This window comes from Pseudorasbora parva, chromosome 3 (genome assembly GCF_024679245.1).
Source record: "Pseudorasbora parva isolate DD20220531a chromosome 3, ASM2467924v1, whole genome shotgun sequence".
NCBI classification, from domain to species: Eukaryota; Metazoa; Chordata; class Actinopteri; order Cypriniformes; family Gobionidae; genus Pseudorasbora; species Pseudorasbora parva.
The window spans coordinates 16,688,008-16,832,186 of record NC_090174.1 but is presented as its reverse complement, the minus strand read 5'-3'; the positions used below and the strand labels follow the sequence as shown (position 1 = coordinate 16,832,186).

The window sequence follows — 144,179 nt, the reverse complement described above, 5'->3', positions numbered from 1 at the left end:
GTAGTTCCTTGATAAAGCTGAAGGGATTGCCAATGAACGCACTACGTTTCCGAGCCCTTTCCTTGCCCTTCCTTCGGTGCCGTTCCGCTCTCCTCAGTGAGATGAGTCTCTTCCTTATGATGTTTGTGAGTTCTGACAAGGCAGTCCTTTCCTCTTCCTTGGCCATCTTGAACTGACGTCTCAGGGATTTTAGTTCTTGTCTCAGCTGACTGATCATGGCTTCTCGCCTGTTGAGCTTCGCTGGATTCCTATCTCCTCTTTTTTCCTGGACACCAAACCGCTCTACCCCCATGTTCATTATGATGGTACACATGGTCTGGAGTTTCTGGTCGACACTGCCCTTTGAGATGGATTCCAGACACTTGTCTACATCCTCGTCCAACTTAAGCCACTCCTTATTATTTGCGGCAGGCCACTTCACCCTGCGATGTTCCGATTTCCTGCTTGGTGGGGGGATTTGTGTAGCTTGGAGGTTCCAGGTACTGTGGGGAGATTCCGGACCCGGATCCTCCTCCGTCTCACCAGGTTCAGCCGCCGGCGCGACAGTAACTGCTGCCCCAGCTGCCGTACCTGAGCGTAGCTTCACTTGATCCCTCCTGAGACAGGCCATCTTTGCCTGGTGGATCTTCAGGCCCTTCAGGTTTTTGCAGACCTTGCCGCAAATACAGACTGCGCTCGTATTCCGTTGTCCATTTGCTTGGGTCATTACCGGTAATTCCGTCCGATTGGGATGCTCATTCTCCCCCCCTCTCGGGTATCCCTGGGGGTATATTTCTGTGGGGTTCTTCGTAGCTTGTTGTGGGTGCTCCCTCTCAGGAGCTGCAGGTCGGGGGGCTAGCCCTCCCTGCCCCGGTTGCCGTCTTTCCGAGCTGTCTGCTGTCTCTCCAGCCGTCACCACTCTATTCGTGGATGTCATCCAGACTTTCCTGGAGGTCACTGGCTGTGCCAGATAGGATAGAGTTTGAATACACCTTCTGGTGCTACTTGGACACGTCATCAGTGAAAAACCCGGGGTCATGGGGTGTTTCGGGTCTTAAATCTTCATACACCCTCACCCGGGCGACCCAACCGGGGGTGATCAGTCCCCGGCTTGTGTCCAAGTGGCATGTTGCTCCACGGATCCCCCCTGCGGATCCACAGCCACCGAGAAGCCCTCTCTGCGGCCTCTAAGATGTTCGTGGTGGCTTTTTTCAATTGCAGTCCTTTGACTCCAAGGAGTTTGAGGGTTCGCAGGAGTGAGTGGCCAGCGAAGCCTCGGCACCCGACCTCGACTGGCTCACAGTGAGTTTTCCAGCCGTTGTAACGGCACTCCGAGCTGAGCCCTGCGTACTTAGCCCTCTTGCGCTCGTGGGCCTCTTCAATACGGTCTTCCCAGGGGACAGTTAGTTCCAGGATAACCACTTGCTTGGTAGATTCAGATGTTAGCACCATGTCTGGGCGGAGAGAAGTGACTGTGATGTTGCCTGGGAACTTAAGCTGTCTTCCAAGGTCAACCTGAAGCTGCCAATCACGAGCAGTGGAGAGGAGCCCCCCCGTAGAGCTATGCCGATGGAATTGTTCTTTCTGCCCAGCTCTAATGAAGGTGATTGCTTGTTTGGGGGCTGCCTGGGTCTTACTGAGCTGGATAGCTGTGCAGATGGAGTCCGCCAAGGCCTTTAGCACCTGGTCGTGGCGCCAGCGATACCGCCCTTCCCCTAGCGCTCTTGAGCAGCTGCTCAAAATGTGCTCCAGTGTGCCCCTCTTCTGGCACAGCTTGCACTCGGGAGTGTCTACCAGGCCCCAGGTGTGCAGGTTGGCTGGGCTTGGGAGGACGTCGTAGACGGATTGGACAAGAAACTTGATCCGAAATGGCTCTGCTTTCCAGAGCTCTGCCCAGGTTATTCTGCGTGGATCTGCATGTTCCCACCTGGTCCACGCTCCTTGTTTGGACATACTGGTCATTTTGGTATAGCGTTCTTCCTCCACCTCTGCTCGTATCTCGTCCTGAATCAGTCTGCGCCTCTCTTTTCCACGAGCCAGATCGTAACGTGGCTTGGGAAAACAACCAAGACCTGCTCTTCCCATTGCCACGGAGCCCAGCAGCGTTTTGTGCCTTAGTCGTGCCTCAGCTTTAGTGACGGCTTCTTGCGCCTGCCACTTTCTCCCGGTCTTCACAAGGATTCCTGCTGCTGCTACTTTTGTGTCTTTTGAGTCCCTGTACATCAATACCTCTCTGGAGCGGGTGACTTTAAACTCCTCTGATAGTCCACTCAAAGGAAGATGCAACTTGGTGGAATGGCCGTAAAGGGCAATGCTGCTCAAGGACCGAGGGAGCCCCAGCCATTTTCTGAGGAACTGGCTGATAGACTTCTCTAGAACCTCGACTGTTGATATTGGTACCTCATAGACTAGCAGGGGCCAGAGTATTCTTGGCAAGACTCCGTGCTGGTAGATCCAGGTTTTGAATTTTCCAGGGAGTCCAGATCTGTCGATTGCTATGAGCCAAGTAGTCAGGTCGCACTTGGTTTGTTTTATGGCAGCTGAGTCCTTCAGGGAGCTATCAAAGAACTTCCCCAAGCTCTTGGCTGGTTTTTCAGTCACTGAAGGAATCATGGTCTCTCCCAGGGTAAAGCGGAAACGGTCGGACACTTTACCCTTCTTTAGGACCAGAGACCTGGACTTCGCAGGCTTGAAGCTCATCCTTGCCCAGGAGATGAGCCGTTCAAGCCCCTGGAGGAGCCATCTGCACCCTGGAACAGATGTTGTCATCACTGTCAAGTCGTCCATGAAGGCTCTTATGGGGGGCTGACGGGTCCCAGATTTTGACTTGGGACCTCTGCATTCCACCTCGGCCGACTTGACAATCATGTTCATGGCCAATGAGAAGAGAGATACCGAGATTGTGCAGCCAGTGATTATCCCCTTTTCAAGTTGATGCCAGGAGGATGTTACTTGGCCTGAAGAGACTCGTGCACTAAAGTTGTTGTAATAGTCCATGATGAGGATGCGGATCTTGACAGGAACATGGTGTTTTACCAGTGCGGTTTCAACGAGCTTGTGTGGAATAGACCCGTAGGCATTGGCCAGGTCAAGCCAGAGAGTTGCCAGATCTCCTTTGCTCTCCTTAGCCTCCCGGATCAGCTGTGTCACCACCCCTGTATGCTCCAGACATCCAGGTACTCCTGGAACTCCACATAATTTTGTTTTTATTTTGTCTACGGGTTTTACCAAAGCATGGACTTTTGTTTAACAGCCTTGGAATTTAATGAATGTGTAGCTTTCAGTGCAATAATCAGATCTCATTCCGTTGTAATTGTTTTAAGTGTAAACATCATAATGCTTCATGTGATCGATCCCATATCATAGATTAATGTAAAAGTTGCACTAAGCGAAATGTCAATTTGATCTAACGTTCTCAAACAGAAAGACTATATTACTTAAATTCTTTATTTAACAATTTTTTATTTATTCCTATAAACACTGAATGTTGACAGCTCTTAAAAAGAGTCTTCACCTAAAAACACAAAATGTGAACAGTGTCATCTGCTTTCTGAACAAGATGACTAAAACTTTTCTAAATTGACTAATAAAAAACATAAATTACAAAACCACATTTACAAACTTTTACAATTACTCACGAATGGATTTTGTGTATTGATTATAATTGGTACTTCACAATATGTAATGTGCCTCTTTTCTTAGTTATTTGGTCTTTTTTACATGGATGTTAAAGATACACATAATTCCTGTATAAAGTCATGTTTGAAAATTTGAGTGTGGAACTTTTCATCACAAAGGTGTGACATAGCCCCCGACAAAATATTTAGCCGTCTACAAATATGCACAAAGATTTTAGCACAACTCCTGGGTAATTATATGTTCAATAAGTTACGACAACATATGTTTTTACATTGGTTTAACTCATCAAAATAAGTTAAGAAATGTTAAACTTTTTTAATAAGTTATACAAGATGTAACTCATTTTTTAAAGTCAGTTTAACATAATCTAAGTTGAAATAACTTAAACATACAAGTCGATTGTACTGCAAAAGTTCAAAAATTAGCTTCTTTTTTTACAGTGTGGCTAACTGGGAGAAAACTGTGAGTGTAAGCAAAATATCCTATGTTTTGTCTTGTTTTAGTAAAATAACAGTACTTGGTCAAGCAAAAGTTGCAATAATGTTTTTATAGTGTTTTCTTAATATGTCATGGTTCGCAATGCCAACCAAAGTTCACAATGTCAGTTCACGATGCCAAACCCTTGCAGATGTACCAGAGCTGTGATGCGAAACATCGCAAACCATGTTTTACAGCCTTTGACGCTTTACCGATTCTACAGCCCCCGAACAGACATCCTTTCTCGTTATCCAAAACAGCATGATACAAAGTATTTACATTCTGTAAGATGTTGTAAAAGTTTAGACGTTCAACTGTGTGTGTGTGTGTGTATGTGTGTGTGTGTGTGTGTGTGTGTGTGTGTGTGTGTGTGCTTGTTTTTGTGACATATCAGGACAAAAATGTGTATAATAACATGTGTATGACACAGGTATTACAGAAAATGGTGACATATCAGGACATTACCCCATGTCCCCACTTTTCAAAATGCTTATAAATCATACAGGAGGAGTTTTTTTGAAAAAGTAAAAATGCAGAATGTTTCCTGTGATGGGTAGGTTTAGGGATAGGGGCAGTGTAAGGGGATAGAAAATACGGTTTGTACAGTATAAAACCCATTACGCCTATGGAATGTCCCCACAATTCACAAAAACGTGTGTGTGTGTGTGTTGTGCTAGGGGTTAGATGCTTGAAAGATCCAAAAATGAAATTTTAAATTAATTAAAATGACTTTTTAAAGCAATATTTGGTATTAATTCTTTTACCACAGTTTAAATCTACACCCTGGCGTGTGTCTTTGCGTGGGCCTACATTTCTTTTGGCTGGGGAGGGGGGAATGCAGCTACCAGATCTATCCTTGTTTCAAACGTGTGTCGTTTGCGAGTGATGTCATCTCAAACAGAACAGATTAAAGTATTTGATGTTAAATGTTAAAAACTGCTCGTTGGACAAATTTAAACTACTGCTGGGTGATATCTCTAATGCTTATGCACTCTAACAGTAACTTACAGTAATTTGGGGATGCAATGACTACAGCGCATGTGGAAGGTGAGCAATAGAAGGGAACTTTTCTCTTTTCTGTTTATATTTGTGACCTGAGTTGAATGTTTACCTTTTCTTACTGACGAGTGTGACGGTACATAAGTAATTTTAATAAAAGTGGGAAAAACACTGCAGATATTCTCTCGTTCACCTTTTCTCTCTGGGCAATGGAACATTTCAACTTTGCATTACATCTTGTTTGAAATTTTAATTTGAAATTCTTCTGAAGTTGTTTACTTCATGTGAAACCATTGTCCCCCATCAACCTTGACTTTTTTGTTGTTGTTTTTATCAATTTTATTGTTGTTTAGTGTTTTAATGGGAAATCACTCTTCAAATGTAGGCCTATGTGAAAAGATTTTTAATAAAAACAACCCCTGAGTGAAGTGTTTAACCTCAAAAGTTTCACATTTAAAAAAAAAAAATCATATCGGTTTTACTGCTTCAGAATACATTTTATTTTTCTGATAACATTTTACAATGCTTGAATACTGCGTTTTAGTTTTAAAGATCTGAATCACTTTAAAGTATTAAAGTTTACCTATATGTGAAAAACTTTTCAAACTTTATCGCATTGTTTACCACCCTGTTTCACGTTTTTAAAGTTTAAAAGCACATCCTTTTTTTAACAGTTGAAATTTGTTTTAAATTTAATGTTTTACCTCAATGCTCAAACAATGGAGCATAACTTAATCCATTGGAAGAAGTGGATGATCGTATCAAAGACTGGACAATCAATTCGCGGATCAACTAAAAATGGTTAAAAATCTTTGTTAAAGCTAATAACTATTTTTTACAAATGTTCTTTAATTTAATTATTTTCCCAAAATTAAAATCTCTCTCTCTCTCTGTGTGTGTGTGTGTGTGTGTGTGTGTGTGTGTGTGTGTGTGTGTGTGTGTGTGTGTGTGTGTGTGTGTGTGTGTGTGTGTGTGAGAGAGAGAGAGAGAGAGAGACTACAACTACAATCAGAGTTGAAAGAGTTAAGAGCGAATAACTAAAGATAAGCTATGATGAACTAAACAAAAAACTAAAAAACAACTATTATTTTAAAAATTATTGTTTTTAATTATTTTACCATTATTTAAATCTTCACCTCTGTATAGACTGGGTGTTTTCTTCTGTATTGAGGGGGAGTGTAAGGCGGGCGGAGACTGGGGGGGTTTTTACACACCCTCAGGCAGTTCATTCCACTTCTGTCATTGGGGAGAGAGGATGCGTTTTTTGCTTTAGCCTGTATAAGAAACCATTGTTTTGTCTAAACTAAATAAACATTTAGCAGGAAATTGTAATCTGAAAAACTTAATATTATTTGTTTTGCTTTTATTGTTTTATTCATTTTGAATCGCTGTGTGTGGGTGTGTGCACGTGTTGAAACAATTAGTTTTGAAAGAGCCAAGAACAAATAAATTAACTACATTGCACTAAACAACACATGCTAAAAACAAAAATAAGTATTATTAACCATTATTGAACTCCAAACTGATACATTCTTCTGCTCTGAGGGGAGTGTTAGTGGGCAGAGACTGGGGATGATTTTACACGCACCCCCGGATCTCACTTATGATTTAGCCATCAGGGAGAGAATATGCGTTTGCACTGAACTCTGTAAGAAAACATTGTTTTGTCTAAACTAAATAAAAATGTAAAATTAAAATGTAATGTGAAAATAACTTAATATTATTTTCTTTTAATGAAAAGTGTGTGTGTGTGTGTGTGTGTGTGTGTGTGTGTGTGTGTGTGTGTGTGTGTGTGTGTGTGTGTGTGTCTGTGAGACTTGAGACAATTAGAGTTGAAAGAATTAAGAGCGAATAACTAAAGATAAAACAAAATTGTAACTAAAAACGACCATTATTTTAAGTGTTATTTGTTTTTAATTATTTTACCATTATTTAAATCTTCACCTCTGTATAGACTGGGTGTTTTCTTCTGCTCTGAGGGGAGTGTTAAGGGGCGGAGACTGGGGGGGATTTTGCATGTACCCCCGGCTCTCACTGACGATTTAGCAATTGGAGGGAGAGTATGCTTTTGCACTGAACTCCATAGGAAAACATTGTTTTGTCTAACTAAATAAAAATGTAATGTTAAAATGTAATGTGAAAATTACTTAATATTATTTTGCTTTTATTGTAATCACTGCTGTATGTGTGTGTGTGTGTGTGTGTGTGTGTGTGTGTGTGTGTGTGTGTGTTGAAAAAATTAGTCTTGAGAGAGCCAAGAACAAATAAATAAACTAAATTGAACTAAACAACACATGTTAAAACAAAAATTAGTATTATTAACTTTTATTTACAATTATTAAACTGATGCATTCTCCAGCATTGAGGGGGAGTGTTAGGGGCGGAGACTGGGTGGGGAACTTTACGCACCCTCAAACTGTTCATTCTGCTTCTGTCATCGGAGAGAGAGGATGCTTTTGCACTGAACTCTGTAAGAAAACATTGTTTTTGTCTAAACTAAATAAAAATGTAACATTACAATTCAATGTGAAACAACTTAATATCATTTGTTTAGCTTTTATTTTTTATTTTACTTTTAGTCGTTGTACCAGATCAATAGGAGTGTTAGGGGCGGAGACTGCGGGTGTGTCTTTACACACGCTCCCACAGCTCATTCCGCTTCTGTCATCGGAGAGAGAGGACGCTTTTACACCGAGCTCCATAAGAAAACATTGTTTTTTTCTAAAGAAAACTTGTGTAAGTGAAATAACATTATTCGTACTTTCTTTGATATGTTTAATACATATACTTTTTTGAACCTACTCTATAAATTTATATTTCTGAAAAAAACTTTTTAAAATGATTGAACATTGACTTTTTAACAAAAAGCTGTATGTATGTCAAAGAGAAAAACAACTTTAACTTGTCTTTATCTTTAAACATACCATACCCTTGTATTTAACAGAGACGTTTTTAATGTTTTAAAACATCTAAAAAAGCTCAAATGTATGTGAAATACAATCTTTGTTTAATAAAAACTGATTTCCATGATCTTATACTTGTCACTGCTATTCCTATGACTGAAAAATATTATGGAATTTTTATTACCCCATCAATCAATCAAATTTGACACATGGTGCACTCTATTCTCTCTGCCATCATTGCCAGGCGACTTGTTACATTTAAGATGTTTTATAGCCTCAGCTACCTCTTCTAATAGTATATCCTGATCACAAAAATCTCTTTCTATATCACTAATTGAATTTACACTTTCTAAAGAATCTAAGAAGCAAGTGGCAGTATCAGCACAATAGTTGGACTTATAAAGATTAGCAAAAAAGTTATGACAGAATTGAGAAATAATTTGATAATCATCAGTAACATGGCCATTAACACTCAGATCGTGAATTGTGTTACGTTTACCACGCTGTTTTTCAAGATTGAAAAAATAAGAGGAATTTTGTTCACCTTTTTCCAACCACTTAACTTCAGACCTGACAAAGGCCCCTTCTGCTTTACGTTCATAGATCTCATCTAAATTATATTGAAGCCCAGTCAATCACAGTCTGTCCTCTGGTGAGAGCCTGTCAGGAGACACCATAGAAAGAGAGGTGATTTCAGACACAACTTGCTCCTCTAACATTCTGTTACGTCTAGAAAGCAAAGCACCATAGGACCTTAGATATTTACCAGCTTCAATTTTAAGAGTTCCCAGTATCCTTCCTTTTGTGCCAAATTCCAATGTAAAGAAATAATTTTTTTAAGTTCCGATTTAACTAAATCATGCCTTAAGTGAGAAGTGTTCATTTTCCAAAAGGAAGAATAACGTGGTGCTACAAAAGAGGAAAATCTAATATTTATGAAAACTGCCTTGTGGTCTGTTAGGGGAGTAACAAGAATATTTGCTATAACATTCTCTTTTGGAATGCTACCAGTAATCAACCAAAAATCGATACGAGACTGCCTCGTGCCATTTTTATTGCTCCAGGTGTAAGTATTCTGACTAGGGTGCAATTCCCTCCAAACATCAACCAAATTGTATTTTTGCATAAAAGTCTTCAGAGTGTTACTGGATGATCCCGACTGCTTAGGAGGCCATCTATCGACCAAGCCATTTAAAGTAATATTAAAATCACCACCCACCAGTAAGAAAGCCTGTGGATACTTCTGATACCAGATTGAGATTCGAGTTTCTAAAGACTCAAAAAGTTTGTCATTCTCTGAATAAAGATTGTATCCATAAATATTAACCAATATAAAAAAACAAATTGTTCAAAGAAATAAGTAAACATAAAAAATGACCTAAGGGGTCAGAAAATGCCTCCAAAATATTTCCAGAAAAAGTGTTCTTTAACGTTGTTACCCCCGCAGATCTCTCAGAGCCATGAGCAAACCACAGATCATTATTCCACTGTGATCTCCAGAATTTTGTGTCATCTGCAACAGAATGTGTCTCTTGAAAAAAAACAAAATCAGTTTTAATTTTTTTTTGCGTATAAAAATAAAGCTTTTCTTTTAAAAGTGTCTCTCAACCCCCTAGTATTAAGAGAAACGAATGATAAGGACATACAAAAAGAACAAAACGAATCGTATAGAAGAAAAAAATTATCGTCCAATATATAAGCAAGAACAAAGTATTACTGCTGTTCGAGCAGCATCACTTGCAACAATAACAAAATGAGCCTTTGAGAAGTTCGCAACTTATGCTGCAGTCAGCAGCTTCAAATAAAACTTAAAGCATCACTGAAGTCTAGTCTGGGAGAAAAAAGAAAAGAATGGAGAACGAGCAGCTGTCCGGAGAAAATATGATATTGAACACAAACGGGTTCAGATCTTAATTTCTCCTTCTCCTTGAATAAACGCACGAGCTCCCGCGAAGAAGGCCGTTTTACCAGCATCCCGTGCCTGTTTTACCAATGGCCACAGCTTTGAGCGCCTCTCGCGATCGCCTTTGGAGAAGTCTTCCTTGAAAAAAAGTCCATTAGCTTGGAGAAAGGCAGAAGTTTTTGCCCGCTTCCAGATCTCATTTCTTATCATTCGCAATGTAAACTGGAGGATAATGGGCCGTGGACGGGAATCAGCTGCGCTCTTCTTGCCCAGTCGATGTGCAATGTCAATCGTTTCTGAGAGCCTTCCTGGATCTTCAGGTAAAACAGCTTTGCAGATTTTGATGGCCTGCAGACGCACATTTTCATCCTTATCCTCAGAAACACCATATAACCTTAGATTCCACCGTCTGGAGTAAGATTCCATTTCATCCATTCGCTGTTCAAGCATTATGACTGTCTTTTCCAAGGCAAACACGCGATCTTCCATCTTGCACATCTTATTCTCCATCTCTTTGATTTCAGCAAACGCAGTGTCCACTTTCTTACTTAGCTCATCGATTCTCTCAGTATTGCCACTCACCAACTTTTCAATGCAATCGGATCTTTCGTTGATAAGTTGGGACAGTGTGCCGATAACATCAGCATTAGAAGAGATTTTAACGGACTTCATTGTTTTCTTCTTCGCTGCAGGTGATTCGTTCGGGGTCACAGGTAATTTCGGAAATTCCTTCTCATCCAGAACCATCTCTTCTAGGACATTAACTTCAGTACAGATTTGACTGTAAACATGATCACTGCTGTGTTGCATGTTGTCGCTAGCACCGTCTATTTTAGAAGAAGAATTCTGATTTCGGTTTCTTTTTTTCCCACCCATCCAAAGACCTTAAAGGTCACTTAAAAGAGTAAGCTAACAAAACAGCATTATAAATAAAAAGAACGTAGTCTTAGAACCAAGTTAGGCTAACATATTTCACTTTTGTGATGACGAGCTCGACAAAAAGCGTCACTTCAGGTGGCCATCTTGGTCCCTCCTCCGAGCGCAGTTGCTCTCCACCGACTGCGCTGACCAAAAGCACGATGGGAAACGCCTCGCTGATGACACAGCTTAATGCTTATTGGTTTAAACAACCGTGATGTAAGGTTGTTTTTTTTAAATATTTGATTTTAAAACTCTGATATCAAGTTTTTATGTGTATAAATTATGTGTGAATATTCTCAAACTCTCGGACAGTGCGATCTTTCTATGGGTTATGTGATTGTTGTCATATTAATAAAATATATAAAAACGTGTGTAATTAAAGTAAAAATGCTTGATAAACAGGCCTTTCGAAAGGAAAAAAATAACAAAAATGTTGGGTGTCTTGTTCATAATATTTACTTTCATATAAAAGCAACAGAACTTAAATTACATCCAGTTTATCAGCAACAGAGCGCACAAGTTTGAATCCTGCGATATCCGCAACTGATCTCGCAGGTGTCTGATCCACTACGAGAAGAGAGAACTGTCCGGCTTGCCTGCTCTTTTTTCACTCCTCCCCTCACTGCAGCCGCCTAGTCTCGCCTTTATTTCAGACGAGGCAAGGCGCATCTCAAACAAGCCTCCTATTAAAAGGTGTGTTCGACATCGGCTGCGGCTGGATGCATGCGATCGGCGAGAGTAGCCGAGTGCAGGCGGGGAGGACCTGCAGACAGAGACGTGAAGTCGGACACTTTCTGCTTCCCGTGGTGACGCTTGCACTGCGTTTGCAAACTTTATCACTGCTAAAGTTAAATAAATGCAATATTTTTCAAATACACAGATGTTTCAAATTACATTTTCATTCAATACTTTATGTACTGTTTAATAAAGCGTCTATTTGGACAAGATTAATGTTCAACATATAAACCTACACTATCATTGAAGTGTTGTCAATGGTTTTTATCAGTTTTAGTTTGATAAACATGATGATATAACATCGCGGCTACATGAAAAGAGGTTTTACTGTTATAAATAAATAATTTGTGAGCATTAGCATAACATAAGGTTTTAGAATAAACACGAAACGCACGTTTTCGCTGTCATGCAGTGAATCGGCCAATCATGGATCAGCTGTGTCGTCATCAGAGCTCTTGCATCCTCCTGCAGCCACCCTTGAGAATCTGCAGCGGCTGCATCAGCCGGCTGCTCTCGAATCGCTGTCGCGGTACTTTGTTGACATACGTCACAGTCACGTGCTGTCGGCGCTGTCTCAAGTCGGACAACATTTCTAACCGGCATGCACTGCTTCAAGTCAGCCGCCGATCGGTCTGCGCATCGCTAGGGGAAGTCGAACAAGCCTATTATCTCACCCAATACAAATTACAGCATCAGGAAATGTATTAAGCTATAACAACATTTTGTCTCCTATTTCTTCAAGTAGCCTAACAGGTCATTTTTCCGAGAGGCATTATATCCATAAATGTTTATCAATAACACAAAGAGATTATTAATACACATAATAATAAAATAAAGTGCCCCTTAGGATCTATATAGTTCTTTAACACTGAACCCGTGAAATGGTTTTTTGTTATCATTACACCAGAAGAACGCTCCCCAGATAGCAGACAAACAGTGAATCAGCGTTGAATCAATGTTAATGCATCAACTAAAATATCATTGAATCAATGTTGAGATCTCAATGTTGAGAATGTTGATTTTTCATCAGGTTTGCACCCTGAAATAATGTTATTTCAACTATGAAAAATAGATCAAGATGGGCTTAAAATCAATAGTTTAACAACTAAAATTAAACCACTTATTTAAGTGAATCAATGTTGAATCAATGTTAATGCATCAATCAAAATATCATTGAATCAATATTGAAATATAACATTGATTTTTCATCAGGTTTGCACCGTGAAATAATGTTATTTCAACAATGAAAAATAGATCAATCTTGCTTTATGTACAGCAGGATTCTATGCCAGTTAATTTGTCTCTTTATTTTATTCATTTTAATCAGAGACCATGTGTGGCTGCAGTCGATATGATTTTGCATCAAAAAGTCACACAAAGTAAACACCATCCTTCAGTTTACATGCAAATGTATTTATTTATGCCCCCACAGTTACAACAGGAAATCTCACATTGACTTAAAACAATTACATCTGAATTTATAACACAAATAAGAAGAGCCTGGAAAAACATGACAACGTGCATCTGCAAAATGGAAGTAAATACAAATGTAAACTTGCCAATAAATACAGAAATGACACAGTACTACTGAAAGAAAGAAGGTAGAAGAAAGAATAAAATACTCCAAACTCATGGTTCCACCATGAGCAATGCCCCGAAGCCTTTCAGGTTGTAATGGAGCCAGTTTTGCACCGTCCCAGCAAAGATAAACCCTGATGCCTCTTATTATCAGCATTCACGGCATCTAAAACAACAAGAAGTTAGTAAATATTTGGAAATGTGATTAATTATACATTACAAATATAGCCTACTACAGAATGAAGTGAAACTTGAAATTTTATCAAAATCTTGATATCCCAGTTAAAACAAGGTAACATTAAATTCAGGACTATTTAATGTATTTTAGTATAGACGTTAAAGGACCCTCAGACACACAATGAATGAAAGAGCAAAGTGACTATATCCGGTGTTTTATCTAATAATATTATTGTATTTAATAGTAAATAAATAAAGTGTGAAAATGAAACAAGTAAATGAATGACCAAATAGTTAAATTAAGAAAATAAAAGAGGAGCTGTATAGGCTACATGGTGGTTTGGAAGAGATTTTTTTCCATTTACAACACGAACTGGAGGCACAACTGTTTACTAAATTTCTGTAGTTTGACATAGCTGCCTACAGAACTTAAAAATCTCACTCTTTTCTTTTTTCTTGCTGCATTAAAGATTAAACTGTAAGGATGTAATTGTGATCTGCTCTCGTGATGATATCGTACAGCTGAAGCAGTTATGAACTGATTGTATTTCCCCTCACCGCGCTAACAGGTCAATCAGTTCTAGTTTTGCTTCAGCTGTGAGATACTCTCACAAGTGGCGAACACAATTACTGACAAGCCAGAAATTCATCTAACCTTCCGATCGCCTCTCGTTTATACACTGGACGAATATAGGATGATTCAAAATGATTCATCTGTGCGTGCACCGAGTAAGATACGTTTGTGGATCCGCGCCGCGCATTCATTGACTTGTGAGTCGATCCTATATGGTCTCAAAATCCAAATGAATCAAATAGGATCGACTCACAAGTCAATGAATTTGCAGCACCGTTTCCACAAATGCACATTTTACTCGTTGCACGCACAGATGAATCATCTTAATACAAAAATCATCTCATAAAATAGATGAACACCTCACAACAAACGACGCACGACAAAAAAAAAAAAAGAGTTGCACGAGTCAGAATTCGGACACAATTCACAGTGTATATGCCAATCTTAAGAAAAAAAATGAATACAAATATGATATGGTTTGGTGAAAAACAAACTGAAACTCAATGTATTAATATTATCCTGGCCGTTGGCTGTGTAACTTACGAGGGCGCTCATGTGACTATTATTAACATTGCAGTTCACTAAAACTCTCAGAAGCACACAAGTTGTAAAACATAAAGATGAATAAAAATACTAAATTAAAATTGAGATGAATTGTATAAATATATTTTTGTAGGTCTACTTACCTCTAAAAAACATGGTCGTTGTCCTGTGTCTCTTTTTCGCGATTGAAGTCTGTTCAGCTGCGCTTGCTTTGATCTGATTGGTGGATGTCTTGAAGGTGCATTACCGCCACCTGCTGGATTGGATTGTGGCGCATTCGATAGGTAGGGACACATATTCTAAATTCTTTATTAACTTGTACATTCATGTACTAGCATGTACATTCTACATGATTTAAATAATAATAATAGGCTACATTTTTATTTATTTAAAACTGATAGACTAAATTTATGGTAGAAGTTCTTTGTTTTTATTTGTTTTTTACATTTTTTATTATAATAACATGAAACACAAAATGACAACATTACATGCCAGTAAGCAGGAAAATAAGCTTTCTTATTGGAAGAGTCAGAAATCAAACACACATACAATTTTAACTCTTCCAGAAAAATTTAAAGAAAGGCTTACAATTACAAAATTTACATTTATGTATTCTTTGTTAATCCACATACTCGTTGGTGTACTCATCGTATCCTTTGAGGATAATAAATGTGCTCACATTCACACAAATGTAGCCAATTGATTTGGACTTGCCTTAACATGTTGAATAATGTGACAGATAGATTGACCATAAGCCTCACCGGTGGAGAATTAAGCTGACCAAACATCAGCATTGATTCAATGTTTGTCTTTCAACACTGAAAAGCATGGAATTATCAACATTGATCCAATATTATTTAGCAGTGAATTTTCAACATTGGTCCAGTATCGTTTTAGCATTGAATTTTCAACATTGATCCAATATTACTTAGCATTGAAATTTCAGCCTCAACCAAAATGATGATTCTGATGGAATTTCAACATTGAATCAATGTCACCATGCTATCTGGGTCTGAACCATGAGCCATCCAAACCTCGCTGCCCCATTGGTTTTTCCAAAAAGTAGTGTCATTGAAAACAGAAAGAGACTCCTGGAAGAAACAAAAGTCGGTTTTGAAAGTTTTATTTACAAAAAGTTGCATACATAAACAACGCTTTGCGCTTTACGTTATCACGCAACCCCCTGGCATTGAGAGATACATTCACAGATACGGATGGACTCCACTCTTACATTTTCTGTTTCTTTCTCACTAACACCGTGTAAACGAAGATTCCAACGACGGGAGTAGCTATCTTTCCAAGTCAGTGAGACGTTGTTCACAGAATCCCAACTTCTTCTCTTCAGTGTTCAGTCTTGTCTCAACTTGACTGACTTTGCCTTTGGTGTCGTTTAATTCAGCACATACAAAGTCCACCGTTTTCTTTAAACCTTCAATTTTTAGGGCATTTTCACTCACCATTTCCTCTATGGTGTCAGAGCGAGTGTTTATCAGATTAGAGAGCGTTGAAACAACTGAAGAGCTATCATCATCTGACTTGCCCTTTTTGGATGGAGGTTTGGCTGGACTATCTGGAAGCGGTGTTATGGCCCCAGTCGTTTCTTCCACAGACGCATAGTTGTGATAGTCCATCTTGTCAGATTGCCGTGAAACACGCGAGATATCTTTTCTTTTGTCAGCGGTCGACTTCATATTTTCAGCCTCGGAGAAGGCACAATGGCAGATGTGGGTAATTTAGTGCGAAAGTAGCTTCAAGGAATGATTTACATGCCGTTATAAAAGTTTGTCAGCAGAGCTCGGCGAAAGTTAAGTTAGCAGGATGCCATCTTGGACTTCCCTCCGCAATGTTTGAATTCCCAACGAGCGCGGGATTTGTTTACGGTCACTGCTGAAGAGAAAGATGAAGAACGCTGGTTAAAGAAGTTTCTCGTATGGATTCTAAAGATGTGGATTACACAGAACGAATTAAATTATTGTCTTTTGTGAATTTATGTTGCGTTTTGGTGTACTTTCTAGTCATTGTGGCCTATGGCAAGCAAAATAAGTATTTATTTTGATATGATAAATAATGGTTAAATTATTACAGAAATCTTATTCATTTTACGGTTTTAAGGTGTAGTTTGTTTAATGTAAATCCTTTGAACTGAGTGTGCAGCAGAATGTTTATTGCTTTTAATGTTTTACGTATTAGTTTCATGTAGAACCACACTTTACATAAAAATACACATAACTGCTAAACAATAAGAACTTATCTTTAGAATAGAGGGTCAAATTTAATTTATTAGTACTGTATTAATGGTAGTTAGGTTTAATTAGTGGCTTATTCTGGTTAGTAAATTAAAATATCATTCAATAAGTGTCATAATTAATGAGGATAAAACTTTCACTTTAGAATAGAGGGTCAAATTTCCTTTATTAGTACTGTATTAATGCTAGTTAGGCTTAATTATTTAACTATTAACTATTTGGTAATTCTTCATTAATTATGAATGGGTTTCTTATGTTTTCACTTTAGAATACTGTTCCAGGTTCCAAGTAACTCCTTGAGAACTATTTTGTAATTCTTCATTAATTATGAATGGGTTCCTTATGTTTTCACTTTAGAATACTGTTCCAGGTTCTAAGTAACTCCTTGAGAACTATTTGGTAATTATTTTTTAATGACTCATAGGTTCCCTATATTCTCATTTTCCCCTCAGTCATTGCCTTAAATACAGAAATTATTTGGTATCACATAAACATAAAATGCCTGAGCCATGTTGGCTAGGCACTTAGATTGGGGGTTCCGTCCTGAACTTCTGGTTGCAGACAATACTTAAAAAAAAAAAAAAACATCAACATCATCATTAATGTAGTATTAATATTGTACCACGAGAACACAACAAGTTTACAAGCAACGAATCTCTCTGCTTACAAGCGGAATCTCAATCTATTCTCTTGCACAAAACTTGGACTCACAGAAATTGCGTGTGCGCTCACATTTTGACCTGCATGTGCGTTTCATGAATCTCTGTGTACTTTTTCACTAGAATTGTTTTCTCTGATTTAATGCTGCAAGAACTGCAACATTATAGCGTGGGGACACACACAAACAGAAACATTAATCGACACATTTGTAGCGACTGGACCACATATATTAATAAATTAAATTAGCTCAATAGGGAATTATGGGGATTAATATTTAAATATTTATTATTAATCATAACTGGTTATGATAAAACAATAAATCTTCAAATCACCCAATAGGACATAACCTAGGTATTTAAGCAATATAAATTTGGTTAACCACAATGGATTGCAATTAACGAATATATATTAAATCATTACAGAATAACCTTTACTGAATTAATTCAAAACTCATCTGATCCGTTCTTGTTAATGAACGATCAGTACAATCTCTTATCAACTCTCAAAGCTTTTATTCTTTCTACCAAATCTCTGGGAAGGTTACTCTTCTGGCCACAACGAATAAACTTTCCGAGCTATTGGGATATTAGTTAAAGTATTCAAAGATACTCATGAGAGCTTTAGCTAGATCTGAACATTAAAGTGACTTGTGTCTTGTGAGCAGTAACAATGACGATTAAGCATGGATAAAATGGTTTTAATAATTGATACTACGAATACATACTACGAATACATACGACTAGATAAAGAATACATGTATATACAGAATAACGACAGGTAACGAAATAGAAAAGGAGAAAGAAGAGAAAGGAAGGGTTCAGAATGGCATTTCACAAACATTACTACAGAGAGCCAGCAAAGAACAATATCACCTTAAACAGGGTTACTAGTCTTAAACGCATCTAAATTTCGATGGAATTTATACTTGCATGGGTTGCTTTGTGTTGAGTATAAAAGAATGCGAAAGGGTCCTTCTCAGAGTGTTCTGTGAGCTGGAGCACTCTCTCTCAGTTCTTCCAAGTGATCTCCGATCAGAGGAAAGTTTGAAGGTAGTTTGAAAGTGAATGTTGCCAAAGGAGAGGAAGGTTTCCTTCGAAGTTATGGAAATTCCTTGATGGTGTTCAGTGCCTTTGTCCAAGGACTGAGTAGCGGAGCGCGCTGACTTCAAAGGAAACAACCACTCTGACTTCACCTCTTAGCCAGGGCCGAAGCCTCATGGCAAGAGGTGAGCCGGCTTCAGAGGACGGGAGGAAAGGTCCGGGGACGAGTAGAGAAGAGCCCAAAGAAATGTTTCCACTTGTCTTTTAAGACAATTAATCCACACCCCTTCTGGGTTAGTTTACCCAATCCAGAGGGTGAATTCTGAGCGGGAAAAATTCTCTTTGTCTCTGTTTACGACCTACTTTACATGTTTTATCAGGTGTCGTAAAGGGTGTCGATTTTATACAGTTTTACTCCCAAGTTTGCTAAACATATTAATGATACATTTCATAATCCTATTCTGTGCATCGTTGATTAAGACAAAGAGAGAGGAATATTTAGATATCAAACACGTTATGGCTGGGAGATATTAAAGCAGAGATACATTCTTACACAGGAATACAAGTGAACAAGTGAACAAGTGAACTCAATTTAAAATGAACTTACATTGTTTATACATCATGATTAGGTTGGTATGACCTAAGGAGCATGCATACACACAAAGATACATCATATACAGTCTAGAATAGTCTTAATTAAAACTTCATAAGGAAAGTGTGTGTGTGTGTGTGTTTGTGGGTCTGTGTGTATTGGGAGAATCTTCGGCGTCTCTCTGTCTGAGAGAATGTGAAGGGGGGAACAGGGTTCAAGTCATGTGACCCGATAATCTGATTGAAGTTGTCACAGTTTTCCAAAGATGCTGCCTGTCTCATTTAAATTCGGCCACAAACCTGTCAAAGATGTCACTTGCCCAGACTCGTTGGCATCGGGCCCCTAATTTATATGTGGCTAAAAGCTATCCACCCTAAACATCAGAGTTGACTCATCTTTGATCCTGATGTGAGAGAGACCACAGACGCTACACATTTGCAAGTGAATGTAAATGAATGTTTATATATAGTACACATAACAGTAGTACATTTATCTAAAAACATTAGTACTAAAGAAGAAGAAAGGGCCTCGATCTGTCAGCCAACATAAATTTGTTTGTTCATGCAATATTGATAGTCGTATTTTGCTAATAAAAATATTCTTGTCACAGCAACTGAAACAACAATTACTGTTGTTGAGGTAATTTATATTTTTCTGTTTCCTGAACGCAAAATAAAGTGTCACAGTAGTGAGCCTAGAAATCTAGCGCACCCTAGCGGCAGCAAATTTAATTTGCCCGCAAGTGTGGTCTAGCAACTCTCAATTCCTATCTGAGCTGTTTTCCTCAGAATCTGGACGGCCCAATCACATCGTGTAGGTAGGCTATAGAGTCGGCGGGCGGGGCCATAATGACGACGGCCGAGTTGCGTTTGCGTGCTTCTAGTAACACAGTCTTTAGTAAACACAGAAACTGGCAAACGGCGGCGGTCTTTCGAATCAGCTCTGCCCGCGCCTCCGGAAGACTTGGAGTTAAGCTTTCCTCTGAGAAAAGAACAAAGAGCGGCACTGAAATCATTCTTAAAAAGGGAAGATGTGTTCGGAGTTTAGCCGAACGGATACGGCGAATGTTTAATCAGTCAGCGAGCTCCCCTTCACCGTCGTTGCTCTGGTTGGTTGTAGCGCTATCCTATCGCGTGCAGAGGGAGTTTGAAAGACAACCATTTATCCCGCCCCTAGGATTGAGCCCTGTCTATGGTGAGTTTCCAGACCAAACATCTTGATGTGGGTCTGGCTTGTCAGGCTATGTCACCACACTATCCTTCCTATAATTATTTTAGTGACTTTACATCTATTTACAAATGACAGAAATTTAGTTATTTTGATCAGTTTATTTCAGTTGTAAGCACATGCATGTACATACATTTTAACAGAATGTAGTGAAATGTTATATAATTCCTAAAGGGATAGTTCACCCAAAATTGAAATAAATTGTCATTTACCCACACGCAGGTCGTTCCAAACTTGCAAGTGTCTGTATTCTGGGGGGGGGGGGGGGGGGGGGGAGGAGATACTATGTAGAGTATAGTCAATGGCTACTGTTAACTGTCTGGTTACCAACCAAGCCTGCAGTCTCCCTCTCATTTACTGAAGCTTTCGCGCCTCGATCGCCCCCCGGTGACCGGTCCCAGTATAGCCGCCCCTCTGTGTTTTCTAATGGACGCGAGGCAAACTAAATAATAAAATTACACTTCAAAATTTTGTCCCAAAGTTAGTTTATGTCACTGAAGGCAGTTATCATCACGATTATTTCATTTCAGGTGTTCGTTTTAAAAATAAGTTTAGTTTGAGTTAGTTATTTGATGCTATAAAAACGGGGGGTGTGACGTCATGATTGCACACTAAAAAACGTTGGGTTATTTTTTGTACCCAACCGTTGGGTTACACATATTGGGTCAATATGTTGGGTTATTTTGCAAATGTTGGGTTATTTTAACATCTTTAAAGTAATAACCCGGCCGTTGGGTTAAATACGGTTTCCCCAGTGACGGTTCAAATTTTAACCGTCCAGTTACTGCCAACAGAAGACGCTGCTGCGGCCTGATTATGAAATGAAAGGTAAGACATGCCATTTTTTATGAATACAACTCTTATAACATTATGTATTGTGTACTGAAACATTGAATATAGTCGAAAACTGAATTTTATTAAAAAAAATCCCTTTAATGCTCTCTGGAAAAATGAGATAGATTGGAAATAAACCATAGCTATCCCAGTTAGCTCGCTAGCAGTAATAAAGTAAAAACATTATTCTAGTGTACCTATTTAGAAACTTAATACGGTGATACAGAAAGTAAGTAACTAATGCCTAGTCTGAAATCACTATCTAAAGCCGCGCGGAGCATTATCAGCTCGGCCCGTGCAGCGCGAGCTCAGACCCGGTCACACGACACCACAGCAGCACTGTGAGATCCAGGGAGAAGCGTTTGAATTCGCCGAATATCCAACAGTATAACTTACTACTCTAAATATCTGTTGTGAGATGAATGAGTGCAGATATTCACAACAGCATTGACGCAGAAAACTGAAATATTGTGCTAACAATTTTAACGTTAGTTCACAACAGTTAGAATGTTTTCCAACCCACAAATTACCTAGTTTTACCGTAGTAAGTTAACACAAACTGCAACTATGATAATTTGGCAGAAATGTGGTAGGCCTATATTCATAATGAATGTTGTCATATGAATATATATTATGCATGTTACTATTAAACGTATTACAGGAGTAGCTAAATCATACAACCATAGTACGTTTTCTTATGAAGCTATGGCAGTTTTTGCCTTTATTTTAAATATGTTGTACTAAATGTGTTATATACCTGTGTTTTAGACCAATGGATTCATTTGTGAAGCAAAGACTAGAACAGTTGAACCTCTGCCATTTAATTAAAGGTGAGTATGATATTGAAACAAGTTGTACACAATTATTTTTTAAAGACTAGTTTACTTTTCTGGTTATTTTTTTCCCCCTGCTTCATTCTAATGCAGAGGAAGGATTGGATCTCAGTGGTTCTCGACTCCTGGTCCTGGAGTATCACCAATAGTACACAAGTTCGATGTCTTCCTTATCTGACGCACATTTCCGGGTTTGGAGTCTCTACTAACAAGTTGGTAAGTTGAATAACATTAGATAGGCCAATGTGCAGTGCAGGGGCTACTACAGAACCAGGTTATTTGGGAAACAACCAGTTTATTATTATTTTTTCAGCTGTCTTTTCTCATTTTCATACAGTATGTTTTAATTTCAATAAGTTGTTTTGGTTGTGTCTAAGTGCAAATGAAATCAGGTCCACACATTTGGTATAGGTGAAAACTGTTTTTTTCTCTTTTTCTGTAAACTTGTCTTTCAAAGATGATCATGGAGAAATTACCTTTAAAACCCTTCCTGCCATCCTGCTATCATCGCCATACCTCACAAATGGACAACATGGTGTGTCCAACATATGCTGAAATGAAGAGAAGCTTAATTACATTCACCCATCAGCCTGTAAGTAAAAGCAACAATCAAATTAGCTTTGATAAAGTGCACTGCTCATATGCATCCATTTATTATTTGCTTTAGTGATTTTGCTTGTTAATAGATTATCCAATAGTTTACCCAAAAAATATCCCATTATGTACTCACCCTCAAGTCATCCTAGGTGTATATGACATTCTTCTTTCAGACGAACACAATCAGTTATTAATAAATGTCCTGACTAATCCAAGCATTATAATGGTCAAAATTTGAAGCCCAAAAAAAGTGCATCGATCCATTGTGAAAGTAATCCATAAGGCTCCATGAGGTTAATAAGGGCCTTCTGAGGTGAATCGATGGGTTTTTGTAGAAAAATATCCATATTTAAAACTTTATAGACTAAAATAACAAATTTTCGACAGACAGCCTTCCTTATTCAACTTACAAAGAAACGGTAACGCCTCTCGCAAATCAAAACGGTTACGCTACGTCCAACTTAATCGTCTCGACATTTACGTTTTTTTACGCTACGTCCAACGTTATTCTCACAGCAGTTACGCTTTTTTCAGAAGTTGAATACTTAATGCGGTCCATTGGAAGCTAGATATTTTACTTTATAATGTGTTAAATATGGATATTTTTCTTACACAATCCCATCAATTCACTTCAATGGGTTCTTATTAATCTCCGGAGCCGTGTGAAGCACTTTTATAATGGATGGATGCCTTTTTGGGCTTCAAATTATGGGCTTCCATTATAAAGCTTTGAAGAGCCAGGATATTTATTAATATAACTCAGATTGTATTTGTCTGAAAGAAGAATGTCATACACACCTAGGCTGGCTTGAGGGTGAGTAAATCATGGAATCATTTTCATTTTTGGGTAAACTATCTCATGAATTACCCTCGTGTCGTTGTAAGACTTTCGTTGTTCTTTGAAACACAAATGTTAAAGAAATCTGCAAGGTTTCTGTCCCTCCATTGACGACCTACGCAACTACCACTTTAAGACCCAGGACAGACAGCATTAAAGTAATCCATGGGATTCAAGTGGTCTAACCTCAGTTTTATGAAGCGACACGAGTGCTTTTTGCAACAACAACACAAAAAAAAACATAACACAACAACATTTGCTCTCTTTTCAACACAACACGCATGTGTCTAGGGGCTCTCGTGAACGTGTTGAGATTAATGTTTTGTAAATAAAGTGGTAAATTATGGTTAAGGGATACAATATACGCTTGTCACTTTATAAAACTGAGGTTGAATTACTGGAGTCACATGGATTACTTTAATGTCTTTACTGCCTTTCTTGGCCTTTCTGTGTTCCGAAGATGAACCAAAGTCTTACGGTTTGAAACAGCATGAGGATTAGTATGTTGATTGGTGAAAAATGAACAGCAGATGTAATGACTAATTAGTGACAATTTCTTTAATTCAGTACAACACTGCTTCATTGTACCTTTTACGTAATTTAACACTGCTGATGTTGTCACAGTGCAAGCAAACTGAACTTTTTTAAATTCTTTTAAGGTTGGAACTAACATGGTGCATTAGCTGAACAGTGAGACAAGCCAGGATCCACATGACGATGCTTGGGGACAAAGAGACCTCGCTGATTTTTTTCATTTTCATTGTGGAGACAGTTGAACAGAAGACCTTATTTCAAGCACTGGCTGTATGTTTCAGATTTTTTATTTATTTATGACATGAACTATCCAAAGAACTCTGCCCCATTTGGGAGATTTTGTAGCATGCAAACTTGAATATATATTTTGCTGCCTCATTAAAAACTTTGATTATCATAATTTGTATTTGTTTTGCTACTTAAGATATGTTAACAACACATAAAGGCATACAGTGTACAATGTAGATTTTTTAATAAAGTTGTTTATTTCTGGAAGAATTGAATATTATGAATTTGTGTATTCTGTCCATATTTGTATAGGTTTTTAATTTAATATTTGTTGTGTTCATTTTTAATTTTTGTTTTGTATGCACACCTTTTATGTATGTTTACCTTATGTACATTTTTGTGTATTATGTGTGCTGTGTATTTTGAATTTAATATTTACACATTTATGTATATTTACAATAAATATTTACTCCCCAATATTTAGTTTGACATTTAAAATATATATTTTAAAGCACATGTATTGTTTTATACAAATAAAAAAATCTGTATTTGAAAACAATGGGTATTTTATTTATTAAAATAATGGCTTGAATAAAAATAAAAATTTAACTCAACTGTTGGGTTACTTTTAACCCAACTGTTTTTTAACCCCATGCATTGGGTTAAAATAACCCAACGTTGGGTAGGTGCTATATCAACCCACAGTTGGGTTACGTGTTGGGTTATTTTTAACCCAACATTTTTAAGTGAGTGACAGCTGAGACTGACGTCTTCTCTGAGTGAAGTTGTCACTGAGGCACTAATGGACCTTTTTCAAAATTTTTGGGAGCAGATTAGAGCTTTAGCTTTAATTTCTACATTTCCATAACTGTTTATTTCACACCAACATAATTAATTGTTCTGCATCTGCGAGAGTGTGGGCGGGCTTTTGATATCGCAGCTGTACTTCCTGCTCTACTTCCTGCGCTCTACTGCGCAACTCCGGTCCCGAAATCGCTACTGCGCAGACTCGGTCCCAAGATGTCCGCACCGTGCAAGGCCGCCTAAAAGCTTCAAATCTGCCAAGCGGAAACGGATGATGTCGAGTCGTCCATATTTTTTTACGGTCTATGTTACCAACATTCTTCTAAATATCTTCCTATGTGTTCAACAGAATACAGACACATGCAAGTCAGGAAAAACCCAGGTTGAGTAAATGACTTTTTGGTTTTCATTTTTGGCCAAACTTACCCTTTAATTAACACGTGTCCAAATTTGCTTAAAATATCTTTAGGACAAAGCAAAGACAAACAGGTCACTCAATGCCAGATCCATAAATATTCACACAAATGCTTATTTTTTTTAGACTCTAAACAGTTTCACTATTTTATGGCTTATCAATATGAGTGCAGTGTTTCATTGTAAAAGAGCTTGCAATCTGTAATTAAAAACATTTAAAAACAGTAAATTTATTATCAAAAGAATCACAAAGATGGAAATGACTCCTTTGAACAAGCAAACACATGAATCATATTCCTGTTCGGATCACAAACTCGTTGTAAAGCTACTAGCCTCAAACGCTATATCAGCTTGTTCCTTAGGTTGTTTGCTTCAAAATGAGACTATTTTTGCATGTCTGTGAGAAAGCATGGCCAAATGACACTGTAATATGTCACCGATGTCCAGATCAAAACATGTGATGCAGACAAATACTTGTATTATTGCTAGTTCTGATTGTCGCTGTTAGCCACGATTTTTGATGATGTCTGAGAATCTCAGCTCTTTATAGACATGTGGATCATGCTTCCCCAGATAGCATGGTGATTCAATGTTGAAATTCCATCAGAATCATTATTTTGGTTGAGGTTGAAATTTCAATGCTAAGTAATATTGGATCAATGTTGAAAATTCAATGCTAACACCATACTGGACCAATGTTGAAAATTCACTGCTAAATAATATTGGATCAATGTTGATAATTCCATGCTTTTCAGTGTTGAAAAGACAAACATTGAATCAATGCTGATGTTTGGTCAGCTTAATTCTCCACCGGTGAGGCTTACGGTCAATCTATCTGTCACATTATTCAACATGTTAAGGCAAGTCCAAATCAATTGGCTACATTTGTGTGAATGTGAGCACATTTATTATCCTCAAAGGATACGATGAGTACACCAACGAGTATGTGGATTCACAAAGAATACATAAATGTAAATTTTGTAATTGTAAGCCTTTCTTTAAATTTTTCTGGAAGAGTTAAAATTGTATGCGTGTTTGATTTCTGACTCTTCCAATAAGAAAGCTGTAAAAACTATGAATCTTTTTAAAAGGTATTATTTTCCTGCTTACTGGCATGTAATGTTGTCATTCTGTGTTTCATGTTATTATAATAAAAAATGTAAAAAACAAATAAAAAAAACAAAGAACTTCTACCATACATTTAGTCTATCAGTTTGAAATAAATAAAAATGTAGCCTATTATTATTATTTAAATCATGTAGAATGTACATGCATTTCATTATTTATCTAAAGAATACAGAGTTAATAAAGAATTTAGAATATGTGTCCCTATCGAATATCGAATGCGCCACAATCCAATCCAGTAGGTGGCGTTAATGCACCCTCAAGACATCCACCAATCAACCAAAGCAAAAGCGCAGCTGAACAGACTTCAATCGCGAAAAAGACACAGGACAACGACCATGTTTTTTAGAGGTAAGTGGCCTACAAAAATATAATTATAAAATTCATCTCAATTTTAATTTAGTGTTTTTATTCATCTTTATGTTTTACAACTTGTGTGCTTCTCCTGAGCGAGTTAGAGTGAACTGCAATGTTAATAATAGTCACATGAGCGCCCTCGTAAGTTACACAACCAACGGCCAGGATAATCTTAATACATTGAGTTTCAGTTTGTTTTTCACCAAACCATATCATATTTGTAATCTTTTTTTTTTTTTCTTAAGATTGGCATATACACTATGAATTGTGTCCAAATTCTGACTCGTGCAACTCTTTTTTTTTTTTTTAAACGGTGCCACACATGCATTCATTGACTTGTGAGTCGATCCTATTTGATTCATTTGGATTTTGAGGCCATATAGGATCGACTCACAAGTCAAGAAATGCGCGGCGCGGATCCACAAACGTATCTTGCTCGTTGCACACACAGATTAATCATTTTGAATCATCCTATATTCATCCAGTGTATAAACGAGAGGCGATCGGAAGGTTAGATGAATTTCTGGCTTGTCAGTAATTGTGTTCGCCACTCGTGAGAGTATCTCACAGCTGAAGCAGAACTAGAACTGATTGACCTGTTAGCGCTGTGAGGGGAAATACAATCAGCTCGTAGATCTGCTTCAGCTGTACGATATCATCACGAGAGCAGATCACAATGACATCATTACAGTTTAATCTTTAATGCAGCAAGAAAAAAGAAAAGAGTGAGATCTTTAAGTTCTGTAGGCAGCCATATCAAAATACAGAAATTTAGTAAACTGTTGTGCCTCCAGTTCGTGTTGTAAATGGAAAAAAAAAAATCTCTTCCAAACCATTATGTAGCCTATACAGCTCCTCTTTTATTTTCTTATTTTAGCTGTTTGGTCATTCATTTACTTGTTTCATTTTCACACTTTATTTATTTACTATTAAATACAATAATATTATTAGATAAAACACCGGATATATTCACTTTGCTTTTTCATTCATTGTGTGTCTGCAGGTCCTTTAAAGTCTATTTTAAAATGCATTAATAGTCCTGAATTTAATGTTACCGTTTTAACTGGGATATCAAGATTTTGATAAAATTTCAAGTTTCACTTCATTTTGTAGTAGGCTATATTTGTAATGTATAATTAATCACATATATTTACTAACTTCTTGTTGTTTTAGATGCCGTGAATGCTGATAATAAGAGGCATCAGAGTTTATCTTTGCTGGGACGGTGCAGAACTGGCTCCAATACAACCTGAAAGGCTTCGGGGCATTGCTCATGGTGGAACCCCCTGAGTTTGGAGTATTTCATTCTTTCTTCTACCTTCTTTCTTTCAGTAGTACTGTGTCATTTCTGTATTTATTGGCAAGTTTACATTTGTATTTACTTCCATTTTGCAGATGCACGTTGTCATGTTTTTCCAGGCTCTTCTCATTTGTGTTATAAATTCAGATGTAATTGTTTTAAATCAATGTGAGATTTCCTGTTGTAACTGTGGGGGCATAAATAAAGACATTTGCATCTAAACTGAAGGATGTTGTTTACTTTGAGTGACTTTTTAATGCAAAATCATATCGACTGCAGCCACACATGGTCTCTGATTAAAATGAATAAAATAAAGAGACAAATTAACTGGCATAGAATCCTGCTGTACATAAAGCAAGATTGATCTATTTTTCATTGTTGAATTAACATTATTTCCCGGTGCAAACCTGATGAAAAATCAATGTTATATTTCAATATTGATTCAATGATATTTTGATTGATGCATTAACATTGATTCAACATTGATTCACTTAAATAAGTGGTTTAATTTTAGTTGTTAAACTATTGATTTTAAGCCCATCTTGATCTATTTTGATGAAAAATCAACATTCTCAACATTCTCAACATTGACATCTCAACATTGATTCAATGATATTTTAGTTGATGCATTAACATTGATTCAACGCTGATTCACTGTTTGTCTGCTATCTGGGTCTAGACCAATCAGAGCCTGAGATCTCCCATTACAAAGTTGAAGAGGCAGAGCCTTCTTTTCGATTTCCTAGTGGCCAGTTTATGTCAGTGGAGATGAGTAGGAGTTATTAGACACTTTAGCTGTGTCCCAAAGTGAAGTGCGCGCACTTCGAAGGCCGCATTTGAAGTGCGATTACATCATACCTGCACTACGAAGACTGTCCCAAAGTGAAGGCTGCACCCTCTGAAGGCCGCATTTGAAGTGCGATTGCGTCACAGCGGCACTACGAAGGCTGTCCCAATGTGAAGGCTGCACCCATAGACAGTAAAAGAAATGGACACAGCGACCCCATTGACGTCTACGGCGAAATAATGAAGTCAACCTAGGGGCACTCACTTCCTGATGGCTGAGTGAACTGCGCAGGCTCAGACTGAGCTTGAGGACGTAGATGTGACGTAAGCCTCCTGTCTGACAGCTGTGAGTCTTCTAGTAGATGTGGAAAGCGAAATCTGAATCACGTTGTTTAAATATTTTCTCCCGTTGCTTTTGGCTCACTATGGGCTTCTCCCCATTCTTCCCCCTTGACTTTATCAGACTAGTCTCCAGGACATGTCTCCACGTCCCCCCGACTGCCTCATAGACAGTAAAAGATTGCCTGGGAGCGTCTCCTCGGGTCTATACGGTAATTTCTCAACTGTGCGACAGGGTCGCGTTGGTTATGACGCAATCATTAGCCTATTTTTACAAAAACAGCTTCTGCGGGGCGATAGTGTAAGATACAAGGTAATGGAGCCTTTTATACATTGTCGTGTTTCTTTAGAAATAAACAATGGACAAATGGAGTCTTTAAACGTCTCAGATGTAAAGTTATTCACTGTCAAAGTGACTCAAAAATGAATGGGAGTCAATGGGATGCTAACAGCAGGTGATGGCTGGGTTAGCAATGGCAGCCCCTAGGGGTGGAACGCTTTCCGAGCGCTAGATTACCCCCTTGGCTGCACCCTCTGAAGGCCGCATTTGAAGTGCGATTGCGTCACAGCGGTGCGACGAAGGCTGCCGCAATTCATGAGCGACTTCAAAAGGCGCCCTTCGGTTCTCAGGCAAAGGAAGGGTACAGCAGATGGGACCTTCCCATAACTTCGCAGCCTTCCCTATCCCAGAATTCATAGCACACTGGTGACTACAGGATTTGACTGGTCCGCATTCCCGCGGCACTCGATCAGATTCCAGTTAAAGACGGTAGCGGTACGTCGGTAACTCAAGTGTAGCCTGGGTACTATTGAACACAACAGCGCAAGCGCTAGAAGTAAATAAAACGTTCAACGTTAGTGCATTCACACAGTTCCCAGTTCCCTGCCCTGAGCAAGATAAACTTTAATTTCCCAATTTTTAAATGCTATTTATTTCTCAACCATTATCTCAAGAAGAGGAATCAGTCCATTATCACCCTTTTCGCTGTTTCTTTTCCCCCCCATACACTTTCTTTAAATAGCCTTCAAAATATAATCTGCGCGGCGCTGTATATTCGTCCCGCTCCCGCTATTCCGCACCGCACCATTCCGCTCGCGCAAAATTCACTCCGTGCTCACCCGCTATAATTATTTTATTCCCGACCCAGCTAAATTTAGATGTTGTTTCCAGAATCTATCTTTTAAATTTCCCTTACAGAAAGAGAGACACTGGATAGGAATTGTCCGTGCAATCATTTATCTTTCTTACAGCAGGCTGTAGCCTATGTCAACACCGTAACTAAAACAAATATCACAGAAAAATAGGCTAAATCAAATGTGACATCTGTCACTCAGAATTATAAGAAAAAATACAAACAAACGAAAACTGCTGACTTAGATGCTAAAATAAAGTTTTTTTTATATGAATGAATGATTGAATGAATGTTCACTGACGACGGTCAACGAAACATCGATCCTCCAAAGGCGGAGTGCGTGGCCGACACAGAACAATTTAAATGGCTAGCTTATTATTTTTTATGCAAGTTTTTTGTAAATTAAACGAACTGCTGTCTATTGTTCATTTTCGTTGACTTCAAACGTAGGCTAAATTAAAGAGAAGTGGTTTTTTCTATAGCCTAGCTATTGTTTATTTTTGTAATGCACGTTATAATTTGTAGCTTAAACACATTTATGTTTATACATATATTTTCTTGTCATGTAATTTAAAATGTGTAAATGAAAATAAATTGGTCTATTAGCCTACGTAGGCTTTTTACAACTATAGCCTATTTATAGACCAATAAAATAACTTAAGTTTAACATTAGAAAAAAACAAATTTTTATTATCAGCCAAACCAGAAGAAAACCCTTTTCTATACTTTCATTGCGCTGAGCGGGAGAAGCTGGAGCTGGACCGGGATGGGGAATAATGCACAATAGAGACTCTGGTAAGGCCTGAGCGGGACATCATCATCTGGGATGAGTGCATATTTCCACTGTCCGCAGCTTTGCGGGGCCGAATCGGTCGACGGCTGCATGGCATGCCATAAAAAATGCATCTGAGATGATGAGTTGAATAAAAATAAGTAGGCCTACTTAAAAAAAAAAAAACTTGGACGTATATAGGCTAAATGTTTAAAATATATTGTTACAGTTACATTTAACATAAGAAATAAACTGTTAAATAATATTTGCAATTTGACAATATTTAACCGGCTGCAGATTTACATGCTTATGGTCCAGCCCATCGTCGCAGGCTTTGAAGCATGTCAAAACCCAATAGAAAGCTCAAAAAAAGTATATATATATATATATATATATATATATATATATATATATACGAAAAGGGTGATAATGGACTGATTCCTCTTCTTGAGATAATGGTTGAGAAATAAATAGCATTTAAAAATTGGGGAAATTAAAGTTTATCTTGCTCAGGGCAGGGAACTGGGAACTGTGTGAATGCACGTTGGACGTTTTATTTACTTCTAGCGCTTGCGCTGTTGTGTTCAATAGTAGCCTACCCAGGCTACACTTGAGTTACCGACCGCTACCGTCTTTAACTGGAATCTGATCGAGTGCCGCGGGAATGCGGACCAGTCAATTGAGTCAAATCCTGTAGTCACCAGTGCGCTATGAATTCTGGGATAGGGAAGGCTGCGAAGTTATGGGAAGGTCCCATCTGCTGTACCCTTCCTTTGCCTGAGAACCGAAGGGCGCATTTTGAAGTCGCTCATGAATTGCAGCAGCCTTCGTCGCACCGCTGTGACGCAATCGCACTTCAAATGCGGCCTTCAGAGGTGCAGCTCTCCCTTTGGGACAGCCTACGTAGTGCCACTGTGACGTAATCGCACTTCAAATGCGGCCTTCAGAGGGTGCAGCCTTCACATTGGGACAGTCTTCGTAGTGCAGGTATGACGTAATCGCACTTCAAATGCGGCCTTCGAAGTGCGCGCACTTCACTTTGGGACACAGCTGCTGTGTCCCAAAGTGAAGGGTGCGCACTTCGAAGGCCATGCACTTCGAAGGCCAGACCAGGCCACGCCTTCAAAGTGCACGAAGTGCACGAAGCGGCACGAAGGGCGAACCGAGAGACAGGGTTGCCAGGTCTGAATAATAAAACCCCTCCAATTGTTATTCAAAAGTATCGGAATCACGGCCAGAATGGACAGAAAAATCCCAAAATGCGGGGCGCGGGCAGTAGAAATATTGCTTAAGTAAAGACAACTTAACCTGTGGACTATAGGCTACAAACACCCCAAAGCAACAGTAGCCTAAATGCAGACCCCATTCCAGACTTGGCAACAATGAACCAAAGCGTCGTTAATGGACTAGCAGGTTCTGACAACTGACAGCGGACGTTCGTGAGGAGATTTTAAAAAGAGAAATGGAGCATATACTACTACTTTATATATATATATATATATATATATATATATATATATATATATATGCACCCTCTGAAGGCCGCATTTGAAGTGCGATTGCGTCACAGCGGTGCGACGAAGGCTGCCGCAATTCATGAGCGACTTCAAAAGGCGCCCTTCGGTTCTCAGGCAAAGGAAGGGTACAGCAGATGGGACCTTCCCATAACTTCGCAGCCTTCCCTATCCCAGAATTCATAGCACACTGGTGACTACAGGATTTGACTGGTCCGCATTCCCGCGGCACTCGATCAGATTCCAGTTAAAGACGGTAGCGGTACGTCGGTAACTCAAGTGTAGCCTGGGTACTATTGAACACAACAGCGCAAGCGCTAGAAGTAAATAAAACGTTCAACGTTAGTGCATTCACACAGTTCCCAGTTCCCTGCCCTGAGCAAGATAAACTTTAATTTCCCAATTTTTAAATGCTATTTATTTCTCAACCATTATCTCAAGAAGAGGAATCAGTCCATTATCACCCTTTTCGCTGTTTCTTTTCCCCCCCATACACTTTCTTTAAATAGCCTTCAAAATATAATCTGCGCGGCGCTGTATATTCGTCCCGCTCCCGCTATTCCGCACCGCACCATTCCGCTCGCGCAAAATTCACTCCGTGCTCACCCGCTATAATTATTTTATTCCCGACCCAGCTAAATTTAGATGTTGTTTCCAGAATCTATCTTTTAAATTTCCCTTACAGAAAGAGAGACACTGGATAGGAATTGTCCGTGCAATCATTTATTTTTCTTACAGCCTGCTGTAGCCTATGTCAACACCGTAACTAAAACAAATATCACAGAAAAATAGGCTAAATCAAATGTGACATCTGTCACTCAGAATTATAAGAAAAAATACAAACAAACGAAAACTGCTGACTTAGCTGCTAAAATAAAGTTTATATATATATATATATATATATATATATATATATATATATATATATATATATATATATATATATAAATATAAATATATATATATATATATATATATATATATATATATTTATTTATTTATATATATATATATATATATATATATATATATATATATATATATATATATATATAAATGAATGAATGAATGAATGTTCACTGACAACGGTCAACGAAACATCGATCCTCCAAAGGCTGAATGCGTAGCCGACACAGAACAATTTAAATGGCTAGCTTATTATTTTTTATGCAAGTTATTTGTAAATTAAACGAACTGCTGTCTATTGTTCATTTTCGTTAACTTCAAACGTAGGCTAAATTAAAGAGAAGTGGTTTTTCTAGCTATTGTTTATTTTTGTAATGCACGTTATAATTTGTAGCTACATTAAACACATTTATGTTTATACATATATTTTCTTGTCATGTAATTTAAAATGTGTAAATGAAAATAAATTGGTCTATTAGCCTACGTAGGCTTTTTACAACTATAGCCTATTTATAGACCAATAAAATAACTTAAGTTTAACATTAGAAACAACAATTTTTTATTATCAGCCAAACCAGAAGAAAACACTTTTCTACACTTTCATTGAGCTGAGCGGGAGAAGCTGGAGCTGGACCGGGATGGGGAATAATGCACAATAGAGACTCTGGTAAGGCCTGCGGGACATCATCTTCTGGGATGATCAGGGCATATTTTCACTGTCCGCAGCTTTGCGGGCCGAATCGGTCGACGGCTGCATGGCATGCCATAAAAAAAAACATGGACGTATATAGGCTAAATGTTTAAAATATATTGTAACAGTTACATTTAACATAAGAAATAAACTGTTAACTAATATTTGCAATTTGACAATATTTAACCGGCTACAGATTTACATGCTTATGGTCCAGCCCATCGTCGCAGGCTTTGAAGCATGTCAAAACCCAATAGAAAGCTAAAAAAAAGTATATATATATATATATATATATATTTTTTTTTTTCTCTTTTTAAATCTCCTCACGAACGTCCGCTGTCAGTTGTCAGAACCTGCTCCATTAACGGCGCTTTGGTTCATTGTTGCCAAGTCTGGAATGGGGTTGCATTTAGGCTACTGTTGCTTTGGGGTGTTTGTAGCCTATAGTCCACAGTTTAAGTTGTCTTTACTTAAGCAATATTTCTACTGCCCGCGCCCCGCATTTTAGGATATTTTGGCCCATTCTGGCTGTGATTCCGATACTTTTGAATAACAATTGGAGGGGTTTTATTATTCAGACCTGGCAACCCTGTCCCTCGGTTCGCCCTTCGTGCACTTCGTGCACTTTGAAGGCGTGGCCTGGTCTGGCCTTCGAAGTGCATGGCCTTCGAAGTGCGCACCCTTCACTTTGGGACACAGCTAGCTTTTGGCAGGGCCGTGCACAGGGGGGTGGCCCGGTGGCTAGAGCCACTGCCCCTTTGCCCTCATTGGCTGAAGTGCCCCTCTCAACCCCCCCAGCCGCGCGTCAAAGCAAACACTCGTTGTGTTGAAATAGGTTGAAATAATTGAAACACTCCGCTAAAGATCCACTGACTACGTTAATCCGCTCCGGGTTTTCCCGCTCGCTCCGCAGCATCACTCACACTACACACACACACACACACACACACACGTGTCTGCTCTCTGAAGAGTGGAGACGACAGTTCACGAAGGTCATCACATTTAGATGCACTGCATTACAGACATTGGTTGATCCACAGAATTAGTAATTTGGTAGTTTGTTTTTGTATTTCTGTCGGTAATGTCTTGGTCCTGGTCTTCTAATAGTGCTAACAACTTGTACCCACATTCTTATAATTAGAATGCTCGTCTAATCAAATTATTGTACCAGTCAGATCAGATCTAATATAAGTAAGACCATATTTGCTATTGTTCGCACAATTTGTAGACAAAAAACAATGCCTTCACAAAAAAGAAGACAGAGACAGAGAGAGAAAGAGCGAAGGGAGGCTGCTAAAGGCAGTTCAACACTACAAACGTGGATTCAAAGCTCCAGCAAGCCAGCAGGTAAATCATCATATAGAATATTTTGCAGACAGTTTGTCACACTTTAATTCTTGTAATTAAGTATATTTCCTATTATATCCACTTGTCGTAGTTGATATTAGTAATCTATAACACATAGGCTATTTATAAATATTTTATTTAGGAACATATTAATAGTAAGCCTATAAATAGTTAAAAAAAGGTAATATGAATATTCTAAATGAGTTGTATATTAGCATGGTGTACTGTGTATAATTTAGATCTATGCTGTATAATAATAAATTAAATGTCTAATAATTTCTATTGAAGATGAGGCAGAGGCAGGCTCAGAGAGTGAAGGAGAGCCCACTGAGCAGCCAAATCAAACAGGTACAGGTAAGACTGTTAAACTGGCTGATAGTAAAGGAATATGCTAGAAAGTGTGATTAAAAGAAAGATAGACATTCAATTATTTGAATGGAAAAGTAATTTCAATACAACAACATAAATTGAATTAGCACTAAGCCTAACAATTGTGTTTAATATATGATTGTAAAAGGTGTGTTTTTCATTCTCTATATTAAGATGACACTACCTCAGAGTCAATTAAACAGAGTAAAAGTGAAAGCCTTGGAAATGAACCAGAGACAGAAAATGTTCAGATTGAGAAAGAAAGGCGATACATTGAGACAGAAAGAGAAGAGACAGAGACAGAACAGGAAGATATGGAGAGTGAGGCAGCCACAGCCATGTACACAAGCGAGAAAGAGCCAGAAGACTTTGAGTTTTTGCTTCAGTTACAAAATCCATCAGATCCTGCCCATGTAAAGAAATACAATATAACCTATAATGTGGCCTTCAAAAAATTTTCAAATTCAGTAGGACCCTGTCGTCCAATTTTGCCGTTCCCAAAAAACAAACAAGGGCGTTCATTTCAGGGACAGTGGTATGAAGACCATCCCTGGTTAGAGTATTCTCCTGAGAATGATGCAATGTACTGTTTCAGCTGCAGGCTTTTCATGAATGATGAAAAGTATAAGAGCAGGACAGGTTGGAAGTCAGTGGGGGTAAATCTGTGGAAGCAGGCTAAGGGGAAAATGAAGGAGCATAGCAGGACAGAGTCACACATGCTAGGCATGATTCGGTGGAATGCCTTTAAAAGAAATGCATTGGATACAGCTTTAGAAAAGGCTAATGTTGTAATCCAAGCAGCCAAAGAAAGAGAAAGGCAAAACAACAGGGAGATTATTTACAGATTAATAGATATCGTATTGTACTTGGCGAAACAAGGCATGGCATTCAGAGGTGACAATGAAAGCCTCACAAGTTCAAACAAAGGAAATTTCTTAGAGCTTGTGGAGTTGGTTGGCCAATATGACAGTGTCCTTAAACTTCATCTTGACAACATCAAGGAAAAACAAGCATCACGTCAAAAACCTCAGGTGTCTCTCCTCTCAAACCGAATACAAAATGACCTAATAAGAGCAATGGCTATTTACGTGAAACAGGTCATATTGAAGGAAGTGAGGGAAGCATCAATATTTTCAATTTTACTTGATGAGACAACTGATGTATCACACATCGAACAGGTGTGCTTTGTGGTGCGTTATGTACATGACATGACCATAAAGGAGCGCTTCATTCAGCTCTGTGGTGTTCAGTCAACAACAGGAGAACAGCTTGAAAACGTAGTGATGAACTTGCTGAAGGAGAACCAGCTGAAAGTTGAGGACATCCATGGCCAGGGTTATGACGGAGCAGCCAACATGAGTGGGCCTTACAAAGGACTACAGTCCAGAATACTAAAGCAAAATGAAAAGGCATTATATGTTCATTGCCATGCTCATTGTTTGAATCTTGTATTAGTAGAGAGTGCAAAGGCAAGCATACACTTTGTCAGTTTTTTTACAGTAGTTGAAAAACTTAAAACTTTTATTGCCAACTCGACAAAGCGACATGCAGCTTTTGTTCAAACACAGCAAGCCATGAATCCTGGCCAGCGTGCCCTTGAGCTACAGAAGCTCTTAGACACCCGATGGAGCTGCAGGGAAATGGCCCTCAGGACTCTCAGAAAATGCCTCCCTGCAGTTGTGCAATTCCTGGAAGATCTGACAAAGTCTGAGCCACCTGATCCAGCTGCAGGGGAAGCAAACATGCTGTTGCACAGCATTAACTTTCAGTTTATTCTTTGCTTGGAGATAACAACTCCAATATTCATGGAAACAGCAGTTGCTTCAAATGCTCTTCAGCGACAAGACCTGGACTTGGCAGCAGCATACACTGTTGTAAATGGAGTCAATAGCAGACTGAACATACTGAGGACTGAAGAGCAATTCAAAGAGATATATCACAATGCTACCATTCAAGCAGAGACAAGAGGTATGTGCCTGAAAGGGATCCCATGGTGTTGAGACTTGTATGGCTTAATATAACATAAATGATGTCTCTTACTGAATTATGTGGCAGAAAACCCATGAAAGATCTTCGTTATTTAAAAAATCGATTTTATATTTGGACCATGGGCGGCGCCATTTTGTTTGCGTTCTAGGTTGATGACGTAGAGTGGTTGAACTCCTCAATCAGCTGGCATTACCCGTAGCTATTTTTACCACAACGCAACTCGAAAATTGTTTCAGAGTTAAACAAAACAAATGAATTGCTTTGTAATTGTACTTAAAACACACTCAAACATACATGTGCACACAAACTCACCTACACAAGTCACAAACAGATCGGCGGGCGCGCACACACCTAGGTCAGCGACAGACTGCTCTGTCTCAATCGCATGCATCATCACCAAAACATCCTGCCTCTCTTCCTCACGTTACTTTATCCCATCGTCCTACCTAGATATTTCCCTCTGCTGGTCACATAGGCATTACAGTTAATCTACTTTCAACAGTCTATCTAGGATCAACACAGGGAATAGATTGAGGGTTATGTATGCGCGCACGCAGTGCGTGCGTGTGTGTGTGTGTGTGTTCGCGCCGATCTGTTGGGGTGTGTGTGTTTGCGCCGATCTGTTGGGGTGTGTGTGTGTGTGTGTTCGCGCCGATCTGTTGGGGTGTGTGTGTGTGTGTGTTCGCGGCGATCTGTTGGGGTGTGTGTGAGTCTGTGTGAGAGAGAGAGTTTGTGTGCACATGTATGTTTGAGTCCGTGAAGTCGGACAGCTGTGTGTAAATCGGCTGTACACTCGTTATTGCGGTGGAACGTGAGACTGAATGACTGCACTCGAACATGTCCACTATGGTGTCGGACAACACTACAAATGTCCGTCCCTTCAAATAATGCCCTATTTAAGGGTATAGGGGGTCGATTTCAGATTCAGCCCCTGTCGTGGAGACTGAGCAGCCCAACATCTCGATTGAAACAGAGCCTGTCGTGTGCGCGCCCGCCGATCTGTTTGTGACTTGTGTAGGTGAGTTTGTGTGCACATGTATGTTTGAGTGTGTTTTAAGTATAATTACAAAGGAATTCATTGGTTTTGTTTAACTCTGAAACAATTTTCGAGTTGCGTTGTGGTAAAAATAGCTACGGGTAATGCCAGCTGATTGAGGAGTTCAACCACTCTACGTCATCAACCTAGAACGCAAACAAAATGGCGCCGCCCATGGTCCAAATATAAAATCGATTTTTTAAATAATGTAGATCTTTCATGGGTTTTCTACTACATAATTCAGTAAGAGACATCATTTATGTTACATTAAGCCATACAAGTCTCAACACCAGGGGATCCCTTGAAGAAATTCCAGGACAAGCAAGACGGCGAAAAGTACCAACAAAGTTTAAGTTTGGCTCCACATCAGCAACAGAGGACCACCAGCCACAGACTTTAGAGGAGTACTATAGAGGAAGGATGTACTTCACGTTTTTGGATTCCCTGATTCAGGAACTCCACAGGCGATTTCAAGGGAAAGGGAATACTGACAAAATTGTGATGTCGCTGCATTGCTTGATTGAGCCAGCAAAGTGGAAAGACACTGCAGATGCTGAAGCACTTAATGCTGCCCATACTCTCTGTGATTTTTACGGATGTCAAGAGGAGGAGGAACAGCTGCGAACTGAGCTTAGAGTTTTCCACTCTTCATACACATGCTCACAAAAAAGTGTCCATGCAATTTTGGAAACATTCAAGGAGTTTGATGCTCATGTTGTGTTTCCAACACTTTTTAAGCTGCTGAAAATCTTTGCAACACTACCAGTCTCAACGGCCACTGTTGAACGCTCATTCTCAAAGTTGAAGCTGGTGAAAACTAAACTTCGTAATGTGTGTGGACAAGAACGACTCTCTGATCTTCTGCTTCTGGCCATTTAAAAAGACATCCCAATCATAAAAGATGAGGTTATCAAGATCTTTCAGAACATGGTACCAAACAGAAAGGTTTTGCTGTAAAAGGAACAGGTTAAAAATCTAAATGTTAAACAGTAAATAGTTTCTGTTTTTGTCAAAAATGTACAATTGTGACATGAATCATAAAAGATGAGGTTATCAAGATCTTTTAGGACCGTGTTTGCTGCAATGGAACGGGTAAAAATCTAAATGAAAAACAGTAAATGGTTTCTATTATTATCATCAGCAATGTGTAATTGTGATGTTCTATAAAACATCTACAATAAAGTAGACATATATTAGAGTGTGTGCTGTCTTCTCTTTTAATTGTATATTTTTAACACCTGGATCATTTGTATTAACAAGAACCCACCCACTTAGTGCCCCTTTTTTTTGGTTTGGGCCACTGCCCCTCAAAATGTCTGTGCACGGGCCTGCACTTTGGTAAGATAAATCTCAATAACTTTTATTTGCATGGAGATATCAATAAAATTCTTTTTTGCCCTGTTAAGTGCCAATTTATAGAATCAAAAGAAACTTCCAGAAAGCTTGGAGACCAAAAAAATATAGATTTTTAAATAACAAATTAATTAAAAATAAATCAAAATATTTATTTTTTATACATGTTTATCATAAGATTGTGAATAGATACAATATAATATATGCAATATTCCACCACTGTGTTAAAATTAAGATTTTTTTTCTGTAAAATGAGACCATTTTTATCAATTTACTCCAATGTATGTGGGTAGGGCGCGCTTTTAAATTCAGATATTCTTAAATCTAAAAAAAAAAATGCAAAATGTGCTGCAGAGCACCTTTTTGGGTGGTCTTTGACCTGAACATCCTTAGTCTGCATTTTTCTGTAGTTGCATGTTAAATAACCAGTTTACTACTTCTGAGTAGTTATATAAAATATTTCCATCACATCACAGTGTTCAAAATGTGTCTGAATGGCTGTGTGTGTGTCCACAAGGTAAATAGATTTATAAACATACTAAATTATGTTTTTTGAAAATATAAAAATGCAGAATATTTCTTGTGGTGGGTAGTTTTAGGGGCAGTGTGTGTGTGTGTGACAGTGTGTGTGTGTGATGGGTAGGTTTAGGTGTAAATAAGTAGCTTGTAAGTAGCTTGTGAGTATCCGCAGTATCGATGTGCCCACCCTTACATACATGATTCTGGTAACACTTTACAATAAAGTTAAAATAACTGAATTAGTTAATATGAACTAATAATTGGGGCAGGGGAGGCGTGGTTTTGCGGGATCGGTAGAGGGAGATAGAGTGCGGAGCCGAGCGGGGCGTAAGTGGGTCAAGTGCAAATGAATAACACCTGTGTCTGATTGCAGTAATTGGCGTGAAGAGACGGCTTAAAAGCCGCTGCAGAGAGAGACAAAGGAGAGAGAGTTTGGACTGGGACTCGGAGTGCAGCCTGCCTGGAGAGAGACAGCAGTGTGGAGAGTTTAAAAACTGTGCTTAAAGTTTGATGAGTTGATGCGCCCTCGAGCGCGTGTTTTGTTTGTGTTTGCGAAAGCAATAAAAGTTATGAGTCCCAGTCACGCCAACCCCGCCTTCTTCCTTCCCCACATACACTCGAACTACACTGGTGCCCGAAACCCGGGAGGAAGAAGTGTTCACGCCGCCATGGAAACTCTGTCACGCACCCTACTTGCAGACATTGTGCAATCGCTCGCGGGCCTCCACCAAGAAACATATCAAGATCTGCGGGCCGTCAGGGAGGAGCAGCAAAAGAGGTTCGAGGTGCTCCAGGCCCAGCATGAGGACCGCAAGCTGTTCCGGAGCTGGATGGACCGGGAGGTTCGGGCCAGTCCCAGACCCGCCAGCGACTCGGCCGCCACCATCTCGCTCTCGAAGATGGGACCGATGGACGACCCGGAGGCGTTCATCGACCTCTTCGAGAGGTCCGCCGAGGCTCGGGATTGGCCCAAGGATGACTGGCCAATGTGGCTCCTGCCCCTATTATCTGGAGAAGCGCAGGTAGCCGCCCACCAACTGCCAGTCAAGAACCTCCTGGTGTACGACGACCTCAAGCGTGCCATCCTACAGCGGGTCGGCAGGACCCCGGAACAGCATCGCCAGCGGTTCTGGACCCTGGCACTTGAAGAGTCCGGCCGGCCCTTCGTGTTCACGCACCAGCTCCGGGACTCGTGCCGCAAGTGGCTGATGGCCGGCGAATGCGACGTCGAGGGAGTCATCAATCGTGTGGTGCTGGAATAGTTCGTCGTGCGGCTTCTGAGGAAGACCGGCGTCGCTGGACCAGGCCATCCAGTTGGCGGAGGACCAGATGGTGGCGTGTCACGGGGTCGGCGAGCCCTTGCCAGCGGCTTCTCTCTCTCTATCTTCTCTGTCTCTCTCTCCTCCTTCCCCCGCCCTTTCTCCCTCTAAACCTGTCCCCGCTCCCAGGTCCAGAGCCGGGGTGCCGCCCTGGCCAGCGCCGAGGTGGAGAACGGGGGGCGCGGCCGAGGCACCGGCAACACCCAGACCGGCACCCAGGGGAGGAGGAAACCTTGACCCACTTCCGGGGTCGTTATCCCCTTCACTCTCTCCACGGCAATTGCTGGACCCACTTCCAGCCACTAGGGCGGCGGGGAGGCTTGGGCCGGCTTGTTGGTGCTGTGGGGACCCGGGACACTTCATTGATCGGTGTCCTATGATGGATGTGGGGATGCTGGTCCGGGTCCCCGACGCGCCACAAGCCGCCCCCGATCAAGCTGGCCTGTACCAGATACCTGTGAGTATCAAGGGGGGTACCTGTCAGGCTTTGGTGGATTCGGGGTGTAACCAAACCTCCATCCATCAAAGTCTGATTCCGCCTAGGGCATTGGGTAACAGCCGCATGGTTAAGCTGAGGTGTGTGCATGGGGAAGTGGGGAACTATCCGTTGGTGCCCGTGGATATCCAATTTAGGGGACAAACGCATAGTGTTGAGGTTGCAGTTAACCCGTGCCTCTGGCATCCAATAATTCTGGGGACGAATTGGCCAGCGTTTAACAAATTATTAGGGCACTTATGTGTGGATGCCTCTTGGGGGAAGAAAGGAAATAGGAGGATAGCGGGCGCTCAGGTGGGCGAGGTGGATTCGGGACCGCTGGGGGCAGTTCCGGGGGAACAGAGCGCGATGAAAACCGCCCATCTTCTCAGAGCGCGATGACTCTTCCTTGGAACAATCCCAGGACAAGACACTTAAAAACGCATTTGATCAGGTCCGTTCCATTGACGTCCACCGCGTCCACCCTGAACAGCCGCTCTCCTATCCTTACTTCTCAGTTATAAATAACCGCTTGTATCGGGTGGTCCAAGACGCCCAGTCAAAACAAGATACAACGCAATTGTTAGTACCGAAAAGCCGCCGGGAAATGCTTTTCCAGACGGCTCATTCTAATCCGATGGTGGGACATTTAGGACAAACGGATACATTAAACCGCCTCATGGCCCGATTTTTTTGGCTGGGCATTTACGAGAATGTACGCCGGTGGTGTGCGTCTTGTCGTGAATGTCAGTTGGTGAACCCACCGGCCACCCCAAAAGCACCATTGTGCCCCCTTCCATTGATGCAGGCCCCCTTCGAAAGAATTGGTATGGACCTCATCGGGCCATTGGAACGGTCAGCACGGGGACATCGCTTTGCGTTAGTTCTCGTGGACTACGCAACGCGATATCCCGAAGCAGTTCCTCTCCGCACTATTTCGGCGAAAAGTGTGGCGAGCGCTCTGTTTTCATTAATTTCCCGGGTGGGAATCCCGAAAGAGATTCTCACCAATCAAGGCACAGCGTTTATGTCACGGACGATCCGCGAACTATACGAATTATTGGGCATTAAGGCGATCCGTACCAGCGTCTATCACCCACAAACAGATGTTCTGGTGGAACGTTTTAATCGCACGTTAAAATCCATGATTCGAAAGTTTGTTCACGAAGACGCCAAGAATTGGGATAGATGGCTTGAACCTCTGTTGTTCGTTGTTCGCGAGGTCCCCCAAGCCTCCACGGGGTTTTCCCCCTTCGAGCTACTCTATGCGCGCCAGCCGAGGGGGGTGCTGGATGTCCTTAGGGAAGCTTGGGAGGACGGGCCTTCAGTGAGTAAGAACGAAATTCAGTATGTCATGGACCTAAGAGCAAAACTCCACACTTTGGGGCGGCTATCAATGGAGAATTTGATCCAGGCTCAAGACAGACAAAACCCTCACCTCTCACCCTCGCAGCTCACTGACGTGAAACATCTACAGGCCGAGTTTGCTGACGTGTTCTCACCCCTACCGGGTCAGACTGACCTCATCCAACACCATGTTGAGACGGAGCCGGGCGTGGTTGTTCGCAGTCGGCCGTATAGACTACCGGAGCATAAAAAAATGTAGTACAGGACGAATTAGAGGCGATGCTGGACATGGGGGTAATATAAGAGTCCAACAGTGATTGGGCGAGCCCAATAGTTTTGGTGCCCAAAACGGACGGCTCAGTTCGATTCTGTGTGGACTATCGGAAAGTCAACGCAGTGTCAAAATGCGTATCCAAAATGCGTATCCAATGCCAAGGGTAGACGAATTGCTTGATCGGCTAGGGACCGCTCGTTTTTATTCGACACTGGACATAACGAAGGGAAATTGGCAGATCCCTTTGTTTCCAATGTCCAAAGAAAAGACCGCTTTTACCACGCCGTTCGGATTGCACCAATTTGTCACGCTTCCGTTCGGGTTGTTCGGGGCCCCCACGACCTTCCAGCGACTGATGGACAGGATTCTCCGGCCGCACGCTGCATATGCCACTGCGTATCTGGATGATATTATCATCTACAGTACGGACTGGCAGCGTCATATGCAGCATCTGCGTGCTGTTCTGAAGTCGCTGAAGAGGGTGGGGCTGACCGCCAACCCTAAGAAGTGTGCGGTTGGGCGGGTAGAAGTAAGGTATCTGGGCTTCCACTTGGGTCATGGGCAGGTGCGTCACCAAATTGATAAGACGGCGGGAGTTGCGACTTCTCCGAGGCCCAAGACCAAAAAGGAGGTTAGACAGTTCCTAGGGCTAGCGGGATATTATAGACGGTTTGTGCCTAATTATTTGGACCTCGCTAGCCCGCTGACTGATCTAACTAAAAAGGAGGTACCAGATACGGTTTAGTGGACGGAGCGGTGCCAGCAGGCTTTTACCCAGATAAAGGCTGCTCTGTGTGGTGGTCCGCTCCTACAGGCTCCTAATTTTTCTCTCCCTTTTATTCTACAGACAGACGCCTCGGACAGGGGGTTGGGCGCCGTCCTATCCCAGGAGGTGGAGGGTGAGGAATGGCCGGTGCTGTACATCATTCGTAAGCTCTCTATGAGAGAGACGGTGTACAGCACCATAGAAAAGGAATGTTTGGCCATCAGGTGGGCCGTCCTCACCCTTCGCTACTACCTCCTGGGGTGGGAGTTCACCCTCTGTTCAGACCACGCCCCACACAAAAAGAGTGTGTGTTTTAAAAAGGGAAAGAAACATGACTCAGGAATGCTGGCAGAATCTGGACTACTGACACTGTTGGAACATCATGCCATGTCTGTAGATGGTCATCCAATGTGTGTGTACGGCGACCCAGCATACCCACTGCATGTGCCCCATTCAGACATGTCCACCTCACCCCTCAGATGATGGAATTCAACAAAAGAATGATTGAAGTCAGGGTGTCTGTGGAATGGATGTTTGGGGACACAGCAAACTATTTCAAGTTCATGGACTTCAAAAAGAATTTAAAAATTGGTTTGAGTAGTGTTGGAAAATTGTATGTTGTGTCTGCTTTGTTAAGAAATGCACTGAATTGTCTATACGGTAATCAGACATCACAGTTTTTTAACTTGGATCCTCCACACATTCGTGACTATTTTTCATGAGGTAGCATGCATATCTATACGGTGCTACTTATGCATGTATAAATAAGTAACTTAACAAATTAATTAATAAATAAGTAACACACAATATAAACAGAATTGAAAAAGAATGAGACATTTTATAATAACATATTTTATTATTGTAATATTAACAAAAATAGAAAATAGTTAGTTAAGTACACAAACACACAATATACATAGCGCACAAAATTGTATTAAAATTTTTATATTTTATGTTAACAGATTTTATATTTCATTAACAATCATTTTACGATAAAATGTTTTATGAGTATGTAAGACTGAAAAAACTAGTAGATGCCGAATTGTCTGAATGAGGAACAAGGACTCTCTGAGAAAATAACGGAGATTAACATCTAAACTGTCCTTCACGCACCACTGGAGATGCAAGTCTCACCTCAGTATCAGCTAATCTACATCTTTCCCTGTTGACCCTTCTCTCCCCCAATTCCTTCCCTCTCTCATGCTGAGATCACTGAAAATACACCCAAAATCTCTCTCTTACAATGTCAATCCACACGATACAGTATTATATGTGTTTGATATCATTTGAAATGTCTCAGTGCGACTGGTACTAAAATCTCATCACCACAGAAGTTAATCAAAAGATAATCAATGTTTTAAGAGTTTAGAGATATTTTGTATTAGTTTGGTGGGTGTGGCTTTCAGCCATTTGGCCTTTACATCAACACAAGTCTTGATCAATGCAAATTCCCATTGAGAACCAGTGTTTACACTTCAAAGAGTCTGTGCATTTGTTTCTGGGTATTTAAGGAAATGTTGCAAAGAGCTCAGGGCTTGACACTTTAAACCGGTCAGCCCGTAATGCTGGATGTCTCAAAATAGCCAGCATTATGTAATTTTCAGAAGTCAGGTATACATTTCATTCTTTACTTCAGACTATTTGATGTTATATATGGATTACCTTTGAATTGACTATGTAATTGGCTTTATACATTTACCTGACTGTTAAATAAATTGTTACACTTTGATGGATTCTGACTTGCTCTGGAATTATTCAGGTTGGGTATAATTTCAACAAAGGGTTAAACGGAATAATTAAATGTGTACTTAAACTATTAAAAATGAATGACCAAATAAACAATTGGCATTCTAACCCAAATTCTAAATTATCATTAAATGGAGTCAGATAACGAGGAATTGGAATAAAATCCCCTTTTCCCCGCTGAAAAGACGAACGCGCAGCGACCTTCACCCGCCGATCGTTAGCCTCCATTGGGACGATTCGGGCGGCCTTACAAGTAAAATCATAAATAAATGTTTTTTAATTGCAAAAAGACTGAAAGAATAAAATCACTATTTCTTTGACATGTTTTCAATGAGACTAAGTAAAGTCCTTGCTGTTGCTGTTGCTGAAGTAGCATAGTCTACATTGCCTGCATTTGCTGTTTCTGTTGTTGCATTAGTTGCATTATTTCAGTCATCTGCCTTTGTGCCTGTGCTGTTTTTGCTTGATCATCAACTTGTATTTTTTTTTATTCCAATTCCTTTTCCCTTAGAACCCTCTCAGTCTGGCTTCTCTCCCTCAAAAACTCAATAGTGTCATTCCCACTCCTTCTCCTACGTTTGTTGTTTCTCCAGTCCTCTCCCTCTTCACTAAGCCTCCTCTTTGTCTGGCTCACCCTCTCCATGGCCCTCTTCCTTGCCTCTTCTGCTTTGGCCCTGTCTGTCTCTAACTTCCTCATATTTTCATCACTCCATTTGTTTTCTTCAGCTGCTCTTTCTTTTTCTGTTATTTCTTCTATAAGATTATTAAGCTCTGTTGTTTCTGTTGATGTGCCGCTGCTCTTCTAATCTTTGTTATTTTTGGCCTTGTACTAGGAACTAGAATACCAAATTTTGACTGGACGAGAGGAGGAGCTGTGGGTGGAGGAGGGTAAAAGAGCCCTGGAGAAACACGATAGTTGCTGATATAGGACTACTACTGAAGGAGTTTATAAATGTGTAGGCTAGTGGGTGATAGATGTCGTATTCCTAGGTAGACGTGATCAGCTGACAGCCAGCTGATGCGAGTTTGACTAATGTGACCTGCCAGAACTGACTCTATTTAACTGGCTTGTTAGATAACTAATAATAATAATAACAATGAATAATTAATGTATTAATCTGTTAATCTCCATTACCCAACATTACAAATATTTTATAGCATAGGCCTATTAGTACATTTAACATGTTTTTAAGAGGATGTTTAGGCAATACTTACATTGTTCACTTTACATAATCTCTAACGTTAATCTCAGTGCTGCCTGATGTGTTGTTGCCAACAGACATATCTTTGTACAAACGGAAAAAACGTTAAACGTTAAAATTAGCTCATGTTTATAACATATCAACACAGATTAAATAAAAGATTAGTGGAACAATCATATACTTATAAAATTACAATGTCATATACCATAAAACATAACATTTACTTACCTAATCTCTCACGTCGTAACGACTACGACAAATCAGCTGTTCTCCCGTAGTAGACAGTTTAAGTTTAAGTCGCGCATGCGCAATACAACGTCAAAATGCCGTTGCCGTTCCATCAGTGGCTGTTGCTTAAAGGGTCATGAAACCCCCCTGCTGCAGCAGTGTTTTTTCACACCTTCGATTTGAAAAAGTTTGTTAAAAGGGGAGTGGTCGACTATGAAAAGGTGGGATGGTATTGTGTGGAAAGAGGGAATGTTTGCATAAATAGGGGAGTGTCAGTAGGTGCATTAAGATTAGCGATACCAACAGCAGCAGTTACAGGTTCTGAGACATGTTCTTGGTTCACGTTGGCATTGTTTACCAGAGTGAGATTAAATGAGGGATGAGTACAGCGAATGAGAGAGCTATGAGTGGCGTGCAGCAGAGATCGCAAATCATTCAGCTCTTCAAACCAGCATAATTCAGTGAGAAATGAAAATAAATGTTATTCTGCATGACGAAATATTTTGCAAACGTGATAAAACTATATTTGTCCAAATATGCACGCTGTTTGGCAAGATGAACAACGCGCCGACGTGATAAGAGAACGTGAACCACCCAACATGCGATGTGACAGAGATGTGTAATTCTAGATCGGGGTAAAAGCGAAGGGGTTTCAGGCTAGTCTTGACCGCGCATCTGAAGCAGAGCGACGCGCGCTGGGTTGCCGTGACGATCCGCGCTGTCTATCACTCAGCAGCTAAATCTATATTTGTCCAAATATGCACACTGTTTCACTAAGAGTCCGAACACATGCGGTTTAGTGCATGGCTGTGACGATAAATAAAACGGAGAGGACGTGGCTTTTGTTCAATAGCCTACAGATTACAGATTGGTTATTTTGCACTCCTGACATAGATAGTCAACGCTTGCAGGTTCGGCGTGCGATTCCTCAAAGTGATTCCTCAAAATTCCTTAAAGTGAATTTTACTTTACCGAGCCTTTGTAGCAAAGGCTTCCACAGACGGCGCCGGTTATAGCTCGCTCGGCGCCCTTTACGTTACTTCGTATCAGCACAACGTCTAGCTTTCCTCCGTGACTTTTCCGCACGCTGCTTCCAAAACTTCCCCACCATATCTCTACAATAATGATGTAAGACGAGCCTGACAGAAGTGACTGTACATGCATATTAACTAAATTATCTTGTATGCATACTACAGCGCAGGGATTGGACTGAATGAGCTTTATGTCATGAATATATATCGAGAATTGCTCGGAGCGGTCGACGTCAGCATGTGCCCAGCAGCCCATACTTGGGCCGAAAAGGCTGCGCCGACGTCAGCATTTGTGATGTTGCTCCGACTAAGCTTTTCAAACCGGAAGACAGAAATCGCTCTGAAAAATGCAAAAATAACTATTTTCACATATGAATACCATTAATGAGTACCCTTAGTGTTTTCAATGATGTGCAGCCTATACATATCTGTTTACATCTCAAAAAAAGTGTTTTGGGGTTTCATGACCCTTTAAAGTCCCTAGTTTTGCACGTCAGACTAGTGTAACGTTATACATAGAACAACAATGGAGTAGCGCAACTGTATTTAAACACACACCATAGATTGCATGCTTCATTGATAAATTAACTACATGATCGTGTTGTTTACTGATGTTTACTTACGCGACGATAGCCAACAACAGACATTTGAAGCAGTTTTACTCACCGCCTGTTTCCAAAGCAGGACCGTGAACCTTTATCGTTGGGACCGCTCTTTTAAAAACACACTTCTTTGGTAGCATTGTGATTTCGTCTTGTGACAGCAGTGACCTTGGAGATCCACTTTTGCGACACGATTGAAGCGTGATGTTGCGCTGCTTCCCGTCATTTCTGCGTTCAAATCAGTTCAAATGCAGAGCTGCCGTCCCAGAATGCTATGCGGGCGCATTAAAGTCATTTGATGTCACTCATAGGAAAAAAGTGGAGCGCTGCGCGACAGAAGTGTTGCACGGACGAGTGGATCTGCACCTTGAGAGCAGTGTTTATGGGTGTGCATTCATGTATGTATCGCTGCAGCCCGGAGACCTGCAGGTGGGAGGAGTTTACGCAGCAAGTGGGTGGAGCTTATGCCGCAAGTAGGAGGTATTTTGACAAATGTGCAAGTGGGAGGGGCTTATGCCGCGCGTAGGAGGGATTTCACAAACGTGTGTGGAAATCCTTTTTAGTCTATGAGAAATCCCCAAGCGTTTGAGGCCGAGGACCGCGGTGAATGAGAGGCAGGAAGTAGCGACAGTAATGAAATGAGACCATTAAATATCAGGTTCTATATCATGGTTTAATTTCTTACGTCTTTGTTATTATCGTGTGTCCAGACTGCTTCGACGTGACTTCATCGTTTACATTGAGTGGTACTGAACAGTAGGCTACCAATAAATGTAAATGATGAAGTCACTTACACCTTTTGCCATACTTAAAGGGATGCTGTTTTAAATTCAAGGCTGTAATTTAGGCCTTACTCAAGCCTATTTCTCAATATTAGCTACAAAATCTACAATATCACAATGAGATGCAATTGCACTCAGCGAAGTGAATTTGTAAATGCATGAAAAACAGTTGGCTAATGTAAACTTTTGTTGTTGTTACCATTCATCTTTACTGCATTTTTTTAAAATAGCAGACTAATGTTCTTCTGAAGATTACACATATTAAATTGAAATCTCAGTGTGGATAAATTATTTTTTAATGAATAAAATCATGTACAAGTCCCTCATTAATTGTATTATTTTTAGTGTTTTTTTTATTATTTGTGTAAACACTATTGCAGCACATTGGAATTCATCTACATGCAGTAACACAGCGAAATCCAAGGTGGAATGTTTCTGAATAAATGCCCTGGAGCTCGCCTCGCTTTCCCTTCCCAGCATAACCTGGTGGAGACACAAGAAGCGCAATAAGCACTAGGGTTTATGTTGACATTGAACAATTACAAACATTAAGAATAATTTCTCAGCTCTGTAGGTCCATGCCATGCAAGTGAATTGTGTCCAGAACTCCAAGCGATGACATAAGTAAATTATACTTTATTACTATTTTTAGTATTCCTTTTAAATGCCACACCTAGACTAACAACTAGTTTATTCATCACCAATTTATACAAAATGTACCTAGTGTTCATTTGTACTCAAACTGGCACTCCAAACAAGTGGAGATGGAGTACATTTTCCATTAGAGCTGTTTGTAGTGTGAAGATGTATTTTTCCAACTTGCTACACCAGAGGGTTTTTCCCCTCTGGAAAAATATTTTAAAAATAATTTAAAAAAAAGTAACATAACATTTAACTTTATCAGTGTTGTTCTTGTTATGGGTTTTATTTTTTAATGTCAATATTTCATTTCTAGCCATAAGAAGTGTGCCTGATTTTTCCATTTTTATCCCCCAACTATATCCCTGAACCTAGAGCAAACCAATTCCGGGCTTGCAGCATCTCCTTCTTCAAGAACAACTTCAAGCAATATGTTCTTAAGCAACGCTCCTGATAACTGAAATAGCAACAGTTAGCACAGGCCGTTAAAAAAGCACATTATATAACATTATTCAACTACTTGAAGATGAAGCATGATGAAGGGTCATCATCTCTTAACACCTCATCCTAGAAAAAGTGGATTCAAGTTGTAATATTATACACATTTTAAATTAAAATTATTATACACATTATTAAAATTGATTATGCATATCTTGCTAATTTTATCTAGTAAAAATTAAGTAATTTAAAATTAGCAGAGCAATATTATAGTTACATAATTAGAAACCCAGCATAGTGTATTTTTGTATTGCCACAGGTTTCAGGGAGAAGTGCAGAGCATTCTTCCTCTGAAATTGGATTAGAATAAAAAAGATACAATTATCCATCACTTTCTAATTAATTATTTAATTAATTATTAGCAGTTAGGGATGCACGATATTGGATTTTTGCCAATATCCGATATGCCGATATTTTTCAGCTCATTTTGGCCGATGCCGATACCGATGCCGATATATGTTTATTTTTTCCCTTTGTTTGGAAACAACACCATTTTGAGCAAAAACTATTTTTTTTTTCATTCTGGTTTCAGATTTCTGAGGTATCCTTACTAAAAGGATTCTTGTTGAAGATAAATAAATGTTAATAAAGTTCTTTTTATGATAAGAGTATATTAAAAGCTCTGAAAATAACAATAATAAAGTCAGTAATTTTTCACCCCAGATGCAGCTGTAACCTAAATATTGTAATTTTGGATTTAACGTTTGTGCACATGAAGTGGGGGTGGCATGACATCCATTGATGCTGTCTTTTAATTCTACAATTATTGTAGAGCTCCTTGGATTATTTTTCATCATCCATTTCGTAAAATTTTATTACAGATTAATACACTGTATATAAAAGTATTTAATTTACAAGTGTCATGCTTGTGATTTATGACATCATTACTGATTTGTTTATTCAGAACAAGAAGTAACTTCAATTTATTTGTGTATTCTACTTTTCATTGTATTAGTGTAACAACAGCGCACCCACTACATGTATATAGCGGTCTAGCAGGAGGGCACTAGGACCTGGAGGAGCTTTTGCTGCTATGGAGGCTGCCGCACGCGCTAGAGAGTGGGACTGGGGAGACGCGATTGGGCTTGTTTTGGGCTAGTTTTGTTGTGAAAACGTGGCAAATCTGCTGCTGACGGTCACGTCCTTCTGTACGTGCATTCAGAAATTCAAGGCAGCATTTAAAAACAGTCAATATAAATCACTGTACATGCAATGTATTTTCTTGTTTTCACTTGAAGAATGACTGCAGTGCTGACATGGTCTTATCGCTGTAGCACTCCTTGCACACGTGAGTTATTGCAGGCACATATAGGGCTTGGGCGTCATGACGTCATTACTTGGCGTGGCGGCCATGTTGATGGCATCCTTTACTACTACTCGGACTACTGTGCACTGTTTATAGACGTACTCCCTCTCAGTCGTGTGTCTTAATTTGATTATTTTGGCGTTATTTCAACTATGGTAAACCGTTGCTGCATTTTGGGGTGTGACAGCGCAACACATAATCACCATGGGAAATGTCGAAAATGGATTAACTTTCCACCGCTTTCATGCTTGGAGGCGCAACCACGGACAAGATGTAATAACAGTACGATGTGCAAAAAGCAAGAATTGTCACACAATCAGATGTTTTTTTAGTGTTTATTTGCAAGTAGTGCAACCTGAGAACACATGTTGAACACAAATGTGGAATGCTTCAAGGCAAAAGGTTACAAATAAAAAATGAACACAGAAAACGGAGTGCAAGTTGTTGTACTTTATATAACGGAGTGCACTTTATATAACAATAATAAATACACTTTTTTAAAAAAATAAATTATTTCAATACTATATAAGCAAATAAATAGGTATCTATAAAATAACAACAAAAGATACAGAAATGCAGGAAGTGCAAATTATAAATATAGTAAACAATAACTTTGCAATAACAAATAAAAACGGAGGCAGAGCAATTTCTTATATAATAATAATAATAATATACGTTTCGGTTAGACTTTATTTCGATACTCCACTTTAAACATTCTACTACCTATGTACGTTTTCAACAGCATGTCAACTAACACTAATTAGAGTATTAGTAGACTGTAGGTTATGGTTATGTGTTGGGGTTCAGGTTAGTAGAATAAGTTGAATTGTAGTTGCAAAGTTACTTAACGTCAGTAGAATGTCTGTTGGGGACCAACAAAATAAAGTTTTCGTCGTCGTCGGTGCTCCGCTCTTTCTTTGGAAATGCATGTGGATCCAAAACTTTAATAGTTCCGATTTTGCCCACATGGAAAGAACCTATATAAACATATATGTTTTAATATAGGATTTGATATAGGTTTTTAATATATGTGACATATATAAAATTGGCCGTTTTCCTATATTATATGTACATATATGTACATATATGTACATATATGCACATATATGTACATATATGCACATATATGTGTGCATATATGCACCTATATGTTCACCTACACTGTAAAAAAATGAATTACAGTATATTAATGTTAATTATAATTTATTAAACTGTGGAAAAACGGATCAATTATGTTAAATTACACATAAAACATTAAATTTTCAATCAAATTTATTTTACAAACCTGCTGTCCATCTACAGTAATTTACTTTTAAAATATATGTTTTCTATGTACAATAACTAAGATATTATTTATAAAAATGCAGTAAGCACATCAATTCAAAAACATGTTTGCATATTTACAGTATTAATATTTATTTGAACAGAACCACTCACAACTTCAACCTCTAAATTAAGTAGGCCTACTCGTACATAAATAGCAACCTTTACAGCCAATTTCTGTTAAATTTACAAAATATTGTACAGAAACTGCACATTTACATTATTAGTCATTTTACATAACACATATGTCAAGTTACTTCAGTTGTAGGAAATACAAGCTTAGTATATAATTTAGAATATGCAAAAATATCTACATTAAAAGACAATTATCTTTCTTTTATACTGTCACATTGCAGTTATTATTTTATACATGTACAATTAAATTTTATCCAAAGCAACTTACAAATGAAGAGTATGGAAGCAGCAATAAGTGCAGTGACAATTTTTAGTTAGTCTAGCAGTTTTGTTAAACAGAAAAGAGCTAGTTTTATGGGTCATGTGTTCACAAAAGAATGCATCTTTAGTGGTCTCCTGAAAATGGCTGGAGTTAGTCAGGTTATTCCACCAGCATGGAACAGTCCAGATAAAGGTCTGTGAAAGTGATTTTGTGCCTCTTTGGGATGGCACCACAATGCGCCATTTGCCTTCACAGCGCAAGTCTTCACAGTGCATCAGCAAACACTGATGCCAGTGGCTGGAACATGAGCTTGGATGAGTTGTGTAGCATGTTTCGATAGGAATGGCCTGATCATCCCAATGCTGTACAAGGAAAATCTAAAGATCGGGCAGTTCTAGCAATGTGGTCTGTGAAGATTAACTGATCAGTTATAACACAAAGGTAGGGCTGGCTGAAACCACGAGCACTTCCGTCTTGGCGAGGTTGAGTTGAAGGTAAAGGTCATCCAGGTGAAGGTCGGAAATTTCCATCAAGCAGGCTGAGATGCGAGCAGCTACGGCTGATCATCCGCTGGAATGAAGGGTAGAGAGCTGTGTCAGGATAGCAGTGATAGGAAAAGCCATGTTTCTGAATTATTCTAGTTGCAATTATAACAAAATACTATTCAAAACAGCTGCATGATAAGATGCAAACAAAGAATTTGTTGAATGAGAAGAACAGTGCCCTTATTCCACACCTGCAATGCTCACCTGCTGTAGACCTCCAGTCTTTCCACAGGACCTGAAATCACACAAAAAAGCATAAAAAAATAATACAAATAAAAAAATAGGACTATTACATGAATTAAAACATGCCAGCATGTTTTACTGAGACCAAAAACCTCAACCTAATGTGATCTGGAAGCTGAGCTAAATTTACAGTATTTATAATTAAAGTAAAATTATATTACTTTGACTTAACGTTAGCTGCATCATATAACTCTCTAGGGGTGTAACGTAACTGTCCAATCATCTGGATCGATGATAATATAATATATTTTCATTTTTCCAGAGCTATATATATATATATATATATATATATATATATATATATATATATATATATATATATACATACATATATATATATATATATAGGTCTATAGTTAATCGATAACGTTAACTTTAGTTCATTGTTTCAAAAGATATAATGACGGTAACATAACTACCACATACAACCTTTCAAACTTTATGAATAGCTAAGTTAATCTTTCTTGGTTAAACAGATGGAAAATTGAAAGAGGCCTGAACTGCTATAATTTTCAGTGTTTTACTCTCAACGCCAGTTATGTGACTGAACAACGATTAGAAATGTTAACAACAGCTTTAAAACAACCAACAACATCAATGTGCAGCCACACGATATAAATATCATAGAATGAGACTCTTACCTCAGCCCAGTGATCGGTTGATATGATGGCCGCTGCTTGTCAAAAGTCGCTGTAGTTGCCGAGACATTCTCGCTGAAATGGCGCGTTATTTTTCCTCACATAGTTCCGAGATCCTGCTCACGGCTGCTCAAATCCAGTTAATCTCACGACTCACTTCACGAGTGTAGCTTAGCCTAAAATAAAATCAAATCACCCGCTCTAACATCACTGTAACGTTACCTCTCCGCAAACTGTTGTGGGCGTGACTAACGGAAAATTAACCGGCAGCAAATTTGAAACTGCGTCACGCGCGCGCGCATGCAAGCACACGCACGCACACACACACACACAGCTGCATTTGCAACTGGATTTGGAAACCCATCAAATGTACATGAATAGATGTGGTTAGGAAATTTAGGGGAGAATTAGTCAGTGCAAAAAATTATCAAAATTAGCTTCTTTTTTTTGTTTGCAAGGTTAAAGGTTAAAAGATTAGTAGCTACAATCCAATTTATAGTTAGACTAATATGTATAGGCCTAATGTACAAATACTATTATTTAGCCTAAAACAACTCACTAACCAACACATTATCTTAAATGGTAAGTAAAACATGTTGAATGACTGCTGATTTCTGTAGTTAAACATTCGTTTACTTTTTTCTAATTTTACAGAAAAAAATCTGTAAAATATTAATCACACTTTTATGTAGGCTAAAATTACATATTATTCTGTAAAAATCCATCTTAAAAAAAACAAACAGATGTAATAGGCTACCAGAATACAAGCAATTCCTGTAAATTTAATAGTCGAAATTTAAATTACAGCGAATATCTGTAAAACACCAGGCATTTCTTGTACAATGAAAAAACAGGAAAATTCTGTAAAAACAAAAAACAAAACAAATAATACAGACCATAACCTGTAAAATTACATTGAGCTATGACCGGATCCTGCCATGAGCTGAGACATATCTTGTATATATGGCTTATATGTGGATATAAAGAAGCAATACAGGAGACCTATATGGCCTGATATGCACATATATGCACCTCAATTTTACCTATATGTGGAATATATATGTGCATATATGCAGCATACATATTATCATATATGTACATATATGCAGCATACATATTATATATGTGCATATATGCAGCATACATATTGACATATATGTGCATATATGCAGCATACATATTGACATATATGTGCATATATGCAGCATACATATTGACATATATGTGCATATATGCAGCATATATGTACATATAAACTGCATATATGTTTCATATATGCGCATATATCCTCATATAGGTTCTTTCCATGTGGGTGTCTCTATAGCGGTCCCTGCCTTCCCTATTTAACGTATCCCGGTAAATTCCACATCCCTTTCAGGATTTTAACATGTTTTTTCTTTCTCCCAACTCTGCTTCTCCTCATTCGACTTGCTGTATGTTTACATTCGCGAGGCCATCAACATGGCCGCGACGTCCCAGAATGCAACGCGGTGCCCAAGCCCTATTAACACGTTATCATATCGGCAAGGCATATCGGCATAATGTTTTCATATCGACCGATGCCGATTTTTATATTTTAAGCGTTTATCGGCCGATTCCGATGTCGTGCCGATAATATCGTGCATCCCTATTAGCAGTACAATATCAAAATTAATTGAATACAAGGATGCATTAAATTGATCGCAAATTACAATAAAGACTAGCCAATACAAAAAAATTAATTAACTACAAAATTACAAACATTACACTGCTTAATACCTCCATAAACACTCCATAATACCTTCTTATGGTCTTCAAAATCCATGATCGAGAGCAAATTGAAGAAATGGCTGTTACAGATTTTGTAATTTATGTGTGCTACTAAAAAAACTACAGAAATAATTTGGATACACTTAACCCTTATTCTTTTGAAAGACTAAAAACGGTGTACAAACACCATTATATGTACTTTTTCACAACTTAAATGAATTTTTACTTAACTAAAAAAAATGAACAACAAGCTTACCCCTTCAATTTAACGATGATGAACCATGAACACGTGAAAGTGTTTTCTTCTTTCTTTGTTTTCTGATGGATCGCAACAAAACTTACCTTACCACCACCAACCAATAGCTATACACAGGTTACTCAATAAACCAATCAAAATCCTCTGGATGTTTGTACAGCCCACTTGCGGCTAAAGCTCCACCCACTTGCTGATGACCCATCCATTTGCAGCTGGCTCCGACCTCCGTTTATACCCAACTCTGTGCATTTGCTCTCTGGCTCTAGTCACGCACGCACGCACCCTTCCGGTACAAGGACATTCCGACCAGTTGACGTCAAGCAGACCCATCACTGCATAAAAAGTGGGATTTTCTATGGCAAGCCGTTTTAGCATTAAATACACCTTCGCATACTAGTCATAAATCCGTTTTGACTAGTCATAATTCCAGTTCCAGATATCTCCTCTGCAATTTTGACTAGTCGTTATTGCAATTAAGATATCTACAACGTGATTGTGACTAGTCATAATATGGATTGAAGATATATACAATGTTAATTTGACTAGTCATAATATACATTCAAGATATCTATAATGCAGAGCTGCCAACTCTCACGCATTGGCCGTGAGACACACGCATTTGATTGGTTTCACACGCTCACACGCCACACCTCCGATTTCTCACGCTGAAGTTTCAGCCCTGTCAGTCAAATGTCTAAAAGATGAGTTTTATCTATAGATCTACCTGTTGAGCCACTCGTGATCGACTAGTTATGCTTTCGGTGAGGGGGTTCAAGAGCGCCCCTGTCTGTGGGATTTGCCGTTTTCTCACATATGCGATGTTACTTCACAAGCCATCCCAGGCGCATTTTCCCCCGCATTTCCCCGGCTTCAGGTATGTATGCTTTGAGTATTTATTGAGAATAGGCTTGAGTATTTATGCTCTTGAACTTTAAATAGCGTTTACTTATTCATTTGTGTGAGTTATTATATTAAAGGCATTTCGAGAGCTTTGTGAACGTAATTTATTAAGGGCTATTAAGTGGTGACCAGATGTCTGAAATGGAAACATTGGGACATTTCCTATTTGTGTGGTCAAAATATCACAAAAAAATCTTATTTGTTTATTATGTATTCATTTAAAAAACGGGGACAATATATTTTTGAATGTTTATGTTGTCGTAGTTTTTTTGGGGGGGCTCCCTCCCTATTTATTATTAACATTAATAATTAGGCCCAAGCACATGCAAACAGTAGCCTTTTACTTTAATTTAACATGAATAGTTAATGTTACTACCTTGAAATCGATAAAGATGTTTCCTTTGAAATTTGACGACAATGGCGCTCTGCTCTCGGTTAAGTTCTAGTGGTGCGCGCACGAAAAAAGGAGAGTCAGCAGATCTCACAGCACCAAAAATCACTACACCATTGTTCATTTAACCAGCAGGCTGCTGTATGTTGGGCTTTTTTTGTTCTTGCAATGTATCAGCGGGTTGTGAACGAGCTGTAAAACAGGGACATTTCCGGGGACAGCTCCAGTCAAGGACAGACACCAAAAACCAGGGCTGTCCCTGGAAAACGGGGATGTCTGGTCACTCTAGGCTATATACATGCGGTAATTGATAGGCCTACATTAGTGTAGATGATGTATTAAACAAAGATCATTTAAATTCTTGAAGGTTTCAAGTATGCCCCGCAATAAGGCAAGGCCAGTAGGAGAAAAGATGAGTAAAGAGAAAACAGGAGAAAAGAGGAAAGGCATTTTGTTTTTTTTACTGAAAGATCAGCCACAGCAAAAAAGAGCCACACAACAGACAGAAGAGCAACAGACAGAAGAGCAACAGACAGCACAAGAACAGACAGAACGACAGACAGAACAAGAACAGCAACAGACAGAACGATAGACAGAACAAGAACAGCGACAGACAGAACAGCAACAGACAGAACGACAGACAGAACAAGAACAGCGACAGACAGAACAGCAACAGATAGATTTGCTTGTTGCCGGATCTGATTCAGAACAAAGACAGACAGAACGACAGGCAGAAAACCACCAACAGCAGCAGCTCGAGCAGAGGTCGAAGATTAGAGCCTTGTGTGGAGCTGCAACATACAGATGCACCTTCAAGAATGAGTGGACCATAAAATGGCCATTTATCACTAAAGGTAGCCTCAGCACACATTACTGGTGTTCTGTATGTTGTGTGGAAAACACATGTTGCCACCAGGGTGTTTCAGATATTGTGTGACATGTTAAGAGCAAGGGCCACCAGGAAAAAGAACGAGCCATTGAATCCACCACTACAATTGACCGATTTTCGATGTCCGCTTCCTCTGTTGGGGGGATGTCAGACCAAGAGGCTAAGATATGCTATGTGTCATGGTTCTGCCAAGGTTCAAGAATTTTGTGTAAAATACTGTACTGTCCTGGTTGAGTTTTGACTAATTTACCGTCTTGTTTAGGTTTTGTATTACTGTGTTCTGTTTCACAGTCAGGTTTTCTTAGTTTTATGTTTTAATTGCCCATTGTGTTCACCTGTGCCCTGTTGGCTCTGGTGTCTATTTAAAGGGGGGGTGAAATGCTGTTTCATGCATACTGATCTTTTTACACTGTTAAAGACATGGAATCCCATACTAAACATGGACAAAGTTTCAAAAGTTAAGGTGGACGTTTGATGGGAGTATTTCTTTGTCAAAAATACTACTTCCGGTTAGTCATAAGTTTCGGCAAGTTTTTTGCGATCATGCATCCCCTTTGACGTTAATGGGGGCGGAATTTCCTTGTATGGGCCTTACGGACAATTCTACCGGAAGAGCGTGAGAGAGAGAGAGGGAGAGAGCGAAAGCAACAGGCTATGCCCATCAAAGCGCTGGCTCGTAGGCTGCGCTGCACAGGTAATGTGCACAATTAACAATGACATCAAAAAGTGCGTTTTTGGTTGTCAGACCAAGACAGTCCTGCACAGATTCCCCAAAAACCCGCGGTAAGGCAACAGTGGATGGAATTTGCTTTTCCGGATCAGCAACTGAGTTGCGCGAATGTTTATATCTGTTCGCTGCATTTCGGTGCCGACTGTTTCATAAACAAGGCCCAGCTTGACGCCGGATTTTCCAATCGCCTAATGCTGAAGGATGGAGCAGTCCCAACGATAAAGGTCCCAACGTTAGAACCGCGGGCAGTGAGTTAGACTGCTTCAAATGTCTGTGTTTTTGCCTGTGCTCATCAAGTAGCCCAAACATGATCACGTATAGTTACTATATATATTACTATATATAGAAATTGATCAATGGAGTATGCGATGTGTAGTGCGTGTACATTTGTTTAGCTGGCCACTATATGTGTAACTTTATGTTTGTGTATTGTAAAAGCACTCCAAACAACAATACACAAAGAGTGGGGAAATATGTTGAACTAAATAAGCACGCTTCTTCATTTAAATGCGCTACTATTCCGTGTCTTTCTATGTAAACACTAACTTAGCCTGCCGTGCAAAACCAGTCCGCTTAATAACGTTACACAACGTCTACACAAACCAATAACTTAATAACGTCTACACAAACCACGCGTAAACACACACACACACACGTGCACAACTGCACTTCTCACATGTACACCTTCAAAGACAAAAATACGACGATATAATTCAAGTATAAATATGTAAATAACACAAGTCGCTAAGCATATTATATAGTTAGTGTATAACTTGTACCACATAGAGACGTCCTGCTCTAGTCGTTTTTGCTGCTGCTCCTGTTCAACTGCAGCCTCTGGGTCTGATTCCGGATCATAGATGTATGGCTGTATCTGATCAAAAGCCATATTTTTATTTTGAATAAAGTTTTTCCCGCTGTTAGGGATGACACAGCTTTACGACGCACTCAACACAATAGCAGCGCCGTACACACGTCATTATTTAGCTCCGCTCACACGATACGCCCCCACCCGCTCGGCTTTTTTCGGAAAGACTCGGAACAGCGCATCTTTCTTATATAATTATTAAAAAATTAAAGACTTTTCGGAGATATGCAGGATGCAATGCTACTCTATAGGTACTCAAGATTGACATGACACTGACTGAAACTGAGTGTTTCACCCCCCCTTTAAGCTCACTTTTTTCTTACAGACAAGAAGGGCTGAGGTTAAAATGACAGCAACATTAGTTCAGCACAATGTGCCGCTTGCATTGACTGACCACCTGGGGCCTCTTCTGAAGGAGTGTTTCAAGGATTCCAAAACAGCCCAGGAGTACAAGTGTGCCAGAACCAAGAGTTCATGCATAGTTAATGAAGCACTGGCACCACATTTCATGAGTGAGTTGGTGATACAAATGAGGGAAGGGCCATACACACTCATCACAGATGGATCCAATGACACAGGTATTTCCCAAACTATTGAACATGACATTTTTCTCCTTCTCCACAATCAGGCATGATATAGTTTTTTAAACATGTATATAAGAAGATGGGAGGCTTTATATGCTTACATGCTGTCATTGCAGGAGTAGAGAAGATGAACCCCCTGACTGTCCGGATGTTTATGAAAGATAAGGTTGTCCACCGCTTCCTAGGGATGTGTACTACTAGTGGAACAAGGTGTGGGACAGCAGACATCATCTTCAGCAAGATAAATGCCACCTTAGCAGAAAAGGCTATCCCATGGCAAAACTGTGTTGGTCTGTCTGTGGACAATGCTGCTGTGAACATAGGTTCAAAGAATTCCATCGCCTCCAGAATCCTAAAAGAACACTCCAGTATTTACGTTCATGGCTGCCCATGTCATATAGTTCACAACATCGCTAAAAGAGCTGGGATGGGATTTTTGGATGTAAGTATAGGCCTTATTGTACTTTACATACAATACAATAATAAATTAAGATACTCTGGGTTCGGGCAAAAATTTCAGAGCCCGGAGCCCTCCCCGGACAGCACGCCAAATACGCATAATCTTTACTCTATTTAATTGATGTAAGTGTGAACTCGTGAATCTACTGATTACTTGCATTAACTGAATGATTACTGAACTGAATTATATGATTTATATGTTGCAGGTGTCCAAATTTGATCTTGAGGACTTAGTAGTTGATGTTGCCTACTGGTTCAAGGGTAGCACAAACCGAAAGGGGTACTTGACAGGTATGCACTTTTGACAGTACCAATTATAATAATTAAATGTTTTTGAATACATATGATTTATAATGAAATGTCTGTGACAGAATTTTGTGAGCTCCATGAAGCAGAGTATATGGAAATCCTCATGCATGTCTCCGTTCGTTGGTTGAGCCTTGAACGCTGTCTGACCCGGATTCTGAGGCTATATGAACCTCTGGCCAGCTACTTCAAATCTGCTAGTATGATCCCTCATACTATGTTCATTATCCAGCTACTACAAATACCACAGAATTGTTAACTGAACACTTGTGATATCGACAACCTTGTTTGTTTGTTTTTTCAAGATGATAATCAGGCAAACTTCAGGAGACTTCAGAAGGCATTTTCTGACCCCATGACGGAGGTGTACCTACTGTTCTTCCAGGCCACCATACCAGTATTCACCTCATTTAACCTCCTGCTCGATACAATCATTATTTTTAATACTTCTAATTTTACAATGATGAGATCAGACTACAGGGGAAGCCCATGTCATGCTTTGCCTTGTACCTAGCCTTAGTCTAGCAATGTTGTCCTAGTTTTATTCAAAATTTTTTTTTGGGCTAACCAGAAGCTCAGCATTAAAGTATCCATCCACTGATCTATATCTTCCATTAACACTGAGCTTCTGGTTAGCCCAAAAATATTGGACTTTATGCCTAGTGTCATGCTGCTATTGTATGATCAGCACGACACATTTCTGTTTACATGATTTGTTGTATCTGTGACAGGAAGAAAGCTCAATATTGGATTCACCACCAGGGTGAAGCTCAACAAGCTACTTGATGATGGAGACATCACGCCAGAGCAGATGGAGCAATTCCATGAAGCTGCCTTGGCGTTTCTGACCTATGCTGTGGACTATGCTCTAAAAAAGCTGCCCCTACAAGAGCCACTGCTCAAGCATGCAAAGTTCGTTGATTTTCGGCAGAGGTTGGAATGTGGCGTAGAAGATGCCCTTTACTTTGTTGAGAGGTTAGGTTATTTTTTCAACAATTTCAGCTTATCTGATATTAAATACCCTGAATTCTATACAAAGGCATTAACACCAGAATTTTGACTCTGAGCACATGAGCCATGCCTAAGTGGCTTCTTTTTTATTCTTATTTGCTCCTTTGGGTTGATGAACATGTATATTAAAAAACTGCTTTTGTAAATTAGGTTTCCCAACCTGCTCCCCTACCATGGTCCTCAGGAGTATAACCTACTCAGTGACGAGTTCCTGGAATACCAGACTATGCAAATACCCGACCTGCAGGTCTCAGAGGAAATTGAGATGGAGAGCTTCTGGGCTGAAATGGCTACCCGAAAACACAAGGTAATAATTATTCTACATCAAAAACACAGTGGAAATACACTCTCAAGCATTAAAATCATGCCTCTATATTAGTGAGAGCTTATTTCCACTGTGTTCTTGGCTCATTCTTCACAGGTGACAGGTGTAAGCCTGTTTCCGAGGCTTGCCACCATAGCAAAGATCGTCCTGGTTCTACCCCATTCAAATGCTGATGCGGAGAGAGTGTTTTCTGTGGTGGGACTCAACAAGACCAAGACCAGGAACAGCCTTGCCCTGGATGGCACCCTGTCATCAATAATGACAATAAAAATGGCTGGCCTGGAGCCCTGCGTCAAGTGGGACCCCCCCTCAGCAATCATCAAGGCCTCTAAGAAGGCCACAGTTCAGTACAACAAGGCACACAGATCTTAAAGAAAATGTTCACTTAATGGTATACCTATAGGCGAACTAGGCAGTCGCCTAGAGCGGCGGCTCAGCCAGGGCGGCAAGAGAGAGAGAGAGAGTGTAAGCGAGAGAGAGAATTAAAAAAAAAAAATGTATTTGTTCGTTTTACATTAGGTAGATTACAATTATCGCACTTATATCAACAATATTTTTTCCCACTCCATTAGTATAAATTTAAAAATAAAAATTCCCGCCCGGCCGCGCCCCCACCTCACTTAGAGCGGCATCGATTAGTATATGCGTGCAAAATACGCTCGACTGTGCCATCCGTTCCGTGGAAGAGCGCTTTCCGCTGCTTCGAGACCATGGGCGCGTATTTGGATTTTTATATGACATCGCATCTCTCAAAGAAAAGGAGAATAGCCTACAATAGTTCTTCAGGATTGCTTAAGACTGGAAAAGGCCCTGACTCATGGAGACTCACGGGATGTTGATAGGCATAAATAGTTTGAAGAGCTGACTGCTTTGGGTAGACGCCTGGTTCTAAACCACTGGATGCGTTTAAATTCATCTGTGAAAAAGGGATGGAATAAATTTTTCTGAGCCCGATCTCATGAAAATGCGTAGCCTATAAATAGTTTGCAATCTCGTGGAATGTATAAAATGAGTTTTGGCATGCATATGGTACGTGGTTTTTCGCGTGCTATGATACGCACTTTATGGCGTATTATACATATGAACCGTATTATTAGGGTTATGGCGTATTATACATACGCATAAAGCGCGTATCATATGCACGCAAAAAAGATTTTACACTCTTACTATTTATACACATGACCATGAGATTGTGTTGATTTTTCCCAATGTTTTTATAGCATTGAGAGTGCTTCTCACTCCCCGTCACTGTGAGCTCAGTTTCTCAAAGCTTAAACTGATTAAAACTTATCTCCGACGTACAATGACACAAGACAGACTCAATGGACTAGCAACAATTGCAATTGAGCACGAACTTGCTGAAAAAGTTAAACTCGAGGACGCAATCAAAGCCGTTTGCCGCTGCGAAAGCCCGAAGAGCACGCTTCTGAAATGTAGGCTATTATGTGAATGTGTGTTTGTGTGTATCAGTCAAGAAAAAAATCGAAACCTCCAATGAGCTAAAAAAGTTGTTTGCATATGTTTAGTTTTATTCTGTACACTGTCTATTATAAAACTATTATTATATGCAGCTGTAGCACTGTGTACTTTTTTCACGTTGCATGCACGTTTTTATTTTAGTGTAATTTTATAGCTAAAGAACATATTAATTTGTATGTACATGCATCTTAAGGATACCTAATTGTGAGTGTGAGGTGGGGGATCATGCTCTGCCTAGAGCGGCATTTGAGCTAGCGCCGGCTCTGCATGTTACCCATAAACCTCTTTAACAATATGTAAAATGTATATGCGAAATAAACTTGTATCTGTTTAAATTGTTCAATGCAGTGCTGATGAGCATCAATTTCATACATATATTTGTATACATATCTGTGAGTTCCATAGGCCGTGAAAAAAACGGATTAATTCGCTGCCCATTGGGTAGCGCTAGTAAACACGTCCACGCTGCGCTGACGAATCGGCCGCGCTGCTCGGTCTATTGTATGAGGCGCCGTACATGACAAAAGTATGGGAAGCCAAACAATCCAAAAGTGGGACGAGACAGCGGGCTGTTACAGAGCTCGCGCCGCGCGGACATGTCATCTGCGCGGTTCAATAGGCCGAGCCGCGCGGCCGACTCGTCAGCGCAGCGCGGACGTGTTTACTAGCGCTACCCAATGGGCAGCGCGGTGCGATTTTTTTTTTTTTTTCTCACGGCCTATGGAACTAATCCTCACCAGCCCTGCAATGAACAATTTAAACCGATACAAGTTCATTTGGCGCATTTACATTTTACATTTATTGTTAATTAACATTTTACCCATAAACCTCAGCCTATTTTAACTACTGACATTTTAAACAGAATTGATGAGGCTTTAGGTGACAGAGTCATTAATTCAAAAGTTTAGGCGTTTTTCCCTTGAATACAAATTAAATTATATTTAATAGTGTTACAAGTCAATCGTGTTGTGCATATAGCCTACTGAACTTGTATAGAGGCAAGGAAAGAGCTGTACAAAGCAGAAACTTCAATGACTTTGTTATCAATATAATGATATTATTATATAGCCTATCTATCTATCTATCTATCTATCTATCTATCTATCTATCTATCTATCTATCTATCTATCTATCTATCTATCTATCTATCTATCTATCTATCTATCTATCTATCTATCTATCTATCTATCTATCTATCTATCTATAATTATGGAATTCAGATATAAAAAGCTTAAGTATTACAGTCTACAAATAATAGCTGAATGCAAAACTTCATACAATAGGCTAATAAGATTAATTACCTGAACATATAAACTCTGATATAATTACCAGGAGGTTGGCGATATGGAATACGAAGAGGAATATGATATTGAAAATCATTAACGTTTCTGCTTTACAGATATTTCCATATAGCGTGCAGTTCAGTATCGACACAACACTGCTGACTTGACTTTTCAAGATAATAAACAAAAGAAAATGCATTTCATCCCCGATTTCATTTGTCTACTGTAGGGAAAAACAATTAAACTTCAGCAGAGAACCAATGTTTGTAAGGAATGATGGGTTTCTTTATTGTAGCCTATATTTGAGTGCATTTATGGTTTAAGCCAAACAATCCAAAAGTGGGATGAGTCAGCGGGCTGTTACAGAGCTCGCGCCGACTCGTCAGCGCAGCGCGGACGTGTTTACTAGCGCTACCCAATGGGCAGCGCGGCGCGAATTAATCCGTTTTTTTCACGGTCTATGGAACTAATCCTCACCAGCGCTGCAATGAACAATTTAAACCGATACAAGTTCATTTATGGTTCGCGCCGCGCTGCCCATTGGGTAGCGCTAGTAAACACGTCCGCGCTGCGCTGACGAGTCGGCCGCGCGGCTCGGTCTATTGAACCGCGAAGATGACATGTCCGCGCGGCGCGAGCTCTGTAACAGCCCGCTGTCTCATCCCACTTTTGGATTGTTTGGCTTCCCATAGCTTTTGTCATGTACGGCGCCTCATACTATTGAACCGCGCAGATGACATGTCCGCGCGGCGCGAGCTCTCTAACAGCCCGCTGACTCGTCCCACTTTTGGATTGTTTGGCTTCCCATACTCGCGCACTTTCGGCATCTCTCGCGCACTGTCGGTCTCTCTCGCGAGGTTCGCTTCGCTTTTGTCATGTACGGCGCCTCATAGTAGGTAACGTTAACTAGCGCCATTCTGTCTGATTTCAGTCGTCTGTCGTGCGTTGCCCTGTACTTTGGAATCGCCTCTAATCTCGATTGCAGCGTGGCACAGAACTCGGCGAGCTCCTGGCTGGTCGAACAGTCCATCCAGACACCGCGCCAACGATGCCGTCTTCCTCATCAGACATCAGGTCTATGGTAGCACACTTCCAAAGGCCCACCTCATCCCCAGCTAACACACTCTTTCTTGCTTGTAGCAGCTGTAAAAACAACCAATATCGCGCGATGTACTGCGTAAAATGCACCTGAAAAATAGTCACACTGACCAAAAACGGATCTAATCTAATAAATCTTACCCTCTTTCTTGCGATGCAAGAACTGGATGTTTGTACCTCCTGCGTACTGTCTCTATGTCTTACATGCAGCTGGAAAACAATTAAATGAGTGTTATGACGAAGTTGTGAAGACGGCGTACTGCTTCCTGTAAAATTGACCAGAAAAAGAAAACACTTTTATAAAGCAACTTACATTTGTTCTTTTACAAGGCTAATTTCAGCTTGTGCTACTTAAAAAGCTTTGCTTTAGGTTACTTTAGCTTAGATAACAGTCTTACCGCAATCTTAGGACTTGGCACTCGTCTTCTCTTCTTAAAGTTAGTATCTTCCACACAGTTTTTCGACTCCAAAGCAAGCAACCTATCGTCTATGGACAGCAACCTGGAGATTACTAAAGTGAACTGCTCGTTAAAATCGGCAGCAAACTGAGCAAGCTGACGAGATAGCCCAATGATAGCATTCAGCTGTTTCTTCCCGCCGGTCTGCGGACTGGCTGAACGGGGTTGATCGCGTCCATGCAGAGGAGTTGAAGGGGAGACGCCGTCCAGCCATTGTAGATCACAAAACAGCAAAGTAGCAAAAACACAGGGAATGGAGGAAAGGGTTTGAGTACAGGAGTGAAAACGTCTGTTTATGCTCGTCTTGCATGCCCATTCCCTTGCACGTGATTGGACGGGGGCTAGAAGGCTCGTCGGGCTCCTCCAATCACATGTGAGGTCATGGGCATGATGGAAGAACTCAGAGCTCGTATGTTTATGAAATAAAGCACAGTGTGCCTATAAAACTACAGTTTTAAAATCTTTTCATACTTAAATGGCCATATTAATGGTGGTCTTTTCATACTCAAATGGCCATAATAATGATGGTCTTTTCACTCACAAATGGACATATTCATGCGCTAAGTATGGCCGTTTGAGGTGATGAGTATGGGCATTGCGTGAGTTTTAAATGTGTAGGCCTACTTAACATTTCCATAGGATGAGTATGTGACTGAAGAGGAGGAAAGCAGTTGGTTATGGCTTAAGTGTATGCAAACAGGTGGGTAATAACTGGATATGTGTCACAAATATTACATCCATGCATTCAGCAGCCCAATTAAATACCTGTCTGTCATTAATATTAATCAAAACGACTACAGATGTTAAATAAATGTATACATATAAAATAAATATGTATTAGTATCTGAATTTTTATTTTATTTTTAATAACTTTTGTTTTTGTAATTTGCTTAGGGTATTTTTTTAATTTAAATATATATATAAATATAAATATATTTAAATATAATATATATATATCTCCTAACTAAAATAACTCATAGCCTGTCATTACCTTTCTCATATTAGCCTATTATATTCTATTATAATCTATTATATTGCCCACCCCTTGCCCACCTGCACATCCCAGCTGATATACAAGATTTGGGGGGTCATTCTGCATTTGAAAGTTTGAAAGGGTTTTAAATCTTCTAAATAAAGTAAAATGATTCAAAATCAAGTAATTTACGCATGCCAAAGTCAACTTTAAACATATACAATGTAATTTCCAAACAGCAAAATTGTGGCCAGTGAAAATGCTGAGTGGCTAGTAACTTTGGAAAACCACTAGCCACAGTTAACATTAACTTTTTTGCTCACCGGCCACACACACACACACACACACACACACACACACACACACACACACACACACACACACACACACACACATATATATATGTCAACCCCTGTATATACAGTGTACATATGTAGTGCCGTTAAAATTAATTTGCGTTAACACATTAATTTTGACAGGCAATGATATATGATATATAAAGTTTGCTGATGTATGACGCCGCTTATAAGCAGGAGACCGCAATGATTGGTAAAAGTTGAGGTGATTGGTCAAAATTGCGAGTCGCACTGAATTCATGGGGACTGATTGCAAATGACACACAATAAATAATCTAGAATACTTTTATCAAATATATAAATTCAAGCTTAAGTTTAAGATTTTACAATTAGGCTATACTGAGCCTGATCTATCTAAGAGATTTTCTTAGAAGGAAGTTAATACCTTTTAGAAAAATGTCACATGGGTTAAAACTCCTGCTACCCTGATTTGCATTTGTATAGCTCACAGCATGTTCATTTACATGTTAAAGCCTCCCCTGGAGCATACTCGAAAAAAAACTCTCTTGACAAACTATTTTTGACACAGAAATACCCCAGATAGCAAGCATGTTTGGGCCACATGTGGGTATTATCTGGTACATATGGCCCAGATATGGCATGGCTGAGCAGATATGGCATGGCTGAACAGATATGGGCCAGAATGTGATATTTGTTTTGCCATAACTTTAAAATCGGCGGGAAATATTCTCTTGGTTCAAAACTAATTTTGAGGTATATGGCCCAGATAACAATGTACATATGGAATGTGTTATATATGGAAAAACACAGGACACCTGAAATCAAGCGCAGCTGACATCAGAGGTTTCACACCTCAGGTGGCTGCATCTCATTAGTGGAATGAATCTAAGTCTTTTTAAGGTTATTTTGTGCAGCATTATGTATTTGTTTGAGGAGGGTGTCGAATTAGCCTCAGTTGAGTGTATTTACCATTTCAATCCCATGTGTAATGCAGCACACAGTCACCAAACAAGTCATGAATTGATGATTTAAAACTCCGGACTAGTTTTCTTGTATGCGTCCATTTTTAACGTGCCTCAACTATCATACAGTCTGACATTTATGACAGTTTTGATCTTACAGTGTGACATGGCTTACAGCACTGATTATGTTTGTACAGCAGTCGTGAAGGACTATAATAAATCTGACAGTGTGCATCCGGGTTAAGTTTTGTTGTGGCCACAACAAAGTTAGTTTGGGTTTTTTTTTTGGCGCAAAAAATAAATTAATAAATTCAAATCTTAACCTGGCTAATGATAAATTACAATTATTTTAAAAAAGTGACAAAAAATTATGACAGAATTATATTTTTGGTTGAACAATCCCTTTAATTTAAGATTTATTTTAATCATAATTATGCAGACCTAGCTTCCAGGTATTGCTGTTATTTAATTTGTAACTTTTTATTGCAGGTGGAGTTCATTGAAACAACATGAGTCCCAGCAACACACTTCCAACACTGATTAGTGTCACAATTCACCAGTGTGAGTGCCAGTGCTCACCACCAGAGGGCACTCCAATTCGGACTGTCATTCTATCATAAACTACACCCATTATCCTTTGCCCAGACTCATTAGCACTCACTGTTTACACCTGTGTCTTATTATTCTGTTTTCCGCCTGGTTATCTCTGTTATTCACTGCAATGTCTTGTTTTGTGTACACTGCATTTCTGAGCATTTTCCTCGGTTTCATGTCTCTTGGCTTGTTGGATTTCTTGTCTGTTTCCCGAATTACCTGTTTACCCGTCTCTCCTGTCTTGTTTGCCTTTCTGGGCTGTTTGCTTGTGTATGACCTTTTGCCTGCTTTTGACTATGATTGTGGATTACCCTCTTAATAAATACTGCATTTGGATCTCCTACATTCTGTCTCAGAGCGGTTCTTTACAATTAGAGACTTTTTTCTCTTGTGAAGTTGTTCTTTGTTATCTTTAGCAAGTTACTGTGATTCCCCCCTCCCTTCTACTTTAACTATCATTGCTAGTTTAGCATAATACACACTTTAAATTTGGTGTCACGCTTTGAATGTTATTTATATTAGTATAAATGGTTTCTGATTAACTGTTAATATTTGTCAAAAGTAAATAATTTAATACATTTTTGTTGTTGAGTGTTGTATTTACCATGGAGTTAATAAGACTTTTACATAATGCTTAAAGTTGCATGTGGGCCACGTAAGGGCTATTCGATTTTAACAAAACTCAGCCATACTAAAAGTCCATATAAGGCCCACATAAGGGCCACATACAATTGTATTGTTTGGCTCACGTTTGGTGGAGTTATGTGCTGTGGTAAAGAAGAAGTGGGCCAGATCTGTGCCGGCAAACACAATCTAATCTGGGCCACATCTAAGCTGTTTATCTGGGCCAGATCTGGGCCAAAGGAAATTTGCTGACTGGGACTCCATCAAACGTCCAACTTAGCTTTTGAAACTTTGTCCATGTTTAGGATAGGAATCCAAGTCTTTAACAGTGTAAAAAGCTCAGTATGCATGAAACAGCCTTTCATTCACCTGTTTTATAAAAATTCCTGAACTGTAACAAAGCATATCCCCTCCTGTAATTTAAGAACTTCTTCATTGGATAATTTTGCCCAGCACATGTAGGATAGAATGTAGGCTACAAGGGGGCGCTATGTCTATGAGCAGAGTGAGGTGGGTGTGCTTAATTGCGCACACAATACACTCTAGAAAAGCCTAACTTGAGGAAGATGATACACTTTGGTCATGAAGAAAGTATATTTCTTAGAATTGTCAAGTCACCTTTATTTATGTGGCTATAGGCCTACAGATTGTTTCAAAGCAGCTTTACAATGATGCACAGGAAAATAATCATAGCGGTGCAAGCAGAATCAAATCATACTATAAATAAACTTAAGAAGACAAATGTCATTCAGTTAAAATCAGTTCATGTCTGAATTGCCTACACAGATTAAAAAGGTGTATGCCAGGAAATGTTAAATAGAAATACTAACAGCTTTTTAATAAAATATTTTGCGTTCCATGGAAGAAAGAAAAGCATTTTTTTGACAATTCATTGATACTCTAAATTAGTTTCTTACTTCCATGGAATGCAAAATATGTTATTAAAAAGCTATTAGCTAGAATGTGTGCACTATACATAGTTTTTCTAAATCCATATTGTATACTTAAATTTAATCTTGTGTCAAAAACAATCTTTTATTTTCTTTCAAAAATAATTATTGGCATTCCCCTATTATTCCCCTATAAAAACTTCAGACTTTAGTGTAGCCTAAAAGCAGAAGTAAATGAATAACCAAATAGATGGTCTATTAATAAATTAATAGATCTATCTATCTATTTATCTATCTATCTATCTATCTATCTATCTATCTATCTATCTATCTATCTATCTATCTATCTATCTATCTATCTATCTATCTATCTATCTATCTATCTATCTATCTATCTATCTATCCATCCATCCATCCATCCATCCATCCATCCATCCATCCATCCATCCATCCATCAGAACAGATGAACACTGTCAAAGCTACAATTCCGATGCATTTTGACAGAACATAATAATTTATGTGTTAGCCGCTATTCTTTCTGTCAACTTGTGTTAGCTGCTTTTCTTTCTGCCAATTTAAGACAACTTCTTTAATTTATTTATTGTATTAAATAAAATAAAGTATACAAATTACGACAATAAAACGATTCGAACATGTGTTGCCATATAGAGCCTGCGCAGTTTTTTTAATCTATGACCCTCTTGAACACAACATGTCTCGCTGCTCTCTTGTGGACGAACCTTTTTTTACAGTCTATGGGACGAACGCGTGTAGCCTACACACTGCCGTGCAGTCGGATTTTTAGTGCAGTTGGTCAAAGGTGGAATTAGAAAATTCTGTTTGCCTGTGCAAAATGAGGTTTACAATTTGTCCAGCCAAATATGAAGACTGCAAAGATATAGAACGCATGATTATGGTGAGCATACAGCCAAACACCACGCAGAGTTTTTTCTTTAGTGTGTTTAAAAGACAGTGCCGTCTCAATTCAGCTCGCTAGCTTCATATCGTGAATCAGTAGGCCATATCGTGTAACTTACACGAACTCGGGCACTGATAAAGACAGTATTAGGACCGTGGCTTATCACAATTGGTATTCATGAACAATAGCAGAACTGATATCTTACTGACCATAATGTTTTACATTTGATTTAATTAAAGTAGGCTACATATAGTTACATATATATACTTTGCTTGCTATGTTTGTGTACAAGTGCATTATTTCCTTTTTTCATTCATGGCATGTATCACTTGATTCTATAAAGTCTAGTTAGTTTGGATTAATTTTCAGTACAGTCAAATAATGTTTTTGTGTTGGTAGGTCAAACAAAAATTTCAGGTGGTGCAGCAATGTCAATTCTTGATTTTAAATTTAAACCAACAAATATATGAACAAATAGCTGAAAATTAATAGCTATTGTATTGAATGCATTTACTGGTATACTTGTATGATTATTGTCTTTTAAGTAAATTTAAAAGTCAATTTGCATGCTAACTTTGCTAAATACAAGGCCACTAAATTGCAATAATTAATATGAATAAAATACACAACCACAACTGTTAGACACTGCAGACACTCTAAGGGTTACTTTGCTTAATTGTTATTTAACTACTAATACTTGTTTAAACACATTTAAAACTCCAAAAATATGCATTACATCAATTGAAAAAAAAAATATGTATTTGTAATTGACCCACATATGCAACATTTCAGCTGCAAATAAAGGATAAATGTTAGATAGATTATGTTCATTACCTGTCTAAAGATGTAAGTTTATGCTGAAATATAATTAAATAATGGTTCCTATTAAAAATAAAATAAAAATGGATTTATAGGATTGGATTTAGCGATTGAGGCCACATTTACACATAGCCGGGTATTTAGAGAAACTAATATTCCCACCCCCGTTTTGAAAAATAACATTGTTTTCAAAAAAGTTGTTGTTTTATCAACCCGCATAAATACGCCGTTGAGCGCCTTGGCAATATGCCAAACCTATGGACGGCAGTGTAGGGAGAAGGATAAATCAGGCCATAATCAGTGCATTATTTCAAGCCAATCAGAATCATAGACAGTAAAAGAAATGGACATAGCTTCAACGGCGAAAAGTGAAGTCAATTAGAAGCACTCACTTCCTGATGGCTGAGCATGCTGCTCAGCCTCAGACTGTGTGGACGTAGATGTGACAAACAACCTGTCTGAAAGTTGTAATTCTTCTAGTAGTTGTGGAAAGTGAAATTTGAATCACATTGTTTAATTGATTTGTCCCGTTGCTTTTGGCTCACTATGGGCTTCATCCCATTCTTCTCCTTTGACTTTATTGGACTTTGTTTCCACGTTCCCCCCGACTGCAAGTGTCTCCTCCTGTCTATACGGTAATTTCTCTACTGTGCGACAGATTCGCTTTGGTTATGATGCAATTGTTAGCCTATTTTTACAAAAACAGCTTCTACAGGGCGATAGTGTAAGAAACAAGGTAATGGTGTCTTTTATACATTGTCGTGTTTCATTAGAAATAAACAATTGACAAATGGAGTCTTTAAACACCTCAGATGTAAAGTTATTCACTGTCAAAATGATGCAAAAATGAATGGGAGTCAATGGGATGCTAACAGCAGGTGATGGCTTGGTTAGCAATGGTGCTAGATTACCCCCTTGATCAGAATCCTCCAAATATCGACAACAACAAATAGCATGAGCGACTTAATGTTCCTTTCAAAACAACAGACATGATGTTTGTGGTGGACAGACAGCGAAGTGGAGTTAAAAGCGTTTGCACAAAAAGCGTTTGTAAAAATGAGGACCATCTTAACAGCATCCATGATCAAACAAACTATAAACATAGGGTGCTCACATGACGTAAGCATTTTCTGGTGCATAATGTGAAGTTTGAGAACCTAAACCCCTGTTTCTCCCAGTTCACACAGCAACACATAGCCGGCGTTTTCAGAAATCACCACTTTGGCCGGAGTTTTTAGAAATAATCGTTTTCTGGGATAAAAACACAGTTTTCGTGTAAATGACAAGCCAAAACAGAGGAAAATATTTGCATTTTCCCATCGTGTAAATGGGGCCTGAGACACACCCAGTGATTGTTGAATGCAGAATGAGTTTTGATTATCTGTGTATGTATGTTTTATTGTAGGAATTGGCAGTTTATGAAAAGATGTCCGACCAAGTGAAGATATCCCATAAAGGTTTTTTTAGATAAGCTGATCCATTTAAAATTATTACAGCCAAAATGAAGCCACTTGTTGCTTACTAATTAGAGTCTGGCTCTACTGTTTTTTTGTTTTTGTTTTTTTCTGTTAGAGTTGGAGAGGGATGGATTTGGCCCCAATCCTTTTTACCATTGTCTTCTGGCTGAGGTACCTGAGGAGCACATATCTAAAGATGGTAATGACTCCTAAAAGACCAAAAAGGACATAATGTTCAGAGAAAACAGGGTAGGAATTATCATATAGCGACAATGAGGGCAGATCAGTAATATAGTTGATTATAGTTCATTTAGTAATTATTTTTATTTGCATATTTAGTTGAAAACTTGAGTCCCCAACTGAGCAAGCCTAGCCAAAGGTGACTGTGGCAAGAAGTCAAAACTCCATCAGGGCATGATGGAGAAAAATAAACCTTGGGAGAAACTAGGCTTAGTCAGGGTGCCAGTTCTCCTCTGGCCTATGTAAAGTGTATGATTATTATTCTGGCAACTTTACATTTCAGCAATCATATTAGATGGGAATATTTTAAAGTTTGAGGTATCACGCTAGAGATGGGTTTATTGAGGATGTCATGTCGAGTAAACAATTATTAAATAAAGAATATGCGAAGGATCGGAGGCATCTCACTGGAGATGAGTTTATTGAGGATGACGTGTCGATGAAGCAAATTTAGAGGAGACACTAAAGCCCCTTTCACACTGCGATTCCGGCAAATACACGGATAATGCGACCCGGCATTTGTTCCCGGGTCGCTAGATTTGGTCCATTCACACTGCCAGCGAAATACCATAATATGTGCACTTTTCACACACAACCCGTAACGGTCCCGGGTCGAGTTGACACATGACATCCTGATGTGACGTATAATGGCGAGCGATCTCCGCTTCAGTGCGGATAGTAAGGAGCTCTGTGGTCTCTACTTGTGTCCAGTTTGCGCACATTTCTGCTTGTTTAATTTTAGTTTCTTTTGTATATGAACACTCTCTGCATTTAAAACACAGACTAGCTCTTCTGGCACTGCAGGGTTGTATTATTGAAAAAACAAGCTCTAGGAGTCGCACGATAACTACGTACACGTTGCGGCATTAGTTTCGGCTTTTGTTTACACAGCGCTCGTCCCGGGTCGAATACCGCAATATTACTAGTAGACATGTGCCGATTTTCGATAATGCGATTTATCACGATAATGAATATGCACGATATTGTTATCGTGGGCACTTTAAAATATCGTAAATAATAATTTATTAACAATTTATAAAAAAAAATTATAATGCATTCAAGAATACTTTGCCCATCAACCATATAAATGCTCAACACCGCTGTATTCTGCGTCAAAGGGACACGCGCTCAGATATAAACAAGCCCAACGTGTGTTTGCACATGACTGAACCGGTGAAGGAGACGCGCTGCTGAAGTGCCGCTCAGTGACAGCAGAGGGCGCTGATGAACTGCAGAATGCAGCCGGTTACCCCGGAAACCAGCAAACAAACAAAAACCGCGTGTAGTTTTTAAAACATCCATTCGTTTTTGTAATCTCAATGTTGTTCATCAAAGCACCAAATACTTAATTTTAAGTATTTATTTTCCAACTTAAACATTTTTATGTTTTAATCTGGACTACAACATTACCTTAATAATTAGAACGTTCTGTTATTGTTCAGTAAAACTTTGAGACATATGACTTCATTAGTTAACATGTTAATTCATTATTACCAAACTGACAATGAAAAATACGTATAAAGAATGAATCATTCTATGTTAATTTCTTAGTTACTGTTTAATAACATTAAAAGCAAAATCAAAATAACTTTGTTAATGGACCTAAGATAAAACTAACAATGATCAGCATTTCTTAACTAACATTAACAAAAACATCATACTTACTGTACCAAATGTAGCTATTGCTCAATCTTAGTTAATGCATTAAATAATGAGACCTTATTGTAATTTGTTGTTCTTTATAGCCTAATTCTTTTGCACTTTAATCTGTTTGAAAATTGTACTTTTACAGCTCTGAAAAAAATCAAGAGACCACTTAACATGATTTCTCAATGAGGGGTCTCTTAATTTTTTTCCAGAGCTGTATATATTTTTGGTGCATTATTGTATTTAAACATTCAGTTATTTTTGTTCTTACAAAAATAGGTCTTAAAGCTGTTATGCTATGGCAACACTTTTTTTTGCAACCTATTTCAATATCGTGATAATATCGTATATCGTGATAAAACTTCATCAATTAATCGCAACACGAAAAATTGATATCGGCACATGCCTAATTACTAGGTCCCCGACCCGGGTCGAATTCGGTAATCAATCCCGGGACGTGGTTGCTTTCACACAGAAGGCGACCCGGCAATGTTCCGGGAATATTGCGGGTCCGACGTGCAGTGTGAAAGGGGCTTAACTGACACAATCTCTGCAGACACTCCAGGGATTAGTTGGTCATGTCTGGGTGCAGGCCCACCATCTGATCTGAATATGGCCCAGAACTGACTGCAGTAAACCTCGGAAAAACAGGAATATATCAATAGAAATTTTAGTTTAATTAAATTTGAACAGAATAAGGACACAAGTACCAGTAATACAACGTTTCAGTCATTCTTTAAAATAGTACAAGCTAGAACATGTAGGGATTGGATGGACAAAGGAATAGTAAAAGCATAAATATTGTTTTTAATCAGTATGCATCACCCTCTTGTAATAATTAATCTCAGTTACTGACAAAGCTTAAAAGTCCTCAACCATACCCCTAACCCCTCCACATCGTGAGTAGAGAACAATGACATTTTGACATGACATTTTATCATTATATAGCCTTCACAAGTATTCTTACTGCAGCTGGCTTTCCACAGGACACACTAAGGTTGGCTATGCTCTCTTCTTCTATACGTACAGCACCTGGAAAGGGAGGGCTGTGTATATGGAGGATCTGTATGTAATGCCAGAGTACAGAGGTGTGTATATCTTCTCAGTAACTTTGATCCAAAATGCAGAATTGTGTATTGACTCACTCATCTCTGCTTATGTTACAGGTAAAGGCATCGGAAAGGCTTTATTGGCAACTGTTGCCAAAGTAAGATTTTACAAATATTTTTATGTATAATTCTATATTATCTGGGTAACTTTTTGCATCATGGTATTTCTTTTTATAGTACAATTGCCATTTAACAAAATTACATTCATCTCAGTGATTGAGCAGTGTGGTTACAATGTAAAAGAGTACATGCATTTTTTTTTATTTACTTTATAGGTGGCCAAAGAGCAGCATTGTGTGCGTTTACAGTTATCAGTACTAGATTGGAACAAGCCGTCTTTAGACTTTTATTTAGCTAAAGGTGCAGAGGACCTCACAGCTAAGGAGGGCTGGCATTTTCTCCGCTTTCATGGAAAAGCTCTGGATAATCTAGCACAGAAAGCACCTTAAAGAACATTGACATCTCACAAGTTTAGGTAATGTCACTAGGAATACTTGGTGTAGTTTTGGTTTGTATCTTTTAATGTAGTACATGCAGAGTTAAAATAAAAGATCTGACCTTTTTAAAAACCATAAAATTTATGATATTTATATTTTTTAGTGCCACTGTTCAATGCAAACTCATTATGACATCTTTAAAATGCATTTTGTGATAAATAATCTTGCAAGTACTGTTTTTGTTGTAATTGACCGTTCGCAAAAACCCGCCCCCTTTAATTATTGTTGCTATGTCCAACAAGCTATGGCGCTCACACCACACACGTTCTCACGCAGTGAAGATGCATTGCGGAGCAAAGAAGACATTGACAACACGCCAAAAGACAGAACAGAGCAAGTTTCTTTTGATATGAAACAAAAAAAGTAGCTGGATCTCATTACAATAGCAAAATATGTGAGAGAGCGTTGCTATAATGTGACTGTTGTATTGCAGTAGGTATCACTTCAAAGCCAATACCAAATCAAAACTAGTTAGCATTAGCAAATAATTTATAATTGAAAGAATGTAATGACAAAATCTGGTTAGGCTTACATTTAAATTAGTTACAAAATAGATGATGATAACCTAAACCATTATTTGTACCCAGCATGAATAATTTTTATGGGCGACAATGGCTCAGTGGTAGCCTGACAAGCCAGACCCACATCAAGGTCAAGGTCAAGGTATCATTTATTGTCTCCCTTAGGAGAAATTTGTTTTGGATGAGAGAACTGCTGCACATCAACATACACAGACATACATCCCATAGGTACACCAATTCATGAAACCCTACTCTCCAAACATGATAATTCGTAAAAATAAAAAATAAAATAAAAAATAAATAAAACAAAATACCCATTAAATATACACATAATTATATAATATAAGCATTATGTAAAACATGATTGCCATAGTTAAAATTGCTCATTAAGTGCTTTTATCGACAACGGGACAAACAAATGTTTATAACGATTATGCTTGCATAGAGGGACCCTATATCTCCTTCCAGAGTTCATCAACACATACTCAGAGTACAATACATGTGAAGGGTCTACTATAATCTTGTAAACCTGCTGTATCATAGATGTATCAAAAATTCCTTGTATACTATTTAGTGTCCTTACTCCCATAATTTTACCTGCAACCTTTATCAAATTGCTTATTTGAGCTCTTGTTTTCACCGTCAAATTTCCAAACCAAATAATAATTCCATAACGCAAGACAGACTCAATTGTGGCCTTATAAAAAATATACATAACATTCCTACTAACTCCGAACAATCTTAGCCTTCTTAAAAAGTGTAAGCGCTGATGGACTCGTGAACAGACATTTAGAACATGTGTGTGCCATTTCAGCTCACTGTCAATGTAGACTCCCAAATATTTATAAGAAGCCACCTGTTTAATCTCCTGACCATGAATTACAACAGAGCTCCTGTCACCTACTGATCTGGGATCTATAATAACCTCATTTGTTTTTGTGCCATTGATCAGGTGGTGATGTGCATCACACCAGCCCGTAAACCCCTCCACAGCTGCTTTATACTCCTCAATGCTGATGAGTCTTTTGATAACAAATTCACAATTACCGTATCATCTGAGAATTGTATTACAAATTGATTAAAATGATGACTGGAGCAGTCATTAGTGTATAAAGTAAAAAGAAAAGGTGAACTTACGCATCCCTGTGGTGCCCCCGTACTACTTACTGCCACATCAGATAGCACAGAGTTGATTTTTACACATCAAGATGTTTGGTCTGGAAACTCACCATAGACAGGGCTCAATCCGAGGGGCGGGATAAACGGTTGTCTTACAAACTCTCTCTGCACGCGATAGGATAGCGCTACCACCAACCAGAGCAACGAAGGTGAAACAGATCTTGTTGATAGATTAAACATTCACCGTATCTGGTCGGCTAAACTCCGAACACATCTTCCCTTTTTAAGAATGACTTCAGTGCCGTTCTTTGTTCTTTTCTCAGAGAAAAGCTTAACTCCAAGTCTTCCAGAATCGCAATCAAAGCTGATTCGAAAGACCGCCGCCGTTCGCCAGTTTCTGTGTTTACTAGAAGCACGCAAACGCAACTCGGCCGTCGTCATTATGGCCCCGCCCGCCGACTCTATACACGTTGTGATTGGCCCGTCCAGAGTGAGGGGAATACAGCTCAGAAGGGTATTGAGAGTTCCTAGACACTTCCGGGCAGATTAAATTTGCTGCCGCTAGGGTGCGTCTAGATTTCTAGGCTAGCTCAGTGGTTCATGTAGAGTAGAGTAGAATAGAATAGAATAGAATATAAATCTTTATTGTCCACACATGTGAAAATTCATCTTTAGTCTCATAAGAAACATATAAAGACCACAATAAACCACAACAAAACATACCTAGAATACAAAAATTACATACTTGCCTAGACCCAGGCAAGGAGAAAAACATAAAAAATAAGGCATTCAGAAATAGCCATTTCCTAGTTATCTCCATAGTCCACTGTGTAGGAAGCTTTAAAACACAATCACAAACCAAAACATATAACAAAATAAGATTATAAACAAGACCGTAAACAAAACAAACAACATGCCTGAGACTCTGGGTCAGCCGCCAAACAGCGCCCCGGAAGCAATATTTTTTCCCCAGGATGGTAGGGGAAGGTACCGACTTTTTCATCTGTAATTGGCTAGAAGGGCCCTCCTCCGGATTGGTTATATATCTCACGTTCATGGCAGGCTGTCAACTAGTCTTGATCGTCTTTACAACAGAAGTAAACAAAGTCAATCCAACATAGCCTACTAAGAAAAGCGCTATATGTGCGTGTCTTCAGATTTATATTTCAAGTTCACAATTTCATAGCCTGTTTAAATCGTGTTTAGATTATTCTTAGCTGTTTGGGGTAATTTTGTGACGAACATGTGAACTTGGGAATACAAATCTGACCAGCCTAGTTTCGTAAACTCACCATGGCTCTCAAGTACTGAACAGTTAAAGTACATAAGCATATGTAGGCCTATAAGCATTGGTTTAAGATGTATGCAATAAACAGCCTGTCATGAACGTGAGATATATAACCAATCAGAGGAGAGCCCTTCTAGCCAATCATAGACGAAAAAGGCAGTACCTTCCCCTACCATCCTAGAGAGAAAAAAATATTGCGGCCCGGAAGTAGGTTGTCTACAAACTGGAAGGTTGATGGTTTGATCCCTGGTTCCACTTGACCAAGTGTCGAGGTATCCATGAGCAAGACACCTAACCCCAGCTGCTTCCGACCAGCTGGATGGTGCCTTGCATGGCTGACAGAGCCTTCAGTGTATGAATGAATGGGTGAATCTGAGGCAAGATGTAAAGCGCTTTGGATGACTATTTAAAATTCAGACCACGAATAGTATGTTACCAGAGAGAGAGAGAGAGAGAGAGAGAGAGAGAGAGAGAGAGAGAGAGAACTGAATTTCAAGCACCTTTTATTACAAATTTAAAACATTGTCCAGTGAATTAACAACAAGTCACAAACAGATCGGCGGGCGGGCACACACACTTGAGAAACTGCGCTGTCTCAATCGAGATGTTGGGCTGCTCAGTCTCCACGACAGGGGCTGAATCTAAAATCGACCTCCTATACCCTGAAATAGGGCATTATTTGAAGGGACGGCCATTTGTAGTGTTGTCCGACACCATAGTGGACATGTTCGAGTGCAGTCATTCAGTCTCACGTTGCACCGCAATAACGAGTGTACAGCCGATTTACAAACAGCTGTCCGACTTCACGCACTCGTCTTCATTCACTCCTTCAAGTTGTATTAGTGAACAAAAGTAGCAAAAGTTATTTGTGTCTTAAAAGAGAAAGTTTAAAGATTGAGGTTAATTCACTGAGCTTGTGCTCAAACTTTAATGCACAAACCAATCCAATGCATCATCACCAAAACATCCTGCCTCTCTTCCTCACGTTATCCCATCGTCCTACCTAGATATTTCCCTCTGCTGGATACATTAGGCATTACAGTTAATCTACTGCATATCAACAGTCTATGATATCAACACAGGGATTGAGGGTTATGTATGCGCGCACGCAGTGCGTGTGTGTTCGCGCCAATCTGTTGGGGTGTGTGTGTGTTCGCGCCGATCTGTTGGGGTGTGTGTGTGTGTGTGTTCGCGCCGATCTGTCGGGGTGTGTGTGAGTCTGTGAGAGAGAGAGAGTTTGTGTGCACATGTATGTTTGGGTCGGGTGCGTGAAGTCGGACAGCTGTTTGTAAATCGGCTGTACACTCGTTATTGCGGTGCAACGTGAGACTGAATGACTGCACTCGAACATGTCCACTATGGTGTCGGACAACACTACAAATGGCCGTCCCTTCAAATAATGCCCTATTTCAGGGTATAGGAGGTCGATTTTAGATTCAGCCCCTGAGACAGCGCAGTCTCTCAGGTGTGTGTGCCCGCCCGCCGATCTGTTTGTGACTTGTGTAGGTAAGTTTGTGTGCACATGTATGTTTGAGTGTGTTTTAAGTACAATTACAAAGCAATTCATTGGTTTTGTTTAACTCTGAAACAATTTTCGAGTTGCGTTGTGGTAAAAATAGCTACGGGTAATGCCAGCTGATTGAGTAGTGCAACCACTCTACGTCATCAACCTAGAACGCAAACAAAATGGCGCCGCCCATGGTCCAAATATAAAATAGATTTTTTAAATAATGTAGATCTTTCATGGGTTTTCTACTACATAATTCAGTAAGAGACATCATTTATGTTATATTAAGCCATACATGTCTCAACACCATGGGATCCCTTTAATGCACTAAGACAGTGTTAAAAACACACCAAACTCAGGAAGAAAAGCACTTAACGTGTAATAAAACGCGTTGCGTTCATATTCTGGGCTCATCTGATTTTTTGTGCATAGTATACTTCATTAATATGATATTTCCTGAGTTTGGTGTGTTTTTAACACTGTCTTAGTGCATTAAGCCACGTTAAGCGTTTTTCACGTTAAGCGTTTTAGAATGTCCCCACAAACATTCATTTTGAGACCGTACTAGATGAGATTGACTCTTTAAGAAAAATAAACAAACCTGCAAATACATCAGCTTTTACAATGTTTGCATATTCCAGAGAATATTCACTCTTTAATCTATTAAACACATAAACATTTTAAAACTGTAGTTTAAAATGAATGCTTATATTTATGCTCATAGTTATGGGGAGTTGATAGACTCAACTCTCATTTATGTTCTCCATTTGAAAACATAGGCTTTATAAATGTATTTTGCCTGTTATTATTATGGCTATTTTTATAAATAATAAGGTAAAACAGCATTAATGTTAAAAAGACTTTGCACTATTTAAAAAAAATGTCTTTTTTCTGTATGTAAATGAGTGAAACTGCAAAAATTACAGTGTTTAAAAAGCTCAGTTCAGTGCTGTTGCTGTAATTGTAAAAAACAGAAATAACACAATAAGTAAATATTGGTTCTATATATATCGGTTATCGGCACATAAACATGCAAATAAGCGATATCGGTATCAGTTATAAAAAAATCAGTATCGGTCGATCACTAATTTAAACCCATATATAAAAACTTCCACAGAAAAACGGTAACACTACGGTAAGGGTACATGAATTATCATGAATAATGCATTAATTCATGCATGACTTATGCATTACTTCATGCATTAATGTCTCATGAATCATCAGGAACAAACAGGAATTCAAAGTTTTTCATTCATGACTTCATGGATGAACAACGCCTTAATTAAAGCTACACTGTGTGATATTTTCCCCCATCTAGCGGTGAAAAGGTATATGACTATCCAAGGAATAATAGTATCTGTTCCTCTCAATTCTGATTTCGTTTTAACTCCTACTGTGGCCGATTTAGTCCAAGATTAACATGGCAATCACCCTCTTCACATTCGACACGGTGCCATCGAGTGTTAAAACGCGAAAGGAGAAGCTTGAATTTATGGGTATGTCCCTCTTTGGCTAATGTACTTTCAAGATGGAGGGGCAACATGGCGACCAGCATTCGAACCCCTCACCCGTATGTATTTTCAATGGCATATTATAAACTTACGAGAATACTTTATAACTTGAAAGAAGTAAATATACATTAATGAGCACAAACAGGTAATTCTCAAAAAAATTGCATATTGTGATAAATTTCATTATTTTCCATAATGTAATGATAAAAATTAAACTTTCATATATTTTAGATTCATTGCACACCAACTGAAATATTTCAGGTCTTTTATTGTTTTAATACTGATGATTTTGGAATACAGCTCGTGAAAACCCAAAATTCCCTCTCAAAAATAATCTTAAAAAATTAGCATATATTTTATCCGACCAATAAAAGAAAAGTGTTTTTAATACAAAAAAAAGTCAATCTTCAAATAATTATGTTCAGTTATGCACTCAATACTTGGTCGGGAATCCTTTTGCAGAAATGACTGCTTCAATGCGGCGTGCAATGGAGGCAATCAGCCTGTGGCACTGCTGAGGGGTTATGGATGCCCAGGATGCTTCGATAGCGGCCTTAAGCTCATCCAGAGTGTTGGGTCTTGAGTCTCTCAACTCTCTCTTCACAATATCCCACAGATTCTCTATGGGGTTCAGGTCAGGAGAGTTGGCAGGCCAATTGAGCACAGTAATACCATGGTCAGTAAACCATTGGTTTTGGCACTGTGAGCAGGTGCCAGGTCATGCTGAAAAACAAAATCTTTATCTTCATAAAGCTTTTCAGCAGATGGAAGCATGAAGTGCTCCAAAATCTCCTGATAGCTAGCTGCATTGAACCTGCTCTAGATAAAACACAGTGGACCAACACTAGCAGCTGACATGGCACCCCAGACCATCACTGACTGTGGGTACTTGACACTGGACTTCAGGCATTTTGGCATTTCTTTCTCCCCAGTCTTCCTCCAGACTCTGGCACCTTGATTTTTGAATGACATGCAAAATTTGCTTTCATCCGAAAAAGTACTTTGGACCACTGAGCAACAGTCCAGTGCTGCTTCTCTTTAGCCCAAAAGTGGCTTGACCTGGGGAATGCGGCACCTGTAGCCCATTTCTTGCACAGGCCTGTGCACGGTGGCTCTGGATGTTTCTACTCCAGACTCACTCCATTGCTTCCGCAGGTCCCCCAAGGTCTGGAATCAGTCATTCTCCACAATCTTCCTCAGGGTCTGGTCACCTCTTCTCGTTGTGCAGCGTTTTTTTGCCACACTTTTTGCTTCCCACAGACTTCCCACTGAGGTGCCATGGTACAGCACTCTGGGAACAGCCTATTCATTCAGAAATTTCTTTCTGTGTCTTACCCTCTCGCTTGAGGGTGTCAATGATGGCCTTCTGGACAGCAGTCAGGTCGGCAGTCTTACCCATGATTGGGGTTTTGAGTAATAAACCAGGCTGGGAGTTTTTAAAAGCCTCAGGAATCGTTTGCAGGTGTTTAGAGTTAATTAGTTGATTCAGATGATTAGGTTAATAGCTCGTTTAGAGAACCTTTTCATGATATGCTATTTTTTTGAGATAGGAATTTTGGGTTTTCATGAGCTGTATGCCCAAATCATCAGTATTAAAACAAGAAAAGACCTGAAATATTTCAGTTGGTGTGCAATGAATCTAAAATATATGAAAGTTTACTTTTTATCAACACATTATGGAAAATAATGAACTTTATCACAATATGCTCATTTTTTGAGAAGGACCTGTATATTTTTGAAAGGAACTGTGTTTTTAGCTAAGAATAAACTAAAAAAGTTACACATTGTAGCTTTAAAACAGTAATTAAGGTGAGTACATCATGATAAATTATGGTTTATTACACATGATCATGATGTTTTCAGTGTTAACAAAAAACAATCTAACATGCATGTAAGACTACTTTAAATTATGTTTTATTTATCGGGGGGAGCACATTCAGACAATTAACCTAATTAATTTGCTTTATTTGTGTAATGTAAGTGTGAACTTGTGAATTATTAAAGGAATATACAAAAATCAACATTACCTTATGCACTGGCTGGACCAGTAACTTTATATTAATTAATGTGATTAACTAAAGTTTTTTATTAATCATGATCTCTGAGTTAAGCATGTTCATGTCTTCTTTATAGTAGCCTGCAGGTAAATGGTCAGACCCCAAAACTGGCCACAGGCTCAGCACATGAATTCTGTTGACATTAAAATACAGTAGTCATCATTAACTAAGCATTAGGTTCTCATGACTTCATCATGTGTGTGTGGCCCCTCAACTAAAGTGGTGACATGGTCCTTTGAAACAATGATGATGTGTTATTAATGATGGCATTTTGAAATGACATGGATATGTACATAAAAGTTCAAGCCTTTACACACAGTTATCGTAAGCTTTTTCATAGTGTAATGTGAGGTACAAATGAATATTAATGTCAATAAATTCAAGTTCACGTAAACTCTTTCCTCCCTCTGCTGCGGCGTCGCGTTGACAGTCAACACGAAGATTCAATATTCCTGTTATTATACTTCAAATAGTTCAAATAGTTTACAGAGAATGCTTTACAAACTATTGCATATACGCTATATTGTATATGTACCCTTACTGTAAAGTGTTACCGAAAAAACTTCTCCAAAACAAACAAATAAAATGTGTAAGACAGTAAACATTTACATTTTCATTTACATTTAATCATTTAGCAGACGCTTTTATCCAAAGCGACTTACAAAAAAGGGGAGAGTAATAGAAGCAACGGAACAGACAAGGCCAAAAACCTGTAAGAGCTGTAAGAAATCTCAGTTAATTAGCACAATACACAACAAATTTTTTTTTTTTTTTTAAGACATCTACAACAAAAACTCACGTACGCAAAATGCCGAACACTGGATTTTGATAGCTATGATAACCCATTAGGACTAAGGCTGTTGCCCCAGCTGTTGTCGTTAATGCAGATTCAGTGGCCCAATGGGTTGGTTTTGTATTCTAGCTAAACGCGCAGCAATAGCCATCTACAACAAAAAGTCACGTACGCAATATACAGAACACTGGATTCTGATAGTTATGATAACAATGTAACATACCCGCCTGAAGGCACAAATCCGGATGAGAGGCGTAGATATGATCCAGGAGTGTGCGCTTTTGGTCGTTGCTGTGGTGATCAGTAAGTGCTATTCTGTATTGGTCAAGTGCAAATGAAAAAGATGTGTCTTAAGATGTTTTTTAAGAATGGCTACAGACTCGGCAGCACGAATTGAGATCGGCAGGTCATTCCACCAGGTGGGAACGGTCCAGAAAAATGTCCGTGAGAGCGATTTCATGCCTCTTTGGGATGGAACCACGAGGCGCCGCTCACTCGCAGAACGCAAGCTTCTGGAGGGTATGTAAGTCTGAACAAGTGAATTTAGGTATATTGGTGCAGAGCCAGTGGTTGTTTTGTAGGCGATAACTAGTGCCTTGAATTAGATGCGAGCAGCCATTGGCAACCAGTGCAGTTTGATGAAGAGAGGCGTAACATGCGCTCTCTTCGGCTCATTAAAGACCACTCTCGCCGCTGCATTCTGGATCAGCTGCAAGGGTTTGATAGTGCATGCTGGAAGCCCAGCCAGAAGAGCATTACAATAATCCAGTCTGGAGAGAACAAGAGCTTGAACCAGGAGTTGTGCAGCCTGTTCTGATAGGAAGGGTCTGATCTTTCTAATGTTGTATAAAGCAAATCTGCAGGACCGGGCTGTTGCAGTAATGTGGTCAGTGAAGTTTAACTGGTCATCAATCACAACTCCAAGGTTTCTTGCTGTCCTTGATGGAGTTATGGTCGATGAACCAAGCTGAATGGAGAAATTTTGATGAAGTGCTGGGTTGGTTGAGAAAACAAGTAATTCTGTCTTTGCAAGATTGAGTTTAAGATGATGCTCTTTCATCCAGTCAGAAATGTCTGTCAGACAGGCAGCGATACGAACACTGACTGTAGGATCATCTGGTTGAAATGAGAAGTAGATTTGAGTGTCATCAGCATAGCAGTGATAGGAGAAGCCGTGTTTCTGAATGACAGAACCTAATGATGACATGTAGATGGAGAAGAGAAGTGGTCCAAGGACTGAGCCCTGTGGAACCCCAGTAGCTAGATGATAAACAAAGACTGTAGTCTCAAACATTGCATAAATGCATGAAACACAGTTTCTCTCTGCTGGCAAAAAGGATAACCATGATCAACACCTTAGTTTAAAACAGAAATAAAAGCATTTACTGAAACTGCTCCATGTAAAATTCTCCACTGCAGGTCCCCTACTCTAAATGGTGGTGAATGGTGGTTAATGGTGACTTGTACAGAGATCTCCATTCTGTTTTTTTGTCCTCTCTTATCTGGAGGAGGGTGCGCCAGGGTGTATCCACCCTATTATCTAAAAACCTCTTATTCAATGATTTGACACAACTTTTATAAAAAATAGGGCTGTCAAACGATTACATTTTTAAATTGCGATTAATCGCATGATTGTCATGAGTTAACTTACGATTAATCGCAATTTAATTGCAGATTTTTATTTGTTGTAAATGTATCTTAAATTAAGTTTGAATTAAGTTTTTAATACTCTAATCAACGAGTATATGGACAAATATGCATGCTTTATGCAAATGTACGTTTATTATTAGTGAAACCATATAATACTTCTGCAATAATAATCAATAAAACAGCATGAAGACTAGATATGTATCAAAGGTCATAGATTTTTATCAAATAACTTGTTCATGTCTCTTAAGCCTAGCTTAAAAGTTTAGAATAAGCAGAATAATCATTTTAAGAATATAAATAAAGGTAGTATTACTGGCAGTTTAGTTCAGAACTGGGCAGAGTTCGTATGAAAAAGTGGTAATGTGAAAGCTGTCATGTGGACCTGTGAGCGCACCAGTAACACACCATACCCGGAGGAGGTCCATATTCCACAGGTAGGAATATAGTGTGGCCCCTTTAAGAGAGGAGCGCTGCCTATTGAACTGCCGGTATTTTGGGTGTGCGCGCTGAACTATGCCTCAATTCATGTGAACAGTGTGAAGAACACGGACTTGGGAGCGGGAATTTTTTGAGATAGGAATTTTGGGTTTTCATCAACTGTATGCCAAAATTATCAGTATTAAAACAATAAAAGACCTGACATATTTCAGTTGGTGTGCAATGAATCTAAAATATATGAAAGTTTAATTTTTATCATGACATTATGGAAAATAATGTTCCATTTGTTCCAATTCCAGCTTGAATTCAATTCCACTGGTCCAGTAAAAAGTCTCTGTGCAAACTGAAGTCGAGCAGCTTATGTTCTGCTCTGTAAATGTATGAGTCCATCTACTCCCTCTTCCTTGGGCAAATATAAAACAGATTTTGGAACCCAATGCAACTTGTCCCCAAAAAAATCTATTAAAATTGACATGCCAATTTCAATGCCAGAGATACGATGCCATCAAATTATTGATAATCAATATACATGATATATGACATTTTTGGTAGCAAATATTTCCATTTTTCAAAGCGACCTTTAACTTTTTCAATAATGCCTTCAAAAAAAAATTGTAAAAAAAATCTCGTCAATTTGCGCCATCAGAGGAATTGTTGGCCAGAGGCTAAAGACTACAGCCAGCAGAGGGAGCCATCTCTGCATGTTTTCAACTCGCGCGTGGGATCACTCCGCTGCCGCCTCAGGCATTCATGTTTAAACGGTGCAGCCAGCAGAGCAAAGTAAGTCTTTCAACTTCTCAAACTAATTCCTATGAAAGTTAAGCTTTCAAAGGCATGAACTGTAAACGCAGCAGACTGAACATGCGCTGTGAATCTATGCCGCGTTTACCTCAGCTCTCATCACGAGCACATCCATGACTGTCAATGTGACTCCTGCAGCGTTTTGGGCTGTGACTGAGACTCCCTCAGAGGCTAAATCACATATTGAACACACACGTTCAGTTTTTAATTGTAGTGTCTGTTCTCTAACTGAACTGGGTTTATGAAGATGGTTGCGTTGGGAAAGTGATCAGTGATTCAGTAATCTAGTAGCGGTGGCTTTGGGAATGGCCTCGTAGGGCAGCGAAGCATTCTGAGAATTGTTGTCTTTCATCCCCATGAGACAAAAATAAATGTTCTGTCTTTTCTCAGTCTAGAAAGCACCAAATTAAAAAATAATTTCACATTTCTACTACATTAATGACCCAGTTTAAATACAGATTCATCTTCCCAGCGCTGAAGTACTCCTTTAACTTATTTAAAGGGATACTTCACTGCTTTTTCATATTGAACTGTTATTCCCTTAACTAAAACAAGTTGATACTAGGGCTGTCAACGAATATTCTAAATTCGAATATATATTTTAAAAAACGAATTTCGAAGATAAAAATTAATATTCAAATTTAACTAAAAAAAAAAAAAAGCGGACAGGTCACAGCAGGAGTCGCACTGTCACTGCTGAAAGTGGACGCGTCTTGCAAGGAAGATGGCAGAAAGTGCAGAGCCCAACTCAACCGCAGCAGAGAAAGCGATTTTAACTCCATAATCTAAAAGGCCATGTCTGGAAGTACGTTGGATTTTGGTCAGTAGGAGGTAAAATTGTTGAGCCGCGAGATAAAGTTATATGCAAGCTATGTAAGATACAGTTAGCATACCATGCCTAATTTTATTTAATGTTAAACAGAAACATTACTAAAATGTAGGGCTACTGTGCTGGCTAAAGAGATATTGCATGAATAAAGAATAAATGCACTGCTTGCACTGGTGTGATTATTTACCATGTCAGTGAAAAGTTTCATGTTTACCACACCACAGCTCGCTCGGAGCGCTCAATATGCTGTAAAACTTCAATTAATATTAATAATATTTGTTTTAATCACTGAATGAAGCCTGCTATATTTGGGACAAGATTCGCAAGTCTCGCAACCTTAAATTGCTTGCACAAAACTCTTGATCAGCACTCAAAGTTTGTTCATTTAAACCGTTATCCGCAGAGCGTGATGGCGAGAGAGAGAGACAGAGAGAGAGGTCTGCGGTCTTGGCCATTAGTTAATTTATATATTATAATTATATATAATAATAATTATATAATTTATAATAACAATCTACTTGTTTTGTGTAAGTAATACGTTGTCAAATATGTATAAACTTAAATAGACTACCTATACAAGTAGTAAATGTCTCTTTGTATTAATTTGTCCTGTTATTGACGTAATGCACGTCATTGACAAAATGCGCGCCCAGATGTTCGAATAGTTCGAATATTCGCGTTTGTTTTAGAGGGAATATTCAAACGTCATTTTTGAGTGTGCATTTTGAGTGTGCAACTATATAATTTAAAACAAAATAAGATGTCTGTAAATGAGTATGCCTTGCAGTTTCGTACCTTGGCAGCTGCCAGCGGATGGAACGAGCAATCCCTTCTGACTACCTATCGGCAAGGATTGGACCCCACGTCCGGTTGCATCTCGCTGCATACGAGAATTCCATCGGGCTCGAGCGCTTCATCCAGCTTTCCATCCGCTTCGCCACTCGTATGCAGGCGTGTCTTGAAGAACACCAGGACCAGTGTCTGAGCCTGCCGTCCCTCCATCGACCAGAATCCGTCAGCCCTCCAGAAACAGTATCCGAACCCATGCAACTAGAAACCACTAGATTAACCCCAGCGGAACAGAGAAGACGGTTGGCCAACAGGCCATGTTTATATTGCAGAGCTTTGTATCACTACATCGCCAAGTGCCCTACACGTCCTCCGCGTCCTTTGGTGAGTGTGATCTATCCTGCTACTTATAAGAGTCGACCATTGACCACTGTTGTGAACCTCATTACCGCCGATGTTTCCTTGCCAGTCTCCACTCTCCTCGACTCCGGTTCTGCTGGGAACTTCATCTCCAGCGCCCTCTGCCGTCAGCTCCACCTCGCGACGACTCGCACTCCGACCGTCTTCCAAGTTGAGTCCATAACCGGCAAGCCGTTAAGCCTCCTTGCCGGCCACCTTCAGCTCCAGACTGGGATCCTTCATGTGGAAGACATAGCCCTACTGGTTCTGGAGGATTCCACCGCTGACGTGATCCTAGGGCGCCCATAGTTAGAGCAACACAACCCTGTCATCTCCTAGAAGTCCGGTGAGGTCCTCAAATGGGGAGAGAATTGTTTCTCGAGTTGTTTGACTGCACTGCCTGTTCTTTTCACGTCTCGTTCCAGGAATATCCCCGTCTGTGCAACCTCTATAGAGAGTCCCCTCGATCAGCGATCTGTCAATATTCCACCCTGCTACACCCACTTCAGTGACATTTTCTGTCCTCAGCGGGCTTCCAAGCTGCCTCCCCATCGGCCATGGGACTGTGCTATTGATCTGTTTCCAGGTGAGCCAGTGCCCAGGGGAAAGATTGATCCCCTCTCCCTGCTGGTGGAGAAGGCCATGGAAGAGTACATCCAAGAGGCACTCGATCAGGGCTATATCCGACCATCCACATCCCCTGCTGCATCCAGCTTCTTCTTCGTGGCCAAGAAGGACGGAGGCTTGCGGCCCTGCATCGACTACCGGGCCCTCAATAAATAACAGTTAAGTTCCGATATCCCCTTCCTCTCGTCCCAACAGTGCTCGAACATCTCCGTGGTGCCACTGGCTTCACCAAGTGGGACCTCCGCAGCGCTTATAACCTCATCTGGATACGTGAGGGAGACGAGTGGAAGACCGCTTTCGTGACCCCTACTGGCCACTACAAATATTTGGTGATGCCCTATGGCCTGGCGAACGCCCCCTCCATATTCCAGGACTTCATTCATGAGGTGCTCCGGGAGTTCCTCCACAAGTCAGTCCTGGTATACATTGATGACATCCTGATCTACTACCGGAGCCAGGCCGACCATCACCGTCACGTTGCGGAGGTCCTGCAACGCCTGAGGGAGTTCCAGTTATATCTCAATACGCCCAAATGCTCCTTCCATCACCCCTTAGTGCAGTTCCTTGGATATTCCATCGACAGAAGTGGCATCCGGATGGACGAGGGGAAGGTGGACGCATTAAGACCTGGCCAACCCCTTCCACAATCAAAGAACTCCAGCGCTTCCTAGGTTTCGCAAATTTCTACCGAAGATTCATCCAGAATTACAATGTCATTTCCAGTCCCCTCACTCATCTCCGGCGCAGTAAGCCCAAGTCTCTGTCCTGGAATCCAGTGGCCACGAAGGCCTTTGAAGACCTCAAGGAAGCCTTCACCACCGCTCCCCTCCTGGTCCATCCCAATCCTGCCAAACCCTTTGTCGTGGAAGTGGACGCATCCACCACCGGAGTGGTGTTGTCGCAACAGCAGGGGATGCCCAACAAACTCCATCCATATGCCTTCTTCTCCCAGAAGTTCAGCCCGGCGGAGGTCAACTATGAAATCGGGAACAAGGAGCTGCTTGCCATCAAGCTCGCCCTAGAAGAGTGGAGGCATTGGCCCTCATTTATCAATCTTGCGTGGAAACGGGCATATATGTTGGCGTAAGGTTATGCTTACACTCCTCTCACCGCCTGATTTATGAAATGGTGCGCACCTCTGCAATTCAGGCTTACGCAATAAAATGATAAATGGCGCGGCTGAAAACGATCGTCATTAGAATAACATGCCCATATATATTCAAGTCTCCGCCTCCCCAACGCCCTCATTTTACACCATGGACACACGTAAGACGGCAAAGAAGCGAAACTTCTCCGACGTGGAGATCGGGCGTGTCTCAATCATCTCCCTAGTCCACTAGTCAGGGCACTGATTAGGACATAAGTCAATGGGCTGACTCCCTGATCAGTGCCCTGACTACTAAACTAGTGAGATTATTGAGACGTGCCCATCGAGACAATTACCAGGGAAGTGGTAAAAAGCTAAATTGTTTTATTTGGGAGTTTAAAGAGTGGGATTAAAGGCACCCAAAAAACAAACGAATATTGACCCAAATTACGAGTACTGTTAATAGTGTGGAGGTTGAGAAGCGCACTCCAGCAGTTTAAAGCTGTTTGGATGATATTAGGCCTACCTCACAGTGCATTATTTTACAGCACATGTTTTGAAACAATTAGCATTTAATTTCGTATCACGGCACATGTATTGAGGTGTACGATTTGATGATGTGATGTGGAGTAGCCTCTATTCATTCACATTAATAATAGCATAACAATTTGTAAGATTCTTTTATTATATTATGATTTTTATTATTAATGATGCGTATTGTTATTTAGAAGAAGAATGTCGTTATTAGTTATTTTATTAATATTTAAAAGAAGAATGTAATTTTTATTATTTTGTCAGTCTGAATTATTCAGTCCTAGTCCGTGCGCAGCTGCCGCAGAGGCTCGCAACTGGAGGAATACATGGCTCAAATGCTTTGGTAGCCTATAGTCACACAAATTAAACATTGAATACGTTGCACAAAAATAAACACAGAAGTTTATAATTACTATGTTGTTGTTGTTTTTTACAGTGGGTCATAATATAGCAGATCTTTGTTCAGTGCGTTTTGTGGTGTTAGGAATAGTTTTTCTGCGCATTTTCGTACGCAAGGTGTACGCTGGAAATTTGGTGTACGCACTTTTGATTAATGAGGGCCATTGGCTGGAGGGATCTCAACATCCATTCCTAGTACGCACAGACCACAAGAACCTTGAGTATTTGAGAGACGCCAAGCGACTCAATCTCTGACAAGCTCGTTGGGCCCTCTTCTTCACCAGGTATAACTTTTCCATCTCCTATCGACCTGGGTCAAAGAACGTGAAGGCGGAATCCCTCTCGTACCTTTTCACCCCCGAAGAACAGCCTGAACGGTCTGATCCCATACTGCCAACAAGATTTTCATGAGTCCCATCACCTGGTCCGAGGAGATCCTGCCCTCCTCCAATGCCTGCGCTTACGCTCCGCCGGGCTGCCCACCAGGACTCCAGTACATCACACGAGCACGGCGCACCCCACTTATTCACTCCGCTCACACTTTATTGGGCACTGGCCAACCCGGGGGAAAATGAAACCCTCTCGTTGTTACGGGATCGCTTCTGGTGGCCAAACATGGCAGGAGGTGTCAGGAGGAACGTGAGAGGGTGTCGGTAGTGTGCCATCTCCAAGAGTCCCCGACACCTCCCTGCCGGTAAGTTCCTCCCGCTGCCCGTTCCAAATCGCCCATGGTCACACCTAGGAGTGGATTTCATCACTGACCTACCTGTGTCCGAAGGCAATACCTGTATCCTTGTTGTTGTAGACAGATTCTCCAAGTCATGTCGGCTCATCCCCCTGAAGGGCCTACCTACAGCCCTAGAAACAGCTGAGTTAATGTTTAATGTAATCTTTCGGTATTACGGAATCCCAGAATACACTGTGTCGGACAGAGAACCACAGTTTACCTCTGAGTCTGGAAGGCATTCCTCTCGCTCCGTGGTGTGACCGTAAGTCTATCGTCTGGCTACCATCCACAGACAAACGGGCAGACGGAGAGGAAGATCCAGGAGATCGGTCGATTCCTCCGTACCTTCTGTCATGGTCACCAGAACTCCTGGAACTAGTTCCTGGGTTGGGCCGTGTAGCGATAACGAATCTCGGGGAATAATTTATTTAAATGGGACTCATATTCATGAGTCTATAATGTGACTCGGTAGTTGTACATTAGTTATTAACTTTATAAAGGGACTTTTAATCTTGTTAATATCAGGGTTAATCAAGTCGATTTCAGTCATCCAGATTTTCCTCTCGTCTCGCGAGTGGAAAATGGAATTTCTTCATCGATTATCAATCTTACAAACTCAAAGAAATATTAATTTGTTTGATCAGGACAAATACTATTTCATAAGTTTGTACAATTTGTATTACTGAAATAGTAACACAAAAATCAAGCTTAATTTGTAGCTAAGATCTTATGTCATCAGTGACTTCAAATCCATGAGCAAGGCATTCACTTCAATGTAATTATTGGATTTTAATAATAAACTAAAGTATACAAAACTACGATTTCACACAGGGTAAAACATGCATAAATGTGGGTAACAAACCAACATACAAGGAAAAAATCTAAACTTAACGAATAAAACAAAAGTAACATAGAAGGTGAGGGTGAGAGAGAGAGAGAGAGAGAGAGAGAGAGAGAGAGAGAGAGAGAGAGAGAGATGGAGACAACTTTTATCACGCAGTTCTTTCCAAGAGGCCTCAACTTAATTCATACTATTTCCGTAAACAGGAATGGTCAAGACAACCTTTAAATGCAGTTTGATTGCGAAATAGAATACTTGCTTTGAGTGGTCTTATGTGTGTGACCTGTTGCAGTTTCTCAGTCTCTTTAAGCTTGGATGGAGTTCCTGGAGGAGTTTTCCGGGCACAATTGCTGGTTGTGTCTCTCGGGCAGGTTTGCCCATCTCTCCTTGCCCGCTCTCGTGCTCAATCGTTCATCTCTTCAGAGTGGCGGAAAAGTGCCATCTCTTCATCCCATCTCTCAAGTTGGAAGCGCGAGTCCCTCTTTGGTGGAAGGCGCTCGCAAAGAGTCATTGTGGGTCTAGGTTTTTATAGATAGGCTGAGATAATTCAATCAAGAGCAGAATGGGTCACAAGACCCCACTTCCTTGTGACTCAAACAAACATGGGTGATGTATTAAGAGCCCATTTTTCTTTCTTTTCCCGGAAAGTGTATAGTCGCATATTTAAATACCGAATTCGTTGGCGTCAGGCGTTTGCGATTTTAACGATACCACGAATGACTATTGACATTCAAGAATGGAGAGATACAGAATTTACAGTTACTAGCCTACAGAAATTGATTTTACATGCAGTAAACATCCAAGTTACTTCAAAACATCATATAAAACATTGCATCATCACAATACATATATTTGGTACATTGAAGAGGTAATTTAATCTAAAAGTTCATATATTGCTGATCTGTGTGTTCTCAGAGCAGTTTCTCTGTGTATGTGTGTGTGTATGGGTCAGAGGTCGAAAGCAGGGGGGTTGTTTGGGTGACGTGTATGCTGCAGCTTAAAAGGCCTGAGGTGTCCAGGACTTCAACACACAAAATCCTTTCTTTGGGGATTATAATGTGGCACCTCATCTGTTAATTAGTAGTATAGTTGCCATACAAGGGACTTCTGTAGGGTGATTACATCATCTCAGGCTACGTGATTATCGGACCTCTGGTCATCTGGTCAGATGGTTAATTATTAACTCACTACCATCTCCCATTGTCGCTACAGCCGAGTACGCCCAGAACTCCCTCCGACAAGCGACCACTGGACTGACACTGTCAATGCGTGCTCGGGTACCAACCCCCACTGTTCCCTTGGTCGGGGGAACCATCGGATGTACCAGCTGTCGATTACTGGTTCCGGGAGAGTGAGAGGGTCTGGGACTCAGCTCATCATCAACTCCAGTGAGCCCTGTGGAGGCGCAAGATGACAGCTGACCTTCGGCGGTCCAACACTCCCACTTTCCAGCCGGGACAGAAGGTATGGCTGTCTACACGGGACATCAGATTGCGCTTTTGCATTGCATGAAGCTCAGTCCCAGGTTCATTGGCCCCTACAAGATCACAAAGCAGATCAACCCCGTCACTTACCAGCTCCAGCTCCCACCTGAATCCACGTCTCACTCTTAAAGCCTCACCACCCTTCTGTTTCTCCCTCCACAGAGCCTGGCGTTGCCGAGGAGACCCCCCTCTCCCACTCATCTTGGAAGACGGCACCGCTTACACCGTGAAGGAGATCTTGGACTCCCGGCACCGTGGTGGTCTCTTGGAGTACTTGGTGGATTGGGAGGGGTAAGGACCAGTGGAACGCTCATGGGGGTGGGGGGTTGGGGGTAATGTCACGCCAGGCTCCCACGTCACCGAATCACAGCGCACGCTCTCACCTAAATACTAATCACCCACACCTGCAGTTAATCACCACCACATTCACCAGGAGCACAAAAGACACACACACCCAGTCACTGTCCGGTCTTGTAAAGAGAAAGGTACTAACCTCTTCTGCTTACCTTAAGGACTCCCCAATGTTATCTACCAGCCTCCAGCGTCTATTACCCAGTCTGCAACGAAATCCTGTGTCCACTGTGTGTGTGTTCCGTGTTCTCCAGCGTTCCTCTCCAGCGATCCCTCTGATGATTTCCCAGTGCACTCTGAACCAAACCAATACCAAGCATCACCAGTCCACCTGCACTCCATCTAGTTTCACTCTCACTGGTGTTCAAATAAACCTGCAAACTCACCATCTTGTCTCCGCAGTCTCTGTACCTGTAACATACCTCTCTCGTCTGAGTGCATGCACTTAATCTCTCTGACGCGCGGTGACGATCTGATAGTATTTAGCTTAGCCCACTAAGCCCAGTTCATTTACTATGGTACCAAAAAGAGATCAAGTTAGAAGCGACCAAACACGGTGAAGTATCCCTTTAAAATAGGCTCTATTGACAGAGCATAGAGCATACCAGACAAAGCACACCCCGTCTACCACTTCTAAACACTTTAAAAGGAGCACAAAAGTCACCATTAAAGCCCATCTTTCAAGTTGAAGATCACTGTGAATGAACGTGTATATAAATTGTATAGGAACTCGACATGCGTGAAAAAATTAATCATAAATGTGCATTAAAACAGTTTTTTAAAAGAAATTGTGAATAAAATTACTTCCGTTGTGAAAAACGCTCTGATCGGAAGTGACGCAACGGCCGGTAAACATCGTCTTTTTGTAATGGAGTCAGACAGCGAAGAGGTTGCAGTTGGGATAAATGTCAACTCTTACGATGGGCTATTGCTGTATAATTACGAGCTGCCTAGGCGAGAGAGGGGTCAGGGAGAGTTAAGGGGAAGGGTAAATGGACAGAGGAGAGAGATAGAGTTGTGGTGTGAGGAGAATCGGTTGAGAATTGGGCAGGTGTCTGACAGGTGTCACACAGCGATTCCGGCAAATACACGGATAATGCGACCCGCCATTTGTTCCCTGGGCACTAGATTTTGTCCATTGACACTGCCAGCGAAATACCGTAATATGTGAGCTTTCACACACAACCCGTAACGGTACCGGGTCGAGTTGACACTGACATCCTGGTGTGACATATGACAGCGAGCGATCTCAGCTTTCAGCACGGATAGTAAGGAGCTCCATGGTCTCAACTTGTGTCCAGTTTGCGCACATTTCTGCTTGTTTAATTTTTGTTTATTTTGTATAGGAACACTCTCTGCGTTTAAAACACTGACTAGCTCTTCTGGCACTGCAGGGTTGTATTATTGAAAAAAACAAGCACTAGGAGTCGCACGATAACTACGTGCACGTTGCGGCATTAGTTTTGGCTGTTTACACAGCGCTCGTCCCAGGTCAAATCCCGCAATGTTACTAGGTCCCCGATCCGGGTTCAATTTGGTAATCAATTCCGGGACGTGGTTGCTTTCACACAGAAGGCGACCCGGCAATGTTCCGGGAGTATTGCGGGTCCGACGTGCAGTGTGAAAGGGGCTTTGGTGAGTGACCACAGGGTATATAGCTAATGGTTTCTAACGTTGTCTCCATGTTTATCACATTGCAGTATCTTTAATAAATCATATTTAACAATATTGTTGTCGACTTTGTTGTTTTTCAAGCATCCATGTAGATCACCATCTATGTCACCATCTATGCCAGCAATATGTGTCTTAAAATAATTAATTTAGATCCCAGATTTTAAATGAATGTTGTAGGATATAGGCTATAGCTTACTGTGACGGTCAGCTAGATGGATAGGGATAGACATTTTGTGCATTTCTACACAACATAGTTGTGCAGAAGAAGACTGGCTTCTTTGGTTTAGATAGTTTGAGGATCATTAGGTAGAGCTCACAGCGGGTGATTGATCAGAATCACGCAAGATTTCTTCACTGGAAGTATTTATTGAATTGACAACTGCATATGTACAGTGAAGAGTGGTTCTGGACAAATACAGAAATAAAACAAACATAATTAGTTGAATGCAAATAAATGATTATCATGCAACAAACCTCTATTTGTATTAACTGTATTCTATTCTAATAAATTAGCAGAAATAAATACAATTATATTTTAACATAGCCAAAACGGACATTAAAGGAATGAAAAGGGCTATGCTGTGGGTCTAAGCAGCTACAACTATATCAATGAGAGAGGATGATCCAGTCACAATACAATGGGCCCTATCTTGCACCCAGCGCAATTGACTTTGTACACCGACGCATGTGTCATTCCTATTTTGCACCCGCGCAAAGCGCGCTTTTCCCTCCACAGAAGCACGTCGCTAAACTAGTGAATGAACTTGCGCTTCCTGGGCGGTTCAGCGCAAAAAAGGAGGCGTGTTCCGGCGCAAACAATACCTGGTGCTATTTTGCTGTTCCATTAAACAGTTGCGCCACTGACCAGAAAAAACCTGGTCTAAAGTCAGTGGCGCATTGCGCGTTGTTCATTATGCTATTTTAAGGGCGCATGCTTGACCAAAATGTATAGCGTGCACAACGTGCATACACATTGCTCATGAAATCTACACAGATGCCCCATAACGAAACAAAAATATATTGCAGTATATTGGAAAATATCATGTAATATATTAGGCAATATATTCACATATATGGGATTTAATATTTATATTCACCAATATATTGCAATATATGTATATAATCATTTGTATATTTTGCAATATATTACAGGAATATATAGAAATATGTATAATACCATCAATATATTATTCCATGTATTTACAATATATTATAATATATTTTGAAGTAATATATTGGTAAATATATTTTCCTTTCATAAGGGGCAACAGTTATTTTTGCAAACCATAAATTGTTACACTAAAAAAAATATTAACACATTGTGGTGTGCCACGAAGATGTGAAAAAATAGGCATAAATCTATCTTACAAATCATTCAGGCTTATTGTAGTAATTAAGGATCAGACCTGTTTGCCCAATAGTGGCAAGACACATATGTATATAAGGACATCTGACAAATTGGTTTGTCCGTCAAGAACCAGGAAAAAAAATCGACTGAAAAACTGTTTAACCGACGCCTGTTTAACCGACGCTATTTTGGGTGGGTTTCTCCCGTCCGCATATAACACAACTTCTCTGTCTTTCACTCCCTTACGAAAGGAAAATATATTTACCAATATATTACTTGAAATATATTTTAATATATTGTACATATATGGAATAATATATTGATGGTATTATAAATTATATTATATATTCATGTAATATATTGCAAAATATACAAATGATTGCCGCTTTCAATATATTGCAATATATTGAAAAATATAAAAATTAATTCCCATATATGTGAATATATTGCCTAATGTATTGCATGAAAGTTTCTAATATACTGCAATATATTTTTGTTTCGTAAGGGCTGCTCTTACAAGAACGTGCGCCTGGTAAATACGCCATAATAATAGCAATCCATAATGGAACTTGCGCACCTGCTTTTAAAGGGAATGTTGGATGCCGCTCTGATTGGTTTATTCACGTTACGCCCAAACCACACCTATGAATAATGAAGCTACTTCAGACCAACCCATTTTAGATTTGCGCCGGGCGCAAGAGTCATTTATCCCGCCGGGAAAATAGCAACAGCGCCGAGACCCGTCCACAAAGTTACTTGCGCTTAGCGCTTTAACATTTGCGTTTCAGATCGTTAAAATAGGGCCCAATGTCTCCCTCTTCTGGTCGCGCAAAGAACTACACCAGGCCGTTCCGAGAAATGTCACGTGACGACCTGTGTACATGCGGGGGGTGCGTGCCCTATAACCAATTAACTGTATCGCAGGCAAATATCACCACGATAGCTTACGCAATACACACAGATGGTGCTTAACTGGTATTCTACAATGTTTAAACAAAGAATAATGCCCGAGTGGCAATCTATACATTGTTAGAAAGAAGCATCACAACATCACGAGGCCTAGCCAGGCAGGTAAATCTGAGCTTACATTTAGCAACACTAAACGGACAAAAAGCTACCAATCTAACCTTACCAATGGCAGTAAAATAACAACAAAATAGATAGATTCTTACTTGTAAAGACGCACACAGCATAACGCAGTTGTATCAAGGTGGGTTGTAACTCAAAACCCAGAAAAGAACGCTACCAACGTGCAGCGCTCCTAAGACAACTTGTGATTGGCTAACAGTCCAGGTGAAGCGAGGCATCTTCCAGTAGGAGAGAGAGAGTCACAGTAAAGTGTCTGATGCTTAGCGGCCACAAGGGGGCCTTTTTTACAATAGTTTATCGTGAAATTTTGTAGAAATTGCTAGCTGATGTTTAATCAGTAACTGCTTTTAGACCTAGCTGTCCGTGCATGTTTTGCTTCAGCAGATGTCAAGCGTTTGGGCCGTATATCTGAACAACATAACCGGACAGCTGGAATTCCGAGCTTAGTCGGCTGTTATACTACTCACCTCTTAGTATTTCCGACGGACATAATGTAAATGAGCTCACATGTACTGTGGAGTACGTGCATGAAAGCAGTTAGTCTTTCGGCTAGGACGGGAATATGCTGTTCATGTAAATACAGTCATTGTAACAAGGATCTTTTATTGATTCACCATTGTGACAACAGAATTCAGCATTGTGACAACTCAAACCTACTACAGTCCCTGACAAAAGTCTTGTCGCTTGTGTACAAATTGACCTAAAGTGCCGCTGAAATATATTTCTAATATAGATTTTTTTTTACAAGAAATGGCTCATTTTAATCCCACCAGCTTTTGTGATAATGTTTCAGTGAAAAACTAAACTTTTTTAAAAAGTATTCTAATATTCACAGCTTGGTAAAGCCCATTTAGTCAATTTTTGCAAAGACATAAGTGTTGTCACCTTGTCATGTGAGCTTCACCTGTGACTAATAATGGATCAATTAGGTCTCAAGTGTGCATAAAAAGAAACCCAGTACACTAGATCTTCACATCAACTGCAACTAGACCTCTGCAAACATGCCTAAGATTCACCCTGAGACTAAAGTTTTGATTATCAAGAGGCTGAAGACCAGATCCACTGCTGATGTGGCAGACACCTTCAATGTGTCTCAGCGTCAAGTACAGAGGATAAAAAAAAGATTTGAAGAGACTGGAGACGTTTTTGACAAGCCCAGGTCAGGCAGACCCCGCAAGACAACTGCTCGAGAGGACCGTTTGTTGGCTCGAATATCCAAGGCCAGCCCATTTTCCACTGCAGCAGAGCTCCACGAGACCTGGTCATCTGAAGTCCCTGTGTCAACCAGAACAGTTTGTCGGATTCTGTCTCGAAATGGCCTCCATGGTCGAATCAGTGCCCAGAAGCCAGCACTAAACAAAAGACAATTAAAAAAACGTGTGGCATTTGCCAAGGCCCAGAGCCTGCTAAAAGGATGGACGCAGGAAAAGTGGCAGAAGGTGGATTTTTCAGATGAATCTTCTTTCAGATGAATTACACCACAGTCACCGCAAATATTGCAGGAGACCAACTGGTGCCCGAATGGATCCGAGATTCACCCAGAAAACAGTGAAGTTTGGTGGCGGAAAAATCATGGTCTGGGGTTACATCCAGTATGGGGGTATGCGAGAGATCTGCAGGGTGGAAGGCAACATCAATAGTCTAAAATACCAAGAAATCTTAGCTACCTCTTATATTCCCAACCATAAAAGAGGCTAAATGCTGCAGCAGGACGGTGCTCCATCGCATACTTCCATCTCCACATCAAAGTTCCTCAAGGCGAAGAAGATCAAGATGCTCCAGGATTGGCCAGCCCAGTCACCAGACATGAACATCATTGAGCATATGTGGGGTACGATGAAAGAGGACGCATGGAAGACGAAACCAAAGAATATTGATGAACTCTGGGAGGCATGCAAGACTGCTTTCTTAGCTATTCCTGATGACTTCATCAATAAATTGTATGAATCCTTGCCAAACCGCATGGATGCAGTCCTTCAAGCCCATGGAAGTCATACAAGATATTAAATTTGAATCTCACAGCACCACTTAATTTGCTGACATATTTTTGTATTTGCAGTAAATTTGTTACATTTCTGTATAGGCGACAAAACTTTTGTTTTGCCAAAATTTGACCTTTCTGTCTTGATTAAATGATAAATATTTTTTCTGTGAAAATTATTTATTTCAGTGCATTAAACATAATTTGGGAGGGTTTTAGCTTTTCATATGAGCTATTTCTAACACCAATGAATAATTAAAAGTCAGGTTAATATCAGGTATTTCTAGAAAATAGATAAGCGACAAGACTTTTGTCAGGGACTGTATAACTATAATTACGATAACGACAATCTCTATTTTCTGTTTCCACCTCTCAAGACTACGTAAACCCACACTGAGAGCCAGGGCTGCAGCGCCTATGTTTGCCTGTCATTGCGTCATATGACACGCTCTCTGGGAAAAGGCGGGTTTTTGGAGCGTAGCTTAGAACAGGCACTTTTTTTTCTTAATTTCTGCCCGTGGGTGTTGTAAAACATGTATTCTTATGTATGTCTTTTTAAATTAAAATTTTCATACAATATTCTGTATAAATTAAGTTAAAAATTAAATTGAAATATGGCCTTTAACTTTCAAGATACGTTCAACTTCACAGTAAAAAACCTTTATCATAGAAATAAAATTGACTAAAACCAAAAGTTGCTAAGACATTCCATAAATATTTATGCTTAACCCGATCGAATGCCTTGTCTTGGTCTATTGACACTATACCAAAATCTAAATTGAGACTTTTATCAATGTCTAAAATATCCCTAATAAAAGAAATGCTTTCACAAATTCGCCTACTAGGTACACAATAAGTCTGGTCAGGATAAATAACTGTTGCAAAACATCGCCCAACCTAAGGCCATCCTTAAAAATATTCTTGTTTGCCGTAACCCGACCAACCCTGTCAATTTAGGGCCGGCTCAATTTATTTTTTTTTTTTTTTCCTTTTAGTCCGACCGACTTGCCGGTTGTAAATTTGCATTAAGACCGACCAATTTCTTTTTTACTCTTCAAACAACTAAAAAAGTAATAAAATAATATGAATTATATTTTAGTTAGTATTATAAATATATAAATTGCCTAGGCCTACATACAAACGAAGGCTACGTTCTTTCTTTTATAGAAAAACCTGTGACGTCATCTATGTTTACACTATGGTTAACGGATGTCACACTATGGCCTGTGCGTTCGTTTCGGCTCATACTCTCATTCACTGTAACGCTAGACTATTAAAGCCCTGTCGGAGATTTCGCCGCATTTTGTGAAAGGAGTCAGCACCATGGACACGTTACACACACCAGGCAAGTGCACTGCAGAGGGAGAGGGCTTTGGGGGTTCGAGCCCGTGCCCTTTTTGAAAATTAATCAAAAGTGCCCCTCTCAACATTCATCATTACTATATTGTGGCCAATAAAACTGAATTTGAATTATAATTAATATAACAACGTGTACAAAACAGTAACAAATGATGGAAAAGCCGTTTATCTTGTATCTGTCAGTCTGAAATGTCGTTGTCATAACACGTTGCTATGGGTAGCATGTGTTTTACTCGACTAACTTACGCGTGGTGGGAGCGGCGGCACTGGTTGTAACTTAAAAAAAATGCTTTATTATTTTTGCTTTATTATATATATATATATATATATATATATATATATATATATATATATATATATATATATATATATATATATATATATATATATATATATATATTAGGGATGTCAATTTTCACAAATTCCATTCGTCGCTTAAATTAATGATCAATTAATCGATTAATCGTTAACCATAATACTGAAATATGCGTCTACAGCAGTGGCTTATAGCTGACAGCATGACAGTAGGACTATGTGCAATGCTGCTCAAAACGCCATGTTCTTCACCAAATGAATGAGAAGGATTTTTTTTATTTAAACAAAGGGCTATGGGATTGTAAAATTAGTCGATGTTATTTATAATTTAATTAAATTACTTATTTAATAACCAAATATAACATGTAATAGTCTACAACTCGAACGCCGCCTCAGATCTGTTATTCAGAATGTGTGGACGCACTGCCAAGAACAACGTGCTGAAACGTCACCTAAACCCAATTAATTCGAAACGATTTATTAAAATATTGTTTTCATTAATGTTATGTAATGTGACAGTCCCAATCATAGTTATTATTAGTCGCGCGTTGCTGTTTGCACTGCGCGAGCTGAAGCGGATGCGCTGAATCAACACTGGTAAGTTACACTGCTTTGCTAGCACGTTATTTAACTCAACAAAAAGCTTCCTATATGAGATTAATCAGATTTATATAAAGTTAACAAAATATTACAAATTATATATCTTCACAAAATGATGCGAATGCACAAGTGAACTTGAATTGAGTTGCTGATATTCATATTCAGAATGGGAGACGCGCTTCCTGGAACAACGCTCTGAACACGGCACCTAAACCCAATGACTTTACAACCATTTATTAAAATAGTGTTCTCATTTCTGTTATATAATATGACTGTCCCAATCATTGTTATTATGCATTGCTCTGTATGCGCTAAAGCCGAAGCACTGATGTAAAATGGTCCCAAACAGAACTCGGGCAGGCTCGCATCATTTTTCCTCCCGTTTCGCGGTTGAGCCGCACGCACGCGCATGACCCTGCTTAATCGATGATCGATAAGTCTTATCGATCAAATGGCTTATCGACAATTAATCGATCATCGATGAATCGTTGACATCCCTTATATATATATATATATATATATATATATATATATATATATATATATAATCTCTTATTAAATAATGCTTGTGTCTGACTGTACAACTTAACCTTAATAAACAAATCATACCATAACATCATTCATGTAGCCTACATTATTAACATTATTTCTTAATAGGCAGCATATGAAATCTAACGTTATCAATCAAAAAATTGAGGTGATAAAAAAAACATTACACTGTCTGCCTCAGGAGATGCTTGAGGTATGAAGAACTGTGCGACAGTGCTTTGATTTCGGTGAGCTCTTGCATTTGACAGGCCAGCTTGCGCCACTGAAAACACTCGCCGACAAATTGTGCAATTGGCTTGGTAGCCTATTTATTGCCGCTGACACTTTCCAGCCAAGTATTTAATTCTTCCGACTCTCATCTGTAGGCCTACCTCTGAATCCGCTTGCGTTTATGCTCTGAAACTTTTACAGCTGGACGCGGGGGGTATTTGGACCTGCCTCCGCCATCGTTTCAAATGGATTCTGCCCATATAGAAAAGAACCGGCGAGGCGGGGTCCCCTCCTCTTCTGACTCTGATTGGCCGTGATTCACGGCCCATGAACTTGAAACAAACCAATCAAACAAACCAACGACGGCAGCGACCCAATTAGGGGCTTCTAATGTCTGTCTTCACACAATGCGGGTGGACCTATGTAAAATACGGGACAAATCGCGTCCCGTATTGCTTTGATACGGGACGCGTCATTTTTTCTGAAAATACGGGACGATTCCGTATTTCACGGGACGGGTGGCAACCCAGACGCTGCTAACACTATTTGGTCTCATCAGCTGTTTCTGCTCGGCTGAGATGCATCAGCTGATTCGCATCAGCTGTTCACACTCCCCTCGCTGCTAATGGCTTGATATAAACAGCGCGCATCTTCAAACATATTCAGTTCGCTCCCAACTGCTGTTGCTAGCTCTTTGCTGCTGCTTCTCCTGCACGTTGCTTTCCTTTCAGGATAAGTATCATGTGTTTTCCATGCTATAATCACATATTTGTGCGGTCGCCGTATCTATTCATCATGAAGGTGCTACTCTAAAAGGAAATCATTCGATTTTCCTTCTTATTCGCATATCAAACGTAGCTACGTAGCTATTTCTTTGTCTGCTCTTTAAGAGTCCTGTGTTGACTAATTCGCGTTATGTGAGCGTTATCATGATTTTGCAAACAAATGTTCTCCATCACGAACACAAGGTGAGCTGCATTTTCAGCATAATCATATTAGGGCATTTACATGTCATAGGAACCGCAGTGATAAAACGTAGCCAGAATAGCCTACTATTAAACGCAACATTTTTGCTTTAATACGAATGGTCAGACCATTTTTTTCATTTTAGCATGGATGGCTTTTCCGGCTGGTCGCCTCGCCCGCCCTCGCTGTATCGCTCAAACAGCTCAAAGCAATTCTACAATGCTAACATTTTTTCCTTACAGAGTTCTAAGCATTTCAGCCGCTTCCATCACGGTAAAACCAATTCTGCTTTTCCTCAATGTAATTGCGTTTGCTACAATTCACAATTGCGTTTCCGTCTTCTAAAGCCTAATCATTGTTCTCTAACGTTGCGTTAACAGCTGGGTGTTTTAGAACATACATAAATAAAAAATGACGACAGTCGCCCTCGGACAGTGTAAAAAATTGCACACCGCAGACTTGCAACAGGGGAAACTACAACAGAATAGAAAATGATACAGACAGATACTTTTCAGACGTGACGATTGCGTTCATCATGGATCCCGCACAGGTGCTGTGTGGTGATGAACTATTAATATAATGTTACTTGCTGGTAAAGCTAAATCACTAAAAGATGCCAATACAAAGCGCATATTATGCAAACGATCAGCCACTAGTTGTAACCAGAGTGTCTACGGGCTCACACATCAATGCTTCAGTCAGAGCAGTTCACAATGAATTGCGCACATTCATGCCAAAGTGAATTTTATTAAAAATGACAATGTTTTCTTTATTTTGTGACTAATATTGTATTTCGTATTACACGCTTCACACAGAGAGGCCGGATAGCTGGCTTGAATGGTTTCTAGCCAGTGAAGTAAATTCATATATTAAGGGGGTTTATTATCACCGTAAATCCCTCGCACACATGGGGCAGTTAAACACTCCACTGACAGCTGCGTTACTTAACAGAAAAACAACGGCAAAGAGTAACAGAAATTAGAACGCATCCATGCAACGTTCACAGCTCGCGCTTCATCTACTACGGACTACCCTCCCATCAGCGAGTGAGAGGAGAGTAAGTTCCGCCTTAAAGGAGCAGTACCTAAATTAACAAGGTAAAGTGTCCAGTGTCACCAACTAATTTTCAGAGGCAGATCTTTTTGTTGCTAAAAGTTGCAAATGACATTGTGACGTAATCGCGCATGACGTCATCACGTAATCGCAACGCAAAACTACATAGATATTATTTGAAATGCTAATTTAGATTTGGTGTAAAACTCGTGTAGGAAATTATAAATTTGTCCTAAAAAAAAAAAGTGTAACTTGCTAACCAAACAATTGTACTCTGACGTTTATGCATTTCATAATTTTGCTAAAAATGTGAAATCCGTGCGTGCTACTGCTGGTGCACTCAACAAATCCAGTTTTACAGCTATTTCCACAGCGATCTTAAGGAATTATGAATCAACCGCTCAGTCTATTTAACTAGCTGTACGTGTGCTGTTTTGATTAGTCACTTTACAAAAGTTGCAAAAAGTTGCAAATAAATGTTAAAAATTGCTAATTTGTTGCTAGGTCCTTTTGAAAAAAAAAATGCTAGTGTAGTCGGAAACGTTGCTAAATCTAGCAATAAAATTGCTAAGTTGGGAACACTGAAAGTATCCTCTGAGGCTGCTTTAGGGACCGTCTGCAAATTCATAGTAACTCACCAAAAGGCTTTTTACGTTCCAAAGTTGTAGTACATTCTTACTGGCCAGACTTACTTACTACAGGTGAAATTAACTGAAGTAAAGCTGGTTTGACATGGTCAGTCAATATCCGTTGATCTATGGACCGTCTCTAAAGTTACATACAACTTGGTATATTGCTGCACAATTCTAATCAAATGCTATTAGGCTACTATAACTAGGAACTGAAATTGCATGCAAAACCGAATCATCTCGCAAGGAATTGCGCAAGTGGGATTTTAGTGAGCAGAATTCACCCCACACGATTCACCTCATTTATTTCCTCGAATGTGCATTCGTGAACTGAGTGCGTTCATGCAAGCTAATATCTCACAAATATAGCTTATTGAAATAAGTTTCCCCGTTTACATACAACAGCAAACTGACAATGTAGTAAACCGTGTCTACATGACTATTAATAAACGGGGTAGCCTTTAATTCTTCGTGCTGCATGCAGTTATGCAGCGTTTTGACTGAACCTCTTCTGCTGCTTGAGGTGAGAACATCATATCATTTTCTGGGTCTTAAAGTCTGCGTTTGTGATATGTCCTTATTTCATGTAAAAGCTAGCTCGCTCCGTCTGGGTGCATTTAAATCTGCTCTAAGTATGCGTTTGTCACGTATCTCACATGCGCACTTCAATTAGCGGGCAGAATGGGTAATGCGTTACATGCCGCTTCGAAATCGGGGTAAAGAGAACTACCTGTCCCGACCGGGTAATGCTTACGCCGTCTATGACCTTACTCCGATAAAAGGAAACCGGTAGCACGTTTAGATGACCATGTTCAACGTCGGCTAAGAACGTGCATGTAAGCACACCCATCGATCACAAGCTGCCCGATTTGGAGTTAACATCACTGCGTATTGTCATGGACTCGCTTAAGTTAGCCTAGTAAGGTATGTGACTGACTCAAAAACAATTTCAGATGAGATCTGCACTCGTCACATGAAGGACATCAATCACGAGTTACAGCTGGCAACTCGCTCTCCATTCATATCTAATTGTCTTCACTAAGTCTTTAAACATTTTCTAAGCATCATGCATGGCAACGTAATGACATCGCATCCACGTCGCTTCAGTGTCTAGTCATTTCAGTTAAATTACAGGCTTATTATCTGTTCATAAGCTATAGGTAAGGCACCCGTTTTAAAACTATAGGTGCTAACTTGAAACGTGCATTTGCTCTCAAACATATTTGAGTCTGGGAATGCTTGTCTTAAGCCTAGTTCACACTGCCCGATTTTTTTCCCCCCGATTTTGAGTCGCCGACAGGTTTTGTGAAATCGCAGACAAATGCCCGAGATCACAGGCAAATCGGTGCTCGTGCACGCGAGTGACAATCACGCAGTGTGAATAATCAAAGACGCGATCAGAGAGAATCGCCGACGAGTCGCCGACGCCGGTGAGATATTTGGCATGCTAAATATCTGGACCTGTCGGCGATTCAAACTCCTGCTATGTGAACTGCGTTCTGACTGAAAATTACACCGACAGCCAATGAGAGAGTGAGATACAGGGCAGCAGGAGGTTCAGGGAGGAGTTATAGAGCATAATTTCAGTATTTTAATAGATATATTTACAATTCTATCAAACAGAAACAAAGGGCAAACATTTGCACATCCAGCCACAGCAGCAGCACATTACAAAATTATTTATTTACCTCAAACTGTTTTTGCAGAACAAAATCCTGGCTCCCTCTGTCTCTCCAACAATTTCTTCCGCCATAATCTTTTTTCTTTTTCTCCACAAATCAGCGCACATACAATTTGAAGCAAACTTTGTGCAGTTTATCATTTTTAATAACAATTCCAAGTCACGCGCGAGAACTCTGGTCTGACGCACGTGTGATCTCGCGTTGTTTACTTGTCACGTGTGTTTGGGAAACGTAGTTTGCGCACGGGAGAGAGATGCTGCGTCCCAATTCGCCTACTTATACTACGTCCTAAAAGTATGTACTCTTTTTGTGTAGAAAAAGTATATACTTTTGAGTGTGTAGCAGAAAAGTATGCAAGCTTCGGGACATACTACTATTTCGCCATCTTTAACGGACTCTGTCGCTTAGTTACGTGCATCCCATCACCGTTTATCTGCCCTGTCAATCATCGTCAGATTCGTCACAGTTCAAATCCTTCACATTCAGTTTAATCTCCTACCGTATCGGAGAGAAATGTAGCCGCTCGTTGATCTGCTTTGTGGGTCTTTAATGCAGAGACTCTCCTCATGTATTTACAGTTTAAATATAATGATGCATTTAAAAGTTAATGACCAAACGTGTCATTTCAAAAGTTCTCAATGCTGTGCAGGTGAAATATAATGTGGACAACACTGAATAAATATATTTTTGTCAGGTTAAATATTGATAGTTGGTAACTCAAACCCCTTTATCTAAACTTCTCTACTTAACCGTCGAACTCGCACATCCGTCATGTTTGTAGTTTTTTTAACGCTTTTTATCCGCGTTTGTAGTTCTAATCGAATCCTCGTCCAACTCGCAATGGGTTGTGGGCAATATCAGCCGTAAGAGTGCCCATCGATCCATACTGTGAATTCGGACCGGAAATAGTAAACCATCCGGGAATCTTTGGAATACTCTTTTCTACATACTACGATTTGGGACATACTAATTCTATTTTCGAATACTATTTAGGATGGATAGTATGCGAATTGGGACGCAGGGAGAGAGAGTTGTCGGCAATTCTTCCTCTTCATGCAGTGTGAACTCCTCTGTCGTCAAACCATCGTGCAGTGTGAACACAGCAGTGACTGAATGATACCCCAGGTGGTCATGCAGTGTGAATAGAGCAGTGACCCGACGAGTTTGAAAATCGTGCAGTCTGAACTAGTCTTTAGAGCTATAGTAGGCTACTATAACTATAGTATGCCTCATCTGCTAACCTTACTTGTGCTTCTGCTTTAGTGACACTTGCCTATGGATGTACTAACAGCTGCTTAAATTTCATTCTCTTTCATTTTCACAGGAGGTTGCTGTTTGTTTGGGGGGAATGGTTCAGCTCTTTAGTCAAATCATGTGAGCATCCCCTTATGCTGTTGCTGTACCCTGACTCTGCTAAATTCATGGTGCTCATGAATGCAGGAGACTCATCTGTTAGAACCATATTAATTTAAATATTTAATTGCCTAATCCACCCTCTTGTTTTATCTTAAGAGGGTTGCCAGGTATGGTTTGTTTGGGGGGAATAGTTCAGCTCTCACAGCCCTAAACTGTGCGAGCGTTCCCTAATGCTGCTGCTGTCCTCTGACTCTCTGCTATTTCATGGTGTTCATGAAAGGTCAGAGGACTCCCTGAACAGAGCCATACCACCAAAACATTAATTCAGAATTGTCAACTTGAATTTATTCAAAATTCCTAAATCATTTTATTTGTTCTTGACTTGTGAGAGAAAAGAAACACTGTTGTTCGAATAAGCACACATGCTCTGGTGTGGCTTTGTTTGGAACTACTTTCGTTGACAATATTGAAGTTACTTATACAATAGTTTTGCTGTTTTTGATTCCTACACGAGTCTCACACAGACAAGATGCGTAACGCGACCTTGTTTATGTTATTAAATAATCTGTTAACATTTATTTTAATAGGCCTACAATTAATAATTCACAGCTATTGACGCGCTTTGATCACGTTTAAACATGTAACGTTAACGTTATCCCGGGAAAGCGTTAATGTAAAACCCGTAGGCTAATGTTAAGCGACAATGAATAAATTAAGACAAATGTTTACCTCAGAATTTGGTTTGCGTAATATTATTAGTATTATTATTTGTCTTTGCTGTAATAGACAATATATTATTTAACATGAAGTATATGGCTTCCCTGTAAATGTACAGCAGCGGGCGGCGCGTCAGACACGCTTCTGGTGTGCAAAGACAGACCCTGCGTCTCAATCAGCTCCTTAGTTCACTAGTTAGGGCACTGATCAGGACATAAGTCAATGGGCTGACTCCCTGATCAGTGCCCTGACAACTGAACTAGGGAGCAGATTAAGACGCACCCAGAGAAAACGGCAGGCAGCCCCGCGGCTGACACGCAACAGAAACGCCACGCTTGCAGGCAAAATCGATATTATGTTGTTTTTTTATTATTGCAATTAGGCCTATATCTGCATTTATTTTAATCTACAGACTTTCAAACATGAACATGTCATTTATTAATATGTGTCAAAATGACATAAAATCATCTTTTTTCTTTGTCTACTACCGGTAACAGTTGTCATCCACATTATAGAGACACTCTCGTTCCTGCCACAGCTGAATAACGTTAAGTTTTTCTTCTGTGGCGGAGTATCACTTTGTGATCCTGCTCCATTTCTTGTTTGTTGATTTTCGTTGGCTTGTAGTCAGTGATTTCCAGTTTCAGTAGCGATGCGTCATGTGTTCTAAAATCGGCTCAAAATATCAAACATGTTTGATATCCTCCGACTGGATGGAATCAAAATCTGAAGCTTAAAAATCGGAGTCTGTGGCCATGATATACTACGCGATTTTTCATGGAATCTGTCGGCTCAAATCTGCAGACTGGCTCTGACTTTTGTCAACTAGCGTCAACTTGTTCAGATTCTAAATCGGGGGGAAATCGGGGCAAAAATCGGGTAGTGTATTCCAGCCTTTAAGAGACCTGACAGGACTGTTAGGACATTTCAACATTTCAGCTAATACGTTTTTCTTTTTATAAAAAAATTCAAAATGAGTCAAATTTCCTATACTGTCAGCAATTCCCTGAAGTTCAACTAGTCTCTATCATTTTCATTGAACAGGTTTTGTCCCTCGTGACGTTGCAATTATATTTTTGGCACAGCTGTTTTACCAGCATTTTTGCAATCTCTTAATTGCTGTAAGACTTAAAGGTGGGGTAAGTGTTATTTCAAAACCATTTTAGAAAATAGACTCGGGCTGAGTCCAATAACAAACTTGTAGCCAATCAGCAGGTAAGGGGCGTGTCTACTATTGATGGTGAGAACAGAGGCTCAGTGCACATCATTATTCAAAACACACGAGTCACACAGGACGGACATTAGCCCAAGAACTAAAATCGTTATATGCTGGCTTTTCCTTGAATAAGCTTGTGTGTCATGTTCGCTTGATTGTTCATTTGCGATCTTATTGTGACTCACTTCAGCGACGATAAAGACCTGTTTATTTCCACACCATATAGAGCATCTTTATCTCCTCACTGTTTTAAGCGTCAGCTTATACTCCTAAAATACTATACTCCTAATATATGTTTGTTTCCTCTTTTCATGATCTATATAACCCTTATCCGGTCATAATTGTAATATACAGTTAGCTGGACTTTCGGCTCATGTTCTATCGAGTTGTTCATGAGAACTATGTGTTTTTGTGATGGATGGGGTGACTTTTTCATTGAATATTCGATCTGTAACACACAGATTCTGCCATAGTCGTTGCCTGGCTTACATATATGTGGGGCGGAGCTATCATGATAGGGCCAGACCCTTTTGGGGGTAGGGGTGTGTTTGTTTTGGTGATTTGAAATATCATCAACGGTTACCAGATAGCACTTACCCCACCTTTAAAGGAAGATTTCATAGATAATTTTTTTTTCCAAAATTCTTTAAAAGACATCACTTTTCGGCTTAAAGGGTTACTTCAGCGATTAGCATATGGCTTTGTATCAGTAGAAACCCTGGAGTATATTCAAATGATTGTGCTTTCCCCCCTCATATCCCCCTGAGACCAGAGATTTCTGCATTTTATTTCTAGAAAAATTCCTCCTATGATGCAATCATCCCCCTGAGACCAGAGATTTCTGCATTTTATTTCTAGAAAAATTCTTTTTTCTAAAGATTACAGCCAGCAGAGGGAGCCATTTCCGCATGTTTTGAACCCGCGGATGGGGGATGGGAGATTACACTCAGCTGGCAGGGAGAGCTCAGCTAGCAGCTACAGGCACTCATTAAAACAGAGCTATGGTGAGCAATATAAGTCTTTTAACTTCTCAAATTCATTTCTATGAAAGTAAAGTTTGCTAAGGCATGAACTGAAACGTGCCAGACTGAACTTGCATTGTGAATGCATGCCACGAGTGTAGTGCAGCTCATTTATCTCACTCTTGCAGTAAGTGCTCAGTGCTGTGATACGCGCGTGGTGACTCACTCATTATGTTGAATGGACATGTTCAGTTTTTAATTGTAGTGTCTTCTTCAGTTCAGTCACAGTAATCCAGTAGGTGGCTTTGGGAAGTGCTGTGATACTCGCGCGGTGACTCACTCATTATATAGAATGGACATGTTCAGTTTTTAAGTGTAGTGTCTTCTTCAACTCAGTCACAGTAATCCAGTAGGTGGCTTTGGGAATGGCCTCACGGGGCAGCGAAGCATTCTGGGAATTGTAGTCTTTCATCCCCATGAGACAAAAATTCATTTTCTGTCTATTCTCAGTCTAGAAGGCACCAAATTCAAAAATAATTTCACATTTCTACTACATTGATAATCCCGCTTAAATACAGGTTCATCTTCCCAGCGCTGAAGTACCCCTTTAATAGAGCTCATAGATACAACACACTGTATCAAGCTATGATCAGAAAGGCTCACTGGAACAATTGAACAACTTCTGAAAAAAATTAACCGGTGTTTAACAACATAGAATCTATCCAACCATGCTAGAGAAATTGAGTTTTCATAAGCATGAGACCATGTATATTGCCTCAGATTACATTTACATTTACATTTAATCATTTAGCAGACGCTTTTATCCAAAGCGACTTACAAAAAAGGGGAGAGCAATAGAAGCAACGAAACAAACAAGGCCAACAACCTGTAAGAGCTGTAAGAAATCTCAATTAATTAGCAGAGTACACAATTTTATTTATTTATTTATTTTTTTTATAGCCAGCTACAACAAAAACTCACGTATGCAAAATACAGAACACTGGATTTTGATAGCTATGATAACAACCCATTAGGACTAAGGCTGTTGGCTCAACTGTTGTTGTTAATGCAGATTCAGTGGCCCAATGGGTTGGTTTTGTATGGCATTCTAGCTAAACGCGCAGCAATAGCCATCGACAACAAAAACTCAAGTACGCAAAATACAGAACACTGGATTTTGGTAGCTATGATAACTATGTAACATACCCACCTGAAGGCACAAATCCGGATGAGAGACGTAGATATGATCCAGGAGTGTGCGCTTTTTGGTCGTTGCTGTGGTGATCAGTAAGTGCTATTCTGTATTGGTCAAGTGCAATTGGAAAAGTGCAATTGGAAAAGATGTGTCTTAAGATGTTTTTTAAAAATGGCTACAGACTCGGCAGCACGAATTGAGATAGGCAGGTCATTCCACCAGGTGGGAACGGTCCAGGAAAATGTATGTGAGAGCGATTTCATGCCTCTTTGGGATGGAACCACGAGGCGCCGCTCACTTGCAGAACGCAAGCTTCTGGAGGGAGTGTAAGTCTGAACAAGTGAGTTTAGGTATATTGGTGCAGAGCCAGTGGTTGTTTTGTAGGCGAGAACTAGTGCCTAGAATTTGATGCGAGCAGCCATTGGCAACCAGTGCAGTTTGATGAAGAGAGGCGTAACATGCGCTCTCTTCGGCTCATTAAAGACCACTCTCGCCGCTGCATTCTGGATCAGCTGCAAGGGTTTGATAGTGCATGCTGGAAGCCCAGCCAGAAGAGCATTACAATAGTCCAGTCTGGAGAGAACAAGAGCTTGAACCAGGAGTTGTGCAGCCTGTTCTGATAGGAAGGGTCTAATCTTTCTAATGTTGTATAAAGCAAATCTGCAGGACCGGGCTGTAGCAGTAATGTGGTCAGTGAAGTTTAACTGGTCATCAATCACAACTCCAAGGTTCCTGGCTGTCCTTGATGGAGATATGGTCGATGAACCAAGCTGAATGGAGAAATTTTGATGAAGTGCTGGGTTGGTTGAGAAAACAAGTAATTCTGTCTTTGCAAGATTGAGTTTAAGATGATGCTCTTTCATCCAGTCAGAAATGTCTGTCAGACAGGCAGCGATACGAACACTGACTGTAGGATCATCTGGTTGAAATGAGAAGTAGAGTTGAGTGTCATCAGCATAGCAGTGATAGGAGAAGCAGTGTTTCTAAATGACAGAACCTAATGATGACATGTAGATGGAGAAGAGAAGTGGTCCAAGGACTGAGCCCTGGGGAACCCCAGTAGCTAGATGATGTGACTTAGACACTACACCTCTCCATGACACCCTGTAGGACCTACCAGCGAGGTAAGACCTGAAACACTGGAGAGCAGTTCCTGAGATCCCCGTCTTCTTAAGTGTTGACAGGAGGATCTGGTGGTTAACTGTGTCAAAAGCAGCAGACAGATCCAGCAGAATGAGCACTGAGGATTTGGAAGCTGCTTTTGCTAGTCTCAGTGCCTTAGTTACTGAGAGCAAGGCAGTCTCAGTCGAATGGCCGCTTTTGAAGCCGGATTGGTTGTTGTCTAGGAGGTTGTCCCGTTCAAGAAACATAGAGAGTTGATTGAACACAACTCGCTCAAGGTTCTTTGCAATGAAAGGCAGAAGGGATACCGGTCAGTAGTTTTCTAAAAGTGCTGGATTCAGAGAGGGTTTCTTAAGCAGTGGGGTTACCCGAGCCTGCTTAAATGCTGTGGGAAAGGTTCCCGTGTGAAGAGAAGTGTTGACAATGTGAGTGAGTGCAGGACTGATTGAAGAAGAAATGGCCTGAAGGAGGTGAGTGGGTATAGGATCAAGTGGACAGGTAGTAGGGTGATTGGAAAGGATGAGTTTAGAAATATCTGCCTCGGAGAGCGGAGAGAAGGATGGAAGCATGTTCGTGTTAGTATTACCATGAAAATTTCTCCAAACATCAATAACCTCATGTGATTTCTACAGAGCCCTGCATGCCACCTATTAGGGGTGTGCATTGGCACTGCCTTCACGATTCGATTCGATTACGATTCACCAGGTAACGATTCGATTCAATTCGATTCTACGATGCATTGTGATGCATCAAAATTCTACTGCACACAAAGCAAACTTTTCATCAGTCATGAGGCAATACAAGCAGATATTAAACAACAGATTGTATTGGCTGCTATGTGTCTCCTGTATCTTTGAAATAAAAGTTATTAAATAAAATAAAATGTAATTAAATTAAATTAAATAAAATGCAATTAACCCTTAAATGCATGACTGTTTCAGATCTATATTTTTAACATGGATAGACCTCTACCTGTCGTGATAATATATAAAACTCCTGATTTTAGAGTAAGAATAAAATAAAACCTATTTTGTTACCTTTTGGAGCTTGGAAGGATTCAGTTTGAGCAGATGTTTAATACCATCATCATATGACCTCGTCAGAGCTCGTTTACCAGTATATTCAGCATCTGCCTCATATTCTTCTTCAAAATCAATATTTTGATCACTGACAGCTTCTTGACCACATCCATCATCAAGAGACAGTGACACTAACATATGATTGTGTTTAGTACTTGCTCTCTGAAGTAAATCACTAAGCCATTTCAAGTTTTGCAGATTATAATTATTGTTTCGTTTTCTGTCAGAGGTAACTATGAGTGAAACGTCACTTCATCATTGGGTATCAGACATTGCCACCTTGTGGAATAAAGGTGAATTGCGCCGTATTTCATCATTATAGATTAATTTATTATTGTGCAAAAAATATATACGTACAATCCTACACACCTTGGGTCGTTAGCGCGTTTTTAATAACCCGTCTATCGCGGTCATCTCCCTCCGCCTCAGCCATCTTCCTTGTTGTTGTTGTTATTCTCCCGGAACCGGAAGTATTTGAAACTTCACAACTTTATCGTCCGCCAGTGACATAATCGATTATGGCACTTTGCCGCATCGATGCTGAATCGTTCATGCCCCGCATCGCCGAATCGATTTTTGTTGACCCCCCTACCAACTATAGGAGAAAAAAAAACAATCCGTGCCAAAGGTTTTGCAATCTGTTCCCTGAGTTTATAATCCGTGATCACAAATTCTTAAACTGTTCCCTTGGTTTTACAAACCGTACCCCGTCGGATCCAAATCCAGCATCGACCAGAGATTTGTTTGAAATTAAGTGAACATGTCTCCCCCCACCGCAGCTGGATCTTCATTAAAAATACATTTCAACCACACATCGTAATATTTTAGGATCCGAAGGAAGCTTATGCAGTGACTGTGTTCTTCCACAACCAGGAATAGTGCAATATTTTCTATCTTCCTTGGCATGTTTATTGTTGTTGACTAGCTAGCACGAGCTCTCCATGAGTCGGTGGGCGAGGCTACTGGATTAGACGTGCTGTAGAGGCAGTGTTTCGTCACGCAATGACGTAAGTATGAAGCACAAGACCATTTGCTGGGCCTGGTTTCTATAAAAGCTTTTCTTTGACTAACAAGGAAGTTTTCAGCTCTGAAACTTATATTATGGATATTCTTATATTACCATGGCCTTTTATATCAAAAGCTCAAGGGAAAGTTTTCTCAATTCATCACCCCTTTAAGCTTAAAGAAGAGTGCTCATAAGCGGCCCCTTTGCAGCTGCTATGCGCCCTCGATGCGCACTTCAGCTGAGCCCGCAAGTTTGTGAGCTACGCAGAGGACTTCAACCCGGCAGTCAAAGCGGCATTAAGTTGTGAAAGTGCAGACTAAGAGGAAGACCGAGCCCGAATTTGGCGGGTTGGCTGGTGTTAATTTAGAACCCTGCTGTAAGACTGAAAAAACTAGTATATGCCGAAATGTCTGAATGAAGAACAAGGACTCTCTGAGAAAATAAAGGAAATTAACATCTGAACTGTCTCTCACACAGCACTGGAGACGCAAGTCTCACCTCACTATCAGCTAATCTACATCTTTCCCTTTTGACCCACTCTCCCCCAATTCCTTCCCACTTTCATGCTGAGATCACTGAAAATACACCCCAGAATCTCTATATTACAATGTCAATCCACACGATACAGTATTATATGTGTTTGATATCATTTGAAATGTCTCAGTGCGACTGGTACAAAGATCTCATCCCTACAGAAGTTAACCAAAAGATAATCAATGTTTTAAGAGTTTAAAGATATCTTGTCTTGGTTTGGTGGGTGTGGCTTTCAGCCATTTGGCCTTTGCATCAATACAAGTCTTGATCAATGCAAATTCCCATTGTGAACTTGTGTTTACATTTGAAAGAGTTTCTACATTTGTTTCTGGGTATTTAAGGAAATGTTGCAAAGAGCTCAGGGCTTGACACTTTAAACCGGTCAGCCCGTAATGTTGGATGTCTCAAGATAGCCAGCATTATGTAATTTTCAGAAGTCAGGTATACATTTCATTCTTTACTTCAGAGTATTTGATGTTATATATGGATTACCTTTGAATTGACTATGTAATTGGCTTTATACATTTACCTGACTGTTAAATAAATTGTTACACTTTGATTGATTCTGACTTGCTCTGGAATTATTCAGGTTGGGTATAGTTTCAACAATGGGTTAAACGGAATAATTAAATGTGTAGTTAAACTATTAAAAATGAATGACCAAATAACCAAATGGCATTCTAACCCAAATTCTAAATTATAATTAAATGGAGTCAGATAACGAGGAATTGGAATAAAATACCCTTTTCCCCGCTGAAAAGACGAATGCGCAACGACCTTCACCCGCGATCGTTAGCCTTCATTGGGACGATTTGGGCGGCCTTACAAAATGGTGACCAGCCTCCGTGATGTTGCAACTCTCTTACAAGCAACGCCTTTTCAGCGAAGTATTCGATTTTAAAATCAACAAGAGGTTTGAACTTCTCTTTCTTCAGCTGTTCTGGTAAGTCAAATTCTTTTTGCCTTTTTAGAAATGTTTAGGGAAAAACAGACGCATCCCATATAGACACATTAATAGAATGGGTCGGAATACCCAATGTTAGACCGGAACCGTACTCCGGTGGGGTTTAAGAATTTAGATACATCACATACCAGGGACATGATAGCGACAGCGCTGATGAGGAATTAAAACTTGTGTTATGGATTTTAAAATATCTTCTTGTCGGCATAGGCCTACGCATTAACTAAACCTAATTGGAAAAATATCTTCCATATTATTTTCTGGGACTCGATGAAGAGTTGTAAATTAGTGTTTTTAAAATCAGCTAAATGCTTTCTCCATTGTTTTATTAGCTTTGTTGCAACAAACTAGCAACGCACGATGAGAACGAGCAAACAATAGAATGAGAATTCTAAGTATGTAAACAACTGGAATACATTTGTGATTTGATAAATAGCAAAGTTTATATTTGTTTATGAAAAGCAAAGTAGGAAAACAGGCTGATGCATATGTAACATGTAAAGTTAGGAAAACTTTTTGTTTGATCAGAATTGGCTGCAAGTAAAATTACTCGTGACTAGAAATGATTAAGAAGTGGTAAGAATTTAAATCTAAGACTGATATACAAAATGATAGTGATGTTGTTACTGTATTTTTGTTAAGAAACGCATGTTAATGTTCTGAGTGGCTCAGCGAGTCCACGGGGCGTACCACGCCCACTCGGAGAACAGACTTTCTCTCCCTGTTCAATGGGAGCGTTTAGCCCAATAAGTAACAAACTAAATCTATCACATTTTGTGAATACAGTTAAAATTACCATTGTGCCGCCATGCAGATTAGTCTTTAAATAGACTAAATCAAGCAAATAGGCATTTGTAATCCTAAAAGACACAATAATGAATGTGCTTGCATCAGCCTTGAACCACAGTCTTTCATATTCAAATATATTGACACAATAATACAATCTGAAACTTCTTCAGAACTCAAACAGAGATTTGGTGATGCACTCAGCATGTTCGTTCTGTGTTAACAACAGAGTCGCCCATTGGCTTTAAGCCTGACCATTGTTATGCACACGGTGAGCATGATGGTGCAGCAATGATTGCCTTTTGAAGAAAAGAACACAAATGAGCTGTTCCACAGACTCTTCAGGAACCAGAAATAATATTATTTAATTTATATTGTTTTTAATATAATATAATTGTATTATAAATCAAAACATAATATACATTGTATTATAATTGCCAAGCAGGGCATTAGGAGAAAGATCAAATTATTTATGGATTGTTACATTTGATTTCATTCTAATTTAATCTGAAATTATTGACTTTAGTAGATTACGTTGTATCCATTCGTTACCGCAAATCTGCGTCAGGTTAGAAACGGACTAAAACTACTTTTGAGTGGAGCATTGGGGCACGCCAATTGAGATTTTAGAGCTCCGCCTAACGCTTAGCATTAGTTCAAGTGTACTTAGATTGTGAAGGCTAAAAAAAGGAGTTTCCGTTTAGGACAACAATGTTGCTCGACCAACCTAAATAGGGTGAGCCTTACCTCTGTTTAAAGTAAAGTTACTCTAGCTAAGTGTACATGGGAATCCATGGCACGATCATACCAAAACTACTATTAGAGAAAGTATCGGTCGACTTATAGCTATAGTAGTGGTCGTGACCTCTGACTAGAGATAACATTGCTTTAATTTAAGTGTACACAGTCTATGGGGACTAAACAAAATACTTTTAGAATGAGTGAGCATGTGGGCAACCCTCTAAATAGTATAGTCAATTACCTCTGTCTACATGACTAAGACTGGCGAGTTTGTGATCGTGGGCCCGCATAATAAATGGCCAGTGCGAGGACCCTAAGCGACGGTGAGAACCGAATAAACAAGTCCAATAAGAGAAAAGAGTTAAATAGATTAATCAAACACGTACTCAAATGTATAAATTATTAAAAATCTTTGGAAACCTTTTAGTTTATGGAGTCAGATGAAATATTGAGGTAATGCATATAGAAATGTATTGGATTTTAATCTTGTGTTGTATTGGTTTAATTCCCAGTGCCAAAAGGGAGGGGTTGTGCTGTTATCTTTTGCCTTTACAAAAACACAGCTATATGTGTGGCACTGATAATAGCAAACCAATTCACCCTTCACCACAGAAGTACCTACATTTTTTTTACAGGTCACAGAGACCTCAAATAATCATATGTGTGTGTGACACCGTAAAACAAAATTCAAAGCAGACAACACCAAAACAGGTGAATCAATTTCTGCCCACAGATCTGACTGTAAAGAGAGCAACTGGAAATAAAGCCATGGGAACCAACCCATCGGAATTCATGACAGTATGAGCGATAAAAGCTCTGATTAATCCAGAAAAATTCTCCAGCAGAACTGGGGTTTCTAATGCTCACAGCAGACTGTGAAGGCTCGACTGTAAGAACAGTTTTAAGGTGTCACACACTTTACTAAAACAACAGCAACAATTCAGACCTGGCCGATGAAACTCTGTTTCATGTGACAGCCAGGATGAAAATTGCAACAGGCATAATAGTGCCATTCAAATAAGTCCACATCTGACTGAAGCTGTTGATAATGTCAGAATTAACTGTGATTCTCTTTGCATTATTTCTGTCTCAGGTTGACAACTGCAATTCCTTGGAGGATGGACACCAGGATGGGGCTAACACCCCCATAAGAGCCAGAACAATGGAATTGTCAGAACAACCTGGAATGATGGAGATGGGTGCGAAAACACTTAATGGGGTCATTCACACTTCACAAAATGTATACATGACCTCCCAGTGTAGCACTGGAACTAAATTTTGCAAAACAGATTGTTATTGATAAGACTCCACCCATCTCCACACAGAACACACACCTCCTTCACTACACCCTCATATCACCTGAAACAGATCAAATCTATCCAGGTTGTACACTACACATAAAAGATGGCATAGAGTCCAAAAGTGTTACCTCACTAAAGATCTATTGTCCATCTTTTCACAACAACAGATCCAAATAGCTTCACACACACAGGATAGTAGAGTTGGTCACATGATGACAGTATCACAAAGACACACATAGCAAACGCTATTCACAACATCCTCATGGGAAAACACTGTATTACACATGTGCAAGGCTAATCACAAATTGATGAGGCAAATTCTAAAGCAGAAAGACAGACCTGCTATGGAAATTCAACATTTTTAAACTTTCTGATTGTTATTGATGTGGTTGGAAAGTCAGAGGGCCCCTGATTTGTCAACACATCACTAATAACAGAAATATTATCAAAGTAGATAAAGCTGAAGTGTGAGCACTTCAATCAATTTACAAAAATTAAAATTTGATCCTGTAATCGATTTTGATGTAGCCTGCCTGCTGCACTCACACACACACACACACACACACACACACACACACACACACACACACACACACACACACACACACACACACACACACACACACACACACACACACACACACACACACACACACACACACACACTGTGACAAGGAATACACAATCTCCATTATTGAATGACTAAACTTATTTAGATCTGCCTTAATTGCATTGGAAGATTCCTGAACAAACACAGTGGTTATTATATATCTATGTATATCTTCATAATTGTGATTGAATATTGAATATTATTGATGATGTTATTATTATATGCATATCATCTATTTAAATATATAAGCTGCACTGACTTTTTGCTGCATTTCCTTAGGTAATTCAGACCAAGAATACTTAAATTCTGCTGTCACTTTATCACAGTGATAGTGAAGAATTAGGTAATTAAATACCACCCCACCAATTATGACCTTAAAAAACACTTGAGAGAAGGTGTACCAATCGCACTGCTGACATGAACCCACATTGTTTTTTCTTTTATGTTTTCTTGCATTATATGTTCTTATGCATTTCTCTACGGCTTTAAGTTCATCAGTGTTCAGTCGTTAAGTGGACATTAAGACTCTTTTCAGGTGTCAACTACGGAGAAGCCTTCCACCTATTGAAGTCTACCCAGTGAACCACACCATTGGAGGTGTGAGGATTACACAAGGAGAGTCAGATTATCGGGAAAGTGCTACAGAAGCAGAAGCTTCCCCATGAAGAAGTGACATGTTAACTGAACATTCACCAAGGTCCGAGACTGACTCTATGAATATGCTGTGCTGAACTACAGGTATAACACCTGAACACATTCACCCACCAGCTGAAACTCAAGCTACACAAACCTGGCGAGACGGTGTCCTGCAGGTGAACAAAGAGCCTTCCGAAGGGCTCTGCAGCTGCTAAGACAATTTCTTCATCTCAAGGACTGAACCAACTTCTAACCAACGTCTAACAGTGTTCCCATAGGACCACCAGAGTTTGACCCATTGGGATCAAGAGGTGGAACTGTAAGACTGAAAAAACTAGTATATGCCGAAATGTCTGAATGAAGAACAAGGACTCTCTGAGAAAATAAAGGAAATTAACATCTGAACTGTCCCTCACACAGCACTGGAGACGCAAGTCTCACCTCACTATCAGCTAATCTACATCTTTCCCTTTTGACCCACTCTCCCCCAATTCCTTCCCACTTTCATGCTGAGATCACTGAAAATACACCCCAGAATCTCTATATTACAATGTCAATCCACACGATACAGTATTATATGTGTTTGATATCATTTGAAATGTCTCAGTGCGACTGGTACAAAGATCTCATCCCTACAGAAGTTAACCAAAAGATAATCAATGTTTTAAGAGTTTAAAGATATCTTGTCTTGGTTTGGTGGGTGTGGCTTTCAGCCATTTGGCCTTTGCATCAATACAAGTCTTGATCAATGCAAATTCCCATTGTGAACTTGTGTTTACATTTGAAAGAGTTTCTACATTTGTTTCTGGGTATTTAAGGAAATGTTGCAAAGAGCTCAGGGCTTGACACTTTAAACCGGTCAGCCCGTAATGTTGGATGTCTCAAGATAGCCAGCATTATGTAATTTTCAGAAGTCAGGTATACATTTCATTCTTTACTTCAGAGTATTTGATGTTATATATGGATTACCTTTGAATTGACTATGTAATTGGCTTTATACATTTACCTGACTGTTAAATAAATTGTTACACTTTGATTGATTCTGACTTGCTCTGGAATTATTCCGGTTGGGTATAATTTCAACAATGGGTTAAACGGAATAATTAAATGTGTAGTTAAACTATTAAAAATGAATGACCAAATAACCAAATGGCATTCTAACCCAAATTCTAAATTATAATTAAATGGAGTCAGATAACGAGGAATTGGAATAAAATACCCTTTTCCCCGCTGAAAAGACGAATGCGCAACGACCTTCACCCGCCGATCGTTAGCCTTCATTGGGACGATTTGGGCGGCCTTACACTGCTTACAATAATGCAAATACGGTAATTAAATGACGCGATATTGATGTGCGCATGCCCAATGCCCGTAGTTGTATTCCCTTAACTCTTTCACCGTGCTGGACGTAGTTTGATGACCGTCTCAGAAAATATACGGATTGGCTGTACACACGAAAACGAAAAAATTTTATTTTAAGATTTATCCACTCTGGGACAAGGTTTCAGAAAATATCGGATTCATGCTTCCAAAATGCCAGATCCGTGTGGACGAAACGTTGATACGGTAACAAATGTATACGTATACAGCTAAATGCATCTCAGTGTGGACTGGACCTAAATCGAATTATCCCGTTTGGTCACCCCAAATAAACTCATCTGAACCTGCTAATCAGTGTCGTCTTAGGGCCTAGTAAGACACTGTTTAATTGAGGTTGGAGCTAAACTCTGTTTGCCTAAACAGTGATCAGTCCCATCACAATAAATAGCGTTTATCGTTTTTTGAATTTCGTAATAAAAATAGACTGAATACTTAATTTGTTCATGTGGGAACTCGGAATGAAGAAACAGACGGAAACAAGACTCAATCGTTATGTCACTAATTACCTTCTCATCTATCCAATCACATCCTTTACCGGAGCATATAAAGGTTGTACTTACTCATGTTTGAGTTCGCAGATACTACCGCTTCAGCATGGTGCGCAGATGCTGACGCCGACAGTTAGTTGACGGTCTCGTCTTGTCATGGTCGATCAATGGGCCTAATATAAAGTAACAACTTGCAATACAGTAGCGTTTAAGTCCTCGTCAGCAATCATTTCCTTGGGCTGTCGCGGCAATAGATGCTCGTTCCTTTCTAAGGAGAGCAACTTGCGTTCTGATTCAGACAATCACATTCACGGAAGTCTATCTAGACGCATCTAAAGATACGTCTGTGTTCTTCATCACCATTCTGGCGTCCTACATCAGCATTTATCACTGGGATATAGTTATGCATTTTTCAAAGACAATCTGGTGTAGTATTGCTCTCTTTCATTGTTGCAAGCATGTATTTCAGACACACACGCATAGGACGCAGCACCTGCTCGCACAACGCGATCAGTTGTGTTGTGGATTGTTTGTGTGTAAACTGACCATATAATGCCTCTAAAACACTATGCACAGTCTATCATTAATAATTGTTAGCTGAACAGAACAGATGGCACTGTATATCCCCTATCAATCTCCCCACGAATGCGTGGTAATCTCACAGGGTTTAAAGTAACATGCACCTATTTTATCCGGGCTTCAGGACGAACTAAAGCAAGCCGAATCACAGATCGGCTCAGCATTACGAGATTGCTGAGGTAAATCAACACATTAATGTGCTCTGAGTAGTTCTTAAAAGTACAGCACCGACATCACTACATGGATATTCCATCTAACGTTACTTCGGTTCTCGCAAGCAGTAAGTGGCATACGACATACAATTTAAACTGATAAAATACTGTCAAGTTAATTTGGGCAGTCATCCTGGAGTTCATGCAGACATGTTTTGCTCAAATTTTCAAGGGTGTTGAAAAAACGTCTTGCATCATTTACACTGCTTTCTTCTTATGAGGAAGAAACATAGCGAATGTGCTCCTCGAAGATGCTCTTCATTGCTTTATAAACGTACGCATCCATTAACCTCTTAAGGTCCGCGAGGATGTGGTCGTGCTGAAGCTCTCTTTGCTTGAATTAGCTCAAAATTACTATCAGATGTAAGTAATTACCTTGACAAACTATACATCACTACAAAGATCCAAGACTAAAGTTTATTTTTAATTTCACCTCGGTTTTATTCTCAACTTGTGCCAGGAGTAATGTGCCAGGAGTTATGACTGCGGTGATCGGCGTCAATACCTCGTGACTTGTAATGCGCGTTATGGTCGTCATGAGGATCCCGACAAAACATCCCTCAGGGCTTCTAGTTCAAATGCGTGCGGATGTGGAGAAATATCACTAGATTCTCTTATGTCTGAGTCAATTCTTTACAGAGGAGTTATATTTATTCAATCTTATCCAAAATCTGTGCTTCACTCATTGAGTGATGTTGTACTATGTTTTCAGCTCATACTGGCAGCTGGAGGGTGCTAGCAAGCTGTACTACTGAACATTTAGTCATATATGACATATGAAGAACAGACAAACATGCGACATTCCAGGAACTCCCTGGCATAAACAAACCTTGCAGAGATCGCTATGCAGACAGACACGTTCAAAGACAACAAACTCACAATCGCGACAATATATGGTTGGTCTGTTGTCTTTATGCCATGTTGGGCATTTAAGTAATATATTATTTATAATGCGATGATATTCAAATAGCTTTCATCAGCTGCATCAGTACATTTTCTGTCATATGCACTAGGACACAGTGCTTCAATTATAATAAAACGCATGCGTGTATTCTCGCTTGCATTTACAGAGCAAAAGCCGTTTAAGGTTCACATCAAAACAAGGTTCAACTGGTTATTAGATAGCAGCACTAATTTTCTTCTGTGCACAAATTAACTGTCTTTACAATGATCGCATTCCGTATAGCAATTAAACCACAGCGCAGAATCATAATTATCATATCTTTATGAATTTAGTAAGTGAGTGGAGGGTGCTCCCTTTATAAATGCACGAACTGTCAATGCTTAATTGCAGCTAAAATCCTTCTCCAATGTAAAATGTTTGTCTAATCTGACCACACCATCGGTCATGCTGTTCAGGTTTCTCTCTTGTGGGTTCCCTCAACAGGTTCTGATGGCTACTTTTATCAAGCCGTAAGTGGAAGTCACACCAATGGTTGCAACTCCTCCAACTGCAGATACAAAGAATTACGGTTCTCCAAGTCGTATATGAATAGGACATTCTCTTGGATCAGGTTGCTACAAATGCAGCTCAAACATGCAGAGTCTGCTTCCTCTATCATGGTGTTGTGTACATCGACGCCATCAGCATTATACAAGCAAGTTCTGATGCAAATTGCTCAAACACTCCAACGTCAAGTAATACTTATCATGCAATCACAGGTGGCGGTATGCTTCTCGAATTACTACTGCCCACTGATCCTGTTTTCATTAGTATCTATAAGCTTCACGAACTTGTCTGTGGTCTAACATGGTCTCTGTGCAGGTGGCCTATCATAGCCTTCATCTCTACTTTGCCTTTTCACCATGAGCCATTGGCTCCTGGCTGATTGATTGTTCCTGATCGATTGCTCCTGTCTGTCTGCCTGCTGCTGCTGCTGCTGCTGCCACAGTGTTTGTAGCTCTGTATAGCTGTGTTTGAATCTCTATTTGATATATTTTCTTTGTAATTTACACTGCTAAATATAACTTACTCATCACCATATAGTGTTTAATATAGCCTATCAATTTAAATTTGACATTACTAGCTTTTAATCTAAATCACTACAACACGTTAGCTTTTCGCTAGCCTGGTAGCTTTCCATCCCAGCATCCGGGTCTCCTGTTTTCTGAGTTATTTAGACAACTGTGGTGAGTTGGATTATTAAATAGACTCCATCAGACAACTGTGGTAAGTTTTGGATTCATCAACAAATACGGTAAGCCATGTCTTCTTCTCCTGTCATTGTCACTTGCACTGCATGCTACACTTTTAGCATATCTATCTCCGTTGGCGAACAGGGCTTCACATGTGATAAATGTTAGGAATTAATCAGGCTGACGGAGAGGATTTCAGATTTAGAGACACGCATCCAAGCTTTATGTGAGAGTAGTGAGAATGTAACAGCTTTAGATACTGCTTTGGATGCGACTAGCTTAGTGAACACTCATTGTTTGGTTCCGGCTGAGCCCGCGCAGCAAGGCTGGGTGACGATGAGAAAGCATAGTCGCGGATCAAAAAACCACTCTTCCGTTCCGATTAGAACATCAAACAGGTTCTCCCCACTCAGTGACGCACCCACTGAGGATCCTGTTGAAAGTGCCCTAGTTATTGGCGATTCTATTACACGGAATGTGAAAATAGAGACACCAGCCACCATAGTCACATGTTTACCGGGAGCCAGAGCGCCTGACATCAAAGCAAATTTAAAAGTGCTGGCTAAAGCTAATCGTAAATTCTCTAAGATTATTATTCATGTTGGCACTAATGATGTTCGACTTCGCCAGTCGGAGATCACCAAAATTAACATTAAAGAGGTGTGTAAACTCGCAAGTACGATGTCAAAAGCTGTATTTTTCTCTGGTCCTCTCCCTGCGAAAAGGAGTGATGAAATAGTTAGCAGATTATCATCACTCAATGGCTGGTTGTCTAAGTGGTGTCTGCAAAATAACATAGGTTTCATAGACAATTGGAAAAGTTTTTGGGGCAGACCTGACCTGTTGAAGATAGACGGCATTCATCCCTCCTGGGCTGGTGCTGCTCTTCTCTCTAGTAATTTGGCACATAGTCTTAGAGCTAAACCTTGACTCACCGGGGCCCAGGTCAGGAAGCAGACAAACTGGCTAAACCAACCGTCTGCTAGCTGTCTCACGTCACCAAAGTCAGCTAAATCCCAACACATAGAGACTCTTTCACCTAGATATTATCATATAGAGACTGTGTGAGGGCTTCCGGTAATGGCGGAGAGACGAGTGGTCGCATAATTCTAAAGCTCCCGGCGGGGTTGAATCCCCCTCAAGGTTGATGTTATATTATTGATATAAAAGTTACTAGAGATAATGCCAGGGGGACGGAAATCAAGAAACAAAGGAAAGACTTCGGTTAATTCAGAAGAGAACGTTTTATAGCGAGGATAGCACCTCGTGCGCTGACAAGCTAACAAGCGCCGATAACATGGAGGATATGAAGGTAAGCATCATTGCCGAAATAAAACAAATACACACGGACATCTCTAAAGAGATCAACGAAGGAACGGACCAACTCAAAAGGGAGCTTGGTGATTTTAGAGGAGAAATGAACACCAAACTGAACGCCATTGAGACCGACATAAAAGACATAACGACTAGAGTGGAGGCGGCTGAGGACAGAATCAATGAAATGGAGGCCTTTAACACGGACGCAAGAGATGTGCTAACCCACTCACTTGAACTACAGGAACAACTCCAGACACGGCTTGAAGACTTAGAGGCACGCTCACGTCGAAACAATTTACGGATCCACGGCATAGAAGAGGAGATGATATAACGGGTTTTGTGGAGAGATTTATCAAAACAGAGCTAGCTCTTCCCGACACCCCTCTCGGAATACAAAGGTGTCATCGCTCACTTGCTGCTAAACCTCCTCATGGGGCTAACCCGAGATCAATCGTCCTATGCTTTCTAGAGTTTCAAATCAAAGAACGGGTGCTTCAATCTGCTTGGAAGAGGAAAGATATTCAGTACAAAGGGAAACGCATTTTCTTCGAACAAGACTACACCAGTGACATTTTGGCAAAGAGGAAGGCTTATGCACCCATTAGAAGAGCTCTTAAAGAAAAAAATCTTCGCTGCCAGATGTTACACCCAGCGCGTCTCCATGTTCACCTCCAAACCGGTACAGTGATTTACCGAGATCTTCAAGAAGCCGCGAACGACCTGAAGGGAAGAGGAGTTATTAATACCGAAACTTTCAACCAAGTGACTAAATACAAAGACCCTTCTGGGCCAAGGATGGTGAAATCGGCGTGGCAAAATGCGGGTACATCACGACGTCATCGGGAGAAGATCAAAGACATTCAAGAAAAATTAAAAGAATTTCGCCGCAACGTAGACGCCACTAGCTAGGGTCATTATCATGATGTCCACCGGTGAGATTTTTCTTAACAGCTTCCTTAACTCTAAGTGTAATCTGGACCTTGCCGCTGGGAAATGCATGCTTGTTTTCTCTACCACGCGAGCTGCTCTGAATTAAGTCAGAGGATACGACTCGCATTGAGAGGGACTCCTTTGGTTTTAGAGGATTCCACTTTCAGCTTAGAAGTGATTATGGCACTTCACCTTTGGAAGTAAATTTGTTCCTGTTCATCTGTTCTTTATGTTTTATTTTAGATAGACCGACATTTTATACTTTTTTCTTAGCCATTCGAATTGTTCAATAATAATAACGTTCCCTAAAAAAATTAAATGACTAGAGAGAAATATAACTTTATTACTCTTAATGTAAATGGCTTACACAATCCTGTAAAAAGGGGTAAAGTTATAGCTAAAATGAAGAGAGAAAAGCAGGATGTCATATTTTGGCAAGAAACGCACCTTTCAGATACCGAGCATGAGAAACTTAAAAAATGGTTTAAAAATTCGTATTATTCTTCGTTTAAACATGGCAATGCAAGAGGAGTTTCAATACTCATTTCAAATCATGTAAATTTTCAGTTTACCTCACAGGTGGCAGATGCTGATGGACGATACATTTTAGTAAAAGGATTCATTGACCATAAAGAGGTTACATTGATGAACATTTATAGACCTCCTGGGCATAATAAGCAATTTACTAAGAAAGTTTTTGACTTATTATGTATGGAAATGTCTGGGGTGGTGATATGTGGGGGGGACGGGAATATTCACTTGCATCCTTCACTGGACTCTTCATCTAAGGCGAAAAATTTACAATCAGAGGCACTACATATTAAAAAAATAATGAAAGAGTTAGACATGATGGACGTTTGGAGAGAAATACATCCACATGAAAAGGTCTATACATTTTATTCCCACTCTCATTCTATTTTTTCTAGACTAGATTATTTTTTCATGCTCAATTCTGATAGACATAGGATTATTGACTGTAAAATAGGAGTCAGAGACATCTCGGATCACGCAGGGGTATACTTAACAATACACTTAGATATTGAACGAAAAGAGAGGATCTGGAGGTTAAACTCTAGTTTTCTTAACGAGACAGCATTTCAACAATACATTCAGAAGGAGTTTGAAGATTACATGTATCACAATAATAAAGAAAATAATTCACCAAGTGTATTATGGGATGCCGCTAAAGCAGTTCTCAGAGGTAAATTGATAATGTGGTCATCAAATAGGAAAAAAGAAAAAAAGAAAAGAATTGCTAATAAGACTAGGGAACTTAAGATTTTGGAGGAGGAGCATCAAAGAAATAATAATGTAGATAGTTTAGAACAATTAAATTTGGCTCGAAAGACTTTAAATGAACTTTATGAAAATCAAGTGACCAAAAAAGCTAAATTTATCAAACAAACCTATTATGAGAATGGACCTAAAGCCAGGAGATATTCAATATTCCAAGAGAACTGACAGAAGTATATAAACACAATTATGTCCCCTTAACATGCAATATAAAACATGATATGGATCGGTGGCTAATACTCCCAATGAACATGTACAACAGAATAGAACTGGTCAAAATGATTGTACTACCAAAACTACTTTATCTTTTCTTAGCATTACCAAATGAGGTGACCTCTAAGCAATTTAATGTACTCCATACATTAAATTGTTCCACTCCATAACATTAATTCCATAACATTAAAAATTCCACTCCATAACATTAATTTTGTTGGTTTGGAACCAAGACTTTGCCCGTTTACTAGTGTGTTTTGGGTCATTGTCTTGTTGAAACAACCGTTTCAAGGGCATGTCCTCTTCAGCATAGGGCAACATGACCTCTTCAAGGTCAACACGTATCAAAGACAACACGTATCGGGACCCATTTATCGCCTATGATTAAGGTGATGAGTGGGTCCCGATACGTGTTGTCTAACTCCAATAGAGTTTAGAATGTCTCTAAATGCCAATCGCAATAAGTCTTTTTCATTGTCTACGTGGATATTAAAATCCCCAACAATTAGTACTTTATCTACAGCTAATACTAACTCCGATACAAAACCAGCAAATTCTTTGATCTCTTTAGATCTAATAATGTCACATGGAATAAATGTTGATACTGTTAAAATTCTGCAGCAGAGCGATGACATCTCAAATCATTACCAAATATCATGTATACTTAATTTACCTAAGGCTGCAAAGCCATCCCCTCGCTTCAAATATGGCAGGACGATAACCGCTGCGACTAAAGATTGCTTTGTACATAATCTTCCTCATCAGTTCCATCTCCTCAGCATTACAGATAGACAAGAGGAACTTGATGCTGCAACAGAAACTATTGACTCTCTCTTTACAAGCACTTAAGACATAGTTGCTCCCCGGCGCTTAAAGAAGATTAAAGCAAATAATCCAACGCCGTGGTACAACGAGCACACTCGGGCCCTTAAAACAGCAGCCAGAAAAATGGAGCGCAGCTGGAAGAAAACAAAACTAGAGGTTTTTCGCAATTTGTGGAAAGAGAGCATGATTGCATACAGAAAGGCCATAAAAACTGCTAGATCTGCTTATTTTTCAACTCTTTTAGAAGAAAACAAACACAACCCTAAGTATTTATTCAATACAGTGGCTAAATTATCAACAAAAAAAAAAGCTTCAGCTTCTGATGTTTGTAAACAACACAGCAGTAATGACTTTATGAACTTCTTTACTAGTAAGATTGATAATATTAGGAATAAAATTATAACCATGTAGCCGTCTATTACAGTATCACTTCAGACAGAGCATTGTAGGGTCACTGAGGAAAAATTACACTCATTCACTACTATAGGAGGAGAAGAATTGGCTAAACTTGTAAAATCATCAAAATCAACAACATGTATGCTTGACCCTATACTGACTAGGCTATTAAAAGAGATACTTCCAGAGGTCATAGATCCTCTGCTTAATAGGGGTGTGCATTGGCACTGCCTTCACGATTCGATTCGATTACGATTCACCAGGTAACGATTCGATTCAATTCGATTCTACGATGCATTGTGATGCATCAAAATTCTACTGCACACAAAGCAAATTTTTCATCAGTCATGAGGCAATACAAGCAGATATTAAACAACAGATTGTATTGGCTGCTATGTGTCTCCTGTGTCTTTGACATAAAAGTTATTAAATAAAATAAAATGTAATTAAATAAAATTAAATAAAATGCAATTAACCCTTAAAGGGGGGGTGAAACAGTCAGTTTCAGTCAGTGTCATGTCAATCTTGAGTACCTATAGAGTAGCATTGCATCCTGCATATCTCCGAAAAGTCTTTATTTTTTTTATAATTATATAAGAAAGATGCGCTGTTCCGAGTCTTTCCGAAAAAAGCCGAGCGGGTGGGGGCGTGTCATGTGAGCGGAGCTAAATAATGACGTGTGCAGCAGCGCGCTGCAGTGAGGAAAGTGAGTCGCTCTGCGAGGAAAGTGATTCGCTCTGTGAGGAAAGTGATTCGCTCAGTGAGGAAAGTGATTCGCTCAGTGAGGAAAGTGATTCGCCCGCCGCGTGAGGAAAGTGATTCGCTCTGTGAGGAAAGTGATTCGCTCTGTGAGGAAAGTGATTCGCTCAGTGAGGAAAGTGATTCGCCCGCCGCGTGAGGAAAGTGAGTCGCTCTGTGAGGAAAGTGATTCGCTCTGTGAGGAAAGTGATTCGCTCAGTGAGGAAAGTGATTCGCCCGCCGCGTGAGGAAAGTGAGTCGCTCTGTGAGGAAAGTGATTCGCTCAGTGAGGAAAGTGATTCGCCTGCCGCGTGAGGAAAGTGAGTCGCTCTGTGAGGAAAGTGATTCGCCCGTCGCGTGAGGAAAGTGCTAATACAGATCGACCGCCGGCCTATCAGTGGGTAAGTCAGTAGCTACTGGTTATATCACCTGTTTAGCATCCTACAAGCCAGCGCTTTGATGGGGGTAGCCTGTTGCTTTCGCTCTCTCCCTCGCTCTCTCTCACGCGCTTCCGGTAGAATTGTCCGTAAGGCCCATACAAGGAAATTCCGCCCCCACTAACGTCAATGGGGACGCATGATCTCAAAAAACTTGCCGAAACTTATGACTAACCGGAAGTAGTATTTTTGACAAAGAAATACTCCCATCAAACGTCCACCTTAACTTTTGAAACTTTGTCTATGTTTAGTATGGGATTCCAAGTCTTTAACAGTGTAAAAAGATCAGTATGCATGAAACAGCATTTCACCCCCCCTTTAAATGCATGACTGTTTCACCAAACATTCTTACATATTCAGGTCGTTAGCGACCCGGATCTATATTTAACATGGATAGACCTCTGCCTGTCGTGATAATATATAAAACTCCTGATTTTAGAGTAACAGCTACAGAAGAATAAAATAAAACCTATTTCGTTACCTTTTGGAGCTTTGAAGGATTCAGTTTGAGCAGATGTTTAATACCATCATCATATGACCTCGTCAAAGTTTACCAGTAGATTCAGCGTCTGCGTCATATTCGCGATCTCCAGCATATTCTCCAAACTCATTTTCAATGTCTTCAAAATCAATATTTTGATCACTGACAGCTTCTTGACCACATCCATCATCAAGAGACAGTGACACTAACATATGATTGTGTTTAGTACTTGCTCTCTGAAGTAAATCACTAACCCATTTCAAGTTTTGCAGATTATAATTATTGTTTCGTTTTCTGTCAGCGGTAACTATGAGTGAAACGTCACTTCATCATTGGGTATCAGACATTGCCACCTTGTGGAATAAAGGGGAATTGCACATAATCGATTATGGCACTTTGCCGCATCGATGCTGAATCGTTCATGCCCCGCATCGCGATGCATCGCCGAATCGATTATTGTTGACACCCCTACTGCTTAATATCATTAATTCATCTTTGACATTAGGATATGTACCGAAAACTTTTAAGTTTGCTATAATTAAACCACTTATTAAAAAAACGCAACTTGATCCTAAAGAATTAGTCAATTACAGGCCAATCTCGAATCTACCGTTTCTATCAAAAATACTAGAAAAGGCCGTGTCTTCACAATTATGTTCCTTTTTAGAAAGAAATGGTATATGTGAGGATTTCCAGTCAGGATTTAGACCGTATCATAGTACTGAGACTGCTCTCATTAGAGTTACAAATGATTTAATCTTATCATCTGATCGTGGTTGTATCTCTCTATTAGTGTTACTCGATCTTAGCGCTGCATTTGATACTATCGATCACAATATTCTTCTGAATAGACTCGAAAATTATGTTGGCGTTAGTGGAACTGCTTTGGCATGGTTTAAATCGTACTTATCTGACCGTTATCAGTTTGTAGCAGTAAATGAAGAGATGTCACACCGATCACAAGTTCAGTATGGGGTACCGCAAGGCTCAGTGTTAGGACCGTTGCTTTTCACCCTGTATATGCTACCACTGGGAGATATCATTAGGAAGCATGGCGTTAGTTTTCATTGTTATGCTGACGATACTCAGCTCTATATTTCCTCGGGCCCTGACGAAACCTACCAATTCACAAGATTAACGGAATGCATAGCTGATATAAAAAATTGGATGAATAGTAATTTCCTGCAACTTAATTCAGATAAAACTGAATTTTTAATTATTGGACAGAAAAGCTCCACAAGTAGTAACCGAGAATACTGTCTAACACTTGATGACTGCTCTGTCAAGCCTCGTCGTCAGAGGAACCTGGGTGTGCTCTTTGATACCAATCTTTCATTTGAAAGCCACGTTTCTAGCATCTGTAAAACCGCATTCTATCATCTTAAAAATATATCTAAATTACGGCACATGCTTTCAATGCAAAATGCTGAACAGTTAGTACATGCGTTCATGAGCTCAAGGCTAGATTATTGTAATGCTCTACTGGGTGGTTGCCCTGCTCGCTTAATAAACAAACTCCAGCTCGTCCAAAATGCAGCAGCTAGAGTTCTTACTAGAACCAGGAAGTATGATCATATTTGTCCAGTTCTGTCAACACTGCACTGGCTCCCTATTAAACATCGCATACATTTTAAAATCTTGCTTATTACTTACAAAGCACTAAATAGTTTAGCTCCCCGGTACTTAAGCGAGCTCTTAATGCATTATACTCCATCACGTCTATTGCGTTCTCAAAACTCTGGCCAGTTGATAATACCTAGAATATCTAAATCAACTGCAGGCGGTCGATCATTTTCCTATTTAGCTCCTAAACTGTGGAATAGTCTTCCTAGCATTGTTCGGGAAGCAGACACACTCTGTCAGTTTAAATCTAGACTAAAAACACATCTCTTTACTATGGCATACACATAGAACATTTTTAACTTTCATTATTCAATTCAATTGACTGATTGTTAGGCTGCATTAACTAGGTCAGCCGGAACCGGGAACACTTCCCATAACACCTGATGTACTCGTTACATCATAAAAAGAGTGGCATCTACGCTAATGTTAGTCTCTCTTTTTATCCCGAGGTTTATCCCGGATCTGTGCCCTGTCCGGATCGGATGGTGGACCTGCCTGGACATGACCAACGCATCCTGGAGTGTCTGCTGAGCCGTGTCAAATGGTGTCTCCTCCGAATTTGCCTCACTGGCACGACATGCTCAAAACCCGTCTTCACTATGAGCGGATTCTACGGTTTCGAGTCCTCCACCTACTTCACCAGGAGGGAATGGAGATTAGGAATTTTGCAAAGAAGTTCCTGGAGACTGCCAAGGGGCTGAGGCTCAGTGACTCTGCACTCAAGGACCTTTTTAATTATGCCCTAGATGAGCCCATGGAGTGGTGGCTCAGAAGGGCATATGACGGAGGCACATTTGAGGCAATGGTGGAAGCTATCGCCTGCCAGCAGGAGAGAGCTGCCAGGGAGATGGCCCCTGCCCTGGCAGTCCCAAGATCGGTGGTCCCTGCTCCAGTGGCCCCGAGGCGTAGGAGGAGAAAGGCTTCCTCTGCCCCCACTCCAGTGGTCCCAGTTCTGGTGGCCCCAGTTCTAGCGCACCCTGTTCCGGTGGTCCCGTTGCTGGTGGATCGTGTTCCGGTGGTCCCGATGCTGGTGGATCGTGTTCCGGTGGTCCCGATACCGGTAGATCGTGTTCCAGTGGTCCTGAAACGGAGGAGGAGAAGGAAGTCTCCCTCCGTGCCTGTGCCGGTGGTCCCTGTGCCGGTGGTCCCAGTGCCAGCGGATCGTGTTCCGGTGGTCCCAATGCTGGCGGATCGTATTCCGGTGGTCCCTATGCCGGTGGACTGTGTTCCGGTGGTCCCTATTCCGGTGGATCGTGTTTCGGAGGTCCCTGTACCGGTGGATCGTGTTCCGGTGGTCCCTATGCCGGTGGACTGTGTTCCGGTGGTCCCTATTCCGGTGGATCGTGTTCTGGTGGTCCCTATTCCGGTGGATCGTGTTCCGGAGGTCCCTGTACCGGTAGATCGTGTTCCGGTGGTCTCTATTCCGGTGGATCGTGTTCCGGTGGTCCCGATGCCGGTGGTCTCTGTTCCGGTGGATAGTGTTCCGGTGGTCCCTGTGCTGGTGGATCGCATTCCGGTGGACGCCGCTGGGCCGGAGATGCCTCCCAGGCGTCCTGCTCTCACCGCACCTCCCAGGCGTCCTGCTCTCACCGCGCCTCCCAGGCGTCCTGCTCTCACCGCGCCTCCCAGGCGTCCAGCTCTCACCGCGCCTCCCAGGCGTCCAGCTCTCACCGCGCCTCCCAGGCGTCCAGCTCTCACCGCGCCGCTGAGGCGTCCTGCTCTCCGTGCCCCGCTGAGGCGTCCTGCTCTCCGTGCGCCGCTGAGGCGTCCTGCTCTCCGTGCGCCGCTGAGGCGTCCTGCTCTCCGTGCGCCGCTGAGGCGTCCTGCTCTCCGTGCGCCGCTGAGGCGTCCTGCTCTCCGTGCGCCGCTGAGGCGTCCTGCTCTCCGTGCGCCGCTGAGGCGTCCTGCTCTCCGTGCGCCGCTGAGGCGTCCTGCTCTCCGTGCGCCGCTGAGGCGTCCTGCTCTCCGTGCGCCGCTGAGGCGTCCTGCTCTCCGTGCGCCGCTGAGGCGTCCTGCTCTCCCTGCGCCACTGAGGCGTCCTGCGCCGCCCTGGGTGCCTGAACTTTTTGTTTTCCTCATGTGTCCCTTGTTGACCCCTCCCTTGTCTGTTCCTTCCTTGTCTGTTTCTCCTGTCCCTCCCGTGCCCCCCTGGTCAGTCCCTCCCGTGCCCCCCTGGTCAGTCCCTCCCGTGCCCCCCTGGTCAGTCCCTCCCGTGCCCCCCTGGTCTGTCCCTCCCGTGCCCCCCTGGTCTGTCCCTCCCGTGCCCCCCTGGTCTGCCCCTCCCGTGCCCCCCTGGTCTGCCCCTCCCGTGCCCCCCTGGTCTGCCCCTCCCGTGCCCCCCTGGTCTGCCCCGCCCGTCCCGCCCTGGTCTGTCCCTCCCGTCCCGCCCTGGTCTGTCCCTCCCGTCCCGCCCTGGTCTGTCCCTCCCGTCCCGCCCTGGTCTGTCCCTCCCGTCCCTCCCTGGTCTGTCCCGCCCGTCCCTAGTGGAGCGTCTGGTAGCCGCTCCTTAAGTAGGGGGTAATGTCACATGCCTGTCCTGTCTTGTGTGCACATGTGGGTTTTGTCATGTCTTGCATGTGCTACTGTCAACCCCGCCCTTCTTGTTATCTGATTATTGGTTTATTTGCCCCACCTGTTCTCCCTCATTATCTGCCTTGTTTGTTCCCTTTATAATCTCCTTGTGTTTGTCAGTCTGTGTTGGATCCTTGTGTAATGTCTGCGTCTCCCGTTCTCCCTGTGATTCTGTTGGTTTGTTTAAGTTTATATTTTATTATTCTATTGTGTGTTTTTCCCCCTCGTGGGTTTTGTTTTGAGTTTATGTTTTATTTGTTATAAATAAATATATCCTTTTCTGCACTTGAGTCCTCGCACCATTTCCTTTGTGTGTACGTGACAGACTATGGTTGTTTTAGTTGTGTGGCTTTGTTCCTGTAAAGGTATTCTCCAAGCCCTTGGAGTTCCCTGCGCAAGAGGGCCCTCTGACATGCGGAGCAGCGCTGCTACCGATCGCGGCTGTGCTGCTCTGAGAAGCTGCTCAGGCAATTATCACAGCCTCTGCCAAATTGCGTGCAACATAGCGAATTATCGTGCAGCCCTACTCAAGATGGTTTTCTTCAGCACTTTAAACCTATAGTATGCTAAACCTTCAGGTAATTCTAAGATTAGCCATGCGTCGTAATAAGCATCAGATAAGTTACATTTTATTATCAAAGTCCTTTTAATTAAATATTATACGGTAAGTATTCTTCCCTTACATCCATGATCTTTTATCTTAATGTTCGGCTAAGGTTTATATTTTCACAATGGCGCTCCTCTCTCTCAGGCCGGGTTTGAGACCCACACCTCTCATCTGTCCTTATAAGTTGCAGTCTTTCCTCCATACCAGACATTCTGGTAACACTTTACGGTAACGTTCAGTTGTAAGTCATTTATAAGTGGTTAGTTAATGATGATCTAATCATTTACAAAACATTCATAAATGATTATCAAATGATATGCTAACATTTTATAAATGTTTTGTAAATTCCGTTACAAGTGATTAGTAAATAATTAACTAATGATTTATGAAACATGACTACATGTTCATTAATGATTAATGAGTGATTTGTTAATTATTTTACATATATTTAGTAGATTAAGTTATAAGTAATTTACATTTTAATAGTTAATAATGAACTAATGATTTACAAAACATGA

General features: G+C 40.1%; 3 protein-coding genes, 3 long non-coding RNA genes and 1 pseudogene across 8 annotated transcripts; 3 read left to right on the top strand and 4 right to left on the bottom strand.

Moving 5' to 3' along the window:
• Window positions 1-625, bottom strand: part of LOC137071802 (uncharacterized) — a 3,215-nt pseudogene extending 2,590 nt beyond the window's left edge.
• Window positions 626-994: 369 nt separating this feature from the next.
• Window positions 995-10,710, bottom strand: LOC137072159 (uncharacterized). The gene is made up of 2 exons (XM_067440376.1): window positions 9,966-10,710; window positions 995-3,194 (listed from the first exon to the last, which is right to left on the bottom strand). Exons 1-2 carry the CDS (start codon window positions 10,708-10,710, stop codon window positions 1,042-1,044), a joined length of 2,898 nt encoding a protein of 965 aa, XP_067296477.1. The 3' UTR covers window positions 995-1,041.
• A 10,411-nt stretch (window positions 10,711-21,121) lies between these two features.
• LOC137071801 (uncharacterized) lies at window positions 21,122-24,684 on the top strand. Its single transcript, XR_010904499.1, has 4 exons — window positions 21,122-21,857; window positions 21,954-22,076; window positions 22,318-22,452; window positions 23,955-24,684. It is a non-coding gene; the product is annotated as an uncharacterized lncRNA (long non-coding RNA).
• A 29,847-nt stretch (window positions 24,685-54,531) lies between these two features.
• LOC137070636 (uncharacterized) lies at window positions 54,532-57,478 on the bottom strand. The gene is made up of 3 exons (XR_010904288.1): window positions 56,176-57,478; window positions 55,483-55,526; window positions 54,532-55,316 (listed from the first exon to the last, which is right to left on the bottom strand). It is a non-coding gene; the product is annotated as an uncharacterized lncRNA (long non-coding RNA).
• A 1,281-nt stretch (window positions 57,479-58,759) lies between these two features.
• On the top strand, window positions 58,760-66,356 carry LOC137070635 (protein FAM200A-like). Its single transcript, XM_067437946.1, has 9 exons — window positions 58,760-59,051; window positions 62,281-62,533; window positions 62,656-62,981; window positions 63,205-63,289; window positions 63,370-63,504; window positions 63,610-63,701; window positions 64,036-64,279; window positions 64,466-64,622; window positions 64,737-66,356. The coding sequence occupies exons 2-7, from the start codon at window positions 62,302-62,304 to the stop codon at window positions 64,069-64,071; spliced, it is 906 nt and encodes a 301-aa protein (XP_067294047.1). The 5' UTR covers window positions 58,760-59,051; window positions 62,281-62,301; the 3' UTR covers window positions 64,072-64,279; window positions 64,466-64,622; window positions 64,737-66,356.
• A 1,757-nt stretch (window positions 66,357-68,113) lies between these two features.
• LOC137070639 (uncharacterized) lies at window positions 68,114-69,296 on the bottom strand. The gene is made up of 3 exons (XR_010904290.1): window positions 68,899-69,296; window positions 68,642-68,766; window positions 68,114-68,545 (listed from the first exon to the last, which is right to left on the bottom strand). It is a non-coding gene; the product is annotated as an uncharacterized lncRNA (long non-coding RNA).
• A 4,730-nt stretch (window positions 69,297-74,026) lies between these two features.
• Window positions 74,027-128,471, top strand: sat2b (spermidine/spermine N1-acetyltransferase family member 2b). 3 transcript variants are annotated; one of them, XR_010904289.1, is made up of 9 exons: window positions 74,027-74,234; window positions 76,462-76,513; window positions 76,629-76,712; window positions 79,387-79,488; window positions 79,567-79,607; window positions 79,785-79,984; window positions 99,136-99,387; window positions 99,570-99,698; window positions 99,920-101,483. XR_010904289.1 is itself a non-coding variant. In XM_067437949.1 (7 exons), exons 1-6 carry the CDS (start codon window positions 74,172-74,174, stop codon window positions 79,956-79,958), a joined length of 516 nt encoding a protein of 171 aa, XP_067294050.1. In that variant the 5' UTR covers window positions 74,027-74,171; the 3' UTR covers window positions 79,959-79,984; window positions 125,982-128,471. The 3 variants fall into 3 exon arrangements, 2 of the variants coding, with proteins under 2 accessions (XP_067294050.1, XP_067294049.1); XM_067437949.1 differs by lacking the exons at window positions 99,136-99,387; window positions 99,570-99,698; window positions 99,920-101,483 and adding an exon at window positions 125,982-128,471; XM_067437948.1 differs by lacking the exons at window positions 99,136-99,387; window positions 99,570-99,698; window positions 99,920-101,483 and having other exon boundaries at window positions 79,785-80,168.
• Window positions 128,472-144,179: the final 15,708 nt, after the last annotated feature.

What these genes read in the sequence shown, in the direction of transcription:
- LOC137070635 (XM_067437946.1), top strand. Translation starts at nt 62,302, where the DNA reads ATGACAGCAACATTAGTTCAGCACAATGTGCCGCTTGCATTGACTGAC. An exon ending in CTGGGATGGGATTTTTGGAT is followed by an intron (nt 62,982 to 63,204) that starts GTAAGTATAGGC and finishes TATATGTTGCAG; the next exon opens with GTGTCCAAATTTGATCTTGA. An exon ending in CCGAAAGGGGTACTTGACAG is followed by an intron (nt 63,290 to 63,369) that starts GTATGCACTTTT and finishes TGTCTGTGACAG; the next exon opens with AATTTTGTGAGCTCCATGAA.
- LOC137072159 (XM_067440376.1), bottom strand. Translation starts at nt 10,710, where the DNA reads ATGCAACACAGCAGTGATCATGTTTACAGTCAAATCTGTACTGAAGTT. An exon ending in AAAACAGGCACGGGATGCTG is followed by an intron (nt 3,195 to 9,965) that starts GTAAAACGGCCT and finishes TAAAACCCGTAG; the next exon opens with ACAAAATAAAAACAAAATTA.
- sat2b (XM_067437949.1), top strand. Translation starts at nt 74,172, where the DNA reads ATGAGGTTTACAATTTGTCCAGCCAAATATGAAGACTGCAAAGATATA. An exon ending in TGTAATGCCAGAGTACAGAG is followed by an intron (nt 79,489 to 79,566) that starts GTGTGTATATCT and finishes CTTATGTTACAG; the next exon opens with GTAAAGGCATCGGAAAGGCT. An exon ending in TATTGGCAACTGTTGCCAAA is followed by an intron (nt 79,608 to 79,784) that starts GTAAGATTTTAC and finishes TTTACTTTATAG; the next exon opens with GTGGCCAAAGAGCAGCATTG.